Source organism: Moschus berezovskii, chromosome 16 (assembly GCF_049115385.1).
Source record: "Moschus berezovskii isolate FMDL1 chromosome 16, NW_MosBer_1.0, whole genome shotgun sequence".
Lineage (NCBI taxonomy): Eukaryota > Metazoa > Chordata > Mammalia > Artiodactyla > Moschidae > Moschus > Moschus berezovskii.
Window position 1 is genome coordinate 8,310,185 of NC_142475.1, and position 137,406 is coordinate 8,447,590.

At 40.3% G+C, this 137,406-nt stretch overlaps 1 protein-coding gene across 1 annotated transcript; it reads right to left on the reverse strand.

The window, feature by feature from the left end:
* Positions 1-70,473: 70,473 nt before the first annotated feature.
* Positions 70,474-108,693, reverse strand: TMEM64 (transmembrane protein 64). The gene is made up of 3 exons (XM_055432096.2): positions 107,657-108,693; positions 90,349-90,504; positions 70,474-74,437 (listed from the first exon to the last, which is right to left on the reverse strand). The coding sequence occupies exons 1-3, from the start codon at positions 108,446-108,448 to the stop codon at positions 74,249-74,251; spliced, it is 1,137 nt and encodes a 378-aa protein (XP_055288071.2). The 5' UTR covers positions 108,449-108,693; the 3' UTR covers positions 70,474-74,248.
* Positions 108,694-137,406: the final 28,713 nt, after the last annotated feature.

Sequence of the window (137,406 nt, forward strand, 5' to 3'; positions counted from 1 at the left end):
GAAAAGTGACAGAATTTAAGCTATAAAATCATAAAATGTAAGGAGAAGGAAGTGATCTTTAGAGATACTATGGTTTACCTCCTTTGGGTGTAGAAAGACTTAGCAAATTAAAGAAAGAGAAACCATACCTAGGTGAGCTAATGAGCCAAGGCCCTGCTCAGTGGCTGGAACACACATATCTCTCCTTTTTGCTATGCCAAGCAAATTCTGTTAAAGAAATTTTCAGAAGTTTTTGGAAGTTACCTTGAGAATTGGGGAAAAAACACCTAACTGAACATGTTATGTATTTTAATACAATGATAATTTATTATTTACTTACAGACTGTATGCAGGTCAAAAGCAACAGTTAGAATTGGACATGGAACAACAGACTGATTCCTAATCGAGAAAGGAGTACATCAAGGCTGTATATTGTCGCCCTGCTTATTTAACTTATATGCAGAGGTCAGTTCAGTTCAGTCACTCAGTCGTGTCCGACTCTTTGTGACCCAATGAATTGCAGCACGCCAGGCCTCCCTGTCCATCACCAACTCCTGGAGTTCACTCAAACTCATGTCCATCGAGTTGGTGATGCTATCCAGCCATCTCATTTTCTGTCATCCCCGTCTCCTCCCGCCCCCAATCCCTCCCAGCATCAGAGTCTTTTCCAGTGAGTCAACTCGTCGCATGAGGTGGCCATAGTATTGGAGTTTCAGCTCTAGCATCAGTCCCTCCAATGAACACCCAGGACTGATCTCCTTTAGAATGGACTGGTTGGGTCTCCTTGCAGTACAAGGGACTCTCAAGAGTCTTCTCCAGCACCACAGTTCAAAAGCATCAATTCTTTGGCACTCAGCTTTCTTCAGAGTCCAACTCTCACATCCATACATGACCACGGGAAAAACCATAGCCTTGACTAGACGGACCTTTGTTGGCAAAGTAATGTCTCTGCTTTTTAATATGCTACCTAGGTTGGTCATAACTTTCCTTCCAAGGAGTAAGCGTCTTTTAATTTCATGGCTGCAATGACCATCTGCAGTGATTTTAGAGCCCAAGAAAATAAAGTCTGACACTGTTTCCACTGTTTCCCCATCTATTTCCCATGAAGTGATGGGACCAGATGCCACGATCTTAGTTTTCTGAATGTTGAGCTTTAAGCCAACCTTTTCACTCTCCTCTTTCACTTTCATCAAGAGGCTCTTTAGTTCCTCTTCACTTTCTGCCATAAGGGTAGTGTCATCTGCATATCTGAGGTTGTTGATATTTCTCCCGGCAATCTTGATTCCAGCTTGCAGAGCACATCATGCGAAATGCTGGGTTGGATGATTCACAAGCTCCTTCATATACTGAAGGTGAGACTCTTAAAGCTAGGAGGGAGGGTTTTCAAGAAGATCATATGGAGTGTTCCAGAAGGAGGGGCTCCCTTTTCTGCCTGGGAACATCCAGTGGAAGTTCATTTACTCCTTACACGCCACCACTCAATTAGGGGACAAGGCCCTCCGAAGATTACTAGAAAGGTCCTTCAGAGGATCAGACCTCCAAAAGACTATAAGGCAAGTATTCTCCTCATGTCCCACTTGCCAATTAAATAATCCCCAAGAAACTCAAAGACCCCAGCTGGCCCAGCTCATCCTACAACAGTGAGGGACCTACCTAGGACTGGCAGGTAGACTTTACACAGATGCCAGTTTCTCAAGGATATAAATACCTACTAGGCTTGATAGATATATTCACAGGATGGATTGAAGGTGGACTGAAAAGGCTGAGGAGGTTGTAAAAAAAAGCTGCTCTATGAAATCATTCCAAGATTTGGCCTGCCCAGGTCCCTACAAAGTGACAATGGGACATCATTTACTTCTAAAGTCTACCTAAGGGGGTCTCTAAAGTGTTGGGCATTACTTATTACCTCCATTGTGCCTGGAGGCCTCAGTATACAGGAAAAGTAGAAAAAGCCAACCAATTCTTAAAATCAGTGATAAAAACCCATATTGCCCCTACGGGTCAGTCTTAGCCCTTATGAGATGCTATATGGGAGTACACATGTCTCTTCCAATTCTGGTTTCCTCGATATGTATGCCCAGCAGTGAGATTCCTGGGTTGTATGGCAGTTCTATTTCCAGTTTTTAAAAGAATTTCCACACTTTTCTCCATAGTGGCTCTACCAGTTTGCATTCCCACCAACAGTGTAAGGGGGTTACCTTTTCTCCACATCCTCTCCAGCATTTATTGTTTTGTAGAATTTTGATGGTGGCCATTCTGACCAGCATGAGATGATACCTCATTGAGGTTTTGATTAGCATTTCTCTAATAATGGGTGATATTGACCATCTTTTCATGTATTTATTAGCCATCTGTATGTCTTCTCTGGAGAAATGTCTGTTTAGTTCTTTGGCCTAGTTTTTGATTGAGTTGTTTGCTTTTCTGGTATTGAGCTGCATGAGCTGCTTGTATATTTTGCAGATTAATTATTTGTCAGTTGTTTCATTTGCTATTATTTTTTCCCATTCTGAAGGCTGCCTTTTCACCTTGCTTATAGTTTCCTTCACCATGCAATAACCTTTAAGTTTAATTAGGTCCCATTTGTTTATTTTTGTTTTTATTTCCATTATTCTGGGAGATGGGTCATAGAGGATCTTTCTGTGATTTATGTCAGATAGTGTTCTGCCTGTTTTCCTCTAATAAGAGTTTCATAGTTTCTTGTTTTATATTTAATTCTTTAATTCATTTTTAATTTATTTTTGTGTATGCTGTTAGAAAGTTTTTAGTTTCATTCTTTTACATGTTGTTGATTGGTTTTCCCAGCACCACTTGTTAAAGAGATTTCTCCATTGTATATTTTTGCCCCTTTTGTCAAAGATAAGATGCCCATAGGTGTGTGGATTTATTTCTGGACTTCCCGTTTTGTTCCATTGATCTATATGTCTGTCTTTGTGACATACCATACTGTCTTGATGACTGTGGCTTTGTAGTATGAAGTCAGGCAGGTTGATTCCTCCAGTTTCCTTCTTCTTTCTCAATGTTGCTTTGGCTAGTCGAGGTTTTTTGTGTTTCCATACAAATTGTGAAATTATTTGTTCTAGTTCTGTGAGAAATTTACCATTGGTAGCTTGATAGGGATTGCACTGAATCTACAGATTGTGAAGACTAGAATCTAAATCTCTCAGACTAGAATTCAGAGACCTGTGACCCATGCAATATATTTTCAGTCTTATTTACAACACATTCCCATAATTTCCAACTTTCCAGCCTCACAAACACACATACATCCAACTTCTTTATTTGCAGAAAATCTTTGCTCCTGTTATTCTCCTTTTTCTAGGAAATTTGCCTTTTTCCTTCTTCAGTATTTCCCTGTTGGAGTACTGCCCAATCAGCAGCTTCCTACAGGTTTAGGTATTGCAGGTTTTTTTCTCTCGGTCTCTCACCAAGAAATAATACTTCTTTCTGTTGAGTAACTTTGCGTAGATTACTGTGTTGTATTTTCTCTGTCTGGTCTCTCAGCTGGATTATACAGTTATTTGTAAAGTAAAGGCCCAGATAAAGGGAAGTACCTTGGCTAACAACAGGACAGGAAATTTGTCACATTTGATTTTAATCTGAGTTAATACCTGACTAGAAGAAACCCATTATGTGTTAATATCTTTGGATTGATAATTGTGCTTTTTTTCCCCATAGATTTTTGTAACACTTAGAAGTATGAAAAGTTCTCATCAATACGTGCTATGAATTAAAAAAAATCAGCCATAAAAAATGGAATAGGGCATTGAAAATGGATAGCTAGTTAATCAGTGAAACAGGTATGTATTGTTCAAGAATTTAAAAGTTATTAATAAAGACTGATGTTTGACTTTTTAGAATCATCTCTTTCCAGCACACTTGGCTTATTGTGGATTGGGCTTCTCTGGTGACTCAGGTGGTAAAGAATCTGCCTGCAGTGCAGGAAACCTGAGTTTGATACCTGAGTTGGGAAGATCCCTGGAGAAGGAAATGGCAACCCACTCTAGTATTCTTGCCTGGAGAATTCCACGGACAGAAGAGCCTGGCTGGCTACAGTCCATAGGGTCGCAAAGAGTTGGACACTACTGGGCGACTTTCACTTTCTGCCTTATTGTATTCTGTATGAATTTTTTAGTTCTTCAAAATTTTCTTTTTTCTTTTCTCCAGGGTATTTGCACATTTACTTCCTGCTTCCTGGAGCATTTTTACACACTCTCTTTGTGCATAAGTCAAGATTGCCAGAAGAAATATCAATAACCTCAGATATGCAGGTGATACCAGTCTTACGGCAGAAAGTGAAGAGGAACTAAAGAGCCTCTTGATGAAGGTGAAAGAGGAGAGTGAAAAAGCTGGTTTAAAACTCAACATTCAAAAAACTAAGATCATGGCACTGGGTCCCATCACTTCATGGCAAATAGATGGGGAAACTGTGACAGATTTTATTTTATTGGGCTCCAAAATCACTCAGACGGTGACTGCAGCCATGAATTTAAAAAACACTTGCCCCTTAGAAGAAAAGCTATGACAAACCTAGGCAGAATATTAAAAAGCAGAGACTTACTTTGACAACAAAATCTGTATAGTCAAAGCTATGGTTTTTCCAGTAGTCATGTATCGATGTGAGAGTTGGACCATAAAAAAGTCTGAGTGCCAAAGAATTGATACTTTTCAACTGTGATGTTGGAGAAGACTCTTGAGAGTCCATTGGACTGCAAGAGATCCAACCAGTCCATCTTAAAGGAAATCCGTACTGAATATTTATTAGAAGGACTGATGCTGAAGCTGAAACTCCAGTACTTTGGCCACTTGATGCAAAGAACTGACTCATTGAAAAAGACCCTGATGCTGGGAAGGACTGAAGGCAGGAGGAGAAGGGGTTGATAGAGGATGCGATGGTTGGAGGGCATCACCGACTCAATGGATATGAATTTGAGAAAACTCTGGATGTTGGTGAAGGACAGGGAAGCCTGGTGTGCAACAGTCCATGGGGTCACAAAGAGTCGGACATGACTGAGCGACTGAACAGCAACCACAAATGCACGCACTGGTCAGTACTCAGCAGGATCCTAAGAGGACTCTGCAGATTCCCAGAGTTCTCTCTGTGTGCAGATTTCTTCTCCCTAGTGCTCATGCCTGTAAACTTGATCTACATCATTCTCCTCAGACTCTTGGCATAGTCTCCTCAACTGAGAAGTCTTCTGGATTCTACTTGGATTCCTTGTTCCTGCACCGTGAACTAGAACTTTTTCAAGGCAGTAAGCTGAAGCAATGATTGAGCCCACCTCCTTTGTTTCCTGTATTTCAGGGATGCCTGTCTTTTGTTGCCTGCTTGCCAATTGTCCTGAAATCTATAGTTTCATATATTTTGTACAGTTTTTGTTTTTTACAGGCATATGTGCATGTGTGTTTTGTTCTCATTGTTCCATCTTGACCAGAAGTGAAAATCGTCTAATTCATTACTTACGATGCTGATAGAGTGCTCTCTCTGAAGGCCTTTCACTCAATGGCTTCCCGTTGTATAATTTATGATATGCTCTGTAATTTCACTGTGCTCTCCTTTACAGATTCTCTCAATATATTTTTTCTTTCCCCAATTTTTCAGCTATACTAAATTACTTGTTTTTCCCTCAATACTCTATGCTTTGCATATCTTTGTTTGACCTCTTTCATTATTTAGGTTTGATTATTCTTTTCTTTGCACTTCCACTAACATTGTACTTACTGTTGTTATAAAATTTATCATACTGTTATAATGAGTGGATTGTACCTCTTTCTTGTTCATCAGTTCAGGGAGACAGAGATGAGATCTTCTTTATTTTCTGTCTCCTTAGTGTCAAACACTGTGCCTGAGATGTAATGAATGTTTTATATATTGTTGAATAGATTAATAGAAAGTTGAATACCATATATTAAGGCTTCAAGGAAGAACAAACCTTTATTGTAGTTGTTCTCAACCAGTGAACATTTAAATAACTGGAAAAGCTTTAAAAAATTAATTATGCCCTGATCCCAAGAATATTAAATCATAATAAGGGACTTGCAAGAAGATCAAACCAGTCAATCCTAATGGAAATCAGTCCTGAATAGTCATTGGAAGGACTGATTCTGAAGCTGAAGCTCCAATACTTTGACCACCTGATGCAAAGAACTGACTCATTGAAAAAACCCTGATGCTGGGAAAGATTGAGGGCAAGAGGAGAAGGGGACAACAGAGGATGAGATGGTTGGATGGCATCACCAACTCAATGGCCATGAATTTGAGCAAACTCCAGCAGATAATGGAGGACAAAGGAGTCTGGCATGCCACAGTCAGACACGACTTAGTGACTGAATAAGAACGGCAAGGGCTCCAGGCATGAGTATATTTTAAAAAATGCTCAACTTCCCTCATAATCAGAGAGATGCAAATCAAAACCATAATGAGATACCATTTCACACCAGTCAGAATGGCTGCTATCCAAAAGTCTACATGCAATAAATGCTGGAGAGGATGTGGAGAGAAAGGAACCCTCTTACACTGTTGGTGGGAATGCAAACTAGTACAGCCACTATGGAGAACAGTGTGGAGATTCCTCAAAAAATTGGAAATAGAACTGCCATATGATCCAGCAATCGCACTCCTGGGCATACACACCGAGGAAACCAGAATTGAAAGAGACACGTGTACTCCAATGTTCATTGCAGCACTGTTTATAATAGCCAGGACATGGAAGCAACCTAGATGTCCATCTGCAGACGAATGGATAAGAAAGCTTTGGTACATATACACAATGGAGTATTATTCAGCCATTAAAAAGAATACATTTGAATCAGTTCTAATGAGGTGGATGAAACTAGAGCCTATTATACAGGGTGAAGTAAGCCAGAAAGAAAAACACCAATACAGTATACTAACACATATATATGGAATTTAGAAAGATGCAAATAATAACCCTGTATACGAAACAGCAAAAGAGACACAGATGTATAGAACAGTCTTTGGGACTCTATGGGAGAGAGTGAGGGTGGGATGATTTGGGAGAATGGCATTGAAACACGTATGTTGTCATATGTGAAACGAATCACTAGTTCAGGGTCAATGCATGTTATAGGATGCTCGGGGCTGGCATGCAGGGATGACCCAGAGGAAGGATAAAGGGAGGAGGGAGGTGGGAGGGCGGTTCAGGAGGGGGAACTTATGTAAACCCGGGGCAAATTCATATCAATGTATGGCAAAACCAACCAATATAATATTGTAAAATAATTTGCCTCCAATAAAAAATAATTACCTAAAAAATAAAAAAATAAAATGTACATAAAAAAAATAATAATAAAAAAATAAAACTACCCCAGTGATTCAAATGTGCAGCCAAGGTTGAAGAACCTTGCTCATTTAATATTTATCATAATTTCATTGGGTGTTCCCTGGTGACTCAGACAGTAAAGAATCTGCCTGTAGTGCAGGAGACCCAGTTCAATCCCTAGGTCAGGAAGACCCCCTGGAGAAGGAAATGGCAACCCACTCCAGTATTATTGCCTAGAGAATTCCATGGACAGACAGAGAAGTCTGGCGAGCCACAGTCCATGGGGTCACAAAGAGTTGGACCGGACTGAGCAACTAACACTTTCACTTTCAGATTAATGGCTTTATTGAAATATACCATAAAGTTCACCAACTGTTAGTGTACAATTCAGTGATTTTTAAAGAATTTATAGAGTGTAAAGCTACCACCTCAATACTTAAACTTTCCCCCAACCTCCTGAATTTATCTTAAGTAAAAGTGTAAGTCGCTCAATTCAGTTCAGTTTAGTCACTCAGTCGTGTCCGACTCTGCGACCCCATGAATCGCAGCACGCCAGGCCTCCCTGTCCATCACCAACTCCCGAAGTTTACCCAAACTCATGTCCATCGAGTCGGTGATGCCATCCAGCCATCTCATCCTTTGTCGTCCCCTTCTCCTGTCCCCAGTCCCTCGCAGCATCAGGGTCTTTCTGAATGAGTCAGCTCTTTGCATGAGGAGGCCAAAGTATTGGAGTTTCAGCCTCAGCATCAGTCCTTCCAATGAACACCCAGGACTGATCTCCTTTAGGATAGACTGGTAAGTCACTCAGTTGTGTCCAACTCTTTGTGATTCCATGGACTAGCCTGTTAGGTTCCTCTGTCCATGTTATTTTTCAAGAAAGAGTACTGGAGTGGGTTGCCATTCTCTCTCCTGGGGATCTTCCCCGTTCAGGGATTGAACCCTGGTCTCCTCTGCAGGCAGATTCTTTTCAGTTAGAGCCAACAGGGAAGGCTGAATTTATCTTAAGAAAGTGAAAGTGAAGTTGCTTAGTTGTGTCGGACTCTTTGCGACCCCATGGACTGTAGCCCACCAGGCTCCTCCGTCCATGGGATTCTCCAGGCAAGAATACTGGAGTGGGTTGCCATTTCCTTCTTAAGCCTATTGTAAATCTCTACTTATGCTCTACCAGCCCCAGGCAATTAGTGATATGCTTTTTTCCCGTAAATTTCTCTTTTTTGGTATTTTATAGAAATGAAGTCATACAACATGTAGTCTTTTGCAGCTGGCTTCTAGTGTTCTTGAGGTTCAACCATGTTGTAGCAGGTCAGTATTTCTTCCTTTTTTATTGCTGAATAGTATTCCATTGTATAAATATGGCACATTTTGTTTGTTCATTTATGAGTTAGTGGACATTTGGATTCTTTCAAGTTGTTGGTTATTATGGATACTGCATCTATGAACATTGATATACAGAACTCTATAGGGCATACATTCTAATTTCCCTTGGGTGGATTTTTAGGAAAGAATTGCAAAAACATACAATAGATTTAACTTTTTAAGAAACTTCCAAACTGTTTTCAAAAATGGTTATATTAGTATCACTTACATTTACCTTCCCATTAGCAGTACATGAAGATCTTAGTGTTCCACATACTCACCAGCAGTTGTTATTGTCTACCTTTTTGATTACAGCCATTCTAGTTAGTTTGTAATGGTATCTCATTGCAATTTTAATTTGCATTTCCCTTATGATTACTGATTTTGTGTCTCTTTCATGTTCTTATTAGTCAGGCATCATCTACTGAGGTGAAAATGTCTATTTAAGCCTTTTTTCTTTTGTGAGTTTGGTTGTTTTCCTGTTAAGTATATATTGTATACAAGTTTGTTACCAGTTATATTGTGGGCAAGCATTTCATTCCAGTTTGTGTCTTGCCTTTTTATTTTGTTAATGGTGTCTTTTGAAGTGCAAAAGTTTGTTTTAATGATTCTTTCTCTTTTGTTGCTTATGTTTTGGGGTAGTATCTAAGAGATATTTATTTAACCCAATGTCATAACATTTTTGTCCAAAGTTATCTGTTAGCTCTTAAACTATAGTTCTTACATTTAGGTCTATACTTTTTTCAAATTGATTTTTAATGTATTAATTAAATTAATTTTCAATTTAATGTTTTCAAATTTGAAGTATCATTGACAAATAACATTATGTTAGTTGCAGGTGTGCAACATAGTGATTTGATATTTGCATATATTGTGAAATGATTACTACAATAACTCTAGTTAACGGTCATCATCACACATAGTTACAAATTTTTTTCTTGTGGTAATAACTTTTAAGATCTGCTCTTAGCAATGTTCAAACGTGCAGTACCTATAGACACCATGCTATACATTGCACCCCATCCCTAGGACTTATTTTACAACTGGAAGTTTGCACCTTTTGACCTCCCTCATCCATTTCAAACCCACCCTGACATCTGTCAACCACAAATCTGTTCTCCGTATCTATGGGGTTGGTTTTTTGTTTATTTTTTGTTTTAGGTGATACATGTAATTAAGACCATACAGGATTTGCCTTTCTTTGTCTCACTACTTCTTTTAGGAAATGTCCTCAACCTCCATCTATTTGGTCTCAAATGGCAAAATTTCCTTCTTTTTTGTACCTGAAATATGTTTCATTTTAGATACATATATAAGTATAAATATTTATAATACATATTATAAATATACATGTATATATAATATATATACCTATATATACATATCTAAACATATACACACATATACACACCTCATCTTCTTTATTCATCCATCCATTGATGGACAGCCTTTGGAGTTAACTTTTGTGTCTGGTGTGAAGCAAAGCTCTAAGTTTATTTACTTACAAGTGGATTTCCCCAGCATTATGGGAAAAGACTTTTCCTGTTTAACTACCTTGACAACTTTGCTCAAAGCTTATCAATTATAAATACAAGGATTTATTTTCAAATACTCATTTCTGTTCTGCTGCTATTAATGCCAATGTATATATTGATTTCCTGATTATTGTTAACTGTATTGTTAGCTTTGATATTGAGCAGTTTAAATTTTCCAATTTTTCTTGTTTTTCAAAATTCCTTTGGCACTTATAGGTCCTTTGCATTTTTATGAAATTTTAGATCAGCTTGGAAATTTCTATGTAAAAACTTGCTGTAATTTGACAGAGACTAATTTGCATTTATAGATCAACATGGGAAAGAATTGTAATTTAAGAATATTGAATTTATTACTACACTGACATGGAATAATTCTTCATCTATTTTGGTCTTATTTAATTTCTCTCATGAAAGAGTTTTCAGTTGCATTTTTCAGTCTATAAATCTTGCACTTTTTTGTTAAATTTATTCCTTCATATTTTGTTCCTTTTGATGCTGCTGCAAATGTAATTTTTTTCTAAATTTCACTTTCAGATTGTTCATTGATAGCATGTAGAAATACAGCTGATTTCCATACTTTGATCTTATATTCTGTGACCTTGCAAAGCTCATTCATTTGTTCTAGTACTTTTGAGTATTCCTTGGGGTTTTACATACTGAGCAATTAACCTGCAAATAAAGATATTTTTATTTCTTTTTCCAATCTGAATTTGAAATTTCATTCTTCTCCCCTCTCTCTTCCTCCCCACTCCCCGTCCTTCTCCTCTTCTATGTAGATGCTATCTCAATTATTGAGAGTGAGTTATTGAAATAGTCAGCTATTGTTTTCAGTTATCTACTTCTTTCAATTTTTTCAGTTTTTGCTTCATGTATTTAGATAATCTGTTCTTAATACATGTACATTCATGATGGCAATATATCCCTGATTTTATCATTATAAAATATCTTGTAATATTTTAAATAATTTCTTATAATATTTATTATTTTAAAATATATTTATCAGATGTTAATAAATATAGCCACTACAGTTCCCTTATTGTTAAATTGTTTGCATTTTATATGCTTTTCTACCATTTTACTTTCAACCTATTTGTAGATTTGGAATCTAAGGTATATCTTTTTTAGACAACATATTATTGGGTTTTGCTTTTTTAATTCAGTCTGACAAGATTTTTTTGTGTTTATGGGGAGTTTTTCAAAATATCAACATCTTATACTGGTACTCTGTATTCATTAAATGAAAACAGGTATCACTGATTAAGAACCACATGATAATAGGAAAAGCACAGACTTTACAGCTCGGAAGACCTGTTTAAAATCATGATTTCACTATTTATTAATTTTGTGACCTTGGTTAAGAGGAGTTCTGAAATGGTAAAATGGTGATATCTGTCTCATGGTACTGTAAAATTAAAAAAGAAACCCGAGGCAAAGTGCCTGGTAGGTTACTACCTGGGTCAAGTAGTTAGTGATTAATATAGTAGAGTACTCAGTTAGATTCAAGATTCTTATCTTAAAACTCTCTAATCCTGATTCATTATAATTGACTGGGGAAACTATTCCCATGCCCTTTATGTAGTAAAATTCCAAGTTAATTTTTGTTTCTGTGTAATTATTGGATGGTTATTGTTAATTTTCATTCAGAGATCACAGTTCATTAACAGACACGATATTTTGAATGACCTTTTGACTTATTCATTGCAAGCAATGCCAACATGAATTAAGATATAAAGATGAGGTCTATTTGGCTCCCCAGATGGTGCAGTGGTGTAGAATCTGCCTGCCAATACAGGAGATTCAGGAGATAGTTGTTTGATCTCTAGGTCAGGAAGATCCCCTGGGGAAGGAAATGGCAACCCACTCTAGTATTCTTGCCTGGAAAATTCCATGGACAGAAGAGCCTGGCGGGTTATAGCCCATGGTGCAAAGAGTCAGACACAAATGAGTGACTTTCACTTTCTGTCTTATTGTATTCTGTATGAATCTTTTTTAGTTCTCCAAAATTCCCTTTAGAAAGTCAAGGTCTCACCTGAGCTAGTTGGCAGCCGTTGGCTGAACGAAGCTGCAAGGTCTCTCCTTGTCACATTCAAACTGGAACAAGGACACAGGGCTTAGTACTCAGAGGTGGCACACACCTCCACATCTACAGAGGAAGAAGACATCAAGTTGGATATGATGTGAGCAACTGAGCTCGCATACACGCACAAGGTCTGTTTATCACAGTGTTTTTGAAATATTTTGTGACAATTAAAGCTGAACACAGTCTCAGTAAATGAATCTTAGGAAATCCATTTCCAATCAGCCATGACATGAAATAACAAAGCTCTCCTGGGAAAAATGCTTTCATGAAAGATGAAAAAATGAGCTTCCCTGTTGGCTCAGCAGTAAAGAATCCACTTGTGAAGCATGAGATGTGGGTTCGCTCCCTGGGTCAGGACAATCCCCTGGAGAAGGACATGGCAACCCAATCCAATATCCTTGCCTGGGAAATCCCATGGGCAGATGAGCCTGGCGGGCTACAGTCCATGGACTCGCAAAGAGTCACACATTACTTAGCAACTAACAGCAGCAGCAAGATAACCACAAAAATGGGGGTAAAAGAAGATAATCAGTAACACAACAAAAGGAAAGCAAACAAAGAGAACTAGCTCACACAAACCAAATTTTATTCCAGCACATTTGTGAGTCTTTTGCAAATAAAGCGTGAAGAATGTTCTCAGGGTGCTTCCCTGCTGGCTCAGTGATAAAGAGTCCACCTGCCAATGCAAGAAACATGGGTTTGATCCCTGATGCAGGAAGATCCCACAGACTGTGAAGCAACTAAACACCATCACTTGAGCCTGTGCTCTAGAGCACAGTACTGAGCAAACACTGAGCCCACTTGCGACAACTATCGAAGCCCATGCACCCCAGAGCCCCTGCTCTGCGACGAGAGAAGCCGCTGTAATGAGAAGCCCATGCCCCACAACCAGAGAGTAGCCCCTGCTTGCCACAATGAGAGAAAAGAAACAAAGACCCCACACAGCCAAAAATAAATAATAAAATGGATGCTCTTGGACATCAGGAAAAATCCAAAAGTTGATTTCTTTTACAATTTTGTTTCTTAGAATAATAGCACTTCGGAATGGTTAGGAATAAATCAGACTGAGAGCTTTTACTTTATACTTTTAATTCCCTCTAAGAAAATGCTAGCAACATATTTTTATCTTAAAAATCATGTATGTGCCCAGGAAAAGCAATGATGAGCAGTAAAGAAGTATTTTAGCAGATAGATGGGCAACAATTAGAATATGCTCAGAGGTACTGCATCCAGCACTGTGGTGTTTGGTGCCAGGGAAATGCAAAATAACTAAAGTGCTAATAATCATAATGTTAATTATGATGAACACTGTTTAAAATTTATTTGAAGATGAATAGGCAGAGCTTTATCTATAAATATGCACTAAGGACATGACTGAAAAGACTCAGCACGCATGCATGCAAGGATACATATATATATATATCTCCAAGCATATGTAATGTCAACAAAAGATATTTACAACCTAAAAGTTGATAGTTATGTAATATTTGGTAGGAATTTTTAGGACATTAAGCCTGGGAGGCAGCATCTCAAGCAACCCCAAGATAACTACTCCAAGGATATGAGGGGGGAGCTAGGATATATAGGAGTTTTGCAACAAAGGATAAGTAGTCCAGAACATCAAAAGATTGTGCTTAAAGAAAATCAGATATCCCAAGTGAAGGAATTTGGCACTTTTCTATGCAGGAGTCTGGGCTCACTGAAATCTTTCCTTTGATATGCACCTCAGCTCTCCGGGCCACACTGTCCTCTTTTCACACATTGAGTTTCCTTTCCTCAGGGCGCACTGCCCGGAGTGGCTGCAGTCAGATGGCTGCTGAAAGTGAACATCGCTCAGTCGTGTCCGACTCTTTGCGACCCCGTGGACTATACAGTCCATGGAATTCTCCAGGCCAGAACACTGGAGTGGGTAGCCTATCCCTTCTCCAGGAGATCTTCCCAATCCAGGAATCAAACCAGGGTCTCTGGCATTGCAGGTGGATTATTTACCGGCTGAGCCACGAGGGAAGCGATGATGGCTGCTAGATGGCAGGTGACCTTTTCTTCCTGAGATCCCTCAGGGCTCTCTGTGGGGTGGTGGCTGCAATCACTGATGACCATGACAGTCTTTGTTTATTGATAAGGCAGGCACATTTCATTTATCAGTAGTTGATGAGCCAGATTTCACCTTATGAAATGGATTTGTGCTAATGGAATTGAATTTAAAGTGAGTTTCCATATAGCAAATCCTATTTTCCAACCTATTTCAGTCATATAATTGGAAACATTTATCATGGGATATGATGGAACTGAGAAGCAAATACCGGTCTGAAATGTGTCAATAAAGTTTTAACTCAAAAACAATTTTTCAACAATCCCAAATGCCTTCTACTGCAAACAAGCTGAGGATGCAGTGTTAAATCACAAGCTCTGTGTCTCTAATCCCAAGGAATTTATCTTTTAGTTAGAGGCGCAGAGAAGTAAACAAGGAATTTCAACACAATGTAAAGTGGTATAAAAAGATGATGACAAGTAGTGTGGGAGAAAACAGGCCATACTTAACACAGTCAACTGAGGCTGGGGAAGTCTCCTGGAGTGCGTAAAACCTAATCACAAGAAATTATTCAGTTCAGTTCAGTCGCTTAGTCGTGTCCGACTCTTTGCGACCCCATGAACCACAGCACGCCAGGCCTCCCTGTCCATCACCAACTCCCGGAGTTCACTCAAACTCATGTCCATCGAGTCGGTGATGCCATCCAGCCATCTCATTCTCTGCCGTCCCCGTCTCCTCCTACCCCCAATCCCTCCTAGCATCAGACTCTTTTCCAGTGAGTCAACTCGTTGCATGAGGTGGCCAAAGTATTGGAGTTTCAGCTTTAGCATAAGTCCTTCCAATGAACACCCAGGATTGATCTCCTTTAGAATGGACTGGTTGGATTTCCTTGCAGTCCAAGGGACTCTCAAGAGTCTTCTCCAGCACCACAGTTCAAAAGCACCAATTCTTTGGCGATCAGCTTTCTTCACGGGAGTGTGGTTATAGCGGGCCCAGGGATGATGGTAGATGCTCAGTTAGGATGGTTGTATTCTTGATGGTAGGGGGCGTCCTAGGCAGAGAAGTGGGAGGGAGCATGGGGTGTTTGCAGGTCTGCATATTTTAAGCACTGTGGAAGAGTTTAATGTGGGGGAATGGAGAGAAGTCAATGGTGAGGGATGAGGCTGGCAGTATATGAATACATTTCTAGCCTACAGAAGGAGAATTGCTGTTCTGTGGGGTGCCAGTAAACAGTTCTCTGAATAAAATCCTCTGTTGTTTTAATGTTTGCCCATCTCTTTGCTGTAAATCCTCCCACCACGGTCACTTTTATGCTGCCAAAGGTCTAACAATTGTCATGCAAAATTCCTCAGTATTTAACAATGACTCTTAAAAAAATTTTTTTTTAATTGGAGGAAAAATGCTTTACAACGTTGTGTTGATTTCTGCCCATACAATAAAGCAAATCAGTCATAATTATACACATATCACCTCCCTGGGGAACCTCCCTCCCCTCTCCCCATTTCACCCCTCTGGGACATCACAGGGCACCGGGCCGGCTCCCTGTGTTGTACGGTGACGCCGCACCAGCTGTCTGTTCTACACGCGATGGTGGGTGTATGTTGAGGCTCCTTCTCCATCCGTCTCATCCTCGCCTTCCTTCACTGTGCCCACACATCTGTTCTCTATGTCTGCACCTCCCTCCCTCCCTGCAGAGAGTTCCATCAATACCATGTTTATCGATTCCATATAGATGCATTAACATATATTTGTTTTTCTCTTCCTGACTTACTTCACTCTGTGTAACAGGCTCTAGGTTTATCTACTTCACTAGAACTGACTCAAATTCGTTCTTTTTATGGCTGTGTAATATTCCATTCTATGCATATATGTATATATAAGTATACCACATTTTTATCCATTCATCTGTAGATGGACATCTACATTGTTTCCACGTCCTGGCTATTGTAAATAGTGCTGCAATGAACACGGGGGTACGTGTGTCTTTTAGAATTATGGTTTTGTCAGGATATGTGCCCAGTAGTGGGATTGCTGGATCATACGGTAGATTCACTCCTAGTTTTTTTTAAACGAATCTCCATACTGTTCTCCATAATGGCTGTTAGCAGCTTTCATTCCCACCAACAGTGTAGGAGGGTTCCCATTTCTCTACACCCCCTCCAACATTTAAACAATTGACTCTTGAGAGCCAGTTCATCTAGCACACTACTGCTAGAGACTAGATCATGACTGATAAATTAATATTAGGAAAGAACATGTGGAGATGGAAGGAGGCAGATTCATTCATTATCATGATTCATCACTAGTTTAAATCAGTCAGTTCAGTTCAGTCCCTCAGTCATGTCTGACTGTGACCCCATGGACTGCAGCACACCAGGCCTCCCTGTTCATCACCAACTCCCAGAGCTCACGTGAACTCATGTCCATTGAGTTGGTGATGCCATCAACCATCTCGTCCTCTGTCATCCCTTTCTCCTCCTGCTTTCAATCTTTCCCAGCATCAGGGTCCTTTCTAATGAGTCAGCTCTTCGCATCATGTGGCCAAAGCACTGGAGCTTCAGCTTCAGCATCAGTACTTCCAATGAATATTCAAGATTGATTTCCTTTAGGATTGACTGGTTTGAATTTCTTGCAGTCCAAGGGACTCTCAAGAGTCTTCGCCAAAAAAAGTTCAAAAAAATCAATTCTTTAGCGCCCAGATTTCTTTATGGTCCAACTCTCATATCCATATATGACTATTGGAAAAACCATAGCTTTGACTAGATGGATTTTGTTGGCAAAGTAATGTCTCTGCCTTTTAATTTGCTGTCTAGGTTGGTCATGGCTTTTCTTCCAAGGATCAAGTGTCTTTTAATTTCATGACTGCAGTCGCCATCTGAATCAGTTTTGGAACCCAAGAAAATAAAGTCTGTCACTGTTTCCATTGTTTCCCCATCTATTTGCCATGAAGTGATGCCATGATCTTTGTTTTTTGAATGTTGAGTTTTAAGCCAGCTTTTTCCACTCTCTTCTTTCACCTTCATCGAGAGGCTCTATAGTTCCTCTTCACTTTCTGCCATAAGGGTGGTGTCATCTGCATATCTGAGGTTATTGATATTTCTCCCAGCAATCTTGACTCCAGCTTGTGCTTCAGCCAGCCCAGTGTTCCTCATGATGTACTCTGCATATAAGTTAAATAAGCAGGGTGACAATATACAGCCTTGATGTACTTCTTTCCCAATTTGGAACCAGTCCATTGTTTCATGTCTGGTTCTAACTGTTGCTTCTTGACCTGCACACAGATTTCTCAGGATGTTTAAATACTTTAAATAACCTTTTCTTTTTCAGGTTGTAACTGAACCTACCTTCTCAACCACTGTGCATAGCTATATACTCACAAAATCACATTTTACTATGTGATGCCTTCCATTCTCTGGGGGACAAAACTTAGAATTTTAAAGGGTCTTTGAAATGGTTTAGCACAGCTGTTTTCGAGTTCAGGAAACTGAATCTCAGGTTACAACTACTAGTTGCAAGTGTAAAGCTTGTGTGTCTTTTCCAGATCAGCCATTAGTCCTCTTCAGCGTTCTGTAAACACTACAATTTCCTTACACTAGTAGTCACTAAATTTTAACTCTTTACTCCTTTTCTAAATATTTGTGCTTCAGCTGAACTGCAACACTATGCTTCATGGCTCTCAATTTAGAGTTCTCTTACTTCAACATTTTAATTCTTTGAATTTTTTTTTTAAATTGGATTTTTGTGTGTGCAGATCTTCAATAAATATGTATGTTCAGTTCAATGAATAATTATTAATGTTAAATGTCTTGAATTGTGAAGCACAATTCAGAAAACTCAGAAGAAAACTCTACATACCCCAAATTTTACTGTGACCTTTGTTCTGTCTTCCTTCCTGATATTCCAAGATTCCTTCATCATCTCCCTTCTATTTCAAAAACTTCCTTTAGTTATTCATTGTGGTAGGTATTTAGGTGACAAATTCTCTTAGTTTCCTTTCATTTGGGAATGTTATGATTTTGCCTTCATTTCTTAAGAATACCTTCAATGAACACAGAATTTGGGATTGATAGTTCTTTTCTTTCAGGTCTGGTATCTGGTGAGAAATGACCTGTCATTCCAATAGCTTTTCCACTAAAGGTAAGGTGTTCTCTCTGTTTTCCAGTTTTTGTTTGCTTGTTTTTTTAATCCTTAGCTGTAAGAAATTTGAGTATGCTGTGTCTTGGCACAGATTACTTTGAGTTTATCTTGTTTGTGGTTTCTTTAGTTTATTGAATCTGCTGGTTTATGTTTTTTGCCAAATTTGGGCTTCATTATTTTCTTTCATTATTTTTCTGGGCCTTCCCTCTTCCTCCTCTACTTCTGAGACTCCCATGATGTAAATATTAGATGTTTTGTTATAATCTCACAGGACTTTGAAGCTCCGTTTAAACCCTGTTTAATGTTGATCAGTCTATTTCCTACCCATTACTCAATTCAGGTAGTTTTTATTATTCTGTCTTCAAGTTCACAGATTCTTTCCTCTGTCCTCTACATACTGATGTTAAAGCCATCACTGAATAAAAAAAAGTTTCTTAACACTGGTTTTCAACTTTAAAAATTCATGTGGTTTTAATTTTATCCCTCCTTTTTCTTTGCTAAAACTCTATTTTTTCACCTAAGAAGAGTGTGATGGCTAATTTAAACATATTTATGATGACCGCTTATAAACCCTTGTCAGATCATTCCACCATCTATGTCGTCTCAGCGTTGATGTCTGTTGAATGTCTTTTCCTGTTCCTGTTGGCATTTCTCTGACTCAGGATGAGAAATTTTAAATTGTACCCTGTACATCTTGGGTATCATCTAGTGAGACTACGGATCTTTTAAGAATCTTATGATGCAGTCGGTCTCCTCTGGCATGTCTGTGGACAAAGAAGGATGAAGTCCTGTTGTCACGTGGAGGTGGAAATGCAGGTTCTCTGTTCAGCTTCCACTGACAGCCCAGAGCAGGGATAGAATTCCTCGTTATTGCTGAACGTGTGCAGGAATTCAAGCTGCCTACTAAACCTGCAGTGACACCACTCTGACTGGAAAGAGAGGGGAGCCTGGTATTGCTCTCCACAAGGCCTCTACTGACACCGTGAGGGTGGCTGGTTACTTCTGAGCAGGGACGGAAGTCCCGCCTCCACACTGCACCTTCTCTAACACCGCATGGTAAGGGGAGCTTGTATAGTCAGGAAGGCGTGGAAGTCAGCATTCTTCACTTGGCTTTTGCTGACAGAGGTAAGCTATAGCCGTGGTTTTCTCTGTGATACTTGGTTGGAGTAGAGACGTTATTGTGTACTCTCATTGTTCACTGTTTTTGCTAGAGAGCCCCTTTTTTATCCTTTGACTAGAGAGAGCTGGCCTTGGGACTTTTTTCTGCTCTCATCAACATTTCTGGGTTGTCGGACTTGCTCAGCACTTGAAATTTCCTACACCATCTGCCTTTTTCTTGCCTTTTATTAGAAAGTTTCCTCAGAAGGCCAATGGATAAGAGACATAGGGATTTCAAAATTTGAAAAAAAAAAAAAAACCCCACAAGTCAAACTATCCAGAAATGGAATCTTGGTAGGCGAGATATTCTGTATCTTGGGCTGTTGAAGATGAAAATCAAGAACCAGAAAGGAATCAGACAACTGACACTTAAGATCTCCTTCAACTCTGAAGTTCTATGATAGTCTAAGAAAGCGGCTTTAGAAAATCTTCCCCAGTGAAGAGGACTGTGACACTGAGGTACCCTGGCTTGAACATTTGTACCGTGATTCTCCTAGACGGAGATTTCTTGTCTGCATAGTCCCTATAAGACTAGCAGAGTGAGGATGGAGAGTTAGGAGGAGGATGGGAAGAGAACATTCATCATAGACAAAGAACGAATATTTTAAGTTGCTTTTAAAAGCTGAAAGACTGGCATATGTTTTTATGATGTTTACATTTTTATCAGCCCATTGAAAACGCCACCAGCTATAAATAAAAATGCTAATATTTAGCCAAAATAAATGTTTTATACACCAGATAATTCTCAGGAAAAAAGACATTGGGTTTTATGTGAAATAAATGTGTATTAATTTAAACCAGCAGAGACATTACTTTGCCAACAAAGGTCCGTCTAGTCAAGGCTATGGTTTTTCCAGTGGTCATGTATGGATGTGAGAGTTGGACTGTGAGGAAAGCTGATTGCCAAAGAATTGATGCTTTTGAACTGTGGTGCTGGAGAAGACTCTTGAGAGTCCCTTGGACTGCAAGGAGATCCAACCAGTCCATTCTAAAGGAGATCAGTCCTGGGTGTTCATTGGAAGGACTGATGCTAAAGCTGAAACTCCAATACTTTGGCCACCTCATGCGACGAGTTGACTCACTGGAAAAGATTCTGATGCTGGGAGGGATTGGGGGCGGGAGAAGAAGGGGACAACAGAGAATGAGATGGCTGGATGGCATCACCGACTCGATGGACATGAGTTTGAGTGAACTCGGGGAGTTGGTGATGGACAGGGAGGCGTGGCGTGCTGTGATTCATCGGGTCGCAAAGAGTCCGACATGACTGAGTGACTGAACTGAACTGAATTTAAACCAAAAGTATTTAGAGTTAAGAACATTTGGATCTCAATTAATGAAATTCAACACTTTGCTTACCTGTATTATATAATTCCAATATGGACTTCTTGGTATCTGAGAGGTCATAATTATCCCTTGAAAAAATGTCATGTTAGTAACATGTTGGAGCTAGGGTGATCCTTTATAGGTAGTGATACCCCTGAAATAAATACTAAAACTTCTGAATTGTGTAATTTCAAATCTTACTATGGAGATATGTCAACGAAATGTGTTTCAAAAGCAAATACGTCACATGAACGGCATCTCAATAAACTGTTCTATGGAAAAAAATAGTAACTAAAGTACACAACCCGAAAAGGTTAACTCATTCACCTGACTCCTGTGATCGTGAAATAGGTCTGTATTGCCATAGCGGGTGATAAGGAAGCTAGTTTGTATAATTAGAATTTGCTGGTGCAAATCAGCTACTCGGCTGCAGAATTATCCCAGTGAGATCCATTTACCGTGTCATCATCTATGCGTATTTTCAGCTAGCCACTTTGAGGGCTCCAGCAACACTATAGGCAATTTTGGCGTTTGTTTCCTGAGTGCCATTTTCATTAACATTAATGGATGTGAAGTGTGAATAGTGAAGGAATAATCATTTCCCCTTGCGGATATAAAAAATTATAAAATGAGAGACATCGCAAAACATCTGAAATATGCTTCTGTCCTTTTTTTTTTGCTGAGCAATAACCCTAGAGGTTGTTTGTGTGTGTGTGTGTGTGTGTGTGTGTGTGTGTTAAGTGACCAGAGTCATATTCTGATTAGAAACTTTGCTGGTTAATAAACATGTCCTAAAGAAAGTTAAGATTCAATGAGAGAGAATTGACGCAAGAATTATTCTGAACAATTTATCTACCCAGGAAATCAGTCCTGAATATTCATTGGAAGGACTGATGCTGAAGCTGAAATTCCAATACTTTAGCTACCTGATGCAAAGAGCGGACTCATTTGAAAAGACCCTGATGCTGGGAAAGATTGAGGGCAGGAAGAGAAGGCGATGAGAGGGGATGAGATGGTTGGATGGCATCACCGACTCAATGGACATAGGTGTGGGTAAACTCTGGGAGTTGTTGATGGACAGGGAGGTCTGGCATGCTGCGGTTCATGGGGTCACAAAGAGTCAGACACAACTGAGCGACTGAACAGAACTGAATCTGTATACACACACACACACAAAGTATATGTATTTATGTATACATATTGTTGACTGAAAAAATAGTCACAACCTAAAAGTTTAAATTATGAAAGTATGATAACACATATACAGGAGACTTGGAAAATAGAGAACAAAGTTACATGTAGTTCCACTGTATATTACAGTTATTTTTTCAATAGATAAATTAAGATGTTCAGTTGGAGTTTCAATATCAGACTCTCAAAAATTAATAGAACGAGTCTGGTTCAAGGTGGCAGAGCAGAAGGGCACACACACACCTCCTCCTGCGAGAGCACCAAAATCACAACTAGCTGTTGAACAACCCCCAACAGGAGGACCCTGGAACCTACGAAGAAAAGATACCCCATGTCCAAAGACAGAGAAGAAGCCGCAATGAGACAGTAGGAGGGGCAACATCACAATAATCAAATCCCATATCCGCCTGGTGGGTGACCCACAAATTGAAGAACAATAATACCAAAGAAGTTCTCCCACTGTTGTGAAGGTTCTGAACCCCACACCAGGCTTCCCAGCCTGGGGACCCGACAAAGTGTCTGGGAATCCCCAGGGAATCTGACCTTGAAGGCCAGAGGGATTTGACTACAAGACTTCCACTGGGGGAAACAGGGACTCCAGTCTTGGAGAGCGCAAACAAAACCTTGCACGCACCAAGACTCGGAGGAAAGGAGCAGTGACTCCACAGGAGACTGAAATGAAACTGCCTGCTAGTGTTGGAGGGTCTTCTGTGGAGGCGAGGGTCAGCAGGGGCTCACCACAGGGACAGGGGCCCTGAAAGCAGTTTTGGAAAGTCCCCTTTGGTATAAACCCTCTTGGAGGTCACCGTTAACCAGACCATGAACTCCCATCAGGCTATCAGATTTCTCAACAAAAACTCTACAAGCCACAAGAGAATGGCATGATATATTTAAAGTGATGAAAGCGAAGATCCTATAACCAAGAATACTCTACCCAGCAAGACTCTCCTTCAGATTTGATAGAAATCAAAAGCTTTCCAGACAAGCAAAAGTTAAGAGAATTCAGCACCGCCAAACCAGCTTTACAACAAATGCTAAAGGAACTTCTCTAGGCAGGACACAAGAGAAGCAAAAGCCCTACCTAGAGAAAATAAACCCAAAACAATTAAGAATATCATAAAAGGGTCATATATATCGATAATTACCTTAAATGTGGTGGTGGTGGTTTAGTTGCTAAGTCGTGTCCAATGCTTGCAATGCCATGGACTGTAGCCCGCCAGGCTCCTCTGTCCATGGGATTCCCCAGGCAAGAATACTAGAGTGGGTTGCCATTCCCTTCTCCGTGGATTAAATGCACCAACCAAAAGACATTGACTGAGCAGATGAAAGCATGTGCACCTATGCACTTCCACTTACCCGATCACTCTGCTTGATCCCCCAAATTTCATGTGATTGTTTTATCTTGTTGGGTTACTCATGTTCCCATTATGGCTTGCAATGGTAATTATCTTCTTATTTTTTGTCTGGCTATTGATTTTGGGCTTCCCTGGTGGCTCAGAGGTTAAAGCGTCTGCCTCCAATGCGGGAGACCCGGGTTCAATCCCTGGGTCGGGAAGATCCCCTGGAGAAGGAAACAGTAACCCACTCCAGTATTCTTGCCTGGAGAATCCCATGGACGGAGAAGCATGGTAGGCTACAGTCCACGGGGTCGCATAGAGTCGGACACGACCGAGCGACGGAACGGAACGGATTGATTTTGAAAACTGATCAACATCTTTTACTATTGTGATTATGTAACTATTACTCACTTAATACCATTGTATTGTGATTGGTCAACAGAAAATAGAAATCTACATCACCAACGCTAGCATTTAATAGAAATTTAGTTATGTTTATCTTTTATGTTTATATTTATCTAAATATCCTATGGACATCTAATGGATTCCCAAGTAGCTCAAACAGTAAAGAGCCTACCTGCAGTGAGGGAGACCTGGGTTCGATTCCTAGGTCTGGAAGATCTCTGGAGAAGGGCATGGCAACCCACTCCAGTATTCTTGTCTGGAGAATCCCATGGCCAGAGGAGCCTGGCATGCTATACAGTCCATGGGGTTGCAAAGAGTCAGACATGACTGAGCAACTTTCACTTTCATCTTTTTGCCAGTTTTTCTAAATGTCCTATGGACATCTAATAACAACATATGAGATACAAAATTTTAAATATAGTTGTGCAGGAGATGATTAATATAAACTAAATATAAACCTATTATATTTAAATTGTTAATGACATCATTCAAGATGCTTCTATTCTTATTTTTTCTGCACTTGATAAAATATTCTCAGAGAAATGTTGATATGTCTATGATTATATATTTTTTCCTTTTCTCATATCTTTCCTCTGAATTTTGCTTTGTATCTTTGCAATGTATCTTTGTTTCTTTGTTGTTAAGGTGCCTAATGGTTTATGATGTCTATCTTCTTTGTGAATTGTACCTTTTATCATGAAAAATATCCATCTTTGTTTCATTAAAAAATAAATTTAACAGACAAAAAAATTAATAGCATGAATAGACAGAAAAGTAGAAGGCATATAGTAGACCTGAAAATCACTATGAACCAATTTAGCATAATTAAGATTTATACAATTTTCACAGAGCAGCACAGTACAAATTCTATTCAAGACCCCATAGACTATAAACCAGGATACACTGGACACATCCAGGGACCTACAACAAGGTGCAAAAACTTCATAGTCTAAAGGTATTGAAATCATATGGAGTCTGTTCTCTTATAGCTGTGGAATTATGTTGAAATCAATATCAAAAAATATTTGAAAATAACCCACATATTTTCAAGTGCAACATGACTTACCAATAGAGATCTTTGACTTAGCCATTGAAAGCTTCAGAAAAGTTAAAAGACTGAAAAAAACACAGAGGGTGATTGCAGAGAAGAATGCATTTAAATGCGAAACTAATATCAAAGTGAGAAATTAATATCAAGGATACTTTAAAAATTCCATGGATTTGAAAATGAAATAGCCACTTTTAAATGATGAGTATATCTAAGAAGCCATAGCAAGGAAAGCTAGAAAATATCTGTAACAGAATAAAAATGAAGAGAGAATTTATCAGAACTTGTTGCATTCAGATGAAGCTGCTTAGTGCAACTAAATACAATGTGGAATCTTTAGTAAGATATATAAACAAATAATGGATACTAGAATTAAATTTTGTGAAATTTGAACGAAACCTGTACTTTCGTTAATAATAACTATATCATAAAACATAGTATTTCTTTATATTTTTAGAATTGTGTTAGAAGTTGAAGCCTCATTCAAAAATTTTTTTAGATCACTAAAGTATTAAACTTTCTAAACTTTTAGCAATAATGCTAGATGCCAGAATAAATGGAAATATATCAGTTTTGAGTGAATATATGTTAGAAATCCAGCGTTCTAGTCATTGTTAGTCAAACAAGTGGAACCAAAATTTCAAAAAAATTTTGGCTGAAATTTAGCAAAAATTCATGTTTTCTAAAATATATATACTTACTACATATATATATATGTATACAAAAGCTTTTCTGCTACACTTGATAAAGTCTTGGGAAAGAACAACAACCAAAGAGACAGAGAAATTGGAAAATAAAAACTAAACGAAATGGGAGCACTGACTATGAAATAGAAAAAGTGAAACAAACTAGTTAAAAGATCATAGTATAGTCTAGTTGTTTTTAAACATAGCTGCTCGTTAGAATTACATCTAGAGCTCTGGGCAAAAAAACGATACCTTGCCATCTGTATTTTTCAAAAATTCGAAGATAATTCTGATATGCATCTGGATTTTAAAAAATGATGACAGTTTTTCTATTAAATGGTAGTTTTAGTGATACATACTTCTATTATGTTCTGTTGACCAATCATGATACGATGATATTAGGTGAATAACAGTTACATAATTACAATAGTTAGTGAGCTGTATCAGTTCTCACAATTAATAGCCAGACAAGAAATAAAAGATAATTACAACTGCAAGTCATAATGGAAACACGATTAACCTAACAATATAAAATAATTACATACAATATGGGGTGTTAAGTAGTGATGTGGTAAGCGGACATGTATCCATGCACATGTTTTCATCTGCTCAGTCAGCCTATGTCTTTTGGTTGGTGCACTTAATCCATTTCCATTTTAAGTGATTATCAATATGCATGATCCTATTACCATTTTCTTAATCATTTTGGGTTTATTTTCTTCAGGTAGCATTTTTTATTTTCTTGTTTCCTGCCTAGAGAAGTTCCTTTAGCATTTGTTGTAAAGCTGGTTTGGTGGTACTGAATTCTCTTTAGTTTTGCTTGTCTGGAAAGTTGTGGATTTCTCTATCAAATCTGAAGGAGAGTCTTGCTGGATAGAGTATTCTTGGTTGTAATTTCTTCCCTTTTCTCACTTTAAATGTATCATGCCATTCCCTTCTGGCTTGTAGAGTTTCTATTGATAAATCAGTTGATAACCTTATGGGAGTTCCCTTATAGGTTGTCATCTTCTCTTGATGATTTTAATATTTTATCTTTGTCTTTAATTTTTGTCACTTTGATTACTATGAGTCTCTGTGTGTTCCTCCTTGGGTTTATCCTGCCTGGGACTCTGACTGACTATTTCCTTTCCCTTGTTTAGGAAGTTTTCAGCTATCATCTCTTCAAATATTTTCTCAGGTTCTTTCTCTCTCTCTTCTCCTTTAGGGACCCAAATAATGTGAATGTTGGTGCATTTAATGTTGTCCTAGGGGTCTCTAGGCCTGTCTTCTTTTATTTTTTTCCATTTTTTTCCCTATATTCTGTTTTGCAGTAGTGATTTCCACCATCCTTTCTTCCAGGTCACTTACCCATTTTTCTACTTCAGTTATTCTGCTACTGATTGTTCATCTCTGTTTTTTTTTTTTTGGGCTCTTTAGTTCTTCTAGGTCTCTGATAAACGTTTCTTGCATTGTCTCCATTCTTTTTCCAAGAACCTGGATCATCTTCACTATCATTATTCTGAATTATTTTTGTGGAAGGCTGCCTCTCTCCACTTCATTTAGTTGTTTTTCTGGGGTTTATCTTGTTCTTTCATCTAGGAGATAATCCTCTGCCTTTTTGTTTCATTTAACTTTCTGTGGTTGGGGTTCTTGTTCTGGAGGCTGTGGGATTGTAGTTCTTATTACTTCTTCTGTCTACCCTGTGGTGGGTGAGGCTGACAGGAGGGATTGGTAGTTGGAAAAACTGCTTCTTGCTCTGGTGTGCAGTGTGTGCTCAGTAAAAGTTTAATCCAATTCTCAGATGAGTGGGGCCGCACTCCCTCCCTGTCAGTTGGTTGGCCCAAGTTGATCCAGCCTTGGAGTCTGCAGGCTCTGTGGTAGTGTTAATGGTGACTTCCAAGAGGGCTAACTTGCCAAGGGACATCTCCCAGGCCTGCTGCTGCCATTGCTTCTCACCCCATCGTGAGCAACTGCTGACCCACACCTCCACAGGAGATCCTCCAACACTAGCAGGTAAATCTGGCTCGGTGTCCTGTGGGGTTATCGCTCGTTTCCCTCGGGTCCTGGTGCACTCAAGATTTACTTTGGGCCCTCCAAGAGTGGAGTCTTTGTTTCCCCTAGTCCTCTGGAAGTCCTGTAATCAAATCCCACTGGCCTTCAAAGTCAGATTCCCTGGGGCTTCCTAGTCCCTGTGCAGGATCCCCAAGCTTTGAAGCCTGATGTAGGGCTCCGAGCCTTCACGACAATGTGGGAACTTCTTTGGTATTACTGTTCTCCAGTTGTGGGTTGCCCACCCAGCAGGTATGGAATTTGATTTTATCATGATTGCACCCCTCCCACCATCTTGTTGCAGCTTCTCCTTTGTCTTTGGGTGTGGGATATCTTTTAGTTTGGTGGGTTCCAGTGTCCTCCTGTTAATGGCTGTTCAATAAGTAGTTGTGATTTAGGTGCTATTGCAGGAGGAGATGAGTGCATGTCCTTCTACTCCACCATCTTGATTTAATCAAGAGTTATGTTTTATTCAGTGGGAATTTTTAGGACTTCAAGCCCAGGAGACAGCATCTCAAGAGAGAACTGCTCTGAGGGGTCAAAGGGAGGAGCCAGGTTATATAGAAGTTTTGTAACAAAAGTCAGGTAGTCTGGACACCAAAAATTTATTGGTAATTAAAGAAAACCAGATATTTCAATTTAATGAATTCAGAGCTTTTCTTTGGTTCCCTGGTGGGAAATGTGAACAGTGACTGCAGCCACAAAATTAAAAGATGCCTGCTCCTTGGAAGAAAAGCAATGACAAACCTAGATAGCATATTAAAAAGCAGAGACATTACTTTGCCTACAAAGCTCCAAATAGTCAAAGCTATGGTTTTTCCAGTAGTCATGTATGAATGTGAGAGCTAGACAATAAAAAGGCTGAGCACTGAAGAATTGATGCCTTCGAATTGTGGTGCTGGAGAAGACTCTTGACAGTCCCTTGGACTGCAAGGAGATCCAACCAGTCCATCCTAAAGGAAATCAACCCTGAATATTCATTGGAAGGACTGATGCTGAAGCTGAAGCTCCAATAGTTTGGCCACCTGATGTGAAGAGCCTACTCATTGGAAAAGACACTGATGTTAGGAAAGACTGAAGGCAGGAGGAGAAGGGGACGACAGAGGATGAGATGGTTGGATGGCAGGACCGACTCAATGGACATGAGTTTGAGGAAACTCTGGAAAGGACAGGGAAGCCTGGCATGCTGCAGTCCATGGAGTCAGGAAGATTCAGACACAGATAGTGACTGAACAATTGCTGGTTGAGTTACTGTTACTGTGCTTTTGCTTTCATTTAGCATGGAGTGTTTACTCTGCCTAACTGTCAATCACCACAACAACCTCTCCTTTACTCTCCTCATTTTCCTAGGGTTTTCACCTCTTAGCATCCCAATCAGGCTATGTCACAAGCACTTGGACAGTAATGCACAGTAGGTTTTGCCCTACTTAGCTTTGCAAAATGGCGTGCTAGCATCCTCAGTTTATTATCCCGGTCTCCCACCTTGTCAGCCAGCCCTGAATCTAGCAGAGACAAGTACACATCCTTCTCTAACCTAAACTCTTCTTCCAATTCTCTAACTCGAGGGTCAGCCTCTTATTAAGCATCAGTGGCCACCACAGACCTGCTCCTGGTAGGAGCCACCCACTGTGTAACCACTCATTTCCCCACTTTGCAGAAGTTCCTCAAACAAACACATCACACCAGCTGGCTTTTGGGGGTTGCCCCACACTCATTCAGTGGTCCACAAGCATCTAACACGTGGGTCACCCCTCCCCACACAGGGATTGATGACCAATTTGGGATTCCTTCCCACCCCATTTGGTCTCCTAGCTGGGTTACTAATTGGTCTGAAACCTTGGGATCTTCCTGGGGGAGATCTGAAACTGACCTCCCTACATGGAAGGCAGGGATAGACTGAAGAAAGGTGAATGGTTTCCGATCGGTAGCTGCTGCTGCTGCAGGTAAAGTTTTAATAAGCAAGGGAACTTGTGCAGAAATTATGTAATGCAAGTAAATCTTTGCCCTCACCCACTGGAATCTTAGAAGTTTACACAGAGGCCCTAACTGGGTTCAGTTAAGAACACTGCCCAGATGATCTCAACCATGTATTATCTCTCAAGATCGCATCCTTGAAAAAGGCCCCCATTGTGGGAATTAGGGGCCAAAAAGACATTCTAAGGACAAAGAAAGAGATGAGGAATCTCCCATGGCCTGGGTCAATCTCTGGGGTCATCGGAAGTCATGTTTTCTTGATGGTATGGTCTCCTCTGACAGCCTGTTAACCTGAATTTGGAAAGGGAGGGACAAAATGAAATCTTCCTTTCTTGACCAAGCACCTGTTGACTGAAAAAGATGCCCAACATGAGAGCTGTGAGTTAAATTTTATTTGGGGCCATATGAGGACGGATGGGGAAACAGTGGAAACAGTGTCAGACTTTATTTTTTTGGGCTCCAAAATCACTGCAGATGCTGATTGCAGCCAGGAAATTAAAAGACGCTTACTCCTTGGAAGGAAAGTTATGACCAACCTAGATAGCATATTAAAAAGCAGAGACATTACTTTGCCAACCAGGGTCCGTCTAGTCAAGGCTATGGTTTTTCCCATGGTCATGTATGGATGTGAGAGTTGGACTGTGAAGAAAGCTGAGCGCCGAAGAATTGATGCTTTTGAACTGTGGTGCTGGAGAAGACTCTTGAGAGTCCCTTGGACTGCAAGGAGATCCAACCAGTCCATTCTAAAGGAGATCAGTCCTGGGTGTTCATTGGAAGGACTGATGCTAAAGCTGAAACTCCAATACTTTGGCCACCTCATGCGATGAGTTGACTCACTGGAAAAGAGTCTGATGCTAGGAGGGATTAGGGGTGGGAGGAGAAGGGGACGACAGAGAATGAGATGGCTGGATGGCATCACCGACTCGATGGACATGAGTTTGAGTGAACTCTGGGAGTTGGTGATGGACAGGGAGGCCTGGCGTGCTGTGATTCATGGGGTCGCAAAGGGTCGGACACGACTGAGTGACTGAACTGAACTGAACTGACTGCAGCCCAGGAGACAGCACCTCAGATAGCTCTGAGAAACTGTTCCAAAGAGGCAGGGGGACAGGAGCAAATATATGTGATTTTGGTAAAGGGGGAGCACCTGCAATCAAAAACACATTTTTTTTTTTTTTGTAGAAAGTTTCTGCTGGTCTCGTGAAGCTTCTGCAATTGTCACCATGAAAGATTTTAGTGCTTTTCAAGATATAAGGAGATACAAGAATTGGCTCATAACACCAGCTCCTGAAAATATCTAGCTCTCTGAAGACCTGTCCTGCTGGTTTCCCAGAGCACAGAATGCCTCATTTCTGCTCTCCACCTTGAACTCATTCAGGCGGTGTTGAAGGTCAGTAGCTAAAGCAGCACATGATTTAATCCTTGCAGAAATAAACGGCAAGCACTCACGGTAAGTCCCGATTTGTGGTCAACACACCACAGAGAAAAACCTGGGAAAGCTTTGGTAAGAACTTTCATTCTTTGCCAGCTTCTGCCAGTTTTCCCACCATCTACAGGCTGTGGTATTATTGGGGTGTCCCGGTGTGTGTCATTTTCATCTCCATAAACTGGAGAGAAAAAATAATTTTCCCTCCATACTTTGTGGTGAGTGCTTTACTGAGACCCCATTTTCTGTAGTGGTGATGGTTCAGTTGCTAAGTCGTGTCCAGCTCTTTGTGACCCCATGGACTGTAGCCCACTAGGCTCCTCTGTCCATGGGATTTTCCAGGCAAGAGTACTGCTGTGGGTTGAACTCCTATCTCCTGGATTGCCCACGAATTCTTTATTTTCTCTAGGGCACCTCATAAATGGGTAAGCTTATCTAGGTTAAAATTTCTCCACTGTGACTATTGTAATTCAAGATTATCTTTGGTAATTATCTTAAGGTTAATTTCCTTGCTCAGCCTTAAAACAACTTTTTATTTGCCCAGGGCCTTCCACCGGATCTGGCTCAGCTTAAGCTGTACCTAGTCTGGTTTCTAAGTCAAACACAGTTCAACTCTGGTTGATTTCTGGATCCAGTGCAGAGAAAGAAACACTCAAACTTTTAAGCTCCGAATGCAAAATCTATGGACCTAGGATCTGAGAGGGACTTTTCACCTCCAGAAAGAAGTAAACTCAAGGGGCTCAACAAGTACCTGCATCTGGTTATTTGTCACTCCTGGCGACTGTCAGGGTCATCTGTGGTTCCCTCTTCTGACATCAGAGCTATTACAAGATAAACTAAAGTATATTAAAGTTTCTGAGTTTATCTGAGCAAAAATTCATTGGAATCTGACAGCATGCAGTCTAGCACATAGAAAGGAGCTCTGAGGAGCTGTACAAAATGAAAGAATTTTACAGCAGAAAGGAGCAGAAACAAGGAACTTGCATTAGTCAAAAAGGCAGGTTGGTTATTGGAAGGTTACTTTCCTTTATGGCATGGTGGCAGACCACCTAACTAGTGCTGATCAGACCATTCCTGATTGACTGCTTCAAGATATCATTTTTGCAAAACTAGAGCCTGTAATTAAGTCTTAGTTTGGTGATATAGGGTTTAGCATAAGGTACTCCATTTGAGGCCTGTTTTCTTGTTTTTAACAGTAAACATGTATAACTTTATGTATATTAAAACTTTGATCCAAATATTTCTTCCTGTCAGTTTCTCATTGTTGTAGTGAAAACACCATTTTCTTACCTTGCTGTTGTTATTATTATTTCACTCTTATGAAGATCCCCTGGAGTAGGAAATAGCAAACCACTTCAGTATTCTTGCCTGGAACATTCCATCATCAGAGGGGCCTGCTGCTGCTGCTAAGTTGCTTCAGTCGTGTCTGACTCTGTACGACCCCATAGATGGCAGACCACTAGGCTCCTCTGTTCCTGGGATTCTTCAGGCAAGAATACTGGAGTGGGTTGCCATTTCCTTCTCCAATTGAGAGGGGCCTGGTGGGTCGCAAAGAGTCGGACACAACTGAGCGCAACAGTAACAGGCTAGCACGTCTTAAATGTGTCGGGATCGATGGTCCTTGGGCCATAACTGAATCTTTCCAGGAGATAGAAAGGCTGTTCTCTAGTTAAAACACATCTTTTCCTGTTTTGAGCTTTCCCCATCCTTATTTCAGTGTTCAATGATCTTTGTTTAAAATGAATTTTTTCTTATAAGCAGAATTTAAATCTTTTTTCCTGTTCTTGCTTTATTGGAGAAAATAAATACACAGTGTCTCATCCCATTGCTAAAAAGAGAAATGAGTGTCTCATTCCATTGCTTAGAAAAGACTTAATGATTCAAAGTGCTACTAAATCTTGGTGATATTTCACTCTCACGGTACAGTTAGAGCAAAGGATGTTTATGTAAATAATTTGAAGTAGGAAATTGCCCTGAAAAAAATATATTTAGTGGGTTTTGTTTGCGCATATCTTCCAATCTATAAAATGCAATTTTCAATAGTTCCTAACACCACTAGTGCAAATTAACAAGTGAATTTCTCCACCCTGTGATCTCTTATTGATAGGAAAATGTTGAGATTACTTTGCTTATTTGAAAATTGGCAGAGCACTGCAACAAATTTAAACCTGGTATAATATAGGATACAACACTCTTATTCAAGGAGCTCAAAACAAACCAATGTACTGGGAGTAATTACTGTGACATCACTTTGCCAACAAAGGTCCATCCAGTCAGAGCTATGGCTTTTTCCAGTGGTCATGTATGGATGTGAGCGTTGGACCATAGAGAAAGCTGAGCACTGAAGAATTGATGCTTTTGAACTGTGGTGTTGGAGAAGACTCTTGAGAGTCTCTTGGACTGCAAGGAGATCCAACCAGTCCATCCTAAAGGAAATCAGTCCTGAATATTCATTGGAAGGACTGATGCTGAAGCTGGGAAGCTCCTTTACTTGGGCCACCTGATAGAAAGAACTGACTCATTGGAAAAGACCCTGCTGCTGGGAAGGATTGGGGGCAGGAGGATAAGGGGAGGACAGAGGATGAGATGGTTGGATGGCATCACTGACTCAATGGACATGAGTTTGAGCAAGTTCCGGGAGTTGGTGATGGACAGGGAAGCCTGGCGTGCTGCAGCCCATAGGGTTGCAAAGAGTCGGACACGACTGAGTGACTGAACTGAACTGAACAGATAATCTAGGGACTTTACAAGAGTGGAGAAGACTTAAAACAGCTATTGAGACATGTATATATATATGATCTGATATAATATATATTATATTAGAACATATAAATGAACTGAGACAAATGAGAAACCGTTGCTCGATCACAGTGACATCTCAGCTGAGACCAGAATGGATCATAATACGATGGGTTACACAGAGGTTTTCTTCAGTCATGCTCAGATGCCATAGGTTTCATTACAGTTCAGGGTAAAAACTCCTGATGATATTGCAATGCTTGTGTAGATCCACTGACATGGTTACTAATGGAAGATACATTAAGTCAAAGTCATGTAAATGAAATCAGAAGGGGTTCACGGACTGGGAGAATTTGCCAAGAAATGAGGCTGCAAGTCAATCAGAGTAAAAAGCATGCACAGAAGTAAAGCTATTCAGAGGTGAAAGACTTGGACCATGATAGCAAAGAAAGCACAAGGTTTTAACTCATAAGTTTAGAATATTTCATATGAATAAGAATACCCAAAGCATAACTTTAAATATCACTGATTAACATGGAGTATATCAGAGATCATCTTGCACTTGTTTAATTAAACACATATTCTTTGAAAAGAAGTTAAAAAAAATTGTGTGTGTGTTTTTGTGTCTATGTTTCCAAACATGAATCAAAATAATTAGGATGAAAATGAAGGTTCTTAGAAAGATGATAGTGAAAATTCTAATAAAGCACATCAGTATAAAATGTAAGTAGTTATTTTTATCTCTCAAAAGGAAATTTTCCAGTAGTGTTACATATGTGATGTGATAGATCTATTTCCAGGACATCAATGAATTGTTTTAAAAAGAGACAAGACATATGCCTGGTTAATGATTACTAGTAAGGGAAAATTATTTCTGCATAACCAATATTCAAAAGATTAGAAATAATATATTTGAATAAATAGACAATCTAAGGGTTTATACATTAATCCAGCTACCTGTAATCCATTAAATGGATTAATTTATAAAATGAATATTGTTTGGGTTATCTAATTGTATATAATAAGCTTCTCCAAAACATAGTAGCTTACAACTACAATTATTTCTTACCTTTCATGATTCTGTGGATAGACTGGGGTCCATTGTATAGTTCTTTTGCTTCCTGAATATTGGTAAAGGCTGAAGTCAACTGAACTCTCAACTGGTCTGAAACAGCTAGATCAACTCATTTACTTGGCTGACAATTGGAGCTGTGTGTTGGCTGGAAGCTGACTGGGACTATTGACCAAGAAGTCTCTTTTTTCCTCCATGTAGTCTTTCCATATGTTTTGTCTTTCTTAAAATACTGTAGCTGGTCTTGAATATTAAGTTTAAGTAGAAGGTGAAGATTTCTCAGTGCTCAGATTTGAAAGTCATGTACAGTCTCTTCTGCTGCGTTTTATTTCTCAAAGAAATCTTCAATCTGGTGATTCAGTTTAGGGTGGTGGTATTTTGAAGTATCTTTTTTTAAAAGTCAAAGCAACATATACATACAGTTTTAAAAAATCAAATACAGAGAAAATCTTGTATGAGAAGTAATGATTCTCTATGTGCTTTCAACTCTCTTATGTCTAGGGATTTTGCAAAGCCAATTTTTGGGAATTATTTTTATTAAAATATGGTATTGACTAAAATGGTTCCTGAATCTCATCTTATTTTTTTTTTCATTTGTTTGTTTATTTCTGGGGCATATTTTCAAGTATTGTCCAAAAAGAGGGTACATGAGACAGTTTTCACTCCTTGATTATTTAAAAATATTTCATTCTATAACCAGACGATTCATTTTGTGTGTGTGATATAGAATTATAGATTGAAAATGACTTGCCTCCAGAATTCTGAAGGTATTTTTCTGATAATTTTCAGCACCAAGTTTTAATGATAAGTGGTCTAATTCCCGTCTTGTTCTTGTATCACCTAGAATATATATGGAGTGAGTTGAACTTGAGGCCAGTTGATGTGGTCTGAAAAATCCTATAGATGTCTGGGATTATCACAGTTTTATTATAATGGAGTGTGAGAATAAGAGATGGGGCTAAAAAGAATGTATGATAAGAAGAATGGTTCTGTTAAAAACGTCCATACCAGAATCCCAGGAACCTATATGTTACATTATGTGGCAAGGGAACTCTGTAGATGTAATTCAGTTTGTGCTTCTTAAAATAAGAAAATTATCATAGATTACCTGGATCCCATATAATCACAGGAGTCCTTTAAAAGCAAAGAATGTTCTCTGACTAGAATTAGAGAGATACAGCACAAGGAAAACATGGAGAAATGCAAAAGAAGAAAGAGACACAATCTATTGAGGCTTAAGGGGTCCACATGGGAAGAATGAAAATGAATGCAGGTAGCTTCAAGGACTTTCCCTTTCCCTCGCTGACAGACAGCAAGGAAATGGAGACTTCATTCCTATAATCACATGAAATTGAATTTAGCCAACACACTCAAATAGGCTGGAAGAATATTTTATCCAAAGTACCCAATAAAGAATGCAGCACCCATAATACGTATTGAAGGCTGACTTCAGCCTTGTGAGTTCCTAAGCAGAGGACCCAGCTGAGCCCACCTGGACTTCTGATCTACAGAAGCTGTGAGATCACAAATTTGTGTTAAGTGATTACATTTTTGGGGCTTCCCTGGTAGCTCAGCTGGTAAAGAATCCACCTGCAATGTAGGAGACCTGGGTTTGATCCCTGGGTTGGGAAGATCCCCTGGAGGAGGGCATGGCAACCCACTCCAGATTTCTGGCCTGGAGAATCCCTATGGACAGAGGTGCCTGGCGGGCTATAGTCCATGGGGTCTCAAAGAGTCGGATATGACTGAATGACTGAGCACAGCACAGACCACATTTTTGGTGACTTGTTATAGCAGCAATAGATAGCTAATAGAGAAGGTCATTAAATGAAATCAGTATAAAAAAAAATCAACCTATCCTTTTATCCAACTCTCTACTTGACAGATTAATATCTGTCAGCAGGGTTACTCCCCAACTGAAGCCAAAAAATATGTACATATATGCAAGTATTTCTCTGAAGAAATATAACCATCCACACTGTTAAAAGGTAAGGCAGATTAGGAACTTTCAGGTTTCAGACTTCTATACTGGTGGTTTAGGGACCCTCTAGGCATTTTTCTACTCTGATGTCCTAAAGTGAATTCTTCCAATCAACAAATCCCAAAGAACAAAAATGGTCTTTTTTTGTTGTTGTTAAATAAAACCTAGTGGGAAAAAGACAGGCTGTTCTAACTCACAGCACTTCTGATACTTCTCCTGACACCAAATATGTAATGTCTTCCAATATTACTTCTCCAACTCTCCAGACACCAACTGGCTATCCTACAATACATTTTCATTCTGGCACTAACCAAAAGAGTTAGTATTAGACTCCACATGTTTAAGGTATGAATTTCACAGGAATGCCCACATTTCAGTTGCCAGTCACAAATATCAAGTCCCCAGGTTATCCACTTAGTTACAAAATTGAGGGGTTCCCACCACCTCCTATTAATGTTTGATAATTTGTTGGCGCAGTTCATAAACTCCACAAAATGCTTTACTATTACCGGTTGATTATAAAGAATAAATTTGAACAGCCAGATGGAAAGGTACGTTGGGTGAAGTCTGGAAGGGTCAGGCGGATTACATAGGGCGTAATAACTAATTAAATTATTGGTCCACTGGTTGGCTGAAAGTTTCAGATGAATAGTATATGGGTGGTTCTGATCTTGGGTGGCCTCAGCCTGCAGTGGCTTGGAACAGAGTTTTGCTTTCTAGCCAGAGATTTGAAGTCAGTGAAAGTGCTGAATCCTAGCCACTAGACCACCAAGGACCAGTGGCCAGTGACAAGACGGTGATCTATCAGCTGTACAGAAAGGAATTTCCACACAGAGACAGAAAACAGTGAAACAAGTAAAGTGTTTAGCAGGAAGAAAGAGTCCATGTGGATAGGCACATGTGCAGGCTCAGAGTCTCACCCTCACGGTAGTTTGAATCACTTTTATGGGCCATTTCTTCTGGGTTTCTTTTGGCCCATCATCTTGCTTTGCCTGGTTCAGAATCTGTACTTGGTGTATCTCAGAGTCCTCCCATGTGTGTGCATGCATCTCTCAGCCAAGACGGATTCTAGTGAAGAGGCCTATGGTTGGCAGCACTCACTCAGAGGGGACGCCTCCTCCTTTTTGACCTCCAAGGAGCCTTTCTGTTCATGTGTAGTCATGGAGGTCTCCTTGACTTCAAGAATGAAGAATATGTGGATTTTTATCTATCTGCCCAGAGCTTGGCTTCTCCTCTTTCCTAGTATTTTGGAACTCCAGCTGTTTAGCCTGGGGCCAGCCTGTCTTCTACCTCATTTCCTCTGGAAATCAATCCCATCCTGAAACTGACTAGGAACAATTAAGACTCACCCCCTCATTAACGTAAAATTAAGTGTAACTGAAATGAATAAGATGTTATTACCCCTATCACTTCGGAGATTCCATGAATTTTAGAAGTTCTGTGTCAGGACGAGGGACAGAAAGATTAAATATATACATTTATAAACATATATAATATATAAACAGCTATACTGCTTATACAGTATATACTATGCTGTTTATATATATATAAACTAAGATATAAATAGAGAGATTAAATATATATTTATTATGACACAGAGTTAAACAAAGATGAATGCAGATAAAATGGGAAATTTAGTAAAAAGAAAGGAACTTTCAAAGAAAATAAAATAAAATTAAATGGAAATAACTAATAATAAGCTATGATAAACCTAGACAGTGTATTAAAAAGCAAAGACATCACTTTGCTGACAAAGGTCCATATAGTCAAGACTTTCCATTAGTCATATATGGATGTGAGAGTTGAGCCATAAAGAAGGCAGAGTGTTGAAGAACTGATGATTCTGAACTGTGGTGCTGGAGAAGACTCTTGAGAGTCCCTTGGACTGCAAGGAGATCAAACCATTCAGTCTTAAAGGAAATCAACCCTGAATATTCGTTGGAAAGACTGTAAGCTTAAGCTGAAGCTCCAATACTTTGGCCACCTGATGCGTAGAGCGATTGGAAAAGATCTTGATGCTGGGAAAGACTAAATGTAGAAGAAGAGGGTGACAGAGGATGAGATGGTTGAATGGCATCCAGTTCAACAGACATAAACTCGGGAAATCTCTGGGAGCTGGTGAGGGACAGGGAGGCCTGGCATGCTGCCGTCCATGGGATTTCAAAGAGTCAGACATGACTTGGCGACTGAACAGCAACAACCAATAATAGAATACTAATTTGAATTCTAGAGCTATTTTAGAAGATTGTACTGATGATGCAAGACTAGGATAGTAAATGTAATGAAAACAAGAAATGAAATTAGAAAATATTTTTAAAAATTCTCAGGAAAGCAAAATATGATAGTCAAAAGAAAAAAAAAATGGACACTTGGGGAGAAAATTAATAAAATCTCCCAGAAAGTTGAAAAAACATGTATCATTGGAAAATTTATGAGAAAGTATTACATATATATAGACCAAGACAAGAAACTCAAAATCCAGTTAAAGAGTTTGAGAAAGAACAGAACAGAGGAAATTTTGAAAGAAATAACACAGAGTGCTTTTAAAAGTTTCATGAAGGATACATGTATCCAGAGTGAAAGAATAAACACAAGCATATAATTTACTTTTTCCCACTCACTTAGGTAGAAAAAATTTCTCTTAGAGATGTACATGCCCATGTTGCCAAGTAGTTCTGCGTGACTAGGACTGCTTTTGGGGTAAACTGGTGAGAAGAAGGAGAGAATACAGTGATGGGGCGTGTGTCATACTTGTGGGACCGCAGGGTCCACCCCTCCTAGTTCCTTTGGCCAGAACACTAGTTTTAAGCGTCTGCACAATTGCTCCCACTGCTGTAGTGAAGCTCTGTAACTGAGGTTTCCTCTAGAGGTGGGACTTGGAGAGAAAAGTAACGGAAAAAGAAAAGGAAATGCCAGCACACACACACATATACTCTCCAGAACACAGATGGTTGGTTTTGCATGTTGGGAACGACAAGATTTATCTCTGCATTTTTGCTTTCCACACCTGCTACATAGTTCTGTACTAAAACTACCCTTAGGCTAAAGCTGGGAGACAGATAGTCAATGGGATAGATAAACAGTAGTGGGCTGACTGAAAAGAAAGTGAAAGTCGCTCAGTCATGTCTGACTCTGCAACCCCATGGACTACACAGTCCATGGAATTCTCCAGGCCAGAATACTGGACTGGGTAGCCTTTCCCTTCTTCAGGAGACCTTCCCGACCCAGGAATAGAGTCAGGGTCTACTGCACTGCAGGTGGATTCTTAACCAACTGAGCTATCAGGGAAGCCCTATGAAAGTCTAAAGCAGATTTTGTTGTGTAGCTTAAGTATAAGAAGAAAAGTCCAGCAGAATATAAGAAATATGAGACTAGAGAAAATGCTATACGATTATGTATAGAAGGTTAATTAAGTAATTGAATCAGTAATGATTTAGGTTCCACATCGTCTATGGATATGACCCTTTACTTTGGGAAGTAACAAATACATACAGAGGCACGAAAGTGAAAGGGTAATCGCTCAGTCTCCATAACTGACTCCATGGACTGTAGCCCACCAGGCTCCTCTATCCATGGAATTCTCTAGGCCAGAATATTGGAGTGGATTGCATTCCCTTCTCCAGGGTATCTTCCCAACCCAGGGACTGAACCCTGGTCTCCCACATTGCACCAGAGATTCCCTGGTGGCTCAGATGGTAAAGTGTCTACCTGCAATGCAGGAGACCTGGGTTCGATCCCTGGGTCAGGAAAATCCTCTGGAGAAGGAAATGGCAACCCACTCCAGTACTCTTGCCTAGAAAATTCCATGGATGGAGGAGCCTGGTGGGCTACAGTCCATGGGGGTCACAGTGTCGGACACGACTGAGCGACTTCACTCTCTTTCTTTCTCCTGCATGGCAGGCAGATTATTTACCGTCTGAGCCACCAGGGAAGCCAAGAGGCACACCTCAGAGATACTTTGGGTTTGGTTCCAGACAAAGTGAATATTGCAATAAACTGAATTACATGAAGTTTTTGGTTTCTCAGTAAATATAAAAGTTAAGTTTATACTATAGTCTATTAAGTATATAATAACATTGTGTCTAAAAAAATAATATACCTACCTTAATTTAAAAATACTTCATTGTTAAAAAATGCTAGACGCCATCTGAGTCTTCAGCAAGCTGTAATCTTTTTGCTGGTAGAGGATTTTCACTAGACGTTTATGGTTGGGGATTGATCACCATGATGGTTGCCAAGGAGTAGGGTGGCTGTGTGCCAATTTCTTAAAACAACAGTGAAGGTTATTGCATTGGTTGATTCTTCCTTTCATGGAAGATTTCTCTGTAAGTATAATGCTACTTGATAGCATTTTGCCCACAATAGAACTTCTTTCAGAATTGTAGTTAATATTTTTAAACCCTGCTGCTGCCTTATCAACTAAGTTTATATAATATTCTAACTTCTTTGCTGTTGTTTCAACAATCTTCACAGTATTTTCAACCAGGAGTAGTTTCCATCTCAAGAAACCACTTTTTTTTTTTGCCCATCCTTAAGAAGCAACTCCTCATCCATTCAAGTTTAATCATGAGATTACCGCCATTCAGGTACACCCTTAGGCTCTACTTCTGATTCTAGTTCTCTTGCTACTTCCCACTGACGTCTTGAAACCCTCAAAACTTATGTCATCCATAAGGGTTGGAATCAGCTTCTTCAAAACTCCTGTTAATGTTGATATCTTGACCTCATTCCATGAATCACAACTGTTCTTAATCATGTCTAGAAAGGTGAATCCTTTCCAGAAGGTTTTCAATTTACTCTGCCCAACCCCATTCGAGAAGTCACTATCGATGGCAACTATAGCCTTACAATTTGCATTTCTTAAATAATAAGACAAGAAAGCTGAAATTTCTCCTTGATCCACGGGCTTCAGAATGGATGCTGAGTTAGGAGGCATGAAAACAACAGTGATCTTATAGTACATCCCCATCAGAACTTGGGTGGCCAGGTACATTGTCAGTGGGCAATAGTAATTTTAAAGGAATTTCTTTTTGGGGGCCATTAGTCTCAGAAGCAGGCTTAAAGTAATCAGCAGACCATGTTGTAAGAGGTGTGCTGTTTTCCAAGCTTTGCTTTTCCACTTAGCACAAGTAGAGTAGATTCAGCATAATTCTTGAGGACCGTCACACTCTTGGAATGGTAAATGAACACTGGCTTTAATGAAAGGTACCGGCAGTATTAGTACCTAACATGAAAGTTAGACTGTCCTTTGAAGCTTTGGAGCCAGGCATTGACTTTTCCTCTCTAGCTATGAAAATCTGAGATGGCATCTTCTTCCAATATAAGGATATTTTATCTACTTTGAAAACGTGTTGTTTAGTGTGGCCACCGTCACTAGTGATCTTGGCTAGATCTTCTGGATAACTTGCTGTGGCTCCTACATTAGCACTTGCTGCTTCACCTTGCCCTTTTGTAATTTGAAGATATTTTCTTACTTAACCTCCATGAATCAGTCTATGCTAGCTTCAAGCTTTTATTCTGTAGCTTCCTCCCCTCTCTTAGCCTTCATAGAATTGAAGAGAGTTAGGACCTTGCTCTGGACTAAACTTTGACTTAAGAGAATGTTGTGACTGACTTGATCTCCTATCGTAACCAATACAACTTTCTCCATGTGAGCAATAAGGCTATTTCCCTTCCTTATCATTTGTGTGTTCACTGGAGTGGCACTTTCAATTTCCCCCAAGAACATTTCCATGACATTCACAGCTTGATTAGCCATGTGGTGCAAAAAGCTCAGCTTTCAGCCTGTCTCAGCTTTTGACATGCCTTCCTCGCTGAGCTTAATCATTTCCAACTTTTCATTTAAAGTGAGAGACATGCAATGCTTCCTTTCACTTGAAGATTAAGAGGCCACTGTAGGGTTGTGGAGTTGCTCTAATTTCAGTATTGGTGTGACTCAGGAATAGCAATGCCCAAGGAGAGGGAGAGAGATGGAGACGCAGGTCAGTCAGAACTCATACGACACTTAGTAACTTCACCATCGTATATGGGTGTGGGTCATGGCGCTCCAAAATCAAAGTTCATTGATCACAGATCACCACAAAACATATAATAACAATAAAAGTATTTGAAATTTTGCAAGAATTACCAAAATGTGATAGATGTGAAGTGAGAAAATGTTGGGAAAATGGTGCCCGTAGACTTTCTCAATGCAGGGTTGCCACAAAGCTTCAACTTTTAAAAAATGCAGTATCTGAGAAGCACAGCAAAGTGGAAAGAAATTAAGTATGGCGTGCCTGTAAAAGAGTAAGATCGAAGAGGCAGCAACCTTAACGTTTAGGATAAGGCAGAGACAGCAAGAGGGACAGGGGCTTGAGAAGATGCAAAAAGATGTAGGATTCTGACCTTTAGATTTTAAAGTGTTAAGGAAAAGCGTTCTCATGCAAATGTTGCTGTCAAATACATTTGCCTCCTAAAGAGTGTTTACTATAGCATCTCAGGCACAGTACAAATGCCGTAAATGCTCAGAGGTTCAACTGATGGTAGCTGAGATGATTAGTCTGGTATGAAAAAAATTCAAGAGTCCTGTCATAAGCTCCTTTAGTCAGATGATAAGCATTTTGCAGAGCATTAACTGGAATAGATGAAGACAAAATGGACACATCTTGTTGAGGGTGTTAATTTTGAAAAAGAAGAGAAAGAATGAAGCAAACTAGCAAGGAACAATGATAGAACAACAACAACAAAACTATTTTGTTAAAAGAAAAAAATAAAATTTGAGCATTATTAGTGGGGTGTTTTCAGGCACTGACATTTCCAGTTATCAAGTTTTGCTCATTGTTTCAATGCATTCAATAGTGCTCGCTTCGGCAGCACATATACTAAAATTCAATGCATTCAATAACAACACAGAAACATCTTAATGAATGCGTTAACTTTTGATACTAAATAATTATTTTAGGTTAACATATGCAAGAAATTTTAAGTACAGAAAATCCATTTGCATAATCATTTTCATAAAAGAAAATTTTCATTATATCTTTATTAAAACTGTGTGTGTGTATGTGTGTGTGTGTGTGTGTGCTCAGTCATGTCTGACTCTTTGTGACCTTCTGGACTGTAGTCTGCCAGGCTCCTCTGTCCATGGAATTCTCCAGCAAAAATACTGGAGTAGGTTGCCATTTCCTCCTCCAGGGGATCTTCCCAACCCAGGGATAGAACCTGAGTCTCCTGCATTGCACTGAGCCACCTGGGAAGGACTTATTAAAACTAGACTATGTATAAAAACTTGTCAAGAGAAAGAGTTCTTAACAGGAATCAAAAAAGCACTAACTCTCAGAAAAAATTATTGGATAGACTACATTAATTTTAAAGGCATCTGTCTGTGACAAGGCACCTTTAAGAGCAAAAAGGCAAGTAGAGTGACCAACCATAGTCATTTGCTCAGAACTGAAGGTGTCTCCCAAAATGTGAGATTTTCAGAGCTAAAACTAGGAGAGTCCTGGCAGATTAGAATGGTGACTCCAAAGGCAAGCAATAAAAGCTGTAACTCTACTTGGTACATCTCTTGGACAAGGGGCTTGAAAACTGAGGCCATTTACATCCATTTGGTTTAAGTCTCAGGACTGAAAAAAAAACTGTTGACAACTTCTTCCAGAAAACATTTACCAAGAAAGAAAAATATTTTAAACCAATAAATACCTTCACAGCTTGTTTCAGGAAATTGATAAAAACTAAATACAGTCAAACAATAGACTGTCTGGGAAAGCAACCTCCTTTCCAGGATAACAGGTTGCTCACCTGGTCAAAGAGCTCACACGAAGCAAGTGACGAAGGGTTGCTTCAAGATGGTTGCCTTTTGTGCCCACCAACCCTCACCTCTTATATCATAAGGTCTTCCCAGTCCCAATCGTATCCTTGTATTGAAAGATTTCCCTTAAATTACTTGATGCCAGCTATAAAATCCCAGGGGCAGCCACTCCTGCCTTCTCCTTCCAGCAGCTTCAAACTGTCAAAGTGGTGCCCTCCATTACTGCTGAAGTTTAGTAAACTCGGTTTCACTTGATGATCAAACTGTTCTAGCAGCCTCTTAGAAGAGTTCCGTTCCGTTCTGTCGCTCAGTCGTGTCCGACTCTTTGCGACCCCGTGGACTGTAGCCTACCAGGCTTCTCCGTCCATGGGATTCTCCAGGCAAGAAGACTGGAGTGGGTTAGAAGAGTTAGCAGTTGACAAGTCACTTATATAATAATCTCTTAAAAATATAAGAAAAAGATAAGACCACTAAATATAAACTGACAGAAAATTGAACAATTTATCAGAAAATATGCAAATAGCTAACAGAAAGAGGGCTCACCTTCCCTAAACATCAGGAAAATGTACATGAAGATCATCCAGCAGAATGACTCAAATTAAAAAGTTTTGGGGTGGAACGTCTATGTAGTGGTGATGGAAAGGCAAATGGGTACAATCATACTCAAAGATTATTTTCCATTATAAATAAAGGTGAATATCTGTATATTCTATGATTCAGAATTTCCACTCCTAGGCATAAATCCCAAAGAAATGATGAATATGTGCACTAAAAGACGTGCACAAGAATATTAATAGCAGTATCATTTATCACAACCCTAAACATTCACCAGTGGTAGAAGAGAAAAAGTACTGTCTTCATACAACAGAATAGCAATAAGAATGAATGAATCACAGCTACGTGCAACAATACAGATTAACTGCACAAAAAATATTGAGAAAGAAATTACAAACTTAGTTGCATGAAGAAGAAAAATCATTAATTTTTTTCATGAAGGTGCACTGTGGCAAGGTTTAGCAGGGTCAGTGTGCCTCTATTCCTTGCTGTAGGCTGGGTTGAAGAGTGAGGGTGACTTGGAATTATCAGAGTTCTCTTAATCATTTGTCTAGCAGTTAATGATGGATATTGGTTTGAGCCTCATGTTGGGCTATAGACTAGAACACCTGTAAGTGGCCTTTCCATAAAGCTTCTTGACTTTCTCATAGCACGTTGACTGGGCTGTGAGAGGAAGCATACTAATTGAACAGAGCAGATAAGCCTACAATTTTAATGACCTACTGACATAATGTTATTTTTACCATATTTCAATAGGGGAATTACAGAAGTCAATTCTGATCCAGTGGAAGGGGCACAGGCACCTTTACTCAATGAGAGGAATGTAAGAAGAATATGTGAGATAAAATATATTATTCTGGCTCTCTTTGGAAAGTACAGTTTTCAGTAGTGTGCCAGTTTTTGAAAGCAGCATAATAGACTTGGGAAGTTAAAAAATATAAAATAGCAACCTCTAGTGGTTATTTGTAAGTACAGAGAGTCCATATGATAAGCACACATCAAAGGTAAAATGTAATCATCTAAAGCTATTAACTGCCACAAATTAACTCATTTATTTATATGTTTATAACTAACTTAGCATTCAGTGTTTGCCAAGTCCTGGGGTCTATACTAATGAGTAAGATAAAGTCTGGTTCTAATAAGAAAAATTACTTCACCATAATTTTAATGCTATTGCCTAGATTTGGGGGCATGCAGGATGCTGGCATGGTAAACTCTTAGAAGAACTGGTCTCTGTTTCAAGACACCTTTTAGGATATTTCGTATTTCATTATTTCCCAGTGGGTGTAGCCTACTTTTCATGTGACCTATAGTCAATGTGTATTCATTGTCCCTTTGAATCTGGTATGCAAATTCTACCACTTGTTTCTGGTAAGCCCTGGTATTGCTATTCAGTTCAGTTCAGTTCAGTTCGGTCGCTCAGTCGTGTCCGACTCTCCGCGACCCCATGGATCACAGCACGCCATGCCTCCCTGTCCATCACCAACTCCCGGAGTACACTCAAACTCATGTCCATCGAGTCGGTGATGCCATCCAGCCATCTCATTCTCCGTCGTCCCCTTCTCCTCCCGCCCCCAACCTTTCCCAGCATCAGAGTCTTTCCCAGTGAGTCAACTCGTCGCATGAGGTGGCCAAAGTATTGCAGTTTCAGCTTTAGCATCAGTCCCTCCAATGAACATCCAGGATTGATCTCCTTTAGAATGGACTGGTTGGATCTCCTTGCAGTATAAGGGACTCTCAAGAGTCTTCTCCAACACCACATTTCAAAAGCATCGATTCTTCGGCGATCAGCTTTCTTCACAGTCCAACTCTCACATCCATACATGACCACGGGAAAAACCATTGCCTTGACTAGACGGACCTTGGTTGGCAAAGTAATGTCTCTGCTTTTTAATATACTATCAAGGTTGGTCATAACTTTCCTTCCAAGGAGCAAGTGTCTTTTAATTTCATGGCTGCAATCAGCATCTGCAGTGATTTTGGAGCCCAAAAAAACAAAGTCTGACACTGTTTCCACTGTTTTTCCATCTATTTCCCATGAAGTGATGGGACCAGATGCCATGATCTTTGTTTTCTGAATGTTGAGCTTCAAGCCAACCTTTTCACTCTCCTCTTTCACTTTCATCAAGAGGCTTTTGAGTTCCTCTTCACTTTCTGCCATAAGGGTAGTGTCATCTGCATATCTGAGGTTATTGATATTTCTCCCAGCAATCTTGATTCCAGCTTGTGCTTCTTCCAGCCCAGCGTTCCTCATGATGTACTCTGCATATAAGTTAAATAAGCAAGGTGACAATATACAACCTTGATGTACACCTTTTCCTATTTGGAACCAGTCTGTTGTTCCATGTCCAGTTCTAACTGTTGCTTCCTGACCTGCATACAGGTTTCTCAAGAGGCAGGTCAGGTGGTCTGGGATTCCCATCTCTTTCAGAATGTTCCACAGTTTATTGTGATCCACACAGTCAAAGGCTTTGGCATAGTCAATGAAGCAGAAATAGATGTTTTTCTGAAACTCTCTTGCTTTCTCCATGATCCAGCGGATGTTGGCAATTTGATCTCTGGTGCCTCTGCCTTTTCTAAAACCTGCTTGAACATCTGGGAGTTCACGGTTTACATACTGCTGAAGCCTGGCCTGGAGAATTTTGAGCATGACTTTACTAGCGTGTGAGATGAGTGCAATTGTGCGGTAGTTAGAGCATTCTTTGGCATTGCCTTTCTTTGGGATTGGAATGAAGACTGACCTCTTCCAGTCCTGTGGCCACTGCTGAGTTTTCCAAATCTGCTGGCATATTGAGTGTAGCACTTTCACAGCATCATCTTTCAAGACTTGAAATAGCTCAACTGGAATTCCATCACCTCCACTAGCTTTGTTAGTAGTGATGCTTTCTAAGGCCCACTTGACTTCACATTCCAAGATGTCTGGCTCTAGGTCAGTGATCACGTTATCGTGACTTTCTTGGTCGTGAAGATCTTTTTTGTACAGTTCTTCTGTGTATTCCTGCCACCTCTTCTTAATATCTTCTGCTTCTGTTAGGACCATACCATTTCTGTCCTTTATCGAGCCCATCTTTGCATGAAATGTTCCCTTGGAATCTCTAATTTTCTTGAAGAGGTCTCTTGTTTTTCTTATTTTGTTGTTTTCCTCTATTTCTTTGCATTTATCACTGAGGAAGGCTTTCTTATCTCTCCTTGCTATTTGGAACTCTGCATTCAGATGCTTATATCTTTCCTTTTCTCCTTTGCTTTTTGCCTCTCTTCTTTTCACAGCTATTTGTAAGGCCTCCTCAGACAGCCATTTTGCTTTTTTGCATTTCTTTTCCATGGGGATGGTCTTGGTCCCTGTCTCCTGTATAATGTCACGAACCTCCATCCAAAGTTCATCAGGCACTCTATCAATCAGATCTAGTCCCTTAAATCTATTTCTCACTTCCACTGTATAATCATAAGGGATTTGATTGAGGTCATATCTGAATGATCTAGTGGTTTTCTCTACTTTCTTCAATTTTAGTCTGAATTTGGCAATAAGGAGTTCATGATCTGAGCCACAGTCAGCTCCTGGTCTTGTTTTCGCTAACTGTATACAGCTTCTCCATCTTTGGCTGCAAAGAATATAATCAATCTGATTTCGGTGTTGACCATCTGGTGATATCCATGTGTAGAGTCTTCTCTTGTGTTGTTGGAAGAGGGTGTTTGCTATGACCAGTGTGTTCTCTTGACAAAACTCTATTAGCCTTTGCCCTGCTTCATTCTGTGCTCCAAGGCCAAATTTGCCTGTTACTCCAGGTGTTTCTTGACTTCCTACTTTTGCATTCCAGTCCCCTAGAATGAAAAGGACATCTTTTTTGGGTGTTAGTTCTAAAAGGTCTTGTAGGTCTTCATAGAACCGATTAACTTCGGCTTCTTCAGCATTACTGGTTGGGGCATAGGCCTGGATTACTGTAATATTGAATGGTTTGCCTTGGAAACAAACAGAAATCATTCTGTCATTTTTAAGATTGCATCCAAGTACTGCATTTCGGACTCTTTTGTTGACCATGATGGCTACTCCATTTCTTCTAAGGGATTCCTGCCCACAGTAGTAGATATAATGGTCATCCGAGTTAAATTCACCCATTCCAGTCCATTTTAATTCACTGATTCCTAGAATGTCGACGTTCACTCTTGCCATCTCCTGTTTGACCACTTCCAATTTGCCTTGATTCATGGACCTAACATTCCAGGTTCCTATGCAATATTGCTCTTTACAGCACCGGACCTTGCTTCTATCACCGGTCACATCCACATTATCATTGATTTAAATAACCATGGTACTTGCTTCTCAAGGATACTACTCTGGAGGGTATACCGATTTAGCTAGAATTAAAGTAAATTGGGGCACTGTATTTAGTTACAGAATATAGCAGTGTGTCCTACTAACGACAGCTTCTTCACCAGGGGAAAGCTATAATTAACTAAGTCTTTTTAAATTGCTTTGATGTAGTTCTAAGAGCACTGAAATTTAATCTCATAGGAACCCTCCCCTTTTTATAGATCACTGGCCTTTCTTGGGTTTAAAAAATGCATTTACCTCATTTTAGCAAAGAACAGATACTCCATCATGCAAAATAATATTAATAGGAAATATACTTCCTGTTTAAAATGATGCATGTTTCATTAACATCTAAGACATGAAATAGACAAGTGAATAAACCTTAATAAGATTAGTGTTTTTGTGCACTTGCTTTCTAGCTTATAAGCTCATATGAAGATGGCGCACAAAGCAAATTTGTGTAAAATTGGGGCAGTAGCTACTATGGTACCACAAATAAAGTGGGTCATGAAGACTTCAGAATATATCTGTATTTCTATATTTATATTCATGACATAGACAATATGAATATGATGGCCCACTCATTCTATTTGCACAGCACAGGAGCATATTCAGCTGAGCTGGTGTGGCATTTTTCTGGCATATCTGAGAATCTTTGGAAATCATGAAGAATAATCTGCACAATGAGTGACATACTGGATCTTACTTGGTAATATATAAGGTGGTTTGTCCCACTAAGGAAACCTATCTTCTAATCGGCTTCTAATCTGACAGGCATTTACATTTCACTACAAAGCACTCTTCCCACTCTCTCAGTTCTTTCCATTGCTAAAACATTTATCTCTGTGCTGAATCCAAATCTCCCTCCTAAATTATTTCTTTTTAGATGTATAAACAAAAGTCCATTTTAAGATGGATTAAGGAACTTTTTAAAAAAATGCTTGAAAATTCAAATAGGTCTACTTATCCAAAGGAAAGCACTTCTATATATTTTAGCCATTCTCCATATAATGTTTTTAGGCCTTTCTATTGCTTTTTCATCATAGGGGACTAGAATACAAAAGTAGGAATCAAGAGATACCTGGAGTAACAGGAAAGCTTGGCCTTGGAGTGGAAAATGAAGCAGGGCAAAGGTTAACAGCAAACACCCTCTTCCAACAACACAAGAGAAGACTCTGTGCATAGACATCACCAGATGGTCAATACTGAAATCAGATTCAATTCTTTGCAGCCAAAGATGGAGAAACTCTATACAGACAGCAAAAAAAAAAAAAAAAAGACCGGGAGCTGACTGTGGCTCAGATCATGATCTCTTTATTGCAAAATTCAGATTTAAATAGAAGAAAGCAGGGAAAACCACTAGGCCATTCAGGTATGACCTAAATAAAATCCCTTATGATTATACAGTACAAGTGACAAATAGATTCAAGGGTATAGATCTGATAGACAGAGTGCCTGAAGAACAATGGACAGAAGATTGGAACATTGTACAGGAGGCTGTGGTCAAAACTATCCCTAAGAAAAAGAAATGCAAAAGGCAAAATGGTTGTCTGAGGAGGCCTTAAAAACAGCCGAGAAAAGAAGAGAAGCAAAAGGCAAAGGAGAAAAGGAAAGATATACCCCTCCAAACACAGAGTTCCAAGAATAGCAAGGAGAGGTAACAAAGCCTTCGTGAGTGATCAATGCAAAGAAATAGAGGAAAACATAGGATGGGAACGACTAGAGATCTCTTCAAGAAAATGAGATACCAAGGGAACATTTCATGCAAAGATGGGTTCAATAAAGGACAGAAATTGTATGGACCTAACAGAAGCAGAAGATATTAAAAAGAGGTGGCAAGAATACACAGAACTGTACAAAAGAGATCTTTATGACCCAGATAATCACGATGGTGTGATCACTCAACTAGAGCCAGATATCCTGGAGTGTGAATTCAAGTGGGTCTTAGGAAGGGGTCCTACAAACAAAGCTAATGGAGGTGATGGAATTCCAGCTGAGCTATTACAAATCTTAAAAGATGATGCTGTGAAAGTGCTGCACTCAATATGCCAGCAAACTTTGAAAATTCTGCAGTGGTCACAGGACTGGAAAAGGTCAGTTTTCATTCTAATTCCAAATAAAAGCAATGGCAAAGAATGTTCAAACTACCACACAATTTCACTCATTTCACACACTAGCAAAGTAATGCTCAAAATTCTCCATGCTAGGCTTCAACCATATGTGAACTGAGAACTTTCAGATGTTTAAGCTAGATTTAGAAAAGGCAGAGGAACCAGAGATCAAATTGCCATAGATCATAGAAAAAGCAAGAGAATTCCATAAAAATATAGACTTCTGTTTCATTGACTATGCTAAAGCCTTTGACAGTGCAGATCACAACAAACTATGAAAAATTCTTTAAGAGATGGGAACACCAGACCACCTTACTTTCCTCTTGAGAAATCTGTATGCAGGTCGAGAGGCAACAGTTAGAACTGGACATGGAACAACAGACTGGTTCCAAACTGGGAAAGGAGTACATCAAGGCTGTATATTGTCACCCTGCTTATTTAACTTATATGCAGAGTACATCATGAGAAACTGCTGGGCTGGAGGAAGCACAGGCTGGAATCAAGATTGCTGGGAGAAATATCAATAACCTCAGATATGCAAATGACACCACTCTTATGGCAGGAAAGTGAAGAGGAACTAAAGAGCCTCTTGATGAAGTGAAAGAGCAGAGTGAAAAAGCTGGCTTAAAACTCAATATTCAAACAACTAAGATTATCGCATCCAGTCCCATCACTTCATGGCAAACAGATCAGGAAACAATGGAAACAGAGACAGACTTAATTTTCTTGGGCTCCAAAATCACTACAGATGGAGACCTCAGCCATGAAATTAAAAGATGCTTGCTCCTTGGAAGAAAAGCTATGACAAACCTAGACGGCATATTAAAAGCAGAGAAATTACTGTGCCAACAAAGATCTGTCTAGTCAAAGCTTTGGTTTTTCCAGTAGTCATGTATGGATGTGAGAGTTGGACTATGAAGAAAACCGAGTGTTGAATAATTGATGCTTTTGAACTGTGGTGTTGGAGAAGACTCTTGAGAGTCCCTTGGACTGCAAGGAGATCCAACCAATCCATCCTAAAGGAAATCAGTCCTGAATATTTACTGGAAGGACTGATGCTGAAGCTGAAGCTCCAGTACTTTGGGCACCTGATGTGAAGAACTGATTCATTGGAAAAGACTCCAAAGCTGGGAAAGATTGAAGGCAGGAGGAGAAGGGGATGACAGAGGATGAGATGGCTGGATGGCATCACCAACCTGATGGACATGAGTTTTAGCAAGCTCCAGGAGTCAGTGATGGACAGGGAAGCCTGGCATGCTGCAGTTCATGGGGTTGCAAAGAGTCAGACAGGACTGAGCGACTAAACTGAACTGAACTGGAAACAAAAGAGCCAAATACAGAAAACTATAAGACACTGATGAAAGAAATCAAAGACAACATTAACAGATAGAGAGATATTCCATGCTCCTGGGTTGGAAGAATCACTATTGTGAAAATAACTTTACCACCAAAAGCAATTTACAGATTCAATGCAATACCTATTAAACTACCAATGGCATTTTTCACAGAACTAGAACAAAAAAATTCACAATTTGAATGGAAACACAAAATAGCCAAGGCAGTCTTGAGATAGAAGAATGGAGCTGGAGGAACCAACTTAGCAGACTTCTGGTTGAACTACAAAGCTACAGTCATCATGACAGTATGGTACTGGCACAAAAACAAGACATACAGATCAATGGAACAAGACAGAAAGCCCATAGATAAACTAAAGCACATATGGGCAACTTATTTTTGACAAAGGTGGCAAGACTATACAGTGGGAAAAAGACAGTCCTCAATTAGTGGTGCAGGAAGAATTGTCAATGATGTGCAAAAGAATGAAATTAGAACACCATACACAAAGAAAAACTCGAAATGGGTTGAAGACCTGAATGTAAGACCAGAAACTATAGAACTCTTAGAAGGAAACATAGGCAGAACACTGTATGACATAAATCATAGCAAGATCCTTTATGACCCACCTCCTAGAATAATGGAAATAAAAACAAAAATTAATCAGTGGGACCTAATTAAGCTTAAAAGCTTTTGCACAGCAAAGGAAGCTATAAACAAGATGAAAAGACACTTCTCAGAATGTGAGAAAATAATACCAAATAAAACAACTGGCAAAGGATTAATTTCCCAAATATGCAAGCAGTTCATACAACTCAATACCAGAAAAACAAGCAACCCAATCAAAAAGCGGGCAAAAGACCTAAATAGACATTTCTCCAAAGACATACAGATGGCTAATATGCACCTGAAGAGGTGCTCAACATCACTCATTATTGGAGAAATGCAAATGAAAACTACAATGAGATATCACCTCAAATCAGACACAATGGCCATAATCAAAAAACTCATAAACAAGTGCTGGAGAGGGTGTGGAGAAAAGGGAACACTCCTGCCCTGCACTGCTGGTGGGAATGTAAATTGATACAGCCACTATGGAAGACGGTATGGAGATTCCTTAAAAAACTAGGAATAAAAGCATGATATGACTCAGCAATACCACTTCTAGGCACATACCCTGAATAAACCAAAACTGAAAAAACACTACCCCAATGTTCAGTGCAGCACTATTTACAATAGCCAAGACATGGAAGCAACTTAGATGTTGATCGACCAGTGAATACATAAAGAAGTTATGGTACATATACACAACGGAATACTACTCTGCCAACAAAAGGAACACATTTGAGTTAATTCTAATGAGGTAGATGAACCTAGAGCCTATTATACAGAGAAAGGTAGGTCAGAAAATGAAAAACAAATATCATATATTAAACACATATATATGGAATCTAGAAGGATGGTACTGACGAACCTGTTCTCGGAGCAGCAAAGGAGATGCAGGCGTGGAGAACAGACTTATGGACAAGTCTGGAGGAGAAGAGGGAGAGGGTGAGATGAATGGAGAGTAGTGTGGAATGGTATACACCAACATACGTAAGCAGAGAGCCAATGGGAATTTGCTGAATGACTCGGGGAACTCAAACTGGGGCTCTGTAATAACCTAGAGGGGTGGGAATGCGTGGAGGTTGCAGGGAGATTCGAGAGGGAGAGGATATATGTACACCTATGGTTAATTCATGTTAATGTATGACAGAAATCAAACCAATGTTGTAAAGCAATCATCATCAATTAAAAAGAACTAAACACTAAAAAAATTTTTTTAATGAAAAAAAATGATAAAACAAGAGAATTGCAGGAAAACATCTGCTTCATTGACTATGCTAAAGCCTTTTGTGGATCACAACAAAATTTGTGGAAAATTGTGGAAAATTCTTAAAGAGTTGGGAATACCAGACCACCTTACCTGCCTCCTGAGAAATCTGTATGCAGGCCAAGACACGTAACAATGGACTGGTTCAAAATTGGGAACGGAGTACATCAAGGCTGTATATTGTCATCCTGCTTATTTAACTTCTATGCAGAGTACATCATGTGAAATGCCAGGCTGAATGAAGCTTAAGCTGGAATTAAAATTGAAGGGAGAAATATCAATAACCTCAGGTATGCAGATGACACCACCCTAGTGGCAGGGAATGAAGAGGAACTGAAGAGCCTCTTGATGAAGGTGAGAGAGGAGAGTGAAGTTTGGCTTAAAGCTCCACATTCAGAAAACTGAGATCATGGCATCTGGTCCCATCACTTCATGGGAAACAGGTGGGGAAACAACAGAAATAGTGACAGCCTGTATTTCCTTGGGCTCCAAGGTCACTGCAGATGGTGACTGTAGCCACAAAATTAAAAGACCTTTGCTCCTTGGAAGGAAAACTATGACAAACCTAGATAGCATATTAAGAAGCAAAGGTGTCATTTTGCTGACAAAGGTCTGCATAGTCAATGCTATGGTTTTTCTAATAGTCATATTGCAGGGAGGAAGCCAATTCTGACCCCCTGTTGGAAACAGTTTCTTCGACTTGCTTTTATTATTATAATCATACTCAGTGGCCTGACTGGAGAACCCTGCCCCTTCTGCTTGTGTGTAAATAAAATGCCTTTGTCCAGCTGATGGAGAGATAGTTTGTCCCCGCCCATGGCTGTTCCCTTAGAGATGTTTTGCAGGATGAAGACCCTTTCACTTTACTTCCCCACTGCGTCTCCCTCTCTATTCTGCCTTTTGCCTTAGTTCCTCATTGCTTGTTTCTCTCTGATCCATAAACGAATTTGGCATCGAGACTCCAGGAAGATGATCATTTTGAGGTGCTAGCCGGCCATCTCCTCGGTCGGCTGACTCCCCAATTAAAATCTCTTCCTTGTCTCAGCACCTGTCTCTAGGATTCAGTGGCTTGTTGTGTGGTGAGCAGAGCAAGCTTTGAATGTGAGTGTTGGACCATAAGGCAGGCTGAGTGCGAAAGAATGGATACTTTTGAACTGTGATTTTGGAGAAGACTCCGGAGAGTCCCTTGGACTGTGTGGAGATCAAACCAGTCAGCCCTAAAGATCAAACCAGTCAGCCCTAAAAATAACCAACCCATTCATTGGAAGGACTGATTTTGAAGCTGAAGGTACAACACTTTGGCCACTTGATGAGAAAAATGGACTCACTGAAGACACTCTGATGCTGGGCAAGACTGAAGGAAGGACAGAGGATGAAATGGTTGGATCGCATCACCGACTCAATGGAAGTGAGTTTGAGCAAACTCTGGGACATTATGACAGACAGGGAATCCTGGCGTGCTACAGTCCATGGGGTTGCAAAGAGTCAGATATGACTGAGCCACTGAACTATAACAATACAGTATATGAAATTTAAATCTTGTTTTAATCATATAAAATCTTTTATTTATCTCATTTAAAATAATCATAAAGATTTATTTATTCATTTGAGATAATTCTTTATATTTCTGCTGCTGCTGCTACTGCTAAGTCACTTCAGTCGTGTCCGACTCTGTGTGACCCCATAGACGGAAGCCCACCAGGCTCCCCCGTCCCTGGGATTCTCCAGGCAAGAACACTGGAGTGGGTTGCCGTTTTCTTCTCCAATGTGTGAAAGTGAAAAGTGAAAGTGAAGTCGCTCCGTTGTGTCCACCCTTAGCAACCCCACGGACTGCAGCCTACCAGGCTCCTCCATCCATGGGATTTTCTAGGCAAGAGTACTGGAGTGGCTTGCCATTGCCTTCTCCGCTTTATATTTCTAGCTGTTAGAAATAGTAGACAGACTTCCCTTACAAGTTTTTCTGTTAACAATAATTATTCTAATACTATTAGCATCCGTAAGACCCACTGACGGAGAAGGCAATGGCAAGCCACTCCAGTACTCTTGCCTAGAAAATACCATGGATGGAGGAGCCTGGTAGGCTGCAGTCCGTGGGATCGCTAAGGGTCGGACACGACTGAGCGGCTTCACTTTCACTTTTCACCTTCACACATTGGAGAAGGAAATGGCAACCCACTCCAGTGTTCTTGCCTGGAGAATCCCAGGGACGGGGGAGCCTGGTGGGCTTCCGTCTATGGGGTCGCACAGAGTCGGACACGACTGAAGTGACTTAGCAGCAGCAGCAGCAAGACCCACTGAGGGAAGCAAAGACCAGAGATAGGGCTTCCCAAACTAGTTTTTCTTGTTTTAAACAACAGAAGTTCTTAATTATTAGATACGTTTTTCTCATGTTTCATTTTTATGTGTATGTGTGTGCTCAGTCATGTCTGACTCTTTTGCAGTCCATGGACACGAGGCTCTTCTGTTCATGGGATTTTCAAAGCAAGAATACTGGAGTGAGTCACCATTTCCTACTCTGGGAGATCTTCCAGACCCAGGGTTCAAACCCACATCTCTGTCTCCTGCATTGGCAGGCAGTTTCTTTACCACTGCGCCAACTGGGAAGCCCAGTACTTTTACATGTACCAGTAAAACAGTTGTTTATAATGAGTGCTTTAGATTCACCAGCGCGTTGCTGCTGCTGCTAAGTCGCGTTTCCTTCTCCAATGCATGAAAGTGAAAAGTAAATGTGAAGTCGCTCAGTTATGTTGGACTCAGCGACCCCATGGACTGCAGCCTACCAGGCTCCTCCGTCCATGGTATTTTCCAGGCCAGAGTACTGGAGTGGGTTGCCATTGCCTTCTCCGCACCAGCGTGTTGCTGCTGCTGCTGCTGCTGCTGCTAAGTCACTTCAGTCGCGTCCGACTCTGTGTGACCCCACAGACGGCAGTCCACCAGGCCCCCCCGTCCCTGGGATTCTCCAGGCAAGAACACTGGAGTGGGTTGCCATTTCCTTCTCCAATGTGTGAAAGTCAAAGTGAAGTCGCTCAGTCATGTCTGACTTGTAGCAACTCCATGGACTGCAGCCCACCAGGCTCCTCCGTCCATGGGATTTTCTAGGCAAGAGTACTGGAGTGGGTTGCCATTGCCTTCTCTGCACCAGCGTGTTAGTTTCTCCAATTTAAAAAGGATCCATCATTTGGCCATTAATAAAAGATATGTATTAATAATGCTTCACGAGGACTCAAGAGGCCTCCCCATAAGATAGTGGGGTAGGATGTAACCTAAATCCAGAGAGTTTACCCTGGGAAATAGTATGGCAAAGGCCAAGTTTTCAAAAACATGAACAAACAACACACACAAACACAGAACCACCTCAGAAGATCAGATGGAACATTTATATCTGATAGACAGACAGAAATGCTAGTTTCTCCCTACAAGCCTTTGTTTGAAGTCTGAAAAGACATCTTTATTAAGGCAACTTTTAACCTTAAGGCAACTTAACTTCATACGCAATGAAAGAACCCCCTCAATTTTTAGGGCAAGTTTTCCTTTAGTTTCCAATAAAGCAAATCCTTGTAAGTTTCGTACATACATTTTCACAGCTGGGGTACTGGCAATCTGTTGTTCCTTTTTCTTTTATTTTGAAACCTTTATTTCTCATTTTGAAGTCCGTTTGTTGAGATAACACTGCTAGTGATGATCGTACAGTGGGCCAATATGTTCTACTTGAGAGCTTAACTTTTCTGATTTCTCAATTAAAAAGTAAAGTCACAACTTGAAAGTAGAGAGTTATCTGGCAAGAATGTTTCGAACTGAGAGCTTGAGAAACAGCATCTCAGTAGCTCTGAGAAAACTGCTCCAAGGAGGCAGGAGGAAAGTCAGACTATATACAAGTTTCCAGCAAAGGGAGCAGGCAGTCTGAACATCAAAGATGAGCTATCACGTTAAGGTATTTAGCATTCTGTGTACGGGAAGATGCAAGCCTCTGGGCTCCCTGAATTCACTTATTTCATATGCACCTCAGTTTTCTGGGGCCAATCCTGTTTCCTTGTTTACCTTGCTTCTTGCATTTCCCCAGCTCCTCAGCAATCACTGTTGGGGGTGGCAGCATCTGGTGGATTGCAGTTTGGGGAGTGCTCATTCATATTTGGAGGCCGCACATTGCTGATGGCTGTGACATTTCTTGTTTATTAATATGGCAGGAGATATTTTCATTTCACAGATTTTCCCTAAGTTTTTTCAGTCCCCTCTTAGGTGCCTGTGGAATATAAGACTTCCACGGGTGCTCGGATGGAAGAATGGCCAGTTCTTGTGTGTCCCTGGTTGAGCAGTTTGTTCATTACACACACGCGTTTCCCTGTCCTGACAAGCTGCAGGGCATGAGGACTTGCCTCTACCACTCCTGCAGGTTTCCATCACCTGAGAAAGCCATTCCTGGTCAGGGGCAGAGAGTTCCTTCTTTGGAGCTCAGAAGCTCTCCTAAGATTTTGGCTTTTTTTTTTTTTGACAAACTTGATTAAGGTAGCCAATTCAAGGGAAAACAACAGGGCAGTCTTCCCTCCCGACTATCTCAGTCCCATCTTACTCAGTGTTTAACTGAGCAAAGTCTCCCTAGTCTCTAAACTGAGGATAATCAACCGCTCAGTATCCAAACTGTCTTCCCAGTGCCTTTTATAATGAGAAGCCACTCTGTGCCTAAACTGAGCAAAATCTTCCCAATCCTGCCACTGAGGATGTCCCACCCTGTATCTAATAGGAACAACCCAGCTCTCTCTTCTTGAAAGGTGTCCTTTCAAGGGTAACCTCTTCCCCCACCAAGTAAAACTTAGCATTATGAACCAATAATGGGAAATCCTAGAACCAGGAGAGACTCACTCAAATTTGTCTGGACTTTCCGAGGAGGTGGACAGGCACAAGGGGCTTCTGCTAGTGTGAAGGCTCTGGGTCCTCAGAGAGCTCAGGTAGAGGTGAGGAATCTGCCCTGGTCCCTTCATCAGTCACCACAGCTGTTGACTGAAAAAACATTCACAACCTAAAAGTTGGAGTAAGGCTTATTTGGTGGGACTTTTTAGGATTTCAATACTGGGAGGCAGCATCTCAAGTAACCCTGAGAGAACTGCTCTGAGGAATGGGAGGGAGGACCAAGGTTATATAGAATTTTTGCAACAAAGGGCAGCTAGTCTGAACATCAAAAGATTATTATTAAAGGAAATCAGATATCTCAAGCTAAGGAGTTTAGTGCTTGTCTATGTATGAAAAGTTGCAAGAGTCAGGGCTCACTGAAATCATTTCCTTTCTATGTATCCCAGTTATCCTGGGCCAATGTCCTGTTTTTTCACATCCCGAGCTCCCTTGAGGCTCCACCTTAGGGAGTGGCTGCAGCCACTTGCTGAGGGCTCTTAGGACACACACTGGAGGGCAGCAAATTGCTCACGACTGTGACATTCTTGTTTACCAATACGGCAGAAAATACTTCATTTCTCAGCCATTTCGTTTAGATTAAAAACTAGAAATAGCAGACTATCAAACTTGCTCTCAGGAAAGCAGAAGGTAGAGTCCTGGGGGCCCAGGGTACTAATGAGATAAACAGAATTAAGTCAGAAAGGCAATGATTTCAGCCTACAGTCTTAGCTTATGTTAGGACAAGCTGTGCTAGTGGAGGGACAAATCAAGTGAAAAATTTCAGTTCCTAAAAACTAGAGCAAGAAGCTGTGAGATGGTTGTAAGGAGAGAAATGAGAAACAGTCTCAAGGAGAAAGAGGGCTGGAAAATAAAATATACACAACCACATGCTTCTTCCCTAAAACTAATACTTGCCTGTGTGTCTTATTACATGCCGTGAACCATTCACAAGTAGTCTTTATCTGCCTATTTTACAGAAGAAATACTAAAATTCAGACATTATAAATTACTTGCCCAAGATCATTAAATGAAAATAGAAATTACAATCAGAGATGTCTCCTGTAGTTTGCAGTGAAGATTATCCACATTAGAAAGACCAGGCTCAAAGGATCAGAACTATGGAGAAAGAGTCTGCCCCCACATTTTTGTTTTTTGCCCCCAGATTTTTAAGCAGCAATTTAGGATGTTCCATTTGACTGGTAATAGCCAAATTTGCATTGAAAAATCATTGAAGTAAGGAAGTAAAAACCCAAGCGATTTCATGTAGATGATTTATTGCTACAGAAACAACTTGGTTGATACTTGATGGTTACAGGCTGAACAGGTCTTGCTTTTTGTCCAGGAAATGCAAAACTGAAGGAGTGCAAATTTTCCAGGCAGGGAACAACACATTAAGCTCACAAAATGAAAAAATGAAACCGACTGTGAGAAACTTTTTTTTTTCCTGAGCAATCTTCTTTAGGCTTACATCCTAATTTAATGATGAATGTTTATACCTTGTTGTCATCTATTTTGCTTACTGGCACCCTGAGGCTGACTACTAAAATGCTATGAAATCTTTTATTCTCAGCCACAGTTAAAGCACTCAAGCATTTGAGCTACGTTTCAGACCATTTTCGGATACTATAGTCACCAAAGAAACCTGCTTCGGTGATGCTATGGAAACAAATTGGGCATCTAAAGCCTGTAACTGTGAAACTGTTTCTTATCTACAAAGATTGTGCCAACAGTCTTGGTTCCAAATAGGAAAAGGAGTACGTCAAGGCTGTATATTGTCACCCTGCTTATTTAACTTATATGCAGAGTACATCATGAGGAACGCTGGGCTGGAAGATGCACAAGCTGGAATCAAGATTGCCGGGAGAAATATCAATAACCTCAGATATGCAGATGACACCACCCTTATGGCAGAAAGTGAAGAGGAACTAAAAAGCCTCTTGATGAAAGAGGAGAATGAAAAAGTTGGCTTAAAGCTCAACATTCAGAAAACAAAGATCATGGCATCTGGTCCCATCACTTCTTGGGAAATAGATGGGGAAACAGTGGAAGCAGTGTGACTTTATTTTTTTGGGCTCCAAAGTCACTGCGGATGCTGACTGCAGCCATGAAATTAAAAGACGCTTACTCCTTGGAAGGAAAGTTATGACCAACCTAGATAGCATATTAAAAAGCAGAGACATTGCCAACCAAGGTCCATCTAGTCAAGGCTATGGTTTTTCCCATGGTCATGTATGGATGTGAGAGTCGGACTGTGAAGAAAGCTGATCGCCGAAGAATTGATGCTTTTGAACTGTGGTGCTGGAGAAGACTCTTGAGAGTCCCCTGGACTGCAAGGAGATCCAACCAGTCCATTCTAAAGGAGATCAGTCCTGGGTGTTCATTGGAATGACTGATGCTAAAGCTGAAACTCCAATACTTTGGCCACCTTATGCGACGAGTTGACTCACTGGAAAAGACTCTGATGCTGGGAGGGATTGGGGGCGGGGGGAGACGGGGATGACAGAGAATGAGATGGCTGGATGGCATCACCGACTCTGTGGACATGAGTTTGAGTGAGCTCCGGGAGTTGGTGATGGACAGGGAGGCCTGGCGTGCTGTGATTCATGGGGTCACAGAGTCGGACACGACTGAGTGACTGAACTGAACTGAAGATTGTGCCTATAATTAGTAGATAATATCAACAAGATGGTGTAACTTAGGCCCTTTGGGCTTCCCTGGTAGCTTAGCTGGTAAGGAATCCCCCTGCAATGCAGGAGACCCTGGTCTGATCCTGGGTCGGGAAGATCCATCTGCTGGGGAAGGGATAGGCTACCCACTCCAGTCTTGGGTTTCCCTGATGTCTCAGACAGTAAAGAATCCACCTGCAATGTGGAAAACCTGGGCTCAATCCCTGGTTTGGGAAGATCCCCTGGAGAAGGGAATGGCTACCCACTCCAGTATTCTGGCCTGGAGAAGTCCATGGACTGTAGAGTCCATGGGGTCGCAAAGAGTGGGATACAACTGAGTGACTTTCACTTTCACACTGGGGTCTTTGGATTTACCTGGTGGCTCAATGGTAAAGAATGCACCTGCAATGCAGGAGACCTGATTTTGATCTCTGGGTCAGGAAGATCCCCTGGAGAAGGAAATGACAACCCATTCCACTATTCTTGCTTGAGAAATCCTATGGACAGAGGATCTTGGTGGGCTACAGAACATGGGTTTGCAGAGTCAGACATGACTTAGCAACTGAGCAAGCACGTGCACATTTTGGGCCTATGTAGTAAAGGAACTCCAGGAATCAATGACTAAAAAGCCAGGATTTAGCTTTATTAAAAAAAATAAAAAGATCTTAATTAAACCAGACACAATAGGAAAAATGCTGTCTGAGTCTACTTACATGAGGAACCCAGGATAGGAAAACTCAGGGAGACAGAAAGTATGGTAGTTATGAGTCTGGGGGGGAGAGGAGAGATGGGCAATTATTGTTTAATGAATACAGAGTTCCAGTTGGAAAGGTGAAAAAAATCTGAAGATGTATATTGGTAATGGTTGTACAACAATGTGAACGCACATTTTTGTCTCTCCGTTGCATCCTTACAAATGGTTAAAATGGGAGGTTTCGTGTATATTTGATTTACGACAATAAAAAATTCTTAAGCCACAACAGTACTGCAACAATACCTGAGAAATGAAGTATTTCCTGCCGTGTCAGCAAACGAGGGTGTCACGCTTGTCAGTGGTTGCAGTCCTCCAGTGTGAGCGGGTGAGTCCCAAGGGCACTCAGGAAGAGGCACCTGCAATCCAGCAGCCATCGGGACTGCAGCCACTTCCCACAGGGAGCTCCCACGGGGCCAAAACGTGAAAAAAACACACAGGATACTGGCCCAGGATAGCTGAGGTGCATATAATAGGAGTGGCTTCAGTGAGCCCAGACTCTTGCATCTTTCCGCAGACAGGAGAGCACTCAATTTCTTGAGATATCTGATTTTAATTAACAATAATTTTGATGTTCAGACTACCTGCCCTTTGTCGCAAAGCTTCTCCTCACCTCTTTCGAGCAATTCTCTCAAGTTTACTTGAGATGCTGTCTCTTGGGCTTGACATCCTAAAATCCCCACCGAATAAAACCTCTCAACTTTTAGATTGTGACTATTTTTTTGTCGACATAAAAATGTACGGTGTTGACAACTGCACTGGACAATGTGCTAAATGCTCTTCATGCATTCTCTTAGATAACTCTTAAAGTAAGTACCAAAGAATCAAACATAAAAACTGAAGTCATCGATCCGGACTTCACACAGACAGTAAATGGCATAGGAGGCTTTGAACCCGGGCCTGTTCACAAAGCTCTTGCTCTACCTACAGCATTATACATGAGACTTTAGAGAACTTTTATATTAGATGTATATTTCCATATCAAACCAGAGGCAAGGTTTAAATAAATAAAAACACTGAAGCTCAGTGTTCTAACTCTGACAAGTGGCTTTATTCTCAGGTGATGCTTTTTCAACTCCCCTTCATTTACAGAACCTCACACACACAACAAAAGCAAACTCAGGGGCCAGCATCCATCTGACAGTATAGCGTGGAATTTTGACAGTAAGATGGAGGAGGGGCGGAATGCATTTCTTCTTTCCGTTTCCTACTATTGTTTCTGATTATAGTCCCAGTTGATGGCCTCTTTTATGATTTCAAGAATGGACTTCTTTTCTATTTTGCCCTCATATCATACTATGCTCTCAAAACTGGTCCCATCTGTACCTGGATAATCCAGCAGGGGCCCGGCCTCCACCCAGAGGTAGGTTAATGACTCCAGCAGAGACAGAATCATTTTGAGGGAGTGTTGACTTTGCTACTACTTAAGAAAAACCTGCCTGAAGATGAGGCCAGTACTTAGAAAACCAGAACCGAGAAATGGAGAGAGTTTTCTTGACACTGTTTTTAAAATGTCTGGCTTTTGTTCCAGGAGTGCTGGGCACACGAGTACCGGGTTATATTTTCCTTGAAGGAACATTTTCTGACCAACATACGAGAACTCCAAGATCTTGATTTCTGAAATATGGCACTGAACACAGTCTCTTTTTAACCCACTTTTCCCACTCATTCATTCAATCACTAAATACTTATTGTGTAGCGGGTGAGACAACTGGATCACATGTCATAATCTATGGTGAATGTAGCATCAGAAACATTCACAGCATGCTAGAGGCCACAAAGGAAGCAACTCTGCCTCTGTGGGAAGAGAACTCCAGGCAAGGACGGAAGGTCCAAGCCCTCAGGGGCTTATGCTCGGTGGGTTCAAGGATATGGAGACCAGTGTGGACTGCCTCGTTTTTTGCCTGCCTTTCTCCTTTCACGGTTGGTGACGCAGGCAATGTGCCCTTTAGTTTACTTTTCCCTTTATTCCCTGGAGAGGTCTCTTTCATGCCTAAGGCTAAAAACAGATGGCCCTTAACGCAAACCTCCCGTCCGAATCTTTCCACACAACCCCGGCAAGCATTTTCAGCTGCTGTCCCTGGCATCTAATGTGAATCACACACCCAGTTGTTTGGTCACTCAGTTGTGTCCAGCTCTTTTGTGACTCCATGGACTACAGCCCGCCAGGTTCCTCTGTCCGTGGGATTTTCTGGGCAAGATAACTGGAGTGGGTTGCCATTTTCTTCTCCAGGGAATTTTCTAGACCCAGGGATTGAACCTGTGTCTCCTGCATCACAGGTGGATTCTTTTACTGCTGAGCCATTGGGGAAGCCCAACAAAGAATACAATACCCTCAGCAATGAATTCACAGTTCCTGCAGCAACAAAGTTATAAAGTTCCAAGGATGGCACCCACCAAGGTTCTAAACCAGAGTAACACAATTGCCCAAATGTGTAATTGGGCAATCATTCTCTGGCTATTGCAACCAAGGGGAAATTTATTTTCCTTTTTGACTCACCTGCAACATTTACCTTTACCTGAAAAGTTGTATTGAGGTAAAATCTGGAAAACCACAAACCACACTTTCAGATGAGCTTCCACGCTTTAATGCATCGTGAACAAACCATTTTAAACACAGTGAAAACTCTCGAGTGGAAGTGTTTATGCATCACTACACTTTGATTTAAACCAGTGAGGATTGCCAGTTATATTTATTTTGGCATTGAAGTGATGTGAAGTCCTAAAATTCACTTCAGTTCTGTGCAAGGGCTTCTAAACAGCCCGTTTTTCCTTATTAAGACAGCATTCCTATTCTCTCCATGTTTTTTAACTTTTTATTTTATATTGGAGCATAGCTGATGTGGTGATAGTTTCAATTGTACAGCAAAGTGGTTTAACTATACATATACATGTATCTGGGCTTCTTTGGTGGTTCAGATGGTAAAAATCCTCCTGAAATCTGGGAGACCCAGGTTCAATCCCTTTGTTGGGAAGATCTCCTGGAGGAAGGCATGGCAACCCACTCCAGTATTCTTGCCTGGAGAATCCCCATGGACAGAGGAGCCTGGTGTGCTACAGTCCGTGGGGTCACAAAGAGTTGGACACGATTGAGAGACTAATACATGTATCTATTCTTTTTCATTCCAATGAAACCAGTTTTCATTCCAGTCCCAAAGAGTCAATGCCAAAGAGTGTTTAAAATACCACACAATTACACTCATTTCACATTCTAGCAAGGTAATGCCCCAAATCCTTTAAGCAAGGCTTCAATAGTACGTGAACTGAGAACTTCCAGATGTACAAGCTGAATTTAGAAAATGCAGAGGAACCAGAGATCAAACTGCCAACATCCACTGGATCACAGAGAAAGCAAGGGAATTCCAGAAAAACACTGGACTTCTGCTTCATTGACTATGCTAAAGCCTTTGACTGTGTGGAGCAAACAAACTGAGGAAAATCCTTAAAGAGGTGGGAATACCAAACCACCATACCTGCCTCCTGAGAAACCTGCATGCAGGACAAGAAGCGACAGTTAGAAACGAACATGAGACAATGGACAGGTTCAAAACCGTGAGAGGAGTATGTCAAGGCTGCTTACTGTCACCTGAGTTCAGTTCAGTTCAGTCGCTCAGTCGTGTCCGACTCTTTGCGACCCCATGAATCACAGCACGCCAGGCCTCCCTGTCCATCACCAACTCCCGGAGTTCACTCAAACTCATGTCCACCGAGTCGGTGATGCCATCCAGCCATCTCATTCTCTGTCGTCCCCTTCTCCTCCCTCCCCCAATCCTTCCCAACATCAGACTCTTTTCCAGTGAGTCAACTCGTTGCATGAGGTGGCCAAAGTATTGGAGTTTCAGCTTTAGCATCAGTCCTTCCAGTGAACACCCAGGATCAATCTCCTTTAGAATGGACTGGTTGGATCTCCTTGCAGTCCAAGGGACTCTCAAGAGTCTTCTCCAGCACCACAGTTCAAAAGCATCAATTCTTCGGTGATCAGCTTTCTTCACAGTCCAACTGTCACCTAGTTTATTTAAATTATATGCAGATTCAGTTCATTTGCTCAGTCGTGTCCAACTCTTTGTGACCCCATGGACTGCAGCACACCAGGCTTCCCTGTCCTTCACCAACTCCCAGAGCTTACTCAAACTCATGTCCATTGAGTTGGTGATGCCATCCAACCATTTCATCCTGTCATCCCCTTCTCCTCCTGCCTTCAATCTTTCCCAGCATCAGGGTCTCTTCCTGATGAGTCAGTTCTTCGCATCAGGTGGCCAAATTATTGGAGTGTCAGCTTTAGCATCAGTCCTTCCAATGAACACCCAGGATCTCCTCTAGAATGGACTGGTTGGATCTCCTTGCAGTCCAAGGGACTCTCAAGAGTCTTCTCCAACACCGCAGTTCAAAAGCATCAATTCTTCGGTGCTCAGCTTTCTTTATAGTCCAACTCTCACATCTATACATGACTACTGGGAAAACCATAGCTTTGACTAGACAGACCTTTGTTGGCAAAGTAATGTCTCCGCTTTTTAATATGCTGTCTAGGTTTGTCATAGCTTTTCTTCCAATGAGCAAACATCTTTTAATTTCATGGCTGATTATACGCAGATTACACCATGCAAAATGCTGTGCTGGATGAATGACAAGCTGGAATCAAGACTACTGGGAGAAATATCAACAACCTCAGATATGCAGATGATACCACTCTAATGGTAGAAAGTGAAGAGGAACTAGAGAGCCTCTTGATGAGGTTAAAAGAGGAGACTGAAAAAGCTGGATTAAAACTCAACATTCAAAAAACTAAGGTCATGGCACATGGTGTCCATGGTGTCATTACTTCACGCATATAGATGGGAAGAAAGTGGAAACAGTGGCAGATTTCTTTTTTCTTGGGCTCCAAAATCACCACGGATGGTGACTGCAGCCATGAAATTAAAACACACTTGCTCCTTGGAAGTGTCTAAGCTTTTCTTAGCTGACAAACCTAGACAGCATATTAAAAATAGAGACATCACTTGGCCAACAAAGATCTGTCTAGTCAAAGCTATGGTTTGTCCAGTAGCCACGTATATATGTGAGAGTTGGACTATAATGAATGTTGAGCACTGAAGAACTGATGCTTTCGAACTCTGGTGCTTGAGAAAGACTCTCAGAGTCCCTTGGACAGGAAGAAAATCACATGAGTTAATCCTAAAGGAAATCAACCCTGAATATTCATTGGAAGGACTGATGCTGAAACTGAAGCTCCAATACTTTGGCCACTTGATGTGAACAGCTGACTCACAAGAAAAAACCCTAATGCTGGGAAAGATTGAAGAGGGGAGGAGAAGAGGGAGACAGCGGATGAGATGGTTGGATGGCATCACCGAGTCAATGGACATCAGTTTGAGCCAACTCTGGGAGACAGTGAAGGACAGGGAAGCCTGATGTGCTGCAGTTCATGCGACTGGAAAGAGCTGGACACAGCTTAGTGATTGAACAAATGAACTGAAAAAACTTAGTGGAAAACTACTCAGGTTCCTTGTCCTTCCAGCTTTGGTCAACTTGGGAACAGGGTTGTAAGAAATAATGAGTATAAAACAGACCATGTCTCAAAACATTTTTCCTGAAAATGGCTTTGTAACTATGAAAGGCAGAATAACGAGTCCACTCAAGGTTTCTACTTTATGGTGGTTATGAGTTTTATGCCATCCTAGGATAAAAATACTTTAATTAAAATATACCACTCTAAATGTATACCTACTTTTAGAACTATGTAATTTTCAAATTGCTCTTTTTTTTTGGTTCAATATATATTCTACTCACTCTTTTCTATCCCACTTCATGCATATTTTGTAATTTTGTAATTTTTAAGCCTTTCAAATAGCAGGTTAACTCACAGAATATTAATCCCTTTAAGGCAGTAATATCACTTAATTTGGATAATCAACTTCATTGAAACATGACAGAATTACTAAATACAAATTTACCATACATACACCCTGTTTTAACACTACCACACCTATAATGCTTTCCCTAAAGATGTTCAATATTTAACTTGTAATACAGTTAGCATTAAGATATGTTTTCCCCACACTTTGAGTACAGACAGGCCCTCAACCAAGGAAGGTGACCATGGCAGAAAGTACTGTACAGCCTTAAGTAATGAATACACACACACAGCCAACATATTTATTCAATGAGTGCTCCACTGCACCACCCAGCTGAAGGCAGTCTGCAATGTGTGGTAGTCTATTTGTGCTCTAGCAAGCAATTCTGATCTAAAATGTCTAGGAAAAGTGTACATGCAACAGTGTAGGATCAGCTCTTGATGAAAGTGAAAAGAGGAGAGTGAAAAAGTTGGCTTAAAGCTCAACATTCAGAAAACTAGATCATGGCATCTGGTCCCATCACTTCATGGGAAATAGATGGGGAAACAGTGGAAACAGTGGCTGACTTTACTTTTCTGGGCTCAAAAATCACTGCAGATGGTGACTGCAGCCATGAAATTAAAAGACGCTTACTCCTTGGAAGGAAAGTTACGACCAACCTAGATAGCATATTAAAAAGCAGAGACATTACTTTGCCAACAAAGGTCCATCTAGTCAAGGCTACGGTTTTTCCAGTCGTCATGTATGGATGTGAGAGTTAGACTATAAAGAGAGCTGAGCACCAAAAAATTGATGCTTTTGAACTGTGGTGTTGGAGGAGACTCTTGAGAGTCCCGTGGACTGCAAGGAGATCCAACCAGTCCATCCTAAAGGAGATCAGTCCTGGGTGTTCATTGGAAGGACTGACGCTGAAGCTCAAACTCCAATACTTTGGCCACCTGATGCGAAGAGCTGACTCATTTGAAAAGACCCTGATGCTGGGAAAGACTGAGGGCAAGAGGAGAAGGGGACGACAGAGGATGAGATGGTTGGATGGCATCACTGATTCAATGGACATGGGTTTGGGTGGACTCTGGGAGTTGGTGCTGCGGTTCATGGGGTCGCAAAGAGTCGGACACGACTGAGCGACTGAACTGAACAAACCAACAAGGACAATGTCATTCCAAGTACTAAGAAGAAAGTTTTATGGTGATGGGAATGGGCCCTTAGGAAATAGTCACAGAAACAGGGTAGACATCAATAGGACATTAAGACTGGTAAAAGTCATTTAACATTATGAAAGGCATCATAAACATTTCTATACCCTGGGCAAATGACTGTTATTTGACTGGCAGGTAGCATTTCATGATTTGGGGATGTTAGAAAAAAACACACTGAAGATTGAGTGCCAGTGTAAGACACCAAAATCATTTCTCCACAGGGCCTCTGCCATAACCATAACCACCCTCATCTAGGATCAATTATGTGCACTATCATTTTTAGAAACATGTCCACCATTTCTCCTGAATTGCTCCCTTCCCTTGCAAATGACCCTAAATTCATTAAATTATAGAGGGGAAGAAACAGAAGAGAAAAGGAAAATAAAACATAACCTTTTATTTTCTCAGGCACAAAAGTGATTTAGGATACCAATTATCAAGAGATTTTACTGATTTACCTTTAGAATTATCTATTTTAAACCTTCAGCTACCTTAGAAAATAGTTTGCAGCAATCACTTTGCCATTCAGAAGTACCAAGTTATAATTCAGTTGCTGAATCAGTGAACAGTTTATGTTCAACATATGTGAGGTTATTGGAATTCCTTAGTTTTAAATATCCTGTGGAACAAGTATTTCACTTCTTTTAAGTTCTTCAGGTTAAAGACATGACCATTAAAAAAGTATATCCTAATTATTAACAGGATCAGCAATGTAAAATTTAAAAGCCAACTAGCGTTATTCTGACCACCATTCTGGTACACTAAGTGGCTTGTGTGTGAAGCAAAATTCCACCACTGAAGTCATCAACTTAGTATCATTATTCCTGAGGTCCTCATTAAACCTTTTTCTCTGCACACGGTGACTGGTTTTGAACAGCATGGATTTACCATGTACCTCAGAATTTACCTGTGTCAACCTAGCATATACTTACCAACTTTCAGCATTCTAAAGACAGTCCTACAAATGTAGATATATATAAGCCATAGCACCTTCCCTAAGAATAGTTCCAATCAGCACTGCACATTAACAAACACATACTGGTATATGCTAATAGCCTCCACCACTTAGCTCAGTTACAGCAATGGTAAATAAGAGTAGATACTGAATTATATAGCTTCTCAAGGAAGGAAATGCTTTATAGTCATAGGCCTGATCCTATCATGGGAAAGTCTTAGAAAGGTTTGCAACTGGTTACAAAGTACACACAAGGAGAGTATGGCTGGGCTGAACAAATCCACAAGCTCACTTCTGAACATAAACTCAAAATATACATTCTAATGACAGAGGTTTGGTTCTGTTATTTTCACCAACCAAAGTATAGATTTCAAGTTATTTCACAAATCACATGAGCAAATGAAAATGGACATGAAAACATTTAGTAAATTATTATGTACATGTTTTTAAAAGGGGGTGTTGCTGTTTAAAAATAATTAATAATTCACGAGACAAAACTTGGCAAAGAGTAAACAAAATCATTAATAATAAACCAGAAAATGTGGAAAACTAAGAAAAAGGTCCAAAGAATTAAAAACAGCACATATCTTTCAAAAGGTTTGAAACAAGTGTATTGCGTGCTTTTAAAAATATGCACAAAGCAACTTTAACTGTACTTTAAATGATTTGAGAATCCAAATCTTAAATGATTTGAGAAATAAAAACTCCAATACATGTATTATTTATATATATGTAAATATATATATTTAAGAAATCCTATATATAATATATATATTAATATATACTCTATGACTGGATGCAATATTAAGGCAACATAAAAAGGACCCTACAGAAATTTGTTGCTGCCAGAAATCTGGCATGTGCGGTTAAAGATGGCATGAATATAACATTGTACATGTTTTGTAAAATACAGCATGTTTTGTACAATTGATAGACAACACATATGTTAATAAAAAACCAGCAACCAAATGCAGCTATCAAATAGCATGACTATAAAGAATAACAGTTTATGTGGAGGCTGGAAATGATGAACAAAAGGAAAACTGCAGTTTCAGATTAATGTTTTAAAAATAGTAAATCCATACTATTTTAAGTAAAAATGGATGATTTTATTATATAAAATCATGTTGGCAGAATATAGAAAAATTACTTCTTTTTTACCTTTACATATTTAAGTACTAAGCAAAATGCAACAGTTGGAAAAACTCATGACAAACTACCAAAAGTTTTTCATTTGGCGAAATTATTCAAGTTACAAAATGCCGAAGTAAATAAATGTACTTCAAAATACATGAAGCGTAATACAAGTGTATGAAAGTAGTGATCTTAAATTATTAATTTCTTTATAAAAAAACTAAACAGAAAGCACAAGATAAATATTTTCAAGTTAGACAAGAATAAATCAAATCATTGTTTATTACGATAATTAAACTAAAATAATTATTAAAGAAACTAAACAAGTAATTAGGATTTAAAAAAGAATAATAACATTTCAGTGGTATTTTTAATCAATAAAAGAAGGAAAGATTTGCAGATCAGTTGACTGCTATAGACCCAGGTCCTTAAAAATCATCTGGACTATACCAAGAAGAACTTGGTATAGACATAAAAACAAACTTCACTGTTATTCAAAGGTGAGAAAATTTATGCATTATGAAGGAAAGGGAAATAATTATACCTGCAACAGGGCAAAAATTTATATACTAAAATGATTAAATGCAACCGTAGCATAAAATTAAAATAATTGCTTCTAAATAATTATTTTGCACTTTAATAAATCAGGGCAAAGATTTTACCCTAATGAAAAGGCAAATGGGAGGTCTCTGATAAGGTGGCACCTTCATACCTAAAAAACAGATACCTACCAGAAAATCTGCATTCATATCGATAATCTCCACTGTAAAATAATCATTAAGATCCCAATTAAGCTACTTTAAAAATATAAGGTGATAAATGAATGTCATACGAATTGTATACCAAATTATTATATTCTATACACATAAGTATAAATACACTCAATTCATTCTACAAGAAAAAGAACTGAGACTTAATTTCACATTTCAGAATTCCTGAGTCTTATCAGAGGAAAACAAGTACCAAAAAAGAAACAAAATAAGCCTACTCTTTGAACTGATAGTAGGGCAAATATATAACACAAATCTGGGCATCAAGATAACATTACTTACAGTTTAAAGCTGAAGACTGCGGGGACAAATATATATATGTACTTCAACAGAATTATAAACCTGATTTTAAAGCTTAATTTTTTAGATAGGCATTTTGATCAAACAAGGCCACCAGAGTGACATCTTCAGTGATTGCAAGCCCACCACTTTAAAGGAATAACATCTTTATTTCAAAGCCTAGTAATGAATACAAAAAGAAGTTTATTTTAATAAAACTTTCAGTAAGACTGTAATAGGACAGCCCTTTGATGGAAGACCTAAGGAGGCTAAAACCAATGACGTGAAATTAGAACACAAGTTCTAATTTGAGCCACTATGCATTAAATAATTTCCCTTTGCTTTGCATATTACACAGCAAAAATAAAAAAGGTATCTTAAGAGCACTTCAGTCCCACAATGTAGGATTTAAACTTGTGTGTATAGGTGTAACAATTTGATCCTTGCCAAAATATATTTAAACAAAAGTTCATGTCTATTTTCTAACTAGCAAGGAAAAGGAAAGCAAAGTGGTTCCAACTGAAACATTAAAAAAACCAAAACAAGACATCATTTATCCTCTCTGGAAACACTACAAAAGCAAAGAACATCCAATAATATTATATATTTAAAATTGCATACTTTTACTCATTTTTATAAGCAGGAAAGACACATACAACTATTCATAGTCTTTATAAATGAAGACACTAAGCAGAAAAATATTTGGATTATTTTTCTGTTCATAAGTTCTCATAAAGAAAATAAAGAAAAGAAAAAACCCAAAACCTAAAGTGCAGACTTATAGGCCACTAAGGGCATAGTAAATGACAAAGAGCTGCAGCCAAAATTGCATCTGCATTTACACTTACACATCCAGAAAATGGTTCCTGTTTTTTAAAAATGTGCAATTTTAAAACTAGTCATTTGTGTGTATGTGTGTGCCATAATACAATCAAAACTCGCATCTCTGCCCGGTAGTAAGGAGCTGCTAGGTCTCGGACAGCACACCAGGCTCTTGACAATTACACATTTCATTAGAATCATACAATATTGATTCCCTCTCCAGAAAACGTTAGGGTCCTCTTGTAGAATGAAGAGCCACTGATATTTGGTTGACTGCCTTTAACCAGAGAGGTTTTCAGTTCCATTTCGCAAGCTACAATAGCTGCATTCAATTCCACTTGAGCTCGATGAACTACATAAAACATGAGGCCTATACTTATAATAATCTGTGAATAAAAATAAAAATTACAGTTAACAATATTTTACATTTTAGGGAGAACTTTCTAAGCCAATAAATATTGTCTTAGAAATGTTTCAAACAGGATAGTTATAATAATTTGTGAATAACAATAAAACATTACAGTTAACAATGTTTTATACAGTAAGAAGGCAGAACATTTCTAAGCCAATAAATATCATCAGAAATGTTTCAAACAGGACAGTTTTCAAATATAGTAAGGTAACATTTTTAAAAAGTTTATAAAAAGATGTCATTTATTTCTTCTTTTGTCTGCTGGGTGTGGAGGGCCAAAATCTACAGCGTGTTCATAACACAGTGTCAGGTTAACACAAAGCAAGCATATATCCCTTTTGGTCCATATTAAATGATATTTGTTTGATACATGTCAAGCTTCTTTCTTTGTATCAAAAAGTTTCCTTCAAGGAATAAAAAAAAATATTTCTACAATAGAGATAAAGTTGGCTAAACTTTGCTAATATAATCAATGTAGTATTACTTCTGTGCAAAACTATAAATGTCTGTAGGTATTTTTAAGTTGACTTAGAAACACTACCATTTGCAAATGACCTACCTTGTGTAGCTGAAATTAAAAATATTAAAACACTTGAAAAATGAAATGCCAATAAGCTTTAAAAGAAATTAACAAGAGATTGTGAACATGAAATTGTCTACACTTTTCAAAGTAAAAACACAGGAAGATGGTAAGGGGAAAGATTCCAGTAAAAGGAATAGAAAAACCATCACAGGCTCTAGTCTCAGTTCAGGCGCTCACTTAGTGATCTAATTTCAAGTAAGCTCCTTCAAACCACGTGGGCTTCTCCCGCGGTCCAGAAGCTGTGCTCCCTCTGTACATAAACATTCTACACACAATTCAGCACAATGACTGTCTAAGCAATCTACATCTGCTGCTGCTGCTAAGTCGCTTCAGTCGTGTCCGACTCTGTGTGACTCCATAGATGGCAGCCCACCAGGCTCCCCTGTCCCTGGGATTCTCAAGGCAAGAACACTGGAGTGGGTTGCCATTTCCTTCTCCACTACATCTTCTATATGATATTTATTCCAAAGTTCATTTGTAAAGCAGTTCTTCAGGGGTTGAAGCAAAATATTCTCCGTAGATGTTGTTTAATGTTTCAGCACGCTTTCAAAAGTTGCTCTAAGCATCTGATGCTGGGAGGGATTAGGGGCAGGAGGAGAAGGGGACGACAGAGAATGAGATGGCTGGATGGCATCACTGACTCAATGGACATGAGTTTGGGTGAACTCCGGGAGTTGGTGATGGACAGGGAGGCCTGGCGTGCTGTGATTCATGGGGTCACAGAGAGTCAGACACGACTGAGCGACTGAACTGAACTGAAGCATAGTGATCCTGAAATACAATACTGTTTCAATTAAGCCTACCTATATTTTTATGGGAGAAATACTCCAGGTACAAACGCTGAGGGTGGAGGGGGAAGGTGGTGACCTACCTCACACTGATGGCGAGGTAGGTTAAGGAGATGCGGGAACCTGGAACTTGTACGAGGGATGTACATTAAGTGAGTACCCATTACTCAATACAATTCTAAGCAAAAAATTTTATCTTATTTTTTATGCTACAGGAGACAAAGATAATTAATTTTTCACCCGTATTTAAAATTTTCTTTTTTTAATATTCTAACTTGATTATAGTTGATTTACAGTGTTGCGTTAGTTTCAGGTGTCTGTTCATTCTTTTTTAGTCTCTTCTCACATAGGCTATCATAGCTTGTTGGTTATCTACCTTATATATAGCAGTGTTTGTGTGTTCATCCCAAGCTCCTGATTTATCCCCTACTCATTTCCTCTTTTGTAACTGTAAGTTTGTTTTCAATGTCTGTAAGCCTGTTTCCGGAGAAGGCAATGGCAAGCCACTCCAGTACTCTTGCCTAGAAAATCCCATGGATGGAGGAGCCTGGTAGATTGCAGTCCATGGGGTCGCTAAGGGTTGGACATGACTGAGCAACTTCACTTTCACTTTTCACTTTCACACACTGGAGAAGGAAATAGCAACCCACTCCAGTGTTCTTGCCTGGAGAATCCCACGGACGGGGGAGCCTGGTGGGCTTCCGTCTATGGGGTCACACAGAGTCGGACACGACTGAAGTGACTTAGCAGCAGCAGCAGCAAGCCTGTTTCCATTTTGCAAATAAGTGTATTTGTATCTTTTTTTTAAATTAAATTCCACACCTGAGGAATCAATATTTGTCTCTGTCTTACTCCACTTAGTATGATCATCTCTAGGTCCATTTATGCTGCTGCAAACAGCACTGTTTCATTCTTTGTATGGCTGAATAATATTTCAGGATATATCTGTACCACGTTTTCTTAATCCAACCCTCTGGGTTGCTTTCATGTCTTGGCTATTGTAAAGAGTGCTGCAATGAACAGGGTGCATGTATACTTTTGGATTATGGTTTTCTCTGTATATATACCCAGGAATGGGATTGCTAGAGCATTTGGTAGTTTTATTTTAAGCTTTTTAAGAAACCTCTATACTGTTTTCTGGGCTTCCCAGATGGTGCTAGTGGTAAAGAACTCGTCTGCCAATGCAGGAGATGTTAAGAGATTTGAGTTCAACCTCTGGGTCAGGAAGAGCCCCTGGAGGAGGGCATGGCAACCGACTCCAGTATTCTTGCCCGGAGAATCCCATGGACAGAGGAGCCTGGTGAGCCACAGTCCATGGGGTCGCATAGTGTCAGACGTGATGGAAGCGACTTAGCATGCATGTTGTTCTCCATACTGGCTGTACCAATTTACATTCCCAGAAACACTGCAGAAGGGCTCCCTTCAAATCGGTTATTTTAAATGTAGGCCTTTAAATCTTGTCATTGTTCTCTACTATGTTATCTCTCTGAAAAATGTTATACTTATTGAACACCCTAAGTCTAATACTATATGGATGGTAATACCATAAAAAGAGATGGAAAAATGTTAGTTAGTTACCTAGTTGGGAAAGGGTGTGGATGAGATGCTAAATTCTGCTCTGGATATGCTGAATTTGAGGTGCCAATTAGATATCCGAAGCAATTCAGTGAATGGGTCTAAAGGTATGGAAAGAAGACTAGGCTGAAGATGCATATTAGGGAGCCCTCACAATGTCCTTAATAATAGTAGCCACTACAGTAACTGCATTTGCCAAGAAGAAAAGTTTTCAGAGTAAGACTAAAAAGCTTTGGCTGGAGTCTTGAGGAGGACCAAGTTAGGAGTGAAAGGAGGAGGTGTTGATAAATGAGCCAGGAAAACTGAAAAAGCTTAAGATAGTGGTATCAAAGAAGCTAAGAGAAGAAAATGTTTTTAAAAAGCATAGTCATGAGTCTTAGGTTGCTAAGATGAGAACTGGAAAGTGTATCTGATTTAGAGAAGGTTAATGATGAAAGCTTGAGGGAAGGATTTGGCAAGGCCATACAAAGCAAGTTTAGAACTAGTGAAAAAGTTTTTCAGGTTCCCCGCAAGGGTGAATTGGCTACATCTTTACATGGGATTTTCTCCAGATGCCTTTCTGGAGCCCACGGCTTGGAAATTTATACTGACTCTTCCTAACAGCCCAGTGAAGTGTTAAAATAATACAAAACAAAACAAAACCTTTTTACAAAGTTTCCCTACTAAAACAAAAGACTCAAACACAAGTAGAAAGACAGCCTTACACAAGAAGGCACACAGAAAGTGATTTCTTCCACTGTTAACTGAAAAGCAGGCCGAGAGTATAAACAGAACATAAGGTTAGGAGATTTCACAGCTGTAAATTGAGGGGTTTCCCATTTGAAGGCTTTTGATTTTTCTGTTAAGCAAGAAAGGTAATCTGTTGTGAATGAAGAAGGAAGTTGGGGCAGGAGGAAAAATTGTGAGGGGAGTGAGGATAAGTTTGAAAGTCATCAAGGAAAATGGGGAAGTGGGAAGATGAAGGGAACAGAATACACAGCGGTGTTGAGAAACCAGCTGAAGGCTTGCAACCATGAATTAAATATCACCAGTCCGGCTGGATGCATTACTTCCCCAAAAGAGCAGGTGCAAAAGCAAATCAAAACTTGGATTTATCCAGGATTGGGTTTTGGCTGATGAATACATACAAAAATATATGGAAAAGACTAAGTTGACAAACCATGGAATCTATGTTAGATTTCAGTACAATGAAGAGTTGTGCCTTCCTCTGAATATCTATGTGGTACTGCTCTAATGTTATGGACACTCTGGATTCTCTTTGAGTGGCTTAGGTGGTTATACTGGGAGGCAATTTTGTGGCTTACTTCTACCAAGTATGAGGAACCTTATGATACTAACCCCTTTATGGATCATAGTTCTGTCATGGCAAAGGGGCTTGTGTAACTCAATAAAGCTATGAGCCATGCCATGCAGGGCCTCTCAAGATGGATGGATGACAGTGAAGAGTTCTACCCAATGCTCCACTGGAGCAGGAAATAGCAAACCACTCCAGTATTCTTGCCAGGAGAACCCCATAAACAGTATGAAAAGACAAAAAGATATGAAACAAAAGATGAGCTCCCCGGGTTTGAAGGTGTCCAGTATGCTACTGGGGAAGAATAAAGGGCAATGAAATAGCTCCAGAAAGACTTAAGAGGCTGGCAAAAGCAGAAACAATGCTCAGCTGTGGATGTGTCTGGTGGTGAAAGTGAAGTCTGACACAATAAAGAACAATATCGCACAGGAACTTCGAATGTTTTTTGACCCTATGAACTGTAGCCCATCAAGCTCCTCTGTGCATGGAAGTCTTCAGGCAAGAATCCTGGAGTGGGCAACCATTCCCTTCTCCAGGGGACCTACTTCACTCAAGGATTAAGCCTGGGTTGCATGCACTGCAGGCAGATTTTACCATCTGAGCCACCAGGGAAGCCCATTAGGTCAACAAATCAAGGTAAACTGGACATGGTCAAGTTGGAGATGGCAAGAGTGAACATTACAGCGTCGGAATCAGTGACTAAAATGGAGGGGGATGGACAAATTTAATTCGGGCAACCATTATATCTACTACTGTGGACAAGAATCCCTTAGAAATGGAGTAGCCCTCATAGTCAACAAAATAGTCCAAAGTGAAGTACTGCGGTGCAGTTTCAAAAACAACAGAATGATCACAGTTTGTTTCCAAGGCAAACCATTCAACATCACAGCAATCAAAGTCTATGCCCCAATCACTGAGGCTGAAGAAGTTGAAGTTGACCAGTTCTATGAACACCTACAACACCTTCCAGAATTAACACTAAAAAAGTTGTCCTTTTCATCATAAGTGATGAGAATGCAAAAGCAGGAAGTCAAGACATATCTGGAGAAACAGGCAAGGTTGGCCTTGGAGTACAAAATGAAGGAGGGCAAAGGCGAACAGAGTTTCGTGAAGCGAACTCGCTGGTCACAGCACATACACTTTCCACAACCCAAGAGACAATTCTACATTTGGACATCATGAGACAGTCAATACCAGAATCAGACTAAATATGTTTCTTTGTAGCCAAAGATGCAGAACCTCTATACAGTCAGCAAAAATAGGACCTGGAGCTGACTGTGGCTCAGATCATGAGTTCCTTATTGCAAAACTCTAGGGAAAACCACTAGGTCATTCAAGTATGACCTAAATCAAATCTCTCATGATTATATATAGGTGGTAGTGAATAGATTCAGGACACCAGATCTGGCAGACAGAGTGCCTGAAACTGTGAACAGAGGTTGGTGACACTGTTTAGGAGGCAGTATCCAAAACCACCCCAAAGAAAAAGAAATGCAAGAAGGCAAAGTGGTTGTCTGGGAAGGCTTTACAAATTGCTGAGGAAAGAAGAGAAGCAAAAGGAGAAAGGGAAAGATAAATCCATCTGAATGCAGAGTTCCAGAAAATAGCAAGGAGAGATAGTTCAGTTCAATTGCTCAGTCGTGTCCGACTCTTTGCGACCCCATGAATCACAGCACGCCAGGCCTCCCTGTCCATCACCAACTCCTGGAGTTCACTCAAACGCATGTCCTTCGAGTCAGTGATGCCATCCAGCCATCTCATTCTCTGTCGTCCCCTTCTCCTCCCGCCCCCAATCCCTCCCAGCATCAGTGTCTTTTCCAGTGAGTCAACTCGTCACATGAGGTGGCCAAAGTATTGGAGTTTCAGCTTCAGCATCAGTCCTTCCAATGAACACCCAGGACCAATCTCCTTTAGAATGGACTGGTTGGATCTCCTTGCAGTCCAAGGGACTCTCAAGAGTCTTCTCCAACACCACAGTTCAAAAGCATCAATTCTTCGGCGATCAGCTTTCTTCACAGTCCAACTTTCACATCCATATGAAAGCCTTTGACTGTGTGGATCACAATAAACTGTGGAAAATTCTGAAAGAAACAGGAATATCAGACCAGCTGACCTGCCTCTTGAGAAACCTGTATGCAGGTCAGGGAGAGAAGACCCCCTTAAATGAAGAGTGAAAAGAAACAGAGGAGAATAATAGCATCAGAAAGACTAGAGTCATCTTCAAGAAAACTGGAGACATCCAGGGAACATTTCATGCAAAGATGGACACAATAAAGGACAGAAATGGTAAGGACTTAACAAAAGCAGAAGAAATTAAGAAGAGGTGGCAAGAATACACAGAATTAGACAGAAACGGTCGCAATGACTTGGAGAAGCATGATGCTGTGATCACTCACCTGTAGCCAGACATCCTGGAACATGAAGTCGAGTAAGCCTTAGGAAGCACTACTATGAGCAATCTACTGGGGGTGACGGGGCTCCAGCTGAGTGATTTAAAATCCTGAAAGGTTTTAGACTGAGTGCTGTTCAAGTGCTGCACTCAATATGTCAGCAGATTTTGAAAACTCAGCAGTAGCTACTCTCAGGACTGGAAAAGGTCACTTTTCATTCCAATCCCGAGGAAGGGCAATGCCAGAGAGTGTTCTAACTACTGTACAATTGTGTTTATGTCACAGGACAGCAAGGTTATGCTCAAAATCCTTCACCTTAGGCTACAGCAGTACATGAACTGGAAAACTTCCAGATGTATAAGCTGGGTTTCGCAGAGGCAGAGGAACCAGAGATCAAGTTGCCAACATTGATTGGATCATGGAGAAAGCAAGGGAGGAGCTCCAGAGATAGGTTTATTTCCGCTTCACTGACTATGCTAAAGCCTTTGATTGTGTGGCTCAGAAAAAACCATGGAAAATTCTTAAAGAGATGGGAGTACCAGACCACCTTACTCATCTCCTGTGAAACCTGTATGTGGGTCAAGAAGCAACAGTGAGATCTCCTGCGTGAGCATAAAAAATCATAACTATGTTTTGAACAATCATTGACAGAAGGTTGCTGGAACCCACCAAAGAAAGGTACCCCACGTCCAAGGACAACGGAGAAGCTGCAACGAGATAGCCGGAGGGGTACAACCACAATGAAATCAAACTCCCACACCCGCCAGGCAGATGACCCTCAAACTGGAGAACAATAATACCACAGAAGGTCCCATGCGCCCGTGAAAGTTCTGGGCCCCAGATCAAGATTCCCAGCCTGGGGATCTGGGAAATGGACTAGGAGATCCCAGGGAATCTGACATTGAAGGCCTGTGGGATCTGACTGCAGGACTTCCACAGGACTGGGGAAACAGAGACTCGGCTCTTGGAGGGCACAAACAACACCTGTGTTCACCAGGACCAAGGACAAAGGAGCAGTGATCCCACAAGACACTGAGCCAGACCTACCTGGAAGTATCTGAGGGTTTCCTGAGGTGTGGGTCGGCAGGGGCTCACCGCGGGGATGACGGCACTGGTGGCGGCAGTCATGAGAGGTTCTCCTTGGTAGCGTAAGTCCTCTTGGAAGCCACCATTGGCCCTACCACAGACCCTGCAGACTCAGGGCTGGGTCACCTTGGGCCAAACAACCAACAGGGAGGGAGCACAGCCTCACCCACGAGCAGACAACTGTATTAAAGGTTTACTGAGCAGACTCGGCCCACCAGAGCAAGACCCAGATTTCCCACAACCAGTGCCTCCCATCAGGAAGTTTGCAGAATCCTCTTAGCCTCATCCACCAAAGGGCAGACAGAGGAAGCAAGAATTACAGTCCTGCAGGTACAGGATGAAAAACACAGACATAGAAAGCTAATAAAAACGAAAAGAATTCGGATTACATCCCAGATGAAGGAACAAGATAAATTCCAGAAAACAGCTGAATGAAGTGGAGACAGGCAACCTTACAGAAAAAGAATTCAGGATAGTGACAATGAGGATGATCCAGGATCTTGGAGAAGAATGGAGAAAATGCAAGAAATGTTTACCAAAGACCTAGAAGAACTCAAGAACAAACACAGAGATGAATAATACACTAGAAGGATTCAATAGCAGAATAACTGATGCAGAAGAACAGAGAAGTGATGTCGAGGATAGAATGGTGGAAATCTTGCTGCAAAAAAGAATACAGAAAAAATTATAAAAAGAAATGATGACAGGTTAGCCTAAGAGACCTCTGGGACAACATTAAACATACCAACATTCACATTATAGGTGTTCCACGAGGAGAAAAGAAAGATAAAGGACCAGAGAAAATATCTGAAGAGGTAACAGTGGAAAACTTCCCTAACACGGGAAAGGAAATAGTCAACAAAATCCAGGAAGCACAGAGAATCCAAGGCAGGATAAACCCAAGGAGGAACACACACAGACACACAGTAATAAAAAATTAAAGATAAAGATAAAATATTAAAAACTATAAGGGAAAAATAATAAATAACATACAAGGAAACTCCTGTAAGGCTATCAGTTGATTTCGCAAAAGAAATTCTACAAGCCAGAAGGGAATGATACAATATATTCAAAGTGATGAAAGGGAAGAACCTACAGCCCGGAATACTCTACCCAGAAGCTTCATAACAAATGCTAAAGAACTTCTTTAGTTAGGAAACACAAGCGAATGAAAAGACTTACAAAAAATAAACCCAAAATCAATTAGGAAATGGTAATAGGGTCACACGTATCAACAATTACCTTAATGTAAATGGACTAAATGCACCAACCAAAGACACAGACCAGCTGGGTAGATAAAAAGCAAGACCCAGTATGGACAGCTGTCAGGTCTGGGAACGCTTACAGACTGAAAGTAAGGAGGTGAGAAGAAAGTATTCCACACTAACGGAAATCGTAAGAAAGCTGGTGTAGCAATACTCATATCAGACAAAACATACTTTATAAAAAGATGGTTATAAGAGACAAAGGACATTACATAATGATCAAGGGTTCAATACAAGAAGGTTTAACAATTATAAATACCTATATGTGTACCCAACATAGGACCACCTCAATACATAAGGCAAATATTAACAAGGAAAAGGGGAGACACTGACAGTAACCCGATCATAGTGCAGGACTCTCACAACCCATGCTGATCAATGGATGATCATCTGGACAGAAACTAACAAGGAATCAAAGGGCTTAAATGGCACTTCAGCTGATCTGGGCTTTTTTGGCCTTTATAGAGCATTCCATCCAAAAGCAGCAAACTACACATTTTTCTCAAGTGCACAGGCATCCAGGACTGATCACAAGCTGGGCCACAAGGCAAGCTTTAGTAAACTTAACAAAATCAAAATCAAGTATCTTTTCTGATCAAAATGCTGAGACTAGAAATAAACTATAAAAAAAAAATCTAAAAAACCAAAACACATGGCAGCTAAACAATATGCTACAAAACAACCAAAGGATCACTAAAGAAATTAAAGTGGAAATAAAAAATACCCAGAGACAAATGAAAACCAAAGCACAACATTCCAATACTTATGGGAAGCAGCAAAAGCCATTCTAAGAGAGAAGTTTACAGCAATACAATGGCCACTTCATGCGACGAGTTGACTCACTGGAAAAAGAGTCTGATGCTAGGAGGGATTGGGGGTGGGAGGAGACGGGGACGACAGAGAATGTGATGGCTGGATGGCATCACCGACTTGATGGGCATGAGTTTGAGTGAACTCCGGGAGTTGGTGATGGACAGGGAAGCCCGGCGTGCTGTGACTCATGGGGTTGCAAAGAGTCGGACACGACTGAGCGACTGAACTGAACTGAACTGAATCTTACCTCGAGAAACAAGAAAAATCTCAAGTAAACAATGTAACATTACACCTAAAACAACCAGAGAAAGAACAAACAAAACCTAAATTTACTACGAGTAAAGAAATCATAAAGATTATAACAGAAATAAATGAAATAGAGAAAAAGAAAACAACTGCAAAGTTCAATGAAACTAAAAGCTGGTTCTTTGAAAAAATAAAATTGATAAACTTTTAGTCAGATTCATCAAGAAAAAAGGGAGTGGACTCAAATCAATAAAATAAGAAATGAAAAAGGAGAAGTTACAACGGATTCCATAGAAAAAGCAAGTGTCACAAGAAACTACTATGGGTGACTGTATGCCAATAAATTGGATAATCTGGAAGAAACAGACTAATTCTTAGAAAGGTACAATCTCCCTAGATTGAACCTGGGAGAAACAGAAAATATGAACAGACTAATCACAAGCGCTGAAATTGAAACTGTGATTAAAAACCTCCCCAAAAAACAAAAGTCCAGGACCTGACAGCTTCATAGGTGAATTTTATCAAACATTTAGAGAAGAGCTGACACCTACCCTTCTGAAACTGTTCCAAAAACTGCAGAGGAAGGAAAACCTGCAAACTCGTTGTGTGAGGCCACCGTCACCCTGCTCCCAGAGGCAGACAAAGATGCCTTCAGAAAAAGAAATTCACAGGCTCACATCACTGCTGAATACAGATGCACAAATCTGCAACAAGACACTAGCAATCCACATTAAACAATACGTGAAAATACATGATCAAGTAGGATTCACCCCAGGGAGGAAAGGAGTTTTCAGCATCTGCAAATCAATCAACGTGATTCGCCATATCAACAAACTGAAAAGTGAAAAACATACGATCATCTCAATAAATGCCGAAAAAGCTTTTGACAAAATTCAGCACTCATTTATGTAAACATTCTCCAGAAAGTGGGCACAGAGGGTACATACCTCAATATAATAAAGGTCATAAATGAGAAACTGACAGTCAGCATCATATTCAATGGTGGAAAGCTGAAAGCATTCCCTCTAAGATCAGGAACAACACAACGATGTCCACTCCTGCCACTTTTATTCAACACAGTTTTGGAAGTCTTAGCTACAGCAATCAAAGAGGAAAAAGAAGTAAAGGGAATCCAAATTGGAAAAGAAGTTTGACCCCAAATAGTCAAAGCAATCTTGAGAAAGAAAAACAGAGAGGAATCAGGCTCCCTGACTTCAAACTATATTACAAAGCTACAGTCATCAAAACAGTATGGTACTGGCACAAAACTAGAAATAACAATCAGTGGAACAAGACAGAAAATCCAGAAATGAGACAGAGTCTGGCATGCTGCAGTCCATGGGGTCGCAAAGAGCTGGACATGACTTAGCTACTGAACAACATGAACAACATGATACTTTACTCTTTCAACCTTAACACGTGCTTCATTCTTTTTTTTCCCCATGCTAATTTTCCCTTCAAGATGACATCTTTCTCCATTTTTTTTTTTTAAACAGTTTTATTTTATATTGAAGTACAGCTGATTAACAATGTTGTGGTAGTTTCAGGACAGTAAAAGGACTCTGCCACACATATTCATGTATCCATTCTCCCCCAAACTCCCTTCCTATCCAGGCTGCCACAAAATCTTGAGCAGAGTTCCTTGTTCAGAATTCCTATACAGTAGGGCTCTTCTTTAAGCTAAATTTAACACTCCCTGAAATAAACTATAAATAACATCAATGTATCAAATCAAGATACAAATATGCCTTCATATTTTCTTTGTGGTGGTTGCTTTTTGTAAATATCTGGGCTAAGAACATTTATTTTTTTCCCTTCTGTTTTGTATCCTAAGCTTAAGTTTGCAAACTCAAGCTAAAGGGTAAGAAATCACTTAGAAAAAAGAAGATCCTATATTTTACAAAGTACCACTGAAAAATGCATGAACTATTTTGTTCTATTACAATTCTGATTGAGTAATCTACTAAGATGCATAGACATATAAAGTATCAGATAGTGAAAATCTTCTGAAAGCTAATTGCAATGTCATGAAAAAAAATGTTTTGAATTGTTTTCAGGAAACTAGAAAAACATAAAATTACTTAAATGTACTAAAAAATCTATCTGAGAATGTAGCATACATAAGAATCTTAGAATACCTTGGGATGATTATAAACATAAGTTATTAACATAGATACTATAAACACTCTGGCAATAAGGAGTTCATGATCTGAGCCATAGTCAGCTCCCAGTTGAAGAAAGTAGGGAAAACCACTAGACCATTCATGTGTGGCCTAAATCAAATCGCTTACAATTATAAAGTGGAATTGACAAACAGATTCAAGGGATTAGATCTGACAGGCAGAGTGCCTGAAGAACTATGGATGGAGGTTTGTGACATTGTATAGAACGCAGTGATAAAGACCACCCCCATGAAAAAGAAATGCAAAATGGTTGTCTGAGGAGGCCTTATAAATAGCTGAGAAAAGAAGAGAAACTAAACGCAAAGGAGAAAGGAAAGATACACGCATTTGAATGAAGAGTTCCAAAGAATAGCAAGGAGAGATAAGAAAGACTTCCTCAGTGATCAGTGCAAGAAAATAGAAGAAAACAATAGAATGGGAAAGACTAGAAATCTCTTCAAGAAAATTACAGACACCAAGGGAACATTTCATGCAAAGATGGGCACAATAAAGGACAGAAATGGTATGGACCTAACAGAAGCAGAAGATATTAAGAAGAGGTGGCAAGAATACATAGAAGAACTATACAAAAAAGATCTTCATGACCCAGATAACCACAATGGAGTGATCACTCAAAGCCAGACATCCTGGAATGTGAAGTCAAGTGGGTCTTAGGAAGTATCACTATGAACAAAGCTAGTGGAAGTGATGGAATTCCAGTTGAGCTATTTCAAATCTAAAAGATGATGCTGTGAAAGTGCTGCACTCAATATGCCAGCAAACCTGGAAAACTCAGCAGTGGCCACAGGACTGGAAAAGTCAGTTATCATTCCAATCCCAAAGAAGGGCAATGTCAAAGAATGTTCCAACTACTGCACAATTGGACTCATCTCACATGCCAGCAAAGTAATGCTCAAAATTCTCCAAGCCAAGCTTCAACAGTACATGAACTGTGAACTTCCAGATGTACAAGTTGGATTCAGAAAAGGCAGAGGAATCAGAGATCAAATTGCCAACATCTGCTGGATCATGGAAAAAGCAAGAGAATTCCAGAAAAATATCTACTTCTGCTTTATTGATTACACCAAAGCCTTTGACTGTGTAGATCACAACAAACTGGAAAATCCTTCAAGAGATGGGACCAGATCCCCTTACCTGCCTCCTGAGAAATCTTTATGCAGGTCAATAGACTGGCTCTGTTAGAACCAGACATGGAACAACAGACTGGTTCCAATTTGGGAAAGGAGTACATCAAGGCTGTATACTGTCACCCCTGCTTATTTAACTTACATGCAAAATACATCATGTGAAATGCTGGGCTGAATTCATTCACAGTCTGGAATTAAGATTGCCAGGAGAAATATCAATAACCTCAGATATGCAGATGACACCACCCTTATGGCAGAAAGTGAAGAACTAAAGAGTCTCTTGATGAAAGTGAAAGAGTAGAGTGAAAAAGTTGGCTTAAAGCTCAACATTCTGAAAACAAAGATCATGCCTTCTGGTCCCATGACTTCATGGCAAAAAGATGAGGAAACAGTGGAAGACTTTATTTTTTCGGGCTCCAAAAGCACTGCAGATGGTGATGGCAGCCATGAAATTAAAATACGCTAGCTCCTTGGAAGAAAAGTTCTGACCAACCTAGAGAGCATATTAAAAAGCAGAGACATTACTTTGCTGACAAACATCCGTCTAGTCAAAGCTACAGTTTTTCCACCAGTCATGTATGGATGTGAGAGCTGGACTATAAAGAAAGCTGAGTGCTGAAGAAGTGATGTTTTTGAACTGTGGTGTTGGAGAAGACTCTTTGAGAGTCCCTTGGACTACAAAGAGATCCAACCAGTCCATCCTAAAGGAAATCAGTCCTGAATATTCATTGGAAGTACTGATGCTGAAGCTGAAACTCCAATACTTGGGCCAACTGATGCAAAGAACTGACTCATTTGAAAAGACCCTGATGCTGGGAAAGATTGAGGGCAGGAGGAGAAGGGGACAACAAAGGATGAGACGGTTGGATGGCATCACCGACTCAACAGATGTGAGTTTGAGCAAGCTCTGGGAGTTGGTGATGGACAGGGAGGCCTGGTGAGGTGCAGTCCATGGGTTGCAGAGTCAGACATGACTGAGCAACTGAACTGACATAACACATAGAAAGTTTAATATGTGATTAGCATGTTACATTAGTAAAAATAAGCCAACAATCACAAAAACTCTAAACCTAGAGCAGGTTACCTTTTAGAAAATGTAGCTCTGAAGAAAAAAACAGTAAAGGAAAATAAAAACTGATGTCCTGAATATCATAAATATTACAAAATTTATGTTAAAGCAAGTCTTCTCTGACAAGCTTATTTATAGTTTAATGTAAATATTCCTGGGCTCATTTTGTTTACTAAATTTGTACTGCATAAGCACAAAGAAAATTAACTTTATCATAGTATTTTTGACACAATATAATGCTTCAAAAACTTGAGAATAACAGCACTAACAGTAAATTTGTAACATGATACCATATATTCAAAAACAGTATAAATTAAAACTTACAATTCAGGAGATCACTAATGTCAGCTATTTAACTGGTATTATCTGCTCAGCAGACTTATGAGCATGGTCTCTAGAACCAACTGCTTTGTTCAAATCCTGATTCTACCTCTTGCACAAATTACTATCTAATGGTGTAAACACACATCTTTGATCTTAGGGATCAGAGATGGCAGGCTTGATTTAGAACACTTGGCAATTTCCATAATTGTAAATACCCCCTGTCATGACCAATTTCAAGTTACTGATGTAACATTACTGAATACACAATTGGCTCATGATAATAGATAATAAAAGTATATACCTACTACGGTTTGGTAGGCATTAAATGAGCTTAAATATGTGGCATATAAAGCATTCAATAAATATTAGCTATCATCATCACCATCTTACTAAATTATCAAAATTATAACTTTATATTTTGGTAAATCCTAGGAATGAAATGTATTACAAGCAAATGAAGTTTTAACCCTTCCAGCATGTAATTTAAGGCACTGAATAAATCTGCCTACCTAGCAGGATTTTCGTCTCTTATCACTCTTATGTGAAATTATATGTACCTCAAACTATATTATAATTTGCATAGTAATACTAATCAATTATAGAAATATTATTTGAACTTGTAATAGAATACTTTCATACTTTATATAAAGCAATATTTTCTAAAAAAATTTGTTCACATCAAATTGTACTAGAAAGAAATTTACATTGCCAGTATAATAATCTAAAAAAAATCAATGAAAAGTTCAGTATCTTCAAAATTTAAAGATATAAAGTAACTAAGATTAAAAACTCAACTTCATCAAATCTCATTAAAATTACCTTTAGAAACACAGTATTAACAATAGTTCATATAAACTCATTGAATATTTGATTTAGTCATGATTTTAAAAATAATCATTGTAAAAAGAACCCTATTTCTGTCATTCCCTTTTTTGCGTTTAGATAATTTTCAATAAGCGTCAATTCAGTTTTGTGTATTTCCACATATTCTCAAGATTAACAATGTAAGTGTCAAAATATGAAATAGTATTGAAAGAATAAGAAAAGATGTGAAAAATAAAAAAATCAAATTATTTTCAGTGAAATTTCTTAGATTAAATCAAGAAACAACAAAAAAAGACAAGCCTTGGCCTTAAACTCACCTGTAAACAAAAAACAAAATATCCACTAACGCTCTGCTCTGCAATGACATCTTCCATGGTCCTCAGAGTGGTACCCAGGTAAGAATTCAGGAGCTGGGTAGGAAGCAGTCCAACTGAAGATGCCACCAGATAGTTGGGTAAGGAGAGATCAGTAATCTAGAGGAATATGAAATGGAATGATTCATTACCAAGTAAAATTTCAGTTTCACATAAAACTGTGTATACAAGTCTTGTTATAGCAGTTTTCCCTCTGAAGTAGAGAGAGGTGAAATACTTTTCAAAGCATTCTGATTTTTAAACATGATTATACATGGAATATATACAGAATGTAAAAGATCTACAATGAAATAAAAGTTTAAAGAAAAATTTTTAACATTCTGTTGCTGTCACTGAAAGATGACATTTGTGACTATTGTTTTTTTTCTTACACGTAAATAAAAGGTACAGACACACACACATCACTTTATAAAAAGTTTTTGAAGTATTCCTCATGTCATTAAATATTCTTCATGCTTCTATTTTTTGTGCTTAGTCACTCAGTCATTTCAAACTCTTTGCGACCCCATGGACTGTAGTCCACCAGGCTCCTCTGCCCACGAGGATTTCTCCAGGCCAGAATACTGGAGTGGGTTGCCATGCCCTTCTCCAGGGGATCTCCCCAACCCAGGGATCGAACGCAGGTCTCTCATATTGTAGGCAGATTCTTTACCAGCTGAGCCACCAGGGAAGCCCAAGAACACTGGAGTGGGTACCCTAACCCTTCTCCAGGGGATGTTACTGACCCAGGAATCAAACGGGGTCTCCTGCACTGCAGGCAGATTCTTCTATGAGCTGAGTTACCAGGGAAGGCCCTAAATATTCTTCATAAACATACCTAAACAGCAATGTGATCACTGGGTTTGGAAGTCAGGTAACTCTAACTCTAAAATGACATTTAAGTACAAAGTCTTTGAATATCAGTTTTTTCATCTGTAAAATGAGAATAACCACTACCTTACATGAAATATTTTACAGAGACGTGTAAATATCTTAAGAAATGCCTAGCACATGACCAGCACTCAAAAAGGTACAAATTATTATTATACTTTATACTACATAGCACAATTGAACCATTCTTTTGCTGTGAAACATTTAAACTGCTTCCTTGTTTGAGTACATGTGACTACGTATTTTTTGGCTATTACAAATTTTGTAAAACCTGTATGAAACCCTTTGTGTATTAACCTGTATGGGAGTCAATATCTAAACTGTTTCCATGCCCTCGTGTGATCCTCTCCCTGAGCGTGGGCTGGACCTCGCGCTTTCTTCTGGCAAAGAGACTATCACGTAAGTGATGAGATGTCAGTTCGAAGATGAGGTTACAAAAATAACAAGACTCCCGTCTCTCCCTCAGGAAGGTAAGTTACCATGCTGTGAGCAGCTCTACGGAGAGGTCCCTGCTATAGCAAGGAGTTGATGTCTTCAGCCAAAAGCTAGTAAATACCTGAGAGCTGCCAACGGCCACCTGAGCGCACCTGGAAGCAGAGTCTTCCTCAGTTGTGTCATAAGGTGGCTGCAGCTCTGGTCAACATCTTGAGTACTGTGAGACAACCTGAATTAGAGGCAGCTAGCTATTCAGTGTTCTTGCCTGGAGAATCCCAGGGACGGGGGAGCCTGATGGGAGGCCGTCTATGGGGTCACACAGAGTCAGACACGACTGAAGTGACTTAGCAGCAGCAGCAGCAGCTATTCCGTGGGCTTCCCTGGTAGCTCAGTTAGTAAAGAATCTGCCTGCAATGCAGGAGATCCGAGTTTGATTCCTGGATTGGGAAGATTCCCCTAGAGAAAGGATAGGCTACCCACTCCGGTATTCTTGGGCTTCCCTTGTGGCTCAGCTGGTAAAGAATCTGACTGCAATGTGGGGAGACCTGGGTTCAATCCCTGGGTTGGGAAGATCTTCTGGGGGAGGGCACGGCAACCCACTGCATATTCCTGCCTGGAGAATCTCCATGGACAGAGGAGCCTGGTGGGCTACAGTCCATGGGGTTGCAAAGAGCTGGACATGACTGAGCAAGTAAGCACAGCACAGGTATTTTGTACAGGAATTCTCGACTGACAGAAGCTGTGAGATATTAAATGTTTATTAAGTTATTCAATTTTGGAGTCATCTGTTACACAGCAAGAAATAATAGAATATGCAACTCCATTATTTTAGGATAGATCATTAGGAATGGAATAACTAGATCAAACAGTAAAAACTGCTTTCCCAAAAAGTTCACACTGATTTATATCCTTATCAGTGAGTAACGTACGTGTGTCCATTTCATCATACTCTTGCCAATTTTAAGTTTTAAATTTCAGTTCTCCTTAGTTCCATGGGGTTGCAAACAGTCAGACATGACTGAGCACACACACATGCATTAGTCTGAGAGGGGCAAAAATGATTTCAATAATTGTTTAATCTGGTTTCCCTTGTAGCTCAGTCGGTCAAGTATCTGCCTGCAGTGCAGGAGACCCACGTTCGATCCCTGGGTAGGGAAGAACCCCTGGAGAAGGAAATGGCAACCCACTCCAGTATTCCTGCCTGGAAAATCTCATGGACAGAGGAGCCTGTTGGGCTGCAGTCCACGGGGTCACAGAGTCGGGCTCAACTAAGCGATTAACACTTATTTACTGTAATTTTAATTTACATTAGTTTTAAATACACACTTTTCTATTTACATTTCTTTCTTGGCTTTATTTGTTCACATATATTCATTTTTATTGAAATGTTATTTTCTCATTTATTCATGACATTTACTCTTTGTATAGTAAGGGCAACCTTTGTCCATGCTGTGTGCTAAGTCGCTTCTGTCGTGTTAGACTCTTTGCAACTCTATGGACCGCAACCTGCCAGGCCCCTCTGTCCACAGTATTCTCCAGGTAAGAACACCGGAGTGGGCTGCCATTTTTTTCTCCAGCGGATCCTCCTGATTCACAGATCAAACCCGCATCTCTAATGTCTCCTGAATGGGCAGGCAGGTTCTTTACCACTAGTGTCACCAACTTTTGTCCATAATATGTAGCAAATATTTTCCTCTGAATTGTTTCTTATTTTTTGTTTAGACATACAAATGTTTCTAAATTTTTATATAACCAAATATTATTGTTTCCTCTGATCTTCCATTGCTTTTAGCTTCAGAAAGTCTTTTCAGATCCCATTATTAAATTTCTCCCTGTATTTCTTTTCTCATTATATTTTCCTCTTTAATATTTACCACCAATTCCTTCTGCAATTTATTAGAATTAAAGGTTGACGATATATCCTTACTCCTCCCATTCCCCAGTAGCCAATTTTCCTAGTTATCATTTATTGAATAATCAGTAACTTCTTCAAAAACTTGTGATGTCTATTATAAATTAAATTACTGTATATAAAGGAGCCTATCTGGGGTTCTAATACTGTCTACTGATAATCTTTTATATATGCTTTTTTTTAATTAGAGGATAATTAGAATATAGTAATGGTTCTGCCATATATCAACATGTCTACGGATATCTTAAATCTTGTGTTGAAACCAAATTACTGTAAAGACTATCAGTTTAATATCTCACAAGGAATTTCTAACCTTCAAATTCCTTTTCTTACTTTTCTTTTTAAAACTTCCATAACCATTCTCAACTATTCATTTTTGCGAATACTTCTTAGGATCACTCTGTCATTCAAAAAACTAGTAAATATTACATTAGGATTAAGGTAAATTTGTAAATTAATCTGGATAGAGATGCAACCTCCAGAATATTCAGTATTTTTATCAAGAAATGTTTTTATAATTACTTTAAATCTTCCATATTTATTACTAAAATTAGGTGGTTTTATTTATATATATCAAGCATTTCTTAGTTTATTTCTAAAAATTTTATGTTACAGACATTGTGTGTGTGTACGCAGTCACTTCAGTCGTGTCTGACTCTTTGTGACCCTATGGACTGCAGCCCGCCAGGCTCCTCTGACCATGGGATTTTCCAGGCAGGAAAGAATACTGGAGTGGGTTGCTATGCCCTCCTCCAGGGGATCTTCCTGACCCAAGGATCGAACCCGCATCTCTTATGTCTCCTGCATTGGCAGGTGGGTTCTTTATCACTAGCACCACCTGAGAAGCCCATGGTTGTTACTACAGCCATTAATTTTGAGAATAACTTCCATATCCTTATCTGAGTATTGCTGTTATATAAGAAAGTTAGTGGCTACTTTATTAAATTTTATTTTTATTAATATTAAAATCTGGTGTTTTAATGAGTTACAGGTTATTCTACAACTACAGTCTAACCTAAAATTATGTAAAGCTACATTCATCTCTACTCATAGGTGATGAATAGGAGACGCACCACTGCTGATTTAGAAAGAACACTGCAGTGTGACTGGTTGTTAAGATTCACTAAACAATGACGGACTCAGTGACTGCAAGATGCTCTGGAAGGTGTCTGCCAGAGATAGACACAATGACACAACTTTTACCTTGAAGAATTCGCACACTGACAAGTACACACAGGCAGAAGGGGAGCCTTGAGAAGAACTGCATGGAAAGTATTAAAGAGTAAACAGGGATTAAAATCTCTGTAGGAGTGGGGGCCAAAGGGCAACACTGTGGGAAAAGAGGAATTTGAAATGAACTCCACAAGCTGAACATGGGCTTCACAGGGAAAGATGGTGGGACGGAGAAGGGAAGGGGCTCCAAGAAGGGAATGAACGAGGTCCACGTGGCACACACGGTGAGGGCAATGAGAACATGCAGGGTTTATCAGTAAAGTCAGCAGCGCAGTCTGGGTTGTTTAAAGTGCAAGGGACTCCTGCAAAACAAAGAGGATACTTGTGAGGGGTCTGGGTGAAAGGGGAATGAGTGTGCACTCAGCAGAAAAGCTCTGAGGAACTTAGTCGAAGAGTGACATGAACGGGGCTAAGTTTTAGGAAGGTTCCTCTATCAGTCTGGGGCACTCACAGTAACGGAAAAATTTTCTTTAGGATTAAACATGTCAAATGTATAAAGTAAGTAAATATGACAAAAATGAAAGTCATAAAATTTATTATATTACAGTTATAGTAATATATGTTATGCAAGTTATTTTCTAAGTATTTAAAATGTCAGAATGCAACTTTAGTTCATAATCTTTAAATGTAATTAAAGTTTCCCTAAAGAGAATATATATTTGACATTTATGGATGACAGCAATAATATCTAAATGGCTATTTTAAGAACAGATATCATACATCTGAAACAACTCTGCCACTTAACTCTTTTAACAAGACCTTCATCCAAAGCATACATCAAAGTTTACCAAACCTCTCATTACCAAATCTCATCCGACAGAAAAAGCAAGTGTTATGATTTACATATAGTTCTTTTTTGAAAAGCTGCGTAGCTAAATAAAGCAAAGAAACTAATTTCAGCTAATCACAGTAAAACTGTTTTGCTAGCACGTCAAAGAATTTAGCCAACATATCAAAATAATAATGTACATAGGCACATACAGTTTTTCAACCAAGTGTATTAAAGATAAACAGATTTTAAATTATTCTAACATGGCATTTCCTATTAGCCAAGATCCTACTCAGAATCTGCATCCAATCTTGGACAAACATGGTTAATGTACAACACTTGCCGCACAAAGAGATCCATCCAACCTTCTTTCCCCAGAAAGCCTTTACCCGTGGACGTTTTGTAAAATCATTTATTATTTTTGTTGGCACTGGATCTTCGCTGCTGCGCACTGGCTTTCTCTAGCTGTGCTGAGTGGAGGTAGTCCTTGCCATGTGGTGGGGGCGTCTCCTGTTGGGGAGCATGGGCTGTAGAGTGCGTGGGCTCCAGTAGTCGCTGCCCGCGGGCTCTGAGCACAGGTTCAGCAGTGGTGGCACATGGGCTTAGCTGCCCCACAGTATGTGGGATCTCCAGGACCAAGGATCGAACCTGTGTCCCCTGCACTGGCAGGCAGATTCTTAACCACTGGTCCAGAAGGGAAGTCCGACCCACTGACTTTAATAAAATATGTCTCCTTATCCTACTTTCCACAAAGACATTAAATGTGAACCCAGAATAATCCTACTGGGAATTCCTGCCTATTATACCCTGGGGAATTGACTCAAGACTGTTTTCCTACTCCAAAGACTCAGAAATCTCAATCTAGGATGTCAGTGTTATCCTGCTGGTTAGCTTCTATGATCAGAAATACTTCAGTGTGGGTTTCAGGGATGGTGAATGCTACCTGATTGCCACCCTCCCATGCTTTCAGAACTCCAGAAGCACCGTGAAAGTACACACATTCTTATTCCCAGAAGTACTGTGATTTACTTGGAGATGTAATTCACTTGCCTCGATAGGTAAGGGTTACTGTAGCATATTACCATATACCAGATAGATCCTGAAAACAATGTGCACATCTGAAGGGAAGAAAAAACGAGAAAAAAAAACCCTTAATCTTAAAGAGTAAGAACTGATTCTTCACTGAACACACATTTTTGAAGCTGACAAGAAGAACTGTGTACAGACAGACGGTCACTTGAAAGCGTGCTGAACCTCAGACACGGTACAAAGCACAGCTCCTCTGGCAACACTGCCTACAGTTCCTCTAACTTCTCCATTTACAATTGTTTAACAAACTAAAAAACCATCATTTTTAAACAGAATATCTTGACACAGATCAAATGAAGAATATAAAGGTGATCTGTGTATGGAAGACCTCAAATTTTATCCATAGTTTTGTGAAACGACATTAGTTTTGGCAAATCACACCTTCCTGTAGAGGTGTGTTTCCTAGTTTATATAAAAGCAATGTTGTTTATTGACAAAGTTATGTTAATATAAATTTCAATTAAAACATATATCTAGTAATATTATACAGAAAAAATCATGAATCCCCATAATAATTTTTAAGGAATGGTCAAAAGAAGTTAAAGTGACTACAGTTTGATCATTTCATCTACTTATTATTGATAAATCATATTTCATGATGTATATCCTGAAAATACTGTCAGTGTTTCAGAAACAGAAAGGAGGGAGAAAGAGTTAACAAACGGCAGCCAACTTTCACTCCCAGAAACAGGAAATTTTAAAAACTGTTTTAAGGAAAAACACTATCATCCTCTTCCCTCCTCAGAATACTTCTTTCCTTGTTTCCAATCTCAGCTGCCCTAACTAGACAGCACTCTCCCCCCCTCCCCACATCCAGTCATCTGCTCTTTCCTAGAGAATTCTACCTTCTGCGTCTGTACGAAGTCTGCCCGTCATCTCTTCTGTTCGTCTCCTCTCTGGCCTAGACGCGGTAGATCTACCCACCACTCACAACCTAAGTTACATTCTGCAGAAATCTTTTAAAAATGGCAAATCCAATCCCGCTTAAACTTTTTCCTACTGCCATCAGAATAGGTTCAGATTCATCAACATGCAAAGTACAAAATGACTGTGTGGTCATGAAAGTCATTCTGTACCCTACTCAACGACCAAAATGTTCATCACATTCAGTAAAAAGTCTCTGAAATCATTTACAACATTCACTCACAATGTTATTACATAAAGGAAGCACATGCACTAAAAAGCGAAAAGACTAGAAAAATAAACACGAAAATGCTGAATGTTTTCCTCCTTATACGTACTATACTTTTCAAAGTTTTTACAATGAATACTTATTCATAGGCAGAAAAAACACTTTTAAAATAAGTTTTAACAAGACTCTCTGCCTCTAAAGACATTTTAATCTAGGAAGGGGTAATAAGACATACTCTAATTGTTACTATGATACAACAGGCTAGATATACAGGTTTGTGAATTCTAACCCCATATATGACACATGAAAACCACAGAAGCTGGTGAGATGACTGAAGAGGCACAAAGAGAACACCGTTTTAAGGAAGTAACAGCCAGCTATACTTAGCGGTTCTGTGAAGTCTACAGATGAGGTGGCAACGCATTTTTCAGCTTGGTCATTATACCTCAACCTTCAGACTTAAAGACTCCAAGCTCCTTCAAAACAGGCTGCGTCTCTGTCATCTATTCCATCTGAACTGTACCAACAGCAATGAATCAGGATACTTTAATAGTAAGAAAAATCAGTATACTTTAATAGCAAGAAGAATTAATCATTAGTTAAGCTGGCACAATGTGTATTATGACTCATAATTGGTATATGAATATCTATAACACAGAATAAGAATTTAAGAAGATGAAAAAACGTTTTTATAAAACGTACCGTCACCAAAACTGTTACATACAAAGTAATGTTAAATAGTGACTCAGAACATTTGTCTTTTTGAGAGTAAACTCTGAGACCCTGTCTAACCTCTCTAATTTTACAAATAATGATAATTGGAGGCCAGATCATTAAATGACTTCACCAAAGTCACACAGGAGCTGAGACAGAACTAAATGTCCCCAAACAGTCCATAAGACTAAGAACTTTACAATTTTTCTGGTCTCATAGTCACTAGCCAATAAAATATTTTTATTTAACTGCAGTAAATTTCAGTTCAATTGTGAATTAAATTATTAGAAGCAATTTATCTTTTTCTTGACTACTCCAGGCAAATTCAAGGGAAATACAATACAGTTCAGTTATACCTGCTTCAGTTTTGTCTTTAATCTTATTTTGCCATCATTATTTTAGTCAGTACACCAGTTTAACAGCTTCCTGCCCCTCCCTCAAACAAGCAAAAACACTCCCTGTTGCTGCTTCTAACCTACTCTGTACTAATAAAAATAGCAGAAGCAACTAACAGTTTGTAACATAAAATTCTTTGAAATGGTTCTACTGATAAGTGAGCCGGGCTGATGGGTCAGGCCTTCCACTTTTAAACTTACTCATTTCTTTTTTTCCTTTTTTTTTTTTTTCATTTTACCCACAATACCTATACATATATTTTTAAAGGCTTTTGTTAAATTCAAAGGTAAAAAGATATATATGAGAGCTTATGGGTCTCTTCCTACAGTTTCAGGGGCTTGGACTTGGTGGTTATTTTACTACAGTGACTGTTATAGCTCTCATGCAAACTTCTGTAAAGTCCCAGGTAGGAAATATTTTAGGCTTTCCAGGCCATAGGGTTTTTGTCATAAATACTCAACCTTGATGTTTTACCTTAAAAAGAGTTACAAATGGTACATCCACGAATAAGCATGGCTGTATTCCAATAACATTATTTACAGACGCTGAAATCTGAATTTCATGTATTTCTCACAAACACACACAACATTCTTTTGATATCTTTTCCAGTCATCTCCCTAGCATGATGCCTGATTCAACTGTGGAGAACCTGGCCCGGTGCCTGACACATGGGAGGTCCCAGGGCTAGTGCTCTGCAATTAGAGCCAGCAGCTCTCTGGGAAACAGGGAAGTTCTCTGCTGATCTTCTCAGATCAATAGCAGAACCTCAGGTAAACTCACGGCTCCACCATTTACCAACTGCATGTTCCTAGACTAGTTATTTCACCATTCTGCCTCCATTGCCTTAGCTTAATATGAGAATTAGGGTTCAAATGAACATTAAGTAAGTAATGTGTACATGCTAGAACAACAGTGCCTGGCAATTACTAAGTATAACATAAAAAAATGGTTAAATTAAAAAGAAAAAAAATTCTCTGAGTTTCAAAGTCCTCATCTTGGAATACAGAGGATGGAGAGAAGGAAATAGTAATGAACAAGCTGTACATTTTATCACAGCTATGCAGCAGGTAATGGCAAACACATTTCATAACAGAAAGCATGGCTCAAGGAGTAGCTCAAGATGTCAGAGGAAATGTCAGAACCAAGTCTGACTTCAAGTGTGTGATATTTTGTCCTCTATGTAACTGCCTATGAGTCACTGATAACTCCTCAAAGGAATGCTGTGATGATTAAGGGATAGTATACATGTAAATTTTCTCTCCATACTGTAAAGTGGTATACAATATATGATCAAGAGGATCTTACATGCTATGTTTTATGCTTTTATTTGAGGTTTCAAAGATTCAACCATGAAAACATTTCCCATGTGGACTGAAGTTTTTCTATGACCAAAGTGAAAAGAGGGAATAATTTTTAGGCTCTCCTGTGGAACAACAGTAACAACAACATCAAACCCCCCTGGACTTGATGGTTATTGGAAGTTGCAAGCACCAGTATGCATATTGTTACCCATTAGAACCACTTATTATGTAATATATTTGGATTAACAGGGGCTTGCCTCCAAGCTCAGTCGGTGAAGAACCTGCCTGCAATACAGGAGACTCAGGTTCCATCCCTGGGTCAGGAAGATCCCCTGGAGAAGGAAATGGCGACCCACTTCAGTATTCTTGTCTCAAGAATCCCATGGACAGAGGAGCCTGGCGGGCTACAGTCCATGGGGTCGTGAGATCAGACACGACTTAGCGACAAACCGCCACCAAACCACCATATTTGGATTAAAGTTGATATTTCACCAGTGGTAGCTTTAAACTGTTGAAGTCCAGATATCTCCACGGGACTATCTTACAAGAGACCTTACAAGAAGGCATTAATGCTTTCTAAATACAGTTATTTTTATGAATGCTTACAGTTTTCAACTTTATCAACAAAAAGGAAATCCTGAAGTTCTGAGGCTACAGACAAGATCTGCCTAGTTTAAGTCAGAAATAATCATGTTTACTTCTTAGAATGTTGACGATGAAATACGTTAACATACTAAGCGGTACTTAGTAATTGTGGAATGATAAGAGAGAGGCTAGAGGTAAGCTGAGGGTTGGGAAAATGTCCTGAGGGGAAAAGAAAACCCAACTGAGGGTTTCCCTAAAGGGAGTTAATGCAAGATTAACTTTGCATTCTAGAAAGATCATTCTGGAGGGAGAAAAAACTGGAAATCCTTGCCTAAGAGTCAAGGAGACTAGATAGGAGGCTGAAATGCTGCCAGAGTAGTGGCGGTGGACTGGACTGAAGGGTCTGGGAGGCAGAATCCAGAAGTCAAGGCCAGAGTCAAAGACTACTGTAGCCAAACACTCAAGTTCTCGCACCTTCCCGGAACACACATTGCCCCTGTGAAGTCAGCTGTGGCCATGTCACTTGTTCAGGCTAGTAAAAAGTGAGATTACTTCCAGATGAAAGCATTAAAAATCAGTAGAATTCACTATGTCACATAAACCAAGTGAAAGATGGTGGCTCTGTCAACCTGGATCCCAAAGTAAAAATAACATAAAGTACACTCCCTACTCCTTCCCCGACAAAGCAGAACCTGTATCTGCGTCAAGTAAGGAAACAAGCCTTTGCTTTTTTTTCTAATACTTAAGGAAGATGTATTTATGAAAAATCATGAGGAAAAATATGGCATCATATGCAATATAGAGTCTACTTATTTAATTAAAACATTTTTAAAAGGATATATTATAAATGCTAGGAGCATATATTATAGTCCCCCAAATCATAAAAGTGGAATTCAAAATACAAATTATATCTCCCTTCACTATAAATACAAGCTGCACTTTTTACAAGTCTTTGCTTTCCAACCCAGTGAGGTTTGGGGGTTGTTGTTGTAGCACAATTTAGCCTATCCTGAGTGAAGCAGTAAGAAACAGTCATTCTAGATATGTGCCCAGATAAGAACAGTACTTAGAAACACACACAGACAACACATCTAGAACTCTTGTCTTAATGGACAATAATACCTACAGATGCAAGATTACATCAAAAACGTTGGTAGGTGGGGGCCTTTATTTCCCACAGGAAAAATGAGTACATTTTTAAAAGTAGAAACGATTCTAAAATGTAGCTGGGAAACTGTGTTTCTTATGATCTAAGAATTCATAAAGTGTTATGTACTTAATTTCCACTGCAAAAGTGAAGTGTCAATTTGTTCATTGCTTTTTAGCACACATGGGAGAAGGAAAGAAATAAAGCTAAGAACAGATAGCAAGCAAGGGAGAGCCTTTTTCCTTCTATATATTCCTCTTTTACAATCAGCCCCTGCCTCTAAAATATAAAATCTACCTCCACCATAATAATAATTGCTATTAATTTTTGAGAAATGAGTACGTGCCAGGCAAATGCTCACTGCCTTCACTACATTAGCTTATTTGAGCCTCATAACTCAGCACAGACTAATCAAGGACTGTCTATTTCCAAAGCCTGTGCCTCTCATGACCACTACCTTTCCTCTTTGAAGTTGGCCCAAATCATGAGCATTGATTAAAGGTCAATCAATCGTGGACACTGAAGGTGAGTTTTAACTGGGATGGAGAGGAGGAAGGATACTTTTAAAAGACAGATAGGGAAGAAGAAAAAGACACCTGGAAAGGGGAGAGTTTTGGGTAGCCAGAGGGGTATGAGGACAGAGAGGACAGAATCAGAAAGTTCTAGAAGGCAGAAGGGGAAGCCAAGCTAAAACAAAAATCAGCATTAACTTTCTTTTCACTCACATACCTTGGAAGAATTCAGTAAACAGTTTCAGTTGTAGAAGCTATTATGTAGATAGTTAAAAAGAGAAATGAACAAGATGAAATAGACTATATCCAATGGCTCCACAAGCCACCTTGCTTAAGGCCAAGAGTGAGAGTTTGACACAGTACCATGAACTTTTTCAGATAATCTGGGGTTTATAACTCAGCTCCACCACTTGATCCTTCAAGACCCTTCATGGATCACACTCTTGTCAAGGCAAAAGGGCCTACGTAACTCAGTGAAGCTGTGACCCATGCTGTACAGGGCCACCCAAGATGGACAGGTCACAGTGAAGTTTTGACAAAACGTGGCCCACTGAAGGAGGAAACAGCAAACCACTTCCGTATTCTTCCCGTGAGAACCCCATTAACAGTAAGAAAAGGCAGAAAGACAGGGTAATGGAAGATGAGCGCCCCAGGTCGGAAAGAAAAGAAAGAAAGTCAAGTCACTCGGTTGTGTCCAACTCTTTGTGACCCCATCGACTGTAGACTACAGCCTCCTCCGTCCACAGGATTTTCCAGGCAAGAGTACTGGAGTGGATTGCCATTTAAGGAGTTCAGGAAGCTACTGGGAAGAGAGAAGGGCAATTACTCGTAACTCCAGAAAGAATAAAGCCTTGAAGTGGAAACGATGCTCCGTTGTGGATGTGTCTGGTGGTGAAAGTAAAGTCCAATGCTGTAAGGAAGAGCATTACATAGGAATCTGGACTGCGGTGCTGGAGAAGACTCTTGAGAGTCCTCTGGACTGCAAGGAGATCAAACCAGTCAGTCCTAAAGGAAATCAACCTTGAACATCCATTGGAAGGACTGACGCTGAAGCTGAAACTTCCATACTTTGGCCACCTGATGTGAAAAGCCAACTCACTGGAAAAGACCTTGATGCTGGGAAAGATTGAAGGCAAAAGGAGAAGGGGATGGGAGAAGATGATATGGTTAGACAGCATCACTGACTCAATGGACAGGAATCTGAGCAAACTCCAGGAGACAATGAAGGACAGAGAGCCTGGCATGCCGCAGTACATGGGGTCACAAAGAATCAGATACGACTGAGCTACTGAACCACCACCATCACTTGGTAGCTGGGTGATCCTGAACAAGCTCCTGGATGCCTCCGTGTCTCCCTCAGTTAAACTGTGCCAATAACACCTATTTCAAGAGGCCAGTTTTCTTTTTTCCTTCTTTTCTCTTGACCTCACAAGGCCAAACTGAGAACTGCCTCTTGTCAAGTTTATTTTCAATTAATTACCTTAAATTATTTCTAAGTACAAAGCATAAATTACATGTTTAATATATTTATTTTTTAAAACTTATTTAATTTTAATTAACAAATTATAATGAGCCCACATTATATATCCAGGACAAAATATAAAATGAAGAAATGGAGTCAAGGGTTAAGACTCTATCTGCAAACCATTATTTAGTACCTAGGTGATCCTGGATAATAACAACAGTAATGATGTCATGATATTAAAAGACGCTTACTCCTTGGAAGGAAAGTTATGACCAACCTAGATAGCATATTAAAAAGCAGAGACATTGTCAACAAAGGTTCGTCTAATCAAGGCTATGGTTTTTCCAGTGGTCATGTGTGGATGTGAGAGTTGGAGTATAAAGAAAGCTGATCGCCGAAGAATTGATGCTTTTGAACTGTGGTGCTGGAGAAGACTCTTGAGAGTCCCTTGGACTGCAAGGAGATCCAACCAGTCCATCCTAAAGGAGACCAGTCCTGGGTGTTTACTGGAAGGCCTGATTTTGAAGCTGAAACTCCAATACTCTGGCCACCTGATGTGAAGAGCTGACTCATTTGAAAAGACCCTGATGCTGAGAAAGATTGTGGGCAGGAGGAAAAGGGGACAACAGGGGACGAGATGGTTGGATGGCATCACCGACTCGGTGGACATGAGTTTGAGTGAACTCCGGCAGTTGGTGATGGACAGGGAGGCCTGGCGTGCTGTGGTTCATGGGGTCGCAAAGAGTCGGACACGACTGAGCGACTGAACTGAACTGAATGATGACAAAAGCCAGAGTGTTTGTTATTCCAGGCTTCAGTTCAGTTCAGTCACTCAGTCGTGTCCGACTCTTTGCGACCCCATGAATCACAGCACGCCAGGCCTCCCTGTCTATCACCAACTCCTGGAGTTCACTCAAACTCATGTCCATCGAGACGGTGATGTCATCCAGCCATCTCATTCTCTGTCGTCCCCTTCTCCTCCCGCCCCAAATCCCTCCCAGCATCAGAGTCTTTTCCAGTGAGTCAACTCGTTGCATGAGGTGGCCAAAGTATTGGAGTTTCAGCTTTAGCATCAGTCCTTTCAATGAACACCCAGGACTGATCTCCTTTAGAATGGACTGGTTGGATCTCCTTGCAGTCCAAGGGACTCTCAAGAGTCTTCTCCAGCACCAGAGTTCAAAAGCATCAATTCTTCGGCAATCAGCTTTCTTCACAGTCCAACTGTCACATCCATACATGACCACTGGAAAAACCATAGCCTTGACTAGATGGACCTTTGTTGGCAAAGTAATGTCTCTGTTTTTAAATATACTATCTAGGTTGGTCATAACTTTCCTTCCAAGGAAAGTAAGCATCTTTTAATTTCATGGCTGCAATCAGCATCTGCAGTGATTTTGGAACCCCAAAAAAGTAAAGTCTGACACTGTTTCCCTATCTATTTGCCATGAAGTGATGGGATCAGATGCCATGATCTTTGTTTTCTGAATGCTGAGCTTCAAGCCAACCTTTTCACTCTCCTCTTTCACTTTCATCAAGAGGCTTTTGAGTTCCTCTTCACTTTCTGCCATAAGGGTGGTGTCATCTGCATATCTGAGGTTATTGATATTTCTCCCGGCAATCTTGATTCCAGCTTGTGCTTCTTCCAGCCCAGCGTTCCTCATGATGTACTCTGCATATTCCAGGCTTAGTAGCATTTATTTATGCAGTCGTCTCAATAATCCTATGAAGTAGGTAACGTTACTTTGCCATTTTGCATACAAGAAAGTGAACCATAAAGAGGATAAGCAACTTGACCAAGGGCAACAGATTCAGATTCTATGGCGAATTCTATGGGGACAGCAGAATTCAGATCATCAGCCCTGTGTTTTGTACTATTAGATAACATCTGTAATATACATATAATCACTTTCCATAGAGCTAGTTTAAAGATTAGAAATAATATGTGGAAGCAGTCCAGGAAAGTAGGCACACAGTTGGTAGACAAGAAAATGCACAACGAAATAAGCTATACTGGAAAGGATGCAAACTAACAGAATGAAACTATTTAGGTTCCTTAGTTCCAACCCTCTTTCAAAGTTTAAGGATACCTGAGTGATTATTAGCCAAGGCTGGGTCAAAATTCAAGTTTATAGGAAGCTGTGAAAGGTAAAAATTTAAGGAAGAGAAGATACTAAACCACCTGTAAACATAAAACTTTCTGTGTACAGAAAAGTCCTTATCTATTTCCACATCGCCACAAGCCTCACTCTATATTGCTGCACTTGGCTAGAATCAAAATGAGATTTGCAAAAGGAATTTAAAAAGAAAAGGGTAGGTTGGTTAGAAATATTCTTAACATAAAACAAAATGAGAAAGTTTCTAGAGATAACAATTTATTTTTGAAACAAATTTGTCAGGTTCACTAACATATATTGATTCCAGTGTATCTGAGTGCTAAAACTCTTTCTTCACACAGCTTTTTTTTTTTTGGTCTAGTCGAAGGGTTGAGTTTCTGGGCATCTATATGAAAATTCTTTGAACTTCAGAATCACTGAATTTGAAGAACACAGTAATTAGTTTAACCCCCTCAACTTAAAAAAGAGGAAAGCAAGGGCACATAGCCAGTGGTAAAGGACCTGCCTGCTAATGCAGGAGACATAAGAGACACAGCTTCAATCCCTGGGTCAGGAAGATACCCTGGAGAAGGGAATGGCAACCCACTCTAGCATTTTTGCCTGGAGAATCCCATGGACAGAGGAACTGGGTAGGCTACAGTCCATGGACACGACTGAGGTGACTTAGCATACAGCATGCGCTGAAGACACTATGTAAATACTGGATCCTTTTTTTCCCCATGGGATGGTCCTCAGTAGCAGAGTTCCATTCTTCAATCATTTACTAGCAGTGTTTCCATTACTCAGTCATTTACAACGCGATGTACATTAGTTAGAAACACCTTAACTGAATAAGCAAAAGATATGAATACAAGACCAAAAAGCGTACAAGGTGTATAAAAAGACAAATATATTCTCAGCTGGGAAAAAGGTTACCTGTCTAATTTTGTTTTATCCACTACCAAGTGATTTTAAAATGAAGTTCCTCCAAAGAAAGGTAAAAAGGAGGCTTTCCCCCTTATTATGGAGAAGGAAATGGTTATTACACTATATTAAAAAAGAAAATTATTTGATGGAAAAAAAATCCTATTAAAAATTTTAGGAAACTCCAAAATAGAGTCTACTTTCTCCTCTATTTACCTAAACTCTTCCTTTAGCCGCACATTGTTAAAAACTTTAGCTAAGATAACTGGATGCATTTTGGCAGGTTAGAGGGAAAGCCAGGCTTTATTTACTCCCTGACTGGTGCGGCAGCTGCTACAGAGTAAAGTGACAAATGTTTAAAATAGATATTTCTTCTCCTCTCCTCTCAGTTAAGAGGGCTCATTTTTAACCAGTTAAGTTCAGTTCAGTCGCTCAGTAGTGACCGACTCTTCGCGACCCCGTTTCTCTACCAAATCTCCAATTGAGGGGGCCCGACACAGATTGGCTTTATCTGTCTGAAATTTTTCAGGGTACTCAGAAAGCAAGTTGTTAATGTCACTCCTCTGCCGGCATTCCACAGGACGGAGCGCCCTCCCAGGGCCGCCCCAAGATCGCTCAAAATAACAACAAAAAAAGACGTGGGAGAGAGAACGGCCCAGCGGCACGCCACTTACCGAGAACACTGCGTTCTGCAGCCCGAACGGTATGGGGGTGAGCCTGGCCAGCGCCACCACTTTGAGGCCGCTGCCCCCCTCCACCACGCGGATGACGGCGCTGAGCTTCTCGCTGCTCTGGATCCTGGCGGCCACCCAGGCGGTGAGCAGCCGCTTGCAGACCACGTGGGCGATGAAGGTGCCGATGAGGACGCCCACCACCATCAAGCCCATGCCCAGCACGAAGCCGTACAGGTAGCCGGCCGCCACGTTGAGCACGATGTAGCCCCAGCCGCAGGGAAACGAGACCACGATGAAGCCCACGACGAAGAGCAGGACCCCCAGCAGCGAGTCGAGGCTCTCGGCCCAGAGCAGGAGGTGCTGCAGGTAGCGGCGGACCAGGGCCAGGGAAGCGAAGCACACGGCGGCCAGCACGCAGGCCAGCACCAGGCTCCGGCACCAACAGGTGCTGCCGAGGCAGCAGCAGCGCCAGCTTCTCACCTCGGCCACGTCGACCACCGCGCCGCCGCCCCCCGGGCCGCCCGCTACCGCGCCGCCGGGCCCCGGCCGCTCGGAGGCGTCGGGCGGGGCGTGGCGCTCCAGGCCGCCGCCCAGCAGCGCCCCCGGGGCCGCCGCCGCGCTCGCCCCGCCCCCGCGCGGGGGCAGGCGCCCCTCGGGGCCGTCCCCGCCCGCCGCCAGCGGCAGGGCCCAGCCGGCCGGCGGCGGCGGCGGCTCGGCGTGGCCCCGGAGGGCGGCGGCGTACTGCAGAAGCCGGGGCAGCGACTGGCGCAGGCTGCCGCCGGCGCTCCACATGCCGCGGCCCAGCGCCGGGCCCTCCTCAGCCGGCCTGCGCCTCCGCCGCCGCGGCGGCCGGGCTCGGCAGGCGGCGGGCCTGCATGGCGTCCCGCGCGCGTGGCCCGACTCGCCGCGTTCTCTCGAGGGGCACGAGAGGGCCTCAGGGAAAAAAAGGCTGAGGGCTCGCTGACGGAAGGATGACGCCGAGAAGAGGGAGAAAGCGCCCGACGCCACACAGGCGGAGGCCGCCTCTCTGGGGGCCGAGGGGGCGGGGCGTCGGCGCGCGGGGGCGGGACCTGGCGCGAGCTATATCAGGCCCCGCCCCCGCCAGGGTAATGAGGAGGCTGGGTAGCGGCGGCGTCTGGAGGGCTGAGGCGCTGAGGGAGCCGCTGGGAGGAGAGAAACAGCAGAGACTGTGGGGGCGCCAGAGGAGGAGAGGAGCTGCTGTAAGGTGGAGAGGTGGGTGACGCGCGAGGAATCCTGCAGGGGCCTTCCCGGTCTTCCTAGAGGGCGCACGCGTCCCTGCCTGTCAGCCAGCCGCTTGGATTCTCACCCAATACCTGTTGGCTGTTTCTGCAGTAACCTCTGATCGCTTATAGCCACAGCTACTGTGGTGATATTAGAGGAAAAAGAGTTCTTCATCTGCTTTAAGGAGGATTTGCTCATTTTTATCTCGCCAGGTAGTGAAATCTCCGTGCAGGTTTCAGGTCGTCGTTTGGTACTTAAGGAATTAGGTATAAAAGCCCAACCTCGACAGAATGCCAATTCTGACCCCAGAATGCCAATTCTGACCCCAGAAGTCTTTAATTGAGCGCCAGACACCCGGGCTAGCGACTTCTCGAAAAGATACACCGAAGAACATTCTTAAGGATTAGCCATACCAGATGACTCCTTCTCATGCTGCTTTCCCTTCTTCTGTTTGCCTAGACTCTAAGGTTAGTGTTCTTCAGGCGCTTTTCCTTCTATTTAGAGCTCGCCGAGCCCTCTCATCTGAGCTCATAGATTTGATCCCACTTGGGGGTTATACGCTGATAACACCCAAGTCTATCTCTTCCTGTCCCTCCCTTGCACTCCAGCCTGTGGACACACCCAGATGGAATTTCTGTAGGTACCTCAAACTCAGCATAGCTCTGGTGCAAAAAGGAGTTAGTAACTGGTCAAGTCATTAACCCCTGAATCTCAGTATTTGTTTTTAAACTGCAAAATGAAGATAATAGTACAATTTTACCTCATAAAACTGTTGTGAGGATTAAATAATAAAGATAGTTGGCACTATGCCTGGAATCAGTATTCAGCCATGAGAAGGTATCTCATAGTTCCCCATAGATTTGCTCTTTCTTTTGAGTTTCTTGTCTCAGTGGACGATCTTCCACCCAATTACCGGCCAAATAGCCACCAGGACACTTTGAGACCTACTGATTAGGTACCTGCTTTCTCTTTCATGTCATTCCTCTCAAGCCATTGGGTGTGATGAGAGTTAATGTTTTTCAAAGGTATCAGGCACAAGCTGCTTCACCTTTTTTAATTCCTGTAGTTCATGTGGCGGAGAAGGAAATGGCAACCCACTCCAGTCCTCTTGCCTGGAAACTCCCACGGATGGAGGAGCCTGGTAGGCTGCAGTCAATGGGGTCGCTAAGAGCCGGACATGACTGAGCAACTTCACTGTCACTTTTCACTTTCATGAAATGGAGAAGGAAATGGCAACCCACTCCAGTGTTCTTGCCTGGAGAATCCCAGGGATGGGGGAGCCTGGTGGGCTGCCGTCTACTGAAGTGACTTAGCAGCAGTAGCAGCAGTTCACGTGGAGGAGCAGCTCCCTTGTTTAGCTAAAGTTTTACTTCCTCTCCAGAAACTTCCAACACTACCTTCCCATCACCCAGTTACACCCAGTTTGTTGTTTCGTTCCCATTCTCACTCTTCTTTCTATTTAGTTATTATATTTGTCCATTATGTTGAGATTTTTTTGTTTGCATCACTGTTCCCCTCTTTAGACTGAATTTCTTTAATGTGGGCCCGTTACTTATTTAATCTTAATAAGTAAAGAAACAGTAAGCACTCTATATGTTTTTCTGAATGAATAAGTTTCTATTTACAGGGGAGGATAAGAAAGCCAGACAGGAGGCTAACAGAATTGTTTGGGCAAGAAACCATGAGGGACTCATGTAAGGAAATGGTCATGGAGTTTGTAGGATGGGGATAAATTAGAAGCTATAGGGTTGGCCACCGATTGGGTGTTAGGAGAGAGAAAGAGTCAAAGCTAATACCTGGGTTTTCTATTTGAGGTAGTGGATAAAGGAGCCAATGACCAAGAGAAAAAGTACAGAAAGTTTCTGAGAAAGGTAAAAGTACAGAAAGTTGTGAGAAGGTGAAACTGGAAATGTCTGTGATATCATCCAGTTGTGGCATGTTGGCAGATGGTAGACAATGTGGACAAAGAAAGAAAACGGGGCACTCTCCTAGAAATTTTGACATTGGTATACAGACAGCAGTTAAGCCATGGTTTGCATGAGTGAATGGTGGTGGGTGTGCCAGATATCTTCTGTTGTCTTTCAGGTTCGTGGTAAAATTGCATTTCCCAGCCTCCTTGCAGTTGGGATGAGATACATGACTCATCATGCCCTTGAATTATGAACACAGCATTTAATTGTTGATGCAAGACCTTCCAGAACTCTTTTCCTCTTTGCCATGGCAATCAACAATGTTCCAGAGTATTTGCTGTATTAATCTTGGTCTTGGAAAGATAATGCAGAATAGTGTTGCATCCACCTTGTGATGGGCTATTTAAAGTGAGTGAGAAGGCAACTGTGGTTGTTTTAAGTAACTGAGATTTGAGGGGTTTTGTTGTTGTTTGTTTCAGAGTAAATATTTGTCACTTCTTAGTGAATGAGAAGAAGAGTGAAACCTTGGGGACACTACTGTACTCATTAAATTATTTTGCACACAAGAAATAGAGACCAAAAAAGCCACTTTAATTAAAAGGGTTGGAAGCAGGAGTATTTATATACATATATGAGCAGCTGTTAGGAACTGAGGCACCTCTAAAGAAAAGCTATTCTTTTCTTCCCATTGTATCTCTGTTTTTCTCTGCCTCTTTGATCAGTTCTCACACTACTGAGTGCTGCTGCTAAGTTGCTTCAGTCATGTCCAACTCTGTGCGACCCATAGACGGCAGCCCACCAGGCTCCACCGTCCCTGGGATTCTCCAGGCAGGAACACTGGAGTGGGTTGCCATTAGTTAACCCTTTTCTTATCTTATAATCTGCATTTCAGAGGAGCACAATTCAGTTGCAAGAGCTCATAGTTCTAAGCCATGTCATGGGCTGCCAACAAGCCTGTGGTTGAGCCACTCTTGTATCAGGTGCCCATTGTGATCCAGAGAGTGCCACCACTTTGGAAATACCACTTCTGAAGATGGGAACTCTGGTCAGGGCAGTGTAAACTATAATGGGACATTTCCATTCTTGTCCCACTACAATTTATTTTTCAATAAATTGTGAAATTATGAAAGTCATATTTTACAAATGGAAATTAGATATATCTTAACCTGCAAACACCCTAACTTCCCACCCTCTGCCTAAAACATTTCTGTTGCTTTCGCAAAAACACGCAACTCCTTGCCTGGCTTACAAAGACCATTATGATCTAGCTTTTGCCTACATTCCTACTTCTTATCCTACGACCCTTCCTTCAGTCACAATGGCCTCCTATCTCTCTCTCGAATAAACCAAACTGGTTTAAACCTCAGAAGCTTACAGTCTTTCTTGGCTGATCTCTCGTTTCAGTATTCTTCCCCTTCCTCTTAAAAAGCTTTCCTGTTATTCCTTTCCTCTTCTTATTCACTTTAAGCTTTTCGGCCATTGCCTTGTATATGTTAGAGTCATAATACTCCTTTCCTTCATTGCATCTACCATTTGAAATAGTCTTGTGTGGATATTGTGTTACCATCTGTCTTACCAAGGAGAATGAAAACACCATGCAAATAAGCATCTTTTCCTGTCTTAAGATCTGCAATATCCTGAGAATAGTCCCTGGCATGCAGAATACTGTTTACGTGACTAAAGGAGACTGTGCTTGCCTGCTGGTTATTGGTCGCTGGTCCTCCATCTGGATTCATTCTCTACTCTTTCCTGCCTTGATATGCATCTCAGGGGTTGATTTCTGGAGTTTGCCATCACTCAGTCTTCACTGTGCTCTGAGTTTCCAGTTAGGTTTGACCAATGAGAGGCACTAGGAGACTGGAAGATAGGAGAGTGAGAGTTGGTCAAGGTATTTATCTCTGCCCAACTCAGCTTCACAGTGTTTTCTTAGTAACTGAATTCTTCCATGTCCAAAGGTCTTGTGGAGTGGCCTTTAAGTTTCTAGTTCTTTCCCAACTCTGGTAATGGTTTCCTGATGCTTCATCATCCCTTGCAATACTCCTTTGATTAGACACTTTATTATGGCTGCTAAATCAGTGGAGAACTAACTCCAGAAAGAATGAAGAGATGGAGCCAAAGCAAAAACAACACCACTTGTGGATGTGACTGGTGATGGAAGTAAGGTCCAATGCTGTAAAGAGCAATATTACATAGGAACCTGCAATACTGATTCATAGGTCCATGAATGAAGGCAAATTGCAAATGGTCAAATGAGACAGCAAGAGTGAACATTGCCATTTTAGGAATCAGCGAACTAAAATGAACTGGAATGGGTGAATTTAACTCACGTGATCATTATATCTACTACTGCGGGCAAGAATTCCTTAGAATAAATGGAGTAGCCATCATAGTCAACAAAAGAATCCAAAATGCAGTATGTGGATGCAATCTCAAAAGCGACAGAATGATCTCTGTTTGTTTCCAAGGCAAACTATTGAATATGACAGTAATTAAAGTCTATGCCCTGACCAGTAATGCTGAAGAAGCTGAATGGTTCTGTGAAGACCTACAAGACCTTCCAGAACTAACACCCAAAAAAGATGTCCCTTTCGTTATAGAGGACTGAAATGCAAAAGTAGGAAGTCAAGAAACACCTGGAGTAACAAGCAAATTTGACCTTGGAGTACAGAATGAAGCAGGGCAACGGCTAATAGAGTTCTGCCAAGAGAACAAACTGGTCATAGCAAACACCCTCTTCCAACAAGACAAGAGAAGACTCCACTCATGGACAACACCAGATGGTCAACACCGAAATCAGACTAATTATATTCTTTGCAGCCAAAGTTGGAAAAGCTCTATTCAGTTCAGTTCAATTCAGTCACATAGTCGTGTCTGACTCTTTGCGACCCCATGAATCACAGCACGCCAGGCCTCCCTATCCATCACCAACTCCCGGAGTTCACTCAAACTCATGTCCCTCGAGTCGGTGATGCCATCCAGCCATCTCATTCTCTGTCGTCCCCTTCTCCTCCCGCCCCAAATCCCTCCCAGCATCAGAGTCTTTTCCAGTGAGTCAAATTGTCACATGAGGTGGCCAAAGTATTGGAGTTTCAGCTTTAGCATCAGTCCTTCCAATGAACATCCAGGATTGATTTCCTTTAGAATGGACTGGCTGGATCTCCTTGCAGTCCAAGGGACTCTCAAGGGTCTTCACCAGCACCACAGTTCAAAAGCATCAATTCTTCGGCAGTCAGCTTTCTTCACACTCCAACTCTCACATCCATACACGACCACTGGAAAAACCATAGCCTTGACTAGACGGACCTTGGATGGCAAAGTAATGTCTCTGCTTTTTAATATACTATCAAGGTTGGTCATAACTTTCCTTCCAAGGAGTAAGCGTCTTTTAATTTCATGGCTGCAATCAGCATCCGCAGTGATTTTGGAGTCCCAAAAAATAAAGTCTGACATTGTTTCCACTGTTTCCCCATCTATTTCCCATGAAGTGATGGGACCAGATGCCATGATCTTTGTTTTCTGAATGTTGAGCTTCAAGCCAACCTTTTCACTCTCCTCTTTCACTTTCATCAAGAGGCTTTTGAGTTCCTCTTCACTTTCTGCCATAAGGGTGGTGTCATCTGCATATCTGAGGTTATTGATATTTCTCCCAGCAATCTTGATTCCAGCTTGTGCTTCTTCCAGCCCAGCGTTCCTCATGATGTACTCTGCATATAAGTTAAATAAGCAGGGGGTGACAACGTACTCCTTTTCCTATTTGGAACCAGTCTGTTGTTCCATGACCAGTTCTGACTGTTGCTTCCTGACCTGCGTACAGGTTTCTCAAGAGGCAGTTCAGGTGTTCTGGTATTCCCATCTCTTTCAGAATGTTCCACAGTTTATTGTGATCGACGCAGTCAAAGGCTTTGGCGTAGTCAATGAAGCAGAAATAGATGTTTTTCTGGAACTCTCTTGCTTTCTCCATGATCCAGCGGATGTTGGCAATTTGATCTCTGGTGCCTCTGCCTTTTCTAAAACCTGCTTGAACATCTGGAAGTTCACGGTTCACATATTGCTGAAGCCTGGCTTGGAGAATTTTGAGCATGACTTTGCTAGCATGTGAGATGAGTGTAATTGTGCGGTAGTTGGAGCATTCTTTGGCATTGCCTTTCTTTGGGATTGGAATGAAGACTGACCTTTTCCAGTCCTGTGGCCACTGCTGAGTTTTCCAAATTTGCTGGTATATTGAGTGCAGCACTTTCACAGCATCATCTTTCAGGATTTGAAATAGCTCAACTGTAATTCCATCACCTCCACTAGCTTTGTTTGTCGTGATGCTATCTAAGGCCCACTTGACTTCATATTCCAAGATGTCTGGCTCTAGGTCAGTGATCACACCATCGTGATTATCTTGGTCGTGAAGATCTTTTTTGTACAGTTCTGTGTATTCTTGCCACCTCTTCTTAATATCTTCTGCTTCTGTTAGGTCCATACCATTTCTGTCCTTTATCGAGCCCATCTTTGCATGAAATGTTCCCTTGGAATCTCTAATTTTCTTGAAGAGATCTATTTCCTATTCTGTTGTTTTTCTCTATTTCTTTGCATTGATCACTGAGGAAGGCTTTCTTATCTCTCCTTGCTATTCTCTGGAACTCTGCATTCAGATGGGTTTACCTTTCCTTTTCTCCTTAGATTTTCTCTTCTCTTCTTTTCACAGCTATTTGTAAGCCCTCCTCAGACAGCCATTTTGCTTTTTTGCATTTCTTTTTCTTGGGGATGGTCTTGATTCCTGTCTCCTGTACAATGTCATGAACCTCCATCCAGAGTTCATCAGGCACTCTATCTATCAGATCTAGTCCCTTAAATCTATTTCTCACTTCCCCTGTATAATCATAAGGGATTTGATTTAGGTCATATCTGAATGGTCTAGTGGTTTTCCCTACTTTCTTCAGTTTAAGTCTGAATTTGGCAATAAGGAGTTCATGATCTGAGCCAGTCAGCTCCTGGTCTTGTTTTTCTAACTGTGTAGAGCTTCTCCATCTTTGGCTGCAAAGAATATGATCAGTCTGATTTCGGTGTTGACCATCTGGTGATGTCCATGTGGAGAGTCTTCTCTTGTGTTGTTGGAAGAGGGTGTTTGCTGTGACCAGTGTGTTCTCTTGGCAAAACTCTATTAGCCTTTGCCCTGCTTCATTCCATGCTCCAAGGCCAAACTTGCCTGTTACTCCAGGTGTTTCTTGACTTCTTACTTTTGCATTCCAGTCCCCTAGAATGAAAAGGACATCTTTTTTGGGTGTTAGTTCTAAAAGGTCTTGTAGGTCTTCATAGAATCGTTCAACTTCGGCTTCTTCAGCGTTACTGGTTGGGGCATAGGCTTGGATTACTGTCATATTAAATGGTTTGCCTTGGAAACGAACAGAAGTCATTCTGTCGTTAAGATTGCATCCAAGTACTGCATTTCGGACTCTTTTGTTGACCATGATGGCTACTCCATTTCTTCTAAGGGATTCCTGCCCACAGTAGTAGATATAATGGTCATCTAAGTTAAATTCACCCATTCCAGTCCATTTTAATTCACTGATTCCTAGAATGTCTATGTTCACTCTTGCCATCTCCTGTTTGACCACTTCCAATTTGCCTTGATTCATGGATCTAACATTCCAGGTTCCTAAGCAATATTGTTCTCTACAGCATCAGACCTTGCTTCTATCACCGGTCACATCCACAACTGGGTATTGGTTTTGCTTTGGCTCCATCCCTTCATTCTTTCTGGAGTTATTTCTCCACTGATCTCCAGCAGCATACTGGGTACCTACCGACCTGGGGAATTCCTCATTCAGTATCCTATCATTTTGCCTTTTGATACTGTTCATGGGGTTAAAAGCTGAAAAGCTCTATACAGTCAGCAAAAACAAGACTGGGAGCTGACTGTGGCTCAGATCATGAACTCCTTATTGCCAAATTCAGACTTAAATTGAAGAAACTGGGGAAAACCACTAGACTATTCAGGTATGACCTAAATCAAATCCTATAATTATATAGTGGAAGTGAGAAATAGATTTAAGGGACTAGATCTGATAGACAGAGTGCCTGATGAACTATGGCTGGAGGTTTGTGACATTGTACAGGAGACAGGAATCAAGACCATCCCCAGGAAAAAGAAATGCAAAAAAGCAAAATGGCTGTCTGAGGTGGGCTTACAAATAGCTGTGAAAAGAAGAGAAGCGAAAAGCAAAGGAGAAAAGGAAAGATAAACCCATCTGAATGCAGATTTCCAAAGAATAGCAAGGAGAGATAAGAAAGCCTTCCTCAGCGATCAATGCAAAAAAATAGAGGAAAACAATAGAATAGGAAAGACTAGAGATCTCTTCAAGAAAATTAAAGATACCAAGGGAACATTTCATGCAAAGATGGGCTCGATAAAGGACAGAAATGGTATGGACCTAACAGAAGCAGAAGATATTAAGAAGTGGCAAGAATACACAGAAGAACTGTACAAAAAAGATCTTCACGGCCCAATAATCATGATGGTATGATCACTCACACTCACCTAGAGCCAGACATCCTGGAATGTGAAGTCAAGTGGGTCTTAGAAAGCATCACTACGAACAAAGCTAGTGGAGGTGATGGAATTCCAGTTGAGCTTTTTCAAATCCTAAAAGATGATGCTATGAAAGTTCTACACTCAATATGCCAGCAAATTTGGAAAACTCATCAGTGGCCACAGGACTGGAAAAGGTCAGTTTTCATTCCAGTCCCAAAGAAGGGCAGTGCTGAAGATTGTTCAAACTCCCCTACAGTTGCACTCATGTCACACACTAGTAAAGTAATGCTCAAAATTTTCCAAGCCAGGCTTCAGCAATACGTGAACTGTGAACTTCAAGATGTTCAAGCTGGTTTTAAAAAAGGCAGAGGAACCTGAAATCAAATTGCCAACATCTGCTGGATCATCGAAAAAGCAAGAGAGTTCCAGAAAAACATCTATTTCTGCTTCATTGACTATGCCAAAGCCTTTGACTGTGTCGATCATAATAAACTGTGGAAAATTCTGAAGGAGATGGGAACACCAGACCACCTGACCTGCCTCTTGAGAAACCTGTATGCAGGTCAGGAAGCAACAGTTAGAACTGGACATGGAAAAACGGACTGGTTCCAAATAGGAAAAGGAGTTCGTCAAGGCTGTATTGGAGAAGGAAATGGCAACCCACTCCAGTGTTCTTGCCTGGAGAATCCCAGGGATGGGGGAGCCTGGTGGGCTTCCGTCTATGGGGTCACACAGAGTCGGACATGACTGAAGCGACTTAGCAGCAGCAAGGCTGTATATATATACAGAGTACATCATGAGAAACGCTGGGCTGGAGGAAGTACAAGCTGGAATCAAGATTGCTGGGATAAATACCAATAACCTCAGATATGCAGATGACACCACCCTTATGGCAGAAAGTGAAGAAGAACTAAAGAGCCTCTTGATGAAAGTGAAATAGGAGAGTGAAAAAGTTGACTTAAAGCTCAACATTCAGAAAACTTGGATCATGGCATCTGGTCCCATCACTTCATGGCAAATAGATGGGGAAACAGTAGAAACAGTGGCTGACTACTTTTTTGGGCTCCAAAATCACTGCAGATGGTGATTGCAGCCATGAAATTAAGAGACACATACTCCTTGGAAGGAAAGTTATGACCAACCTAGACAGCATATTAAAAAGCAGAGACATTGACATGAATCTGCCCCGGGTGTAGATTCATGTCAATGTATGGCAAAACCAATACAATAATGTAAAGTATGAAGCCTCCAATTAAAAAAAAAAAAAGACAAAAAAAATCTGCTCCATATTTTCGATTATCTTGAATGACTGAATAGGTTCATGAGGTTCTATGAAATATTTTGGGAAGAGGTAGGAAAAAACCGTGGTCTACCTAATATTAAATAATATTGCATAGGTGAAAATTCATGGTTTTCTGCAGAAGTCATGCATGCATTTGCAGTTTCTCAGTGTCTCTGACTTTTCGTGACCCTATAGACTGTAGCCCACCAGGCTCCTCTGTCCATGAAATTTCCCAGGCAAGAAATACTGAAGTGAGTTGCTGTTTCCTTTTCCAGGAGATCTTCCTGACCCCGAGTCTCTTGCCTGTCCTGCATTTACAGGCTGATTCTTTACCACTGAGTCAAAGTGATACCTATTGTTAATAAGGAAAATGATGAATCTTGTATAAGGTGAACAGAAGATGAGAGACTTGTGTAGGCATCATTGTAGTGTCACTGACGGGAGGTATCAAACACTGGAAGTAGAATAGTGGTGGTGAGATTGAAATGACCTGGATACATTCTGAACATGCTATTGATATCAAATCTTCTAGAATAAAGCTTTTTGTTGTTAGCTATTACACCAAAAATAAAAAAATAAAAAGCAGAGACATGACTTTGTCAACAAAGGTCCATCTAGTCAAAGCTATGGTTTTTCCAGTAGTCTTGTATGGATGTGAGATTTGGACTATAAAGAAAGCTGAGCACTAAAGAACTGATGCTTTTGAAATGTGGTGCTGGAGAAGACTCTTAAGAGTGCCTTGGACTGCAAGGAGATCCAACCAGTCCATCCTGAAGGAGATCAGTCCTGGGTGTTCACTGGAAGGACTTATATTGAAGCTGAAACTCCCAATATTTTGGTCACCTGATGCGAAGAACTGACTCATTTGAAAAGACTCTGGTGCTGGGAAAGATTGAGGGCAGGAAGGAAGGGGACAACAGAGGATGAGATGGTTGGATGGCATCACCAACTCAATAGACATGGGTTTGGGTAGACTCCGGAAGTTGGTGATGGACAGGGAGGCCTGGCGTGCTGCAGTTCATGGGGTCGCAAAGAGTCGGACATGACTGAGCGACTGAACTGAACTGAACACATCAATGGACAGATCTTCCAGACAGAGAATTAATATGGAAACAGAGATCCTAAATGATGCAATAGAACAGTTAGATTTAATTGATATTTTTAGGATATTACATTAAAAAAAACCAGAAAACAAATACTTTTCAAGGATATATGGAACATTCTCTAGGATTGACCACATACTTGTACACAGAACTAACCTCAAGAAATTTAAGAAATTTCAAGTCTCTCCTCTGGCCATGCATGCATGCTAAGTCGCTTCAGTCATGTCCGACTCTGTGTGATCCCATGGACAGCAGCCCACCAGGCTCCTCTGTCCCTGGGATTCTCCAGGCAAGAATACTGGAGTGGGTTGCCATTTCTTTCTCCAGTGCATGCATGCACGCTAAATCGCTTCAGTTGTGTCCAACTCTGTGAGACCCCATGGACAGCAGCCCACCAGGCTCCTTTGTCCACAGGATTCTCCAGGCAAGAATACTGGAGTGGGTTGCCATTTCCTTCTCCTCTCTGACCATAATGGTATGAAATTAGAAATTAACCACAGGGAATGAGAAAATGATGCCTATTTTGGGGACTAAACAACATGCTACTAAAATTCCAATGAGTCAACAAGGAAATCAACAAGTAAATTAAAAAATACCTTCAGAGAAATTACAATGAAAACACAACCAAAAAAATCTATGGCATGCAGCAAAAGAAATTCTTAGAGGGAAGTTCATAACAATACAGGCTTTCATGAAAAAAACAAGAAGTCTCAAGTTAACAACCAAACCTACCAACTAAAAGATTCAGAAAAAGAACAAACAAAACTTAATGACAGTAGGAGGAAGGAAATGATAAAGATCAGGGAGGAAATAAATAGAGATTTAAAAATATATAAAAAAATCAATAAAACCAAGACAGCAAAAGAAATTCTTAGAGGGAAGTTCATAACAATACAGGCTTTCATGAAAAAAACAAGAAGTCTCAGGTTAACAACCAAACCTACCAACTAAAAGATTCAGAAAAAGAACAAACAAAACTTAATGACAGTAGGAGGAAGGAAATGATAAAGATCAGGGAGGAAATAAATAGAGATTTAAAAATATATAAAAAAATCAATAAAACCAAGACCTGGTTCTTTGAAATAGTAAATAAAATTGGCAAACCTCAGACCAGGCTCAGCAACAAGTGAGAACCCAAATCAAATAAGAATTTAAAAAGGAGAACTCTCAACTGATACCACAGAAATACAAAAAACCCTAAGAGATTACTATGACCAATTATATGCCAACAAAATTGACAATCTAGAAGAAATGAACAACTTTCTAGAAAGATAAAGTCCATCAAAACTGAATCAAGAATAAATGGATGATTTGAGCAGACTGATCACTATAAGTGAAATAGAATCTGTAGCAGTAAAAAAAAAATCCCTACAAGCAAAAGTCCAGTTCCAGATGGCTTCAAAGGCAAATTCTACCAAACATAGAAGTCATGCCAATACTTTTCAAACTCTTCCAAAAAATTGAAGAGGAGGGAACACTCCCAATGACATTCTATGAAGCCATCATCACTCTGACACCAAAACCAGAAAAAGACACCACCAAAAAATAAAATTAAGGTCAATATCTTTGAAATAGCAATAACCTCAGATATGCAGATGACACCACCCTTATGGCAGAAACTGAAGAGGAACTCAAAAGCCTCTTGATGAAAGTGAAAGAGGAGAGTGAAAAGGTTGGCTTGAAGTTCAACATTCAGAAAACGAAGATCATGGCATCTGGTCCTGTCACTTCATGGGAAACAGATGGAAAAACAGTGGAAACAATGTCAGACTTTATTATTTTGGGCTCCAAAATCACTGAGGATGCTGACTGCAGCCATGAAATTAAAAGATGCTTACTCCTTGGAAGGAAAGTTATGACCAACCTTGATAGTATATTAAAAAGCAGAGACATTACTTTGCCAACAAAGGTCTGTCTAGTCAAGGCTACAGTTTTTTCAGTGGTCATTTATGGATGTGAGAGTTGGGCTGTGAAGAAAGCTGATTGCCGAAGAATTGATGCTTTTGAACTGTGGTGTTGGAGAAGACTCTTGAGAGTCCCTTGGACTGCAAGGAGATCAGTCCTGTTTGTTCATTGAAAGGACTGATGCTAAAGCTGAAACTCCAATACTTTGGCCACCTCATGCGAAGAGTTGACTCACTGGAAAAGACTCTGATGCTGGGAGGGACTGGGGGCAGGAGAAGGAGACGACGGAGAATGAGATGGTTGGATGGCATCACCGACTCGATGGACATGAGTTTGAGTGAACTCCAGGAGTTGGTGATGGACAGGGAGGCCTGGCGTGCTGTGATTCATGGGGTCGCGGAGAGTTGGACACGACTGAGTGACTGAACTGGACTGATCTTTGATGACTATACACAAGGGAATACTACTAAGCCATGAAGAAGAATGAAATAATGCCATTTGCAGCAACATAGAGATGACTAGAGATTATTGTAGTAGTGAAGTAAATCAAAGAGAAGGACAAATACTGTATATTACTTATATATCGAATCTAAAATTTGTCACAAATGAACCCATCTACAAAACAAATAGACTCATAGGGAACAAACTTTTGGTTGCCAAAGGGGAGAGGGGTAGGGGAAGAAAGGACTTGGGAGTGTGGGATTAGCAGATTAAACTATTATATATAGTATGGGCAAACAGCAAGTTCCTACTGTATAGCACAGGAACCTGTATTCAATATCCTGTGATAGATCAGAATGGAAAAAATATATATATAAATAATCCGTATATGTGTATAACAGTCACTTTGCTGTACAACAGAAATTGGCACAACATTTTAATCCTCTACACTTCAATTTAAAAAAATTATAAAAAGAAGAAAAGATCTTGAAGGGCAAACATTTTATATACATTTTAGCAATAACTATATATTGAGTTCAGTACCAAGAAATCATATGAACACTTTTGATATGTTTGTTAATTCCTCTGTTCTTTGGAAAACAGTTCTTTAATAATTGGTCAAATAAAGGTGAATAGGTCTTGAATTTAGTTAATAACTATCAATAAGTACAGGAACTAATACTGCCATGTATAAGAAAACCAATGTTTAAAATAAAATACTATGGTTAAATTTTTGGTTTGCACAAAATAATGTGACCTATCTCCTTTAAAATTGAATACAAATGAATAGAAGTTAGGATTATTGTGGATCTGGACTCCTGTTTTTGTATATTTGTTCTTACAGTTCAGTTCAGTTCAGTTCAGTTCACTCGCTCAGTCGTGTCCGACTCTCTGCAACCCCATGAATCACAGCACGCCAGGCCTCCCTGTCCATCACCAACTCCCGGAGTACACTCAAACTCATGTCCACAGAGTCAGTGATGCCATCCAGCCATCTCATTCTCGGTCGTCCCCTTCTCCTCCCACCCCTAACCTTTCCTAGCATCAGAGTCTTTTCCAGTGAGTCAACTCGCCGCATGAGGTGGCCAAAGGATTGCAGCTTCAGCTTTAGCATCAGTCCCTCCAATGAACATCCAGGATTGATCTCCTTTAGAATGGACTGGTTGGATCTCCTTGCAGTATAAGGGACTCTCAAGAGTCTTCTCCAACACCACAGTTCAAAAGCATCGATTCTTCGGCGATCAGCTTTCTTCAAGTTGATGAAATAACCTTCCCTTCTAACCAGTGAAAATCTCCAATTTAAGGTTTAAAACTGTTTAACAAAGATAATTTTTCTTAAGTGAAGGAATTATTGCTCGTAATTCCTCCTCACGTCCCAGTTTATAAAATCCACCTTTTTAGTATTTGGGCCTTCCCTCATGACTCAGATGGTAAAGAATCTGCCTGCAATGAAGGAGAGCTGGGTTCAATCCCTGGGTTAGGAAGATCCCCTGAAGAAGGAAGTGGCAACCGACTCCAGCATTCTTGCTTGGAAAATCCCATGTATGGAGGAGCCTGGTGGACTACAGTCCATGGGGTGGCAGAGCTGGACACAACTAAGCAACTAACGTATTTACTGGAACCATTCTTCAGGTTAAAACAATGCAACAATTTGTCCTGTGGTCACAACTGGAAGAATGCTTTGAGCATTATACCTTGGGCTGCATTTAGACTTTCGTATGAGCAATCCAAGATTGTCCCCCACATTAGTTTCATGTCAGGGCAACAGGCTACAGAGTACCCTAAAGAATGATTTCCTTCCTGGTATTCCAGATAAACCACTAAACAATATGGAATCTATGTCAAAGTCACCTCTAAATTTTATTTTGGAACCTAAGATCATTACTAGGTTCTTTTATTGGGAAAGGCATTTTCCTTAAATACCCTCACTGTCTTCAAAATGAGATAGGTAATGTGAAGATCTAATTCTACCCCCTCACTCCCCTAGTATTTTAGTCTATTTGTTTTAAATTTTGACTCACCTTTAATTTTTCCTTTAATGCTGAACTTGTATAATCTTTTTTATGCTAGGCAGTCTTTAGTTCAGTTCAGTCGCTCAGTCGTGTCCAACTCTCTGCAACCTCATGGACTGCAGCACGCCAGGCCTCCCTGTCCATCACCAACTCCCGAGTTTACCCAAACTCATATCCATTGAGTCGGTGATGCCATCCAACCATCTCATCCTCTGTCATCCCCTTCTCCTCCCACCTTCAATCTTTCCCAGCATCAGGGTCTTTTCAAATGAGTCAGCTCTTTGCATCAGGTGGCCAAAGTATTGGAGTCTCAGCTTCAGCATTCATCCTTCCAATGAATATTCAGGACTGATTTCCTTTAGGATGGACTGGTTGGATTTCCTTGCAGTCCAAGGGACTCTCAAGAGTCTTCTCCAACACCACAGTTCAAAAGCATCAATTCTTTGGCGTTCAGTTTTCAGTCCAACTCTCACATCCATACATAACTAGTGGAAAATCCATAGCCTTGACTAGACAGACCTTTGTCTCTGCTTACCATGACACCAAAATGAAGACATACTGCTTTAGAAATAAATACTGAAAATAACTGTCATAAAAATACTAGAACAAAATACACCAAAATGCTCTTTAGTGTTGGTTGTATGAGTGAATTTTAAAAATCTTCTTAATGCTTTCTGCTGCTGCTGCTAAGTCGCTTCAGTTTTATCCGACTCTCTGCGACTCCACAGATGGCAGCCCACCAGGCTCCGCCGTCCCTGGGATTCTCCAGGCAAGAACACTGGAGTGGGTTGCCATTTCCTTCTCCAATGCAGGAATGTGAAAAGCAAGAGTGAAGTTGCTCAGTCGTGTCCGACTCCTAGTGACACCGTGGACTGCAGCCTATTCCTCCATCCATGGAATTTTCCAGGCAAGAGTACTGCAGTGGGTTGCCATTGCCTTCTCTGTAATGCTTTCTATCATCTCGATAATAAAAATTTAATTGGTTTTGATGTTTGTGTTTATTTGCAGCTTAAGGTATTGACTTTATTCTACAAATGTGAATAGGCTTAAGGAGGTTGCAGTGGGGTTGCTAAAGTTCATCCTCAAGTGAAGACACTGAGACCACGGTTGTCTTCACCATGACCAGATGGAGAGATGGGAGTATCTTTTCTAAGGAATCCATTCTAAGAAATCTATACTTAAATGTGTTCATAGGACAAAAGTAGCACTGAAAAGCTCCTTTTCTTACCAATCCTAAGGCAAGCATGCAAAAAGAAACCAACATTCCAAACATTTTTTACTCAATTCAAATTCATTTTAAGTAATAAATATTCACAAGGATGTTCAGAAACTATAATCTCAATGGAAAAAAGTCAAATGGTATCACTGACACTCAATTTTAAGATGAATTTTAAAAAATAGTACTGAAATTATATTTTTATATACATGCCTAGGTATTTACTACGATCTTAGAAAGCCATATGGTGGTTAGTAATTTATTAGTTAGAGACTTGGAGTGTATTTGTATACATTTGTAGATGCATGTCATTTTTATTGTCTTTTTTTGCCACTAAATTTTGTATATAGCTCATCTCAATAATAGGGCTTCCCTGGTGGCTCAGATAGTAAAAAGTCTGCCTGCAATGCAGGAGACCTGGGGTTTGATCCCTAGGTCAGGAGGATCCCCTGGAGAAGGGAATGGCAACCCACTCCAGTATTCTTGCCTAGAGAATCCCATGGATGGAGAAGCCTGGCGGGCTACATGGGGTCGCAAAGAGCTGGACATTACTGAGTGACTAACACTTGCATCTCCGTAATACTGGTATTTCATAATATAGTGTTTGATAAATTGTTAACCTCTTTGGAAAGGTAACATGAAATCCATATTTCTATGAAATCAATACAATTTTTAAGCACTATGCAGGTAATGAGAAACAACAAACTCAGTTTTGTGTTGGTGTTTCTGTTTTTTTCACTCTAAGATTTTTGTTGGAATAAAAACCATTTTGCTTCTTGGAATGAATCTTTTTTCACATATTTTCAGCGAAGTTTTCATATGGATACTTTCAAATAAAATATATAACTAGAGAAGTATGAAACTAGTAATACTGCTTTACAAATACCAAGTTTCAAACTCAAAATACAAAAAAGAAAAATTCAAATGGGACAACAGTTTTTAAGACTTATAACATCTACTTTAAAAACACTCATATTCTGAGAAAAATTGAGAAAAATGTTTCACCGGGTGAAACAACAATTGCTATTATGATACATAGTTAAATGAAAATAAGGGCAAGCACAGACAAATACTAAAGAAAAACTTTATTGTGCAAATACATATTTTCTTGAAAGTAACCTTGGAAGATGTACCTCCCAGCGGAGTTTACACAAAGGTGTTTTCTATTGAAGCCAGTAGGAGTTATGATCATAAGATTTTTAAGGATTGCTAAAACCTCATAGGTCTATTTTTTGTCTTAATTACTTTAAATGAGTTCTTGTTTCCACATTCAGTTTTTTTGCTAATTAATTTTTGAAACACCAGTTACCTAAAAATTAGGGGATGATCATTATTTTGGTTGTAAACTATCAGTTACCCTGTTTGCTTTTGCACCTGCTTTGCAACTGTTTTTTAACTATTTACATTTTAGTATAATACCAGATAACCTCATGTCATGTTTTGGTAATGTCTATATAGATATTTCATCGAAGGGAGGGCTACTGGCCATTGAGGCTCAATCAGCTGGTAAATTGTGCTTATTTGAAGTTTTCTGGTTTTAGCCTCATGATTTATTTACCCAACTTTTGGGGATAGTTAAACAAAAAAAATAACAGAATTAAAAACAATTCATAATACTTGTCACAAATAGAGGAAATGTATTATAAAGAATAAACTAGTTTCAGTGTATCAGATTTTATGTAGGCCCTATGCTTTTGAACTGTGGTGCTGGAGAAGGCTCTTGAGAGTCCCTTGGACTGCAAGGAGATCCAACCAGTCCATTCTAGAGGAGATCAATCCTGGGTGTTCATTGGAAGGACTGATGCTAAAGCTGAAACTCCAATACTTTGGCCACCTCATGCGACGAGTTGACTCACTGGAAAAGACTCTGATGCTGGGAAAGGTTGGGGGTGGGAGGAGAAGGGGACGACAGAGAATGAGATGGCTGGATGGCAACACGGACTCGATGGACGTGAGTTTGAGTGAACTCTGGGAGTTGGTGATGGACAGGGAGGCCTGGCATGCTGTGATTCATGGGGTCGCAAAGACTGGGACACGACTGAGCGACTGAACTGAAATGAACTGAAAGGTTGCTGCCTATATAAATTGCCTTATTTAGCTTACTTATCTCCAGATGTTGCCAAAGAACCTCAACCTGTCAGACCAGCCCCATTCATACCTTAAGATAATATGAATCAAGCTGGCATTTCCCCCCGCCCAGAGAGTTGTTCAGCAAGCAAATGAGAATACCAGTTAAAAGATAAGAGAGAAATTCAGCAAGGGGATGCATACTTTAGAAGGCCATGCCAGTCGATGAGATCATCTAGGAAAAAGAACTGTTATCAGCTATCTAAAATCCATGCCCTTTTTGAATAAATATACCCATTCCCTGATCCTTATCAAAGCCTCAATATTCACAGGTTTCAGCTTTAGTTTGTGTGGTCTATTTTATAAAACAAATATTTTTGCTTCACTTTCAAATTACTATAAAACTTAATATGCATTTCCAGACTCAGTTCAGTTGCTCAGTCATGTCCCACTCTTTGCGACCCCATGGACTGCAGCACACCAAGCCTCCCTGTCCATTGCCAACTTCTGGAGTTGACTCAAACTCATGTCCATCGAATCAGTGATGCCATCCAATCATCTCATCCTATGTCGTCCCCTTCTCCTCCTGCCTTCAATCTTTCCCAACATCATGTTCTTTACCAATAAGTCAGTTCTTTGCATCAGGTGGCCAAACTACTGGAGTTTCAGACTAGAAATGATAAATGAGAAGAGCAGTGAGCTGAGCATGGCAGCTTTACTAAAATAGCCATGGCTTCCTGCTCACCTCATAGGATTGCTAGGAGCTGCGAACGAAACCATACAGGTTGAGACCTCTGAGACTCAGTATACAAGTCAGAATTTACAGACTGCTCTTGCGGGAAACAGATAACTATTTCTAAACATACGTGCCATGGACAATCTTTAATGTTTGTTTTGGGAAACCCTGGCATGTTATAGCAATTTGTGGTTTTATTCATTGTACAATATCAATCATATGGCTGCAGTATGACTCAGCCACATACATATTACTGGTAGTCAAATCATTTGCATCTAACTTAATGGTAATAGTTCTCTAATTCTAAGCCTAGCGAGGCAGACGGAGAGGATCATGAACAGTTGTGGGTAGTGGCATGGGTCTCATCTGTTCGGTATGGGGAGTCTTAAGTTCATTATCAAGATTTTGTTGAAATTTATGGACTGGTTTGTAAAAATTTTACTGCTCTGTATAACTCTGCCTTTGAGAGGCCTTTAGTGGGACCAGTATCAGTAAAATCCTGCAAACAAAAAGAGCATTTTAATTAATTAGCTGCACCACAACCAAGGAACTTCAGTTGCAGCGTGAGAACTCTCCATTGCAGCGTGCAGGATCTAGTTTCCTGGTGAGGGATCAAGCCCAGGCCTCCTGCGTTGGGAGCACAGAGTCTTAGCCACTGGACCACCAGGGAATTTCCACATTTTCACTTTTAAATCAATTATTCGTGCTTACACTGTTCAGAAATTTGAATGTGATTGGGGTGCTATAGCCACTATCTTTTGTAGATACTGATCATTCAGGGGTACCTCTGAACTTAGTTCAACCAATTAACTTGTTCCCTCATACTTCTGAGAGGTTTCTTCTTATAAAGCAGATTTCAAGGGCAAAAATAACCAAATAGTTTTTTAAAAAAATTTATTAGCTGGAAATTTGGCTTAGAATCAGAGTACAGAGCTCTAGTACAATAAATTTGGGTTGAACACATAAAAGGTATCTTCTACTTTAGCTTGTCAGGCCTAAATAACCTCAGGTGAAAGCAGGCTCCAAGGATTGTGCTCTAACTTTTAATGCTGCAAAAAGAATCCTAATATGCCAGGGGGCACTAGTAGAAATGGAAAGAATGCCAAACAAGAGACCCCTGTTAGCTCTCCTATGTACTGATGAAGTTAACTTCTTGTGCTCCAAACCTAGGGAGAGTGAGGAGGGGGAGAGGACAGCCCCAAAGTGCCTCCACACCCCTTGCCCTGTCCTGCAAAAGAGGAGAGAACCCTGTGTGAATTGTAGTTCCTTGGAAAACTTTGACTCTTGAAAAAAGTGGCTTAATCAATATTCTGTGATTTTATTCTCCTCCCTAAATGGGAAAAAAGGGGATGAATGTGGACCAACAAAATTATTTCAAGTTATTTGGGTATATTTCTTGAAGGAAGCAGCATGCTGTTGTTTTCTGTTAGATCTTTGATAAAAAGAGGCTTTGGAGGGACCCTCAAGTCCCTGAAAAGTCATCCATCTTCTTATTGCTCAGGGACTAGTGGAAAAGTCTAAGCACATGCATTCTTTACAATAAAAATGTTAGAACTTGAAAAGTCAATTATAAAACCAATTGCTGCCTCACACAAATTTTCCTATTTAAGTTGGAAAATGGAGAGAGAAAAGATGGTGGTAAAATCAAACTTATAAACTATATTCTCTTAAAAAATTTTGCATTCTATATTTCATGTTAAGTATGTTTTAATTAACACTGTCAAATTAATAAAGCCCTTCAAAGTCAAAGCAATCCAGAAAGACTTTTCTTCTGAGAAAAAGTTGTTAATGTAAGCATGTTGTTAACATTTAGGCCAGGAAACCTCAACTTTATTCAACAAACATTTAAAAATAATTTATTTCCATAATAGGAACAGCAGTGTGGAGGAGGAATGCTAAGACAAAAAAAAGAAAGCTACCAACCAAGAATAGTGAATTTCACACAGAAGCAAAGGAGCAGAGGGTAACTAACTGTGATTTGAGTAAAATACTCTTGTTGTAACTTGTTAGTCACTTGCGCTGTAATATTCAAGATGTGACAGAATTTCCCATGCCTTTTAAAGTGCTAATTGCATGACAAAGTCTTAACCTTGACCCTGGAAGTTCTATGGGCTTTCATTTATTATTCATTAATGGGTTCAGACTCTTCTGCCTGAAATGACTCAGCCTTCAAGGATGCAACCAATTAGAGGAGAGAAACAAGTAATTAAAGGGTGCTAATATAGCTTAATTTATACTACAATACTGGAAATGCTAGTTTTCATCACAAAAATATGCTAGGAAAATGATCCAAAAACTCTATCTCAGGTTTTTATATGAAGATCCTAAAATGGTAATCAGATCCATTTTTTAAAACTGCTGTTAGTTGTGCTTATTATACAATATGCATTCTATAGCAATGATACTTAAAATTATTTTTATATCTTCTCCCATATAATGAAGGGCTTCCCAGGTGGTGCTAATGGTAAAGAAACCTGTCTGCCAATGTAGGAGACATGAGATGCGGGTTCGATCCCTGGGTTGGGAAGATTCCCTGGAGGAGGGCATGGCAACCCACACCATTATCCTTGTCTGGAGAATCCCATGGACAGAGGAGCCTGGTGGGGCTACAGCCCATGGGGTCACAGACAGTCATACATGACTGAGGGGACTTTTAAAGCACACATGCATATAAGAAAATTAATATTGCTTTAGTCAGATTTTACTTCAAGTTAGTGTAAAATTTTTTTCTTTTCTCAGAACTAATGTGTGACCAGCCTGTTTCATAGTTGACATCTCAGAGTAACTGCACAAGAAAACAGGGAAACAATTTAGTTACTTAATATTGTTGGGGGGAGAACAAACCAGCCGAGATGGCGTGTTCAGGCTCTCTTGCATCATGTTTTGTGGTTCATGAGCTGGACTTCAAAAGATGAGATTTGGACAAATAAAGATGGAGAAGGGTACTTAAAGGTGACTTGTAGACATGAACAATTCCAAAAATGTTAAGTGTGCTACATTAACTGGTACAAAGATACGACTAAAGCATAAGGTTTATATGTGGTACATGTGCAGAGAGAAGAGAGGAGGAAATGGGAATTGAAAATGTCATAACACAGAATTTGAACTTCTTATAGTAGTAGGGAGTCATTAAAGATTTTTGAGAGGAATAGTGAATGCTCTAATCAGTAGTAACTGTGACAGGAAGGGAAAAGGTGAATGTCATAGGGAGGAGAGAAATTAGGTTAGGTAGGACAATTGTCTAGGCATCTGAACCAAGAAGATACCTATCAGCTCCCCTGCAGATAAACATTTTTAAGAGTTAATTATAGCAGGATGGAGGCTGAAGCCTGGGATTGGTGACAAAATGTGTAGGTAAGAAGAAAATACCTAACAGAAGCTGGGGAACTGCCTTTTCCTAAAGGGCCGGGAGAGAGAAGCCTTTCATTTAGGAGACCGAGGACCACCAGTCAGAGACAGGAGAGTCACACAACTGAGCCGCAAGGCAAACCCAGTAGATTATCAGGGAAACCAAAAGAGGAAGAACATGCAAGGCACAGTGCCTCTCAGGGGGCCTGTATAGCAGACCATGACTGAGGAGTATGGGGCTGAAAGCTGGACCTGACAAGAGAAGTTTTAATAAAATGGTAGCAATTTGAAAATTAGGCTGGATTTTGATGGATTGGGTAATAAATTGAAGGTGAAAAAGTCAATTCTTAAACTGAGGCTAGGTGAGGTGGTGGGGGAGGTCAGGTGTGAATGCTTTCTAGTTGGCTGACCCTGACAGTAACTCAGCCTGAGCTTTAGTTATGCGTTTACTCTAGATCTAAAGCACATGTTGTGAGAGTTGGACTGTAAAGAAGGCTGAGTGCCAAAGAATTGATGCTTTTGAACTATGGTGTTGGAGAAGACTCTTTAGAGTCCCTTGGACTGCAAGGAGATCCAACCAGTCCATCCTAAAGGAGATCAGTCCTGGGTGTTCATTGGAAGGACTGATGCTGAAGCTCCAATACTTTGGCCACCTGATGCAAAGAACCGACTCACTGGAAAAGACCCTGATCCTGGGAAAAATTGAAGGCAGGGGAAGGGGACGACAGAGGATGAGAAGATGGTTGGATGGCATCACCAACTCAATGGACATGAGTTTGAGCAAGCTCCAGGAATTGGTGATGGACAGGGAGGCCTGACGTGCTGCAGTCCCTGGGGTCGCAGAGTCGGACACGACTAAGCAACTGAACTGAACTGAAAGGACATGTTTATCTGGCCAAGAGATGGTAGACTTTTAGAATATCTTTCTAAATATCTCAGATTTAACCCTCATATAAGAAAGCCAAGAATATGGTTGAAATTTCTTATGATTAACAATTTGACTCATACAGTTTAAATTAGGATGCACCATAGCTTTAGGAAAGTTGTGAGTTCTTAACATAGGCTATTAAGGAAGACCTCAGTGACTGCCTTAAAGTTACCCAAAAAGGTTTTAGCTTAACATTATATCAGACTTGAACAGTGTGTTATAAATGAGATGAAAAGAATTAATTCAAGTAACTTCCGTAAATATGACTGCTACAGCTTTTGTGCATCGAAATGCAGGAAAACAAGATCCACATCTTATTTTCACATCCCCTGACCTAGTGCAGAATTAGTACAGTGTGGGACACAAGGAAACATTTTCTAAATGAAGGCAGGACTTTGATAGCATCATAAATACACTGGTATTCAGTCATGAACTTCCCAATAAGTTCTGAAAGAATTTTTGTGTCTGACATTATATCCATTTTCAACTCTCCCAATCTTTTTTTGTTTTTGTTTTTAGTAAGTATTTTTATTTTGAAATTTCAAATAGCTTTGACAGGTAATATGTGACTTTTGGGCTTTCCATGTGTCTCAGGAGGTAAAGAACCTGCCTGCCAACGCAGAGGAGGTAAGTCACGCATGTTCAATCCTGGGGTCCAGAAGCTTCCCTGGAGGAGGACATGGCAACCAACTCCAGTGTTCTTCCCTGGAAAATCCCATGTACAGAGAAGCCTGGTGGCCACAGCCCATGGGGTCCCAAAGAACTGGACATGACTTAGCGACAGCACACACCCGGGCATGTGACTTCCATGTTTTACTAAAAGGGAACAAAGGTTCAAAGGCACTGAGGATGCAGTTTGTAAGAATGAACTGGCCCTCCTGCGTCTGTATTAAAAAAAAAAGATATTGAGATGGCTAAAAAGTTCATTTGAGTCTTTCCATAAGAAGTTATACAAAAATCTAAACAAAATTTTTGGCCAATCCAATATTTTGCACTCATTTCCGTCAACCTGGCACACAATGAAAAGGCACCTGTGATGGCTGCACAAGCATGTGACTGTACCTGTGAGTCAGGTGAGTATACACGTTTGAGCACAACTATATGCGTTAGCTCCGGGCCGTCGGTCCCCCAGGTCTGCTACTGTCATGTGACTACCTGTGAGTCAGGTGAGTATACACGTTTAAGCACAACTATATGCGTTAGCTCCGGGCCGTCGGTCCCCCAGGTCTGCTACTGTCATGTGACTACCTGTGAGTCAGGTGAGTATACACGTTTAAGCACAACTATACGTGTTAGCTCCAGGCCGTCGGTCCCCCAGGTCTGCTGGGATCCTGGTCTTCCCTCTCTGATTCACCACGTGTTTGGTTCTCTCCAGACTGCTTTTGCTTGGACTCTGGAACTCTGTGAACAGAATGTCCTAAGCTAACTTCCCTTGTTTCCTATTTCCAACCCCCATTCTCTCTCATCCAAACGGATCCATTTTCTCTGGAAGGTACTGTGCCCCCTTCTCTCTTTCTTAGAGAGCCCTCATCTTTCTCTTGCTCTCTGCCACCACCGCGGGAGCCTGGACTTCAACTCTCCCGATCTTGAAACCACCGGTACAACAGTGTAGAAGGAAAGAAAGAAGCCTGTTCTTACTGATGTCCTGAGTCTTTCCAGGACAGAGAACACCTGAACAAGCATACAGCAGAAAAGGAACACAGAGAGGTAAGCTAATGAGCTAGCAAGATAAATATCATGAGAAGAGCACATGTATAGCAATCTGATAGATTTCTATGGCCTAACTTCACGTTGTTACCTTAGATTAACTTGCTATGCACTATTAGTGTACTGATACATGCATTATCTTCCTCTCTCTTAAAGCATTTCCTAATTTAAAAGAAAAGCTGAGTGCAAATCAAACTGAATTCTTGTACTTGGGAGCTCACGTTCAATACAGTTTAATGCCTTTTACCTGCTACCCTGTATTGCATTCAATTCACATATCTAATTTCTACACTGATCACCAGAATTTGATAGAAAAAAAAAAGGTAGCCTTGATTCTAACACGATTTTTAAAACCCATTTCAAACAAGATTTTTAGTATCTTTTGGAGCATCCTACTCTAAACTGAAAGTTTCATCATTATTAACAGCTGACTCCCTTCAGGAACAAACAGCAGACACATCTCTCTGGACACAAAGCTGAAATTAGCTTATAAACACTACTTTTATGGTCTTCATGTCCATATGACTTCTTAAGAACTAGTTGTGTGCACTATGTTTATTATGTGGTTATGAAATAAAAATAATTAAAAATGTTTTAGCTGCATATAGTTTGACATAAAATTAAAATCTGAAAGAAAAGCTATTAGTTAGAAACGCAGAATGAGTGAGCTTCTATTAACTAATTTAATTCACAAAGATTCCTAATAAGACTGCATTTAATTAAGATTTCTAAGTGGTGTACCTAAATGTTAATAAAGCAACTAAACCAGTCTGCACCGAGATACAAAAATATAAACCAAAATATATTCCTATGAACTCACAAATATTAAAAATAACTTAAATGAGGCAAACTGGAATATGGAGCCTAGGCTGATGAGGCATCATTAAACACTTAGACAGGAGTATGAGGATTGGTAGGTGGAGCAGACTATCCCTCGGCAGAAGAGAAAGCGCTGTGGCTATGGGAAAAAAGAATATGTAAGAAAGTAAGATCAGTCATTAAGAGTCAGGGCATCATTTCAACAGCTCTGAAGACACATTTTAATCCTTTCCGTTTGTCTGTTTCTCACCTCATTCCACCAAACATTTCTTTGCCATAAGTTTGTCTTTGGGATACTTACATTTACTGGGGAACATATTTTGCATTTTACAGTGTTACTAAAAAGTATTATTTAAAGAACATCCACTTGCTTATACCCGACTTTTCTGAACTGGGTCGATTAAAACAATAACAACATGATTTTTCGCTCAGGGCATTTAAATCCTCATTGCTAAGAAATAAGTGAAAACGGAAGTGTTAGTTGTTCAGTCACAGCCAACTCTTTGTGACCCCATGGACTGTAGCCCTTCAGGCTGCCCTGTCCCTGGAAGTCTCCAGGCAAGAGTACTTGAGTGGGTTGCCATGCCCTCCTCCAGGGAATCTTCCCGACCCAGGTACTGAACCCCAGTTCTCCCACATTGCAGGTGGACTCTTTACCATCTGAGCCAGCAGGGTAGCCTGAGAATAGTGGAGTGGGTAGCCTATCCCTTCTCCAGGCGATCCTCCTGACCCAGGAATCGAACCGGGGTCTCCTGCCTTGCAGGGGGATTCTTTATCAGCTGAGCTACCAGGGAAGCCCCAGTCTACTCTCTACTTTTGTTTAAATATATTTACTCTTCTTAAATGTCTATGACTTTATCTTTGATGTGTCTTTTAGCTCAACTTTCAAAGTTCACTATTACTCTCAGTATTTGCTATTACATTGCTACATTGTAAACTAAAACGCTTTAGTCACAAAACCCTAATATATGAAAAAGTATGCATATATATGAAAATATAATATTTAAAGTGGTAACTTTTAGAATATTACTTCATAAGACAGCTTTTGTCGCTGTCATAAATTATAAAGGTTTAATCAGTGTTTTGTGATTTTTAAGTATCTGATTTTCCGTGAGTGGAATTTATTCTTCAGTAATACCTACTCCATTCCCAACTCATGATGCTGTAACTATTCACTTTATGTTACTTAAAATGCTAATGTATGATCCAATATGGCTGAAATCCTTATATACACAGAGAGACAGACAGCAAGGATGCGGGGGGATAAAGAAAGGGCCACCAGGACACAGAAAGAAGGTAGCCAATAGCGAGCCAAGGAGGAAGGTCTCAAGAGAAGCCGACTCTGTGAGCACTCTGCTTTGGACTTTTAGTCTCTAAAACTGTGAGAAAATACCTTTCTGTTGTTTAAGCTTAGAAAAGTTAGTATTAATACATGAGCATATACTAGCCTTCACTGTAATTGATAGACTCTTTATCCATCTGTCAAGTTATAAACTTTTTTCGCAAGTGAACCGTTTTGTGACATGGTATCATTTAGTAATGCAACAGCATTATACCGTGCATTAGTATCATCATTCCATGCATATAAGTTAAACATATCAAGAAAAGAGGGCAGGTTTACTTTAAGAAAATGTGGTTCAAAATTTTTGGCGCACATGATCCAGAGGTCTAAATTTTCTTATGAAGAATAGACATTTGCATTTAAGTAATAAACTCAGCAGTGGCCACAGGACTAAAAAAGGTCAATTTTCATTCTAATTCCAAAGAAAGGCAATGCCAAAGAATGCTCAAAGTACCATACAATTGTACTTATTTCACATGCTAGCAAGGTTATGCTCCAAATCCCTTAAGCTAGGCCTCAGCAGTATGTGATCTGAGAACTTCCAGATGAACAAGCTGGGTTTCGAAGAGGCAGAGGAACCAGAGATAAAATTGCCAACATTTGCTGGATCACAGAGGAAGCAGTGGAATTCCAGAAAAATATCTACTTCTGCTTCATTGACTACACTAAAGCCTTTGACTTCCCCTGGAGAAGGAAATGGCAACCCACTCCAGTATTCTTGCCTGGAGAATCCCATGGACAGAGGAGCCTGGCAGGCGAGAGTCCATTGGGTCGCAAGGGTCGGACACAACATAGCAACTAAACCACCACTAGCACAAAGCCTGTGACTGTGTGGATCAAAACAAACTATGGAAAATTCTTAAAGACATTCCCATCTCTTTAAGCGATCAGACCACATTACCTGTCTCCTGAGAAACATGTATGCAGTACAAGAAGCAAAAGTTAAAACCAGACATGGAACACACTGGTTCAAAATTGGGAAAGGAGGAGGACAAAGTCGTATATTGTCACCCTGCTTAATTAACTTCTATGCAGATCACATCATGTGAAATGCTAGGCTGAATGAATCACAAGCTGGAATCAACACTGCCAGGAGAAACAATCAATAACCCAAGACTTGCAGATGATACTCTTATAAAGGCAGAAAGTGAGCCTCTTGATGAGTGTGAAAG

Bases quoted from the DNA above. Each gene is read 5' to 3' on its own strand.
- TMEM64 (XM_055432096.2), bottom strand. From the start codon at position 108,448: ATGTGGAGCGCCGGCGGCAGCCTGCGCCAGTCGCTGCCCCGGCTTCTG. The intron at 90,505-107,656 runs GTAAGTGGCGTG...ATATTCCTCTAG, and splicing joins TGCAGAACGCAGTGTTCTCG to ATTACTGATCTCTCCTTACC. The intron at 74,438-90,348 runs GTGAGTTTAAGG...TTTTATTCACAG, and splicing joins ATTTTGTTTTTTGTTTACAG to ATTATTATAAGTATAGGCCT.